This window comes from Dermacentor silvarum, chromosome 1 (assembly GCF_013339745.2).
Source record: "Dermacentor silvarum isolate Dsil-2018 chromosome 1, BIME_Dsil_1.4, whole genome shotgun sequence".
Taxonomy (NCBI): domain Eukaryota; kingdom Metazoa; phylum Arthropoda; class Arachnida; order Ixodida; family Ixodidae; genus Dermacentor; species Dermacentor silvarum.
This window is the reverse complement of record NC_051154.1, coordinates 194,456,314-194,600,492: the sequence shown is the minus strand read 5'-3', so window position 1 is coordinate 194,600,492 and position 144,179 is coordinate 194,456,314. Positions and strand designations below refer to the sequence as shown.

At 45.3% G+C, this 144,179-nt stretch overlaps 4 protein-coding genes across 6 annotated transcripts; 2 read left to right on the top strand and 2 right to left on the bottom strand.

The window, feature by feature from the left end:
- The first annotated feature begins 34,732 nt into the window (after positions 1-34,732).
- Positions 34,733-48,132, top strand: LOC119436603 (uncharacterized). 2 transcript variants are annotated; one of them, XM_037703505.2, is made up of 11 exons: positions 34,733-34,941; positions 35,377-35,451; positions 36,062-36,115; positions 36,219-36,297; positions 36,869-37,044; positions 40,426-40,531; positions 40,621-40,791; positions 41,809-41,844; positions 41,938-42,052; positions 44,439-44,525; positions 47,729-48,132. In XM_037703505.2, exons 1-11 carry the CDS (start codon positions 34,925-34,927, stop codon positions 47,857-47,859), a joined length of 1,047 nt encoding a protein of 348 aa, XP_037559433.1. In that variant the 5' UTR covers positions 34,733-34,924; the 3' UTR covers positions 47,860-48,132. The 2 variants fall into 2 exon arrangements, with proteins under 2 accessions (XP_037559433.1, XP_049514895.1); XM_049658938.1 differs by lacking the exon at positions 34,733-34,941 and adding an exon at positions 35,001-35,250.
- A 3,338-nt stretch (positions 48,133-51,470) lies between these two features.
- LOC119436602 (uncharacterized) lies at positions 51,471-92,117 on the bottom strand. 2 transcript variants are annotated; one of them, XM_049658952.1, is made up of 6 exons: positions 91,903-92,117; positions 91,322-91,450; positions 86,417-86,652; positions 82,476-82,683; positions 74,639-74,764; positions 51,471-51,843 (listed from the first exon to the last, which is right to left on the bottom strand). In XM_049658952.1, exons 2-6 carry the CDS (start codon positions 91,421-91,423, stop codon positions 51,523-51,525), a joined length of 993 nt encoding a protein of 330 aa, XP_049514909.1. In that variant the 5' UTR covers positions 91,424-91,450; positions 91,903-92,117; the 3' UTR covers positions 51,471-51,522. The 2 variants fall into 2 exon arrangements, with proteins under 2 accessions (XP_049514909.1, XP_037559432.1); XM_037703504.2 differs by having other exon boundaries at positions 51,471-51,888; positions 91,903-92,115.
- Positions 92,118-102,217: 10,100 nt separating this feature from the next.
- LOC119436599 (SNW domain-containing protein 1) lies at positions 102,218-104,463 on the bottom strand. The gene has a single exon (XM_037703501.2). The coding sequence runs from the start codon at positions 104,368-104,370 to the stop codon at positions 102,775-102,777; it is 1,596 nt and encodes a 531-aa protein (XP_037559429.1). The 5' UTR covers positions 104,371-104,463; the 3' UTR covers positions 102,218-102,774.
- Positions 104,464-104,572: 109 nt separating this feature from the next.
- Positions 104,573-140,280, top strand: LOC119436600 (serine/threonine-protein phosphatase 6 catalytic subunit). Its single transcript, XM_049658961.1, has 10 exons — positions 104,573-104,753; positions 106,183-106,278; positions 116,779-116,844; positions 116,989-117,056; positions 118,321-118,394; positions 131,283-131,362; positions 131,474-131,593; positions 135,217-135,306; positions 139,552-139,609; positions 139,693-140,280. The coding sequence occupies exons 1-10, from the start codon at positions 104,685-104,687 to the stop codon at positions 139,881-139,883; spliced, it is 912 nt and encodes a 303-aa protein (XP_049514918.1). The 5' UTR covers positions 104,573-104,684; the 3' UTR covers positions 139,884-140,280.
- The last annotated feature ends 3,899 nt before the right edge of the window (positions 140,281-144,179 follow it).

Sequence of the window (144,179 nt, the reverse complement as noted above, 5' to 3'; positions counted from 1 at the left end):
TTCTTAATTTCTCAAAATTCAGATATTTGTTCATTGGCTCTCCAGATTCTCGACTTAGCCCTTTTTTTCTTAGTCCAGACAGGGGCATCGCTATGTACTTTAGATTTTCTTTATAATCACTATGACATTTCTGAATCCGTGTGGTCGGTGGCCTCCCTTTCGAAGATTCATAAAAAGCGATAGATTCAACATGCACTGGGCTTCTGCTTCCCACTTCCTGAGCGGAGTGACCTCACGCAGCCCATCTTTTGTAGCCGTTCCTGATACTTGCCAAATAGTGTGACACTGTTACAAGCCTCTTTTAATTAACCGCAGATTACTGCGGTTAATTGCTCTTATATGTTCCTTTATCTGGTTGCGTTGCACGGAGCTGGTCTGCCGAGCGGCACTTGCACAGCCGCCGTTCCCAGGGTCGATTCGCCTTTTTTTTTTTTTTTTTTTTTTTTTGTCTGCCCGCTGCCGGCAGCTGGCATTGCGCTTCGTGCTACGTCTGTGTGTGCAAGGTGATGAATGCACCGCGCGCGGGTTCTGGCGCATCATTTATAGGCGTTGTTCAAGCCATGTCACTACTTCTATTATTTCACTGTCTCTGTGTAAGTTAAGATTGTGGACTGCTGTTTCGTCGGCTTTCGTGAAGCTATGGTGCATGCATCGGACGCGCATCTTCTTGGTCATGTATACATTGTATGCGTATACAGTATGTGATGTCGAGGTCGACGCAAACAATACAGATTTTACATTGATAGCCTTCACAGTGTTACGGTTAATTGTTCTGCATATGCCTATGATCGCTACATTCCAGATTGTTATGACTGCATCTCTCTGCATTACATAGTGAACTCAGTGAACATAGTGAACGGAACCAAATGATTCCGCAACAATCCCTGTTTATATCTGTCAGGTGTTCGTTCACGACTATAATCCTGTCGCATTTCCATCTGAGTAGGGCGCTGGCCTCTGTTCAGTATAGTTTCGGTTTTTATTCTTGTTTTTCTTTCTACTTTCTTTCTTTTACTGTTTCGCTGGCGTACCGTGAAATTCCGAGAGGTGCCTACGAAAGATAGCGCAGCCTCCCTTTCACCCCTATTTTCCTTTTTTAATACAAAACACCGACAGACGACCTGCCCCTACATGTTTCGTGCCCTGGAATCATCTCGGATTACCTCGCCACAAAACAGGGGATAAGCCAACAATGGGCGATTCTTATGGCTGGAAGAAAGAGTTGGAAGGAAGCGGGTTGCGAGGGTCCATTATGAATGCTACAGATGTTTTAAATGCCGAGACAACGTAGTGAAAGAGCCCACCAGCAGGTTTGTGACGACACAAGAGTGACAACAGTGAAGTTTATTGCGTGCGCCAACTTTTATATAGGCTCGACTGACATCTTATAGCCTGTGCAAATGATGATCACTACACATTGTCCAGGATACAGTTAACATGGGTACATAAAACCACACATACAGCACCCGTATTTACACACACACCCTGCATGACTGTATTACGTGAGACCCCTCTCCGTTTGTCACTGGAAATCGCTTTTGGCACAACCTAGTTAGCATCGGACGCGCACCTTCCTGTCCATGTACATAGTAAACGTGCACAGTATATGTAATCGATATCGACGCAAACAATACAGATTTTACATTTATAGCGCTCACACTACTGCACTTTTTTTGCATATGCTTATAGTTCGCTACATACCAGATCGCTATGACTGCATGTCGCTTTTTACACATTGAACTCAATAATGAAGTAACCAACCTGATTTTAACGCTCCTAAATAAATCCCAGTTTCTCTTAGCCCAGTGTTCGCTCACGACCAACATTCTTTTTCCCATCCACCACTAGTCAATATTAACTTATTGTCTGGAATTATTGACCGAAGACGCGTCAATAAGGGAAGCTTCACATTTCTAAACTATATTTTATGCACTAGGTATGCCTTTTGCTATTAACTATTTTGACCGCACACGGAAAATTAGCCTGTCTCTTATTTTGACCCGATTTCCTTTTCATTATGACTGGGTCATCGCTCGACATTTTTATTGTATCCAATGCTTTATCGAACATGAACCTTAGTGAGCGTTGCACCGGTGATTGAGAAAAATATATGGTTTCCAGATTTTCTCATGCGCAGCGGTAAGAAGCTCCATCCGAGCGTCGCATCTCTCGTTCGCGCTCTACATTGCACGATGCACAAAGCCTGTGAGAAGTATGGTGGCGCCCACTGTGGAGCGCGCAGCTAACTAGGCTGCTCCAAAGATTATTTTCAGGGCCACTCTGACAGCCGTAAATATAGGGGTCTCAGGTAGCGCATAGAGGCTAGAAAAACCATCGCCACGTTTTTTTATAGCTTCGACAGCCTTGTTCTCCTCACTGGTGAGCGGCACCCGGTTTTCAACACGTTGAAAGACTGTCGCGAAAGGCAGCTTCGGAGCATGCTCGCAAGTCTGTTGGCGAAGCATCGCGGGCCTCGGAGGCCACGCAAACGGTTGCTGCTTTTGCTACCTTGCGCGAGATGGCAGTGGTAAAGCGAGCTTAAAGAGCCTTATGCAAGGCCTTGCAGGAAGGTCCGGCAACTTTGTCGCGAAGCGACAGAGGCGCTTTTGACTGTTTTCAAGGACACAGACCTTAATCAAATTCTGTCGGATTTACTCCATTCACGTATAGTTAAGTGCTTCCTCGGTTTTTTTTTTCTGTTTTTTTTTTTTTTCGTTTTTTTTTTATGACTGGAGTGTTCTGGCAATTTTTTATGCTTTCTTACTGATATCTTTTTTCGTATCTTTATTATCTTTCATTCCGTTATTCTCTTCCATTTATTTAAAATTATCTTTCTCCCTCGCCATGGGCGCTAGGCAGCGAACTCCTATTTCTAGGTGATCGGATAACATCGGGAAAAAAGAGCAGACAGTTAAGGCGAAGCTCTCGTTGACGTAGTGAATAATACTTGCACGACGTTGTTGTTGTTGTGGTTGTTGTGGTTGTGGTTGTGGTTGTGGTTGTTGTTGTGGTTGTGTTGTTGTTGTTGTTGTTGTTGTTGTTGTTGTTGTTGTTGTTGTTGTTGTTGTTGTTGTTGTTGTTGTTGTTGTTGTTGTTGTTGTTGTTGTTGTTGTTGTTGTTGTTGTTGTTGTTGTTGTTGTTGTTGTTGTTGTTGTTTAGAATATGTGAGTTTGGGAAAATAGGCCACCGAAGGGCCAGTTCCACCATAGTCATCAAAAATGAGCCGCAATAACAAAGAAACGCTAAAGAAAGAAAAGGCAGAAAGAGAAATATCGAAAGAATAAAACAGCATCCAAGTCAAGCATAGCCTGTCATGCTCTATGCATAGACGCACAGCACAATATATGGGGCACGTAAACGTCTAATCACAACGCACATTACCAGCACATCTCGACAGTCGCTACACAAACATAAATAAAGAGCTTTACGCACAGAGCAAAGACCACATCTCCATAGATACTACCTGAAAAGACACGGACACAAGAGGAATTAAATAGGACAACACGAATGCCGTCTGTCTACTGAGAGGGCGCACTGTGACCGGAAAAATAGAAAGACGCAAACACTATCCGCGTATGCTCTTGGGAAGGCAGCGCCAACCCGTCAATCATGAGCACGTTTATGCACTCTCGGCTGATATCGGTTCAGGCTTGGCAGTCGAAGGCTGGCTTATGTACGTACTACCGCAAGTACTGATACGGCACGCCTCGACCATAAGACGCTCTTTTGAAAGAAAGCTTTATTTGCCTGCTTCCCCAGGTTTTGTGTGTCGTCGTCGTCGTGTTCCCTGCTAAGTATACATCTTATGCACCATTGAATGTTGACCGACAACACAGTGCTATAGTGAGCGCACCTATGTAGTTTATGCATAAAATATACGCCGCCTGCTGATTGCAACGAGCGTTAGAATTCCATGGTTGGTTGCCGCCAGGTTGTCTAAACGATAATGAAAGACGTTTATGTAGCTGAAAACAGGAGCCCGGCATGGGGTCCGCTGGCTTCCTATAGCGGCCACTTTGGGATATCATGTATCGGTTCAGTGCAAAATTCAACAGAGAGATTCGCTAATGTGCTCTGTGTGTAACGTACCTGAGGTTCTATATGTGACTGCTGTCGTTACTTGTCACAGAGACAATCTCTGAAGACCGGTTTGCACTTGCAGCGCGACGGTATATTCTCGGCCCGTGTGGAAACACCAACCGTGCTTTGCACACTACGAAAGTGCTGTTGGCATTTCTAAGGTCTACAGGCCTTAACGAAACTTCGTGAGTAGCTTTATTTTGCATGTGCGTGTCTGTGGGTACACTATACTTTTTCCCATATTTTTCTCTCTGTTAAAATATTCTCTCTTTTTTTAAGTGACTTCTCAACGTCTTCTGCTCCCACATTCTTCATTTTTCCTTAGGCCACTTGGACTGAAATCCTAACCCTTTCCTCTCTCAAAGAGGCAATTCCTGAAAAATAATTTCCCACGTCTCACGGATTTTATTTGCGGAGAAGACAAGGCAAACGCAAAAATGAAAAAAAAAATTGTGGTGAACGTTCTGTGTTTAAGCTAAAGTTCACGCGTGCACAGTCACGGTCAATACGCAACACACAAACAACATTAGTGACTGAGTGCAATCAGCGAAGCAGGCGTTATGATAGGAAAGTGCGGCCGTAGTAAAAAAAAATAATAATAATAACAATAATAATAAATACCACTAATAAATAAATAAAGTAGCACGACATTGTTCTACCGAGTTCATGTTTGTATTTGGTGCATCGGCGTGGAACGATGTAAGCATAAATAAAGCACAGTGCTTGTCCCAACCCGTGTATATGTGACGCCAACCATGACTCCACATATTGGATAAACTGAGTTTTTGTTCATTCGCTGTCACATGTAGCATCTCCCAGTCATTGCAGCGAGACACTGTGCCTTGAGGTACGTGTACTCAAGCCTGCTTTCACAGAACGTTACACATCATCATCATCGTCAGCCTATATTTATGTCCACTGCAGGACGAAGGCCTCTCTCTCCCTGCGATCTCCAATTACCCCTCTCTTGCGCTAGCTGATTCCAACTTGCGCCTGCGAATTTCCTAACTTCATCACTCCACCTAGTTTTCTGCCGTCCTCGACTGCGCTTCCCTTCTCTTGGTATCCATTCTGTAACTCTATATAATGGTCCACCGGTTATCCATCCTACGCATTACATGGCCTGCCCAGCTCCATTTTTTCCTCTTAATGTCAACTAGAATATCATCTATGCCCGTTTGTTCTCTGATCCACACCGCTTTCTTCCTGTCTCTTAACGTTAGGCCTAACATTTCTCGTTCCCTCGCTCTTTGTGCGGTCCTTAACTTGTTCTCGAGTTTCTTTGTTAACCTCCAAGTTTCTGCCCCCTATGTTAGCACCGGTGGAATGCAATGATTGTACACTTTTCAACGACAGTGGTAATCTCCCAGTCAGGATTTGGTAATGCCTGCCGTACGCACTCGAGCCCAATTTTATTCTTCTATAAATTTCTTTCTCGTGATCAGGGTCCCCTGTGAGTAATTGACCTAGATAAACGTACTCCTTTGCAGACTCTAGAGGCTTATTCTTCTTTCTGGGTTTTTACGTGCCAAAATCAGTTCTGATTATGAGGCACGCCGTAGTGGACGGCTCCGGATTAATTTTGACCACCTGGGGTTCTTTAACGTGCACTTCAACGCAAGCACACGGGCGTTTTTGCATTTCGCCTCCATCGAAATGCAGCCACCGCGGCGGGGATTCGATCCCGCGATCTCGTGCTCAGCAGCGCAACGCCTTAGCTGACTAAGCCACCGCGGCGGGTTACTCTAAAGGCTGACTGGCGATCCTGAATTCTTTTTCCCTTGCCAGGCTATTGAACATTATCTTTGTCTTTGCATATTAATCTTCAACCCCATTCTTACACTTTCTCGGCTAAGGTCCTCAATCATTTGCTGTAATTCGTCCCCATTGTTGCTGAACGGGACAATGTCATCTGCAAACCGAAGGTTGCTGAGATATTCGCCGTTGATTCTCACTCGTAAGCCTTACCAAAGAGCTCGAATACTTCTTCTAAGCATGCAGTGAATAGCATTGGAGAGATTGTGTGTCCTTGCCTGACCCCTTTCTTGATCGGTAACTTTCTACTTTTCTTGGGGAGAACCAAGGTTGCTGTGCAGTCCTTGTAGATATTTGCCAATATATTCACGTATGCATCTTGTACTCCTTGGTTACGTAATGCCTCTATGACTACTGGTATCTCTACAGAACCAAATGCTTTTTCATAATCTATGAAAGCTACACAGGACTCTATGATCTATGAAACGTTACACAGGACTAGCGAAATCAGCATAAAGGTCTTGCTTTGTGTACTTACGTAAACACGCATTTATCAACCGCGTCTTCGCCTCGGGGCATAGAATGAGATGAGTGAGGTGAGGGTCGGTCATTGCCTGCGACTACTCGGCGGGCGCGCTGAATTTTGCTTTCTTTCATTCTGTCATATTTTTAGTTTGTCATTGCGAGTTGGATTATTCCATCCCCACTAGACCCAAGCTATAGGGGAGTGTGATAAATTTGGCTAGAAAATTGGAGAGCTAGGGTTACCACTGTCAATGCGAGAATAATCCGGCAACTGAAAGGAGGAAAAAGGGGGGGGGGGGGGGGGCATTAGTGGCGCTAATTTAATTTGAAAACGGGTCGTGCACGTTCCCACAGGAGGTTTGCTGGTAATTTGTTGCAAGTGTGCACCTCTAAAGCGTACAGCAACTGGAAAGTATCGTGGTACATAAAAGATTACATGCAATTATATACTGAGCAACTAAAGCCACTGCAACGTAAACGTAATAGTATACAGACCACTCTTTCACTAAAATTGTTGTAGGAGAAGTTAAGGTGTTTGATCCACTGATCTTACGTTGCCTCCTATCTATAATACACTCAATCCCGCCGGCCGGTGTTCTCGCGGCGCAGCTTTTCAGTCAATTGTTCAGGCATCACTGGAAAAGTGGCAAACGCTTGCCGGTCAGGAGGTTGAACCGGCAGCCGACAGCGTCGACAGAAAAAAAAAAGAAAGAAAAAAAAAAGCAGACTCTGCCAGTCGAACACCGGACAGCTGTCATCCTCCTATCCGCGATGCCAAAAAGAGGCCTGCAGGTGGACCTGGGAGTCGACTGGGCATCGCTGTGAAGGCACTTCTGCTTGCGTTTTGTCCGCACGCGCCGCAGAAACTTGCGAGCGATCGAGCGCATCTGGACCCGCGTTATACGTTTACACAGTGCGTTGCCGCCTCGACCCGTATGAAAAAGAGGTCGAAGTGCTTCCTGTGTGTAATTATGAATTGGCCAACTCGAACTGCTCGGAGAGCATGAGTACTGCTCGTGAATCAAAGCGATATCGAGCACATGGTATACCAACATATAGCGATTTTTATCGCATGTCTACCTTCTTTTCCGTGTGGCATGTGCACCGATACTTTTGTTTTCTTTTCTTTTTTTTTCAATTTCAAATGGACGTTAATTAAATTCTTCCACTTTGTATTCCACTTCACTAGACTATGCTTTTGATTGATCTTGTATGTATTGATCTTGTATGATCGAACACTTTGAAAATTAATATCTCGAAACTGGTGCAGTCCAGAGAATTCGTTCCGAGTGCATACGCCTTGCGAACTCACTAGCTACAATTTGTAGATTAAAATATTTGCCGTAATATAATTAAATAAAAAGTTAATTAGCATAATTACGTTATTATTTCATTAGACATTTCGATTTCTCGTAGAAGTAATGGCCACCTCATCGAGTAATTTAGATTAAGGGTTAGCATTGTGCTATCTGAAACAGGTGATTTTAAGAAAATTCGTACAGCTAAAAAGAACACCCTATATACAGGGTGAGCAATTTTAAGTTTTACAGAATTTTTAAAAATCGGATGTTGCATAAGTATTGTCCTTGAGCTGGATTATTTAGAGAGGCGGACATTATTTGCACGAGAAATCAAAGCACATATTCCACTAATTAACACAAATTCAGTAGTTAATTTCTTAATTAACTGCTTTACGGCACATATTGCAATTTACGAATTGTCGCCGGTGAGCTTACAAGGCGTATCCACTTGGAACGAATTTCCAGAATGACACCAGTTTCGAGATATGCGCCATCACAGTCACCGTAAAAATGCACTGTTGTTCCACTTACTTTTCTTTTTCTTTTCTTTTTTTTTTTCAAAGCGTTTTTTTATTCATTGAAGCCCATAAGTAACTGGAACGCCCGTGTATTTTGTCCTAGTTTCGGAAATAAAATCCCTAAACTGGTGCAATCCTGGAAATTCGATTCAAGTGGATACTTCTTGCAACCTCACTGGCTACAATTCGCAAATTACAATATGTGCAATAGCTGCACTATCTGCCACAGGCGATTTTTTTTTTAATTCCGTAAAGCTTAAAAATGATCACCCTGTATATCCTATAATGTATTTTGTAATGAACTAGCGGTGACCTTATAATGATTTTGTGCTTAATCTGCACAAACCGTGTGACGCTGCTGAATATGCATCAACCTGGATGCCTGATTTCGGTTACGTTCGACCCCCTTGTGCGCCATTTCGAGTCCGTGCGCCTTCTTCAAACTATAAGCCAACGAATATCGCCCTACATCGTTAGGCACTATTTTGGAGTCATCGCAATGAACGTACATTGTAGAACAGAGGCAGTGCGCGTGAAAAAGAGCCGTACATTTCAGCACAAAACGGTGCCGAGTAGACACGCAGCGTTTCTTGCTGTTCACGCGCCAATTCGTTGATGCGCTGCCTAATGGATAATTTTTTTTTAATCGAGCGGCTTTTGTATAGGAGATACACGGGCTCGAGTGAATCTCATTATTTTTATGCTGTCTTCGCAGCTAATTCAACCCACGACAACGAAATGGGAGTGAGCAAGTCCTACGCGAATTTATGGTGCTATTCAAAGGGCGATTAGGGGCAATTACAACTGCTTTAAAGCTGCTCTGGCAGCGTCTCGCATCCATCACCGAGCATTGCGCGAGAGCATCCCTCTGGTAGAGATTGTCTGCAGTACTCCTGTTCGTCCACTGAAAAGCGCAATACCAACCGCTTCGCTATTTGTGCAGCTCATTTAGTTTCCAGCTTCCTGCCTCTTCTGATTCCTTTCTTTATGTGTACACCTGAATTCACGAAGAATATTCGGACAAAGCACTCGACCCCGTTGATTTTGTACATTTGCTGGCCCCGTATAGAAAAAAGGAGGTGCTCAATCCCACTTCAAAAATGTTGGTGGCGGGTCTATATATCCTCATCGCCCTCTATTACCTCTGTCTTTACGTCGCTTTAAAAATCGAATCATTTGCGGCCAAATCACATGGGCCAACAAAATGTCCACACCAGTAGGACAGTTGCCTTAATATTATATATACTATATCACGTTTGAGTTTATAGTTTTGTTTCACGCTTCTTCTTTGGCACATTGACACTGCGGCGCACCTTCAACCATATTCCTGGAATGGATTTTCCGCAGGGGCAGCAGTGTTATTAACAAGTGCGAATCAACTATCGCAAATGATTTTAATAGACATTAAATAGAAACGTTAAGAAGCTGCATTATAGTAAATTACACTCGTGCAATATTTAGCGAAAATGTCACTTTTAGGACTCTCACGGCAAGAGCGTAAGACCAGAAAATACGAATTCGTAAGCCACTTCGTGATCCAGAAGAGGCCCAAAAACGAAAGACAGGTGGCAACTCCACCACAGAGTTCCCGCACAGACTCCTGGTGACGTCACAGATTTTGACAGCGTCTGCTCGGGTTTAGTTTACTGCTTATTGATATAATAGAGGATTGCATGCGTATTCTAAAGGAACCTTAGTCCCGCAAGTTTTGAAGGCTTCTCCTGCGACAGAAACGGTTCGAATACGAGGAAATATTTTTAAATGTGTGACATCACACTGACGTATGCCGACGCTGCGCGGTTTCGGCGCGAAAATCAAGAGAGGGGAGTTCGACCTTTATTTTCTGAACTAACAATCAACCTTTCTGCCATGAAAGTAATTTTGAAAGAATACTTGACCAATCTGAAGAGATTTATTTTTAATCTTTCCTGTCCCATCAGAACTGCTCCCTCTGGGGATAAATAAAGCATCTTGGAAAACATTGAATTATGGGGTTTTACATGCAAAAACCACGACCTGATTGAGGCACGCCGTAGTGGGGGGACTACGGAAATTTGGACCACCTGGGGTTCGTTAACGTGCACCTAAATCTAAGTACACGGGTGTTTTCGCCCCCATCAAAATGCGGCCGCCGTGGCCGGGATTCGATCCCGCGACCTTGATCGTGCTCAGCAGCCCAACACCATAGCCACTGCGCAACCACGGCGGGCTCATCTTAGAAATAGAGAACTTCGGCTTGTTTGAACGGTATGTACAATTATTTGACGGTATTTAAAGCTCGAGCTACCTTTTCTGTATTTAGAATTGTACTAAAATCACTTAGAAAGTTGCGTATACCTATATAATCATTTGTCATATTACCAGATACGGAGTAATTCGGCTTGGTTGTTTTTTTTTTCTCGTTTTTTTTATTTTATTTCTTGTATTTTCCGATCACACTCGGCTGAAGACTGCCTAATCCATGCCTGATCAAGGAGAGGTGCTCCGGTGTGGAGCGAGCGGCTTCAACTTAACTGGCTGAACAAACGATTTCGTATCTAATAGAAAAAGGAAACATTCCTTATCGCCCGGTCAAAAAGCTTCTCCGATTTAACTATAGTGTAGAACGCGTTGTAGAAAATAGCACGGAAACTCTTCACAGCTGCGTGCATGCGCGCTGTGCTGCCCCCGTCGTAAAAAGAGCGAAAGCGACGGAACGCTTTACGAGTATAGAAACCAGCAGTACTGTATATTTTGCTGATCATCCGTACGTACATCAAACACTGCCCATTAGCTATTAAGCACGAGTGGTTATGGTCCTGTTATGTCCGCAGTTCTCGTTGCACATGGACGTACGCGTAACTCGAGGCAGCCCAAAACGCGTAGACTACCGAGAACAGTTAAAAGCGTCTTTATTGTGTCGGAGGCGGAAGCCAAACCGAGCATCGATGGAAAACCGAGTTGTTCCTGTGCCCTGCGGGAAACAGGGTCACCCGCTATGGAGCGCGTTCCCTCAAACCGGTCTGGAGCACGATTCGGTCGAGTCAGGAATATCACGAGCCAGACGGTTGCGTCGGAGATGAGACGGACCCGAGCGGGACAGGATACAACACCTCCTTTGAGTGCAGAATTTTTAAAGGGGAATTCGCGATCCAATGAAAGTCAAAGGATAGGAGAGATCAAAAGGAAAGGTATACATTAAGTTAACGAGAGAACGTGTTTGGCGGCTGCACATGTGACTGTGTGGCGATTAAAGGGTGAATGAAGAAGGAAAGACGGGAATCACGCCGACGCGCAATACCGTCAATGTCTACCGGAGAAACACGCTGTCTTCCAAAATCGAAGCACAGCTTTCAAATGCTTTCGTGCAATCGTCCTCAAGGAAGGAAGCCTAGAATCCTCACCAGGATTAAGAAAGTCAATAGGAATCCAACATGAATCACACGCGTTTAACAAGTGACACAGTGAGAGAAAGATATATGCTCTCCAGTGGCATGTGGATCAAAGTCCGCGCCCCTGCAGCATTTAGACCAATTTTTTTTTTTTCGTTCAGTATAATCCACTGCAAAACAGTGCGTGTTTTGTTCTCTCGTACTATAACAGGCGATTCATACGCAATGTATAGTTTGATACAAACAGCGCAGAGGCTTCGAAAAAAGCCGGCTCACCAACACCGCCTTTCGACTATATTACTCTATATCTTAGAGAGGCACGTACGAAAGTTGTTCGCACCACAAACACAGGGAAAATCGACGTGCCAAGAAGCGACAAGACGAGACTGCAGACGCGCCAGGTTTATCGGCCCGTATCGGGAAAGGTTAGCGATGTCTGTGCACTGCACCGGAGGATGAATAGAAAAGAAGAAGAAAAAAGGATGCGACTGGAAAACAATTCAAGCCTTGTCGCTATAGCTGCTCGTATCTGCAGCGCTCGCGAGATCGAACAGAGTCGCGACGTCGCGATGTATTTTTCCCCGCGTCTACCTGTACCTGTCAGGGTATGGCGAGCGGCGCATACGGGCCTCTTGTGACATATACGCTGTGCTGTTAATTGCCGGAGGAAATAAGAACACGCAGCCTCGCGTGCATGGTGCCCTGTAATGTGCCACCCGATCAGTTGTTACACACGTCACCGCGGACGCTTGATCTAATTTAATTTCTTTTCTTTTTCTTTTTTTTTTTTTTACGCCCCACAGTACATCCGGTACTAAGGAATAAGGGCTTAAGAATAAAGAAAGCGGTGTACGTCGCTGACGCGTTCTCTAGAGAATGCGTGCCTTCATCGCTATATTACTCTGCAATCCTTGCAGAATTATATAATTACTTTATTATCCTGCAGCCTGCGATAGCTCACAATATAATATAGTTAAGCAGAAGATTCCCGTTTTCACTGCAGAAAATTTATTTCAATGAAAACTATACACTGAGACTCTTTCAGTTAGGCTCTTTTTTTTTTTAACTATAGAAAACCGGTCTTTTTTTTTTTTTTTCTATTACCAAATCGTCTCTAAAGGTGGATACACACGCGAGGGCAAAATCCCGCCTGCTCCGTGGACAAACAGTGACGTCATCACTTGAATCCGGCGCAGCCGAGTTAGGTCACATTCCCACAGCCAGACCGCCGTTTGCGGAATCCGCGCGACTCCAACGCTTTATTAGCAGCTGCGCGTTTGCATGCATAGCGCTATGAATCGTTCCACAAGAGCCAAAAGAGTGACGGAATTGCCTCGTCACTTAGCGTTTTCTTATGCACCTCACTCATGTCGAGGTCACGCAGGCTGCATGGTCTGAGTAAATAGAAATGCGCGCGCAACCATGACTCGCCTTTCTCGCTGCACCACAGCAAAAGCACATGCGGTCACTGCACAACAACAACACACGTGGCTTCAAGCCGACAACACGCCATCGTAGCCACGCCAATCTGTCCGATGTTGACAGATTTGACGCTGACTACGCTAAATTGACGTCAGACGACCACCAAACGGTCGGATGGAAATACCGGCGAGCATTTTCAATCCGGACCGCGAGCGGAGGAGGCCGGACTAGGCGAGGGCGGCACGTTTTGATGACGCGCGTGTCACGTGATACGCCATCCGCTGCGAAAATTCCTCCTCCGTCTGGTCGTGTGAATGCACCTTTAAGGGTAAAGTAAAAAGTTTGTCGTAAATACCATGAGTGAAATTAGTTTTGTTGGTTTTATACTATCCTCAATTAACATTCGTGGGTAGCTTCAACAGCCACGTAGTGTAAGAATGCAGATAGATCTCGTATGCGCGAGCAAATTAGCCTTAATTTTCGAAAAATATACAGCTGCTGACATGGCTATATAGCGTGGTTATGGATACATGTATGATCTTTTACAATATTCATGACTCCTGCAGCAGCGTAGTGACTTGTGTCATTTATATATATATATATATATATATATATATATATATATATATATATATATTTGACTCACGTTGTGTGCTCACGAAAAATGGTAGGATATAGTTCTACAATGTCTACTTTCTTTTTCTTTTTTTTTCATCAGAAAGAATTTGGAAATCAAAAACCCCCTTTGACCCATGTATAAAACTGTCCTGTGTATGAATTATTTCCTACACGGGACAGTTTTATACATGGGTCAAAAATTGTCACTGTTTCGTACTCCCTAAAAACTCCGGTTAAGGTGGATACACACGCGAGGGCAAAATCCCGCCTGCTCCGCGGGCCAAACAGTCACGTGATCACTTGAATCCAGCGCAGCCGAGCTAGGTCGCATTCCCACAGCCGGAGCGCCGTTTGCGGAATCCGCGTGCTTACTCTCGATTCCAACGCTTATTAGCAGCTGCGCGTTTGCATACTCGGCGTGCTCTATATTTCATAGCGCTGTGAATCCCCCAACAAGAGCCAAAAAAGTGACGGTTGCCTCGTCACTTAGCGTTTTCTTGTGCACCTCACTCATGTTGAGGTCACGCAGGCTGCGCGGTCTGAGTAAATAGAAATGCGCGCGCAACCACGACTCGCCTTTCCCGCTGCATCCCAACAAAATAAATGCGGTCACTGCTGCACAATGAAATCACACGTGGCTCCAAGCCGATAACACGCCATCGTAGCCACGCCAATGCGTCCAATGCTGACAGATTTGACGCTGACTGCGCTAAATTGAGGTCAGTCGACCGCCAAACGGACGGATGGAAATACCGGCGAGCATTTTCAATCCGGACCGCGAGCGGAGGAGGCCGGACTAGGCGAGGGCGGCACGTTTTGATGACGCGCGCGACACGTGATACGCCATCCCTGCGAAAATTCCTCCTCCGTCCGGTCGTGTGAATCCACCTTAGGACTGACTGACTGACTGAAAAACTTTATTGGCCAAAGTATTGACAGGGAGGGTGTGGACCGATCCTTAAGGGACGTTCCTTATAAATACTAGGTGGGCTCCTCATTACAGAAGCCCATTGGCTATAGCCGCGGCTTGGGCACGCACGACCAGGGCCTTCTGGCTCGCCAGGTCGGAGCAGCCGAGCAGGGCCGCCTCCCAGTCCTCCCGGATAGGGTTGGGTATAGGGGGAAGGTGCGGGGTGGATTGGCATGCCCACACCATGTGGAAAATGTCCGAAGACTTTTCCCCACAGTGTGGACACTCCCCTGTGCAAGCAGGGTCGAAATGTTTTAGGACTGCCGGGCACAGCAGTGTTTTAGTATAGAGGCGAAGGAGTAAACGCACCTCCGCCTTCGTGAGGCCCTTACAGGGCTTAGGAAAGATTGCGTGGCCGAATTGGTAATGTTGGGTGATTTCCTTAAAGGTAAAAGCCGGATTGGGTTCGGAGTCCGCATCGAGGGGAGGCGAGGGCGATGCCCGGAGAGTAAGCGCGCGGGCAGCGGCGTCAGCTGCTTCGTTGCCCTCGAGAACCGTGTGCGCGGGAGTCCATATTATCGTGCGGGACGCGGGGGCCCCGAGATAATCGCTGCTTTGAAGTATGCGGTATGCAAAATAGGGTATAAAGCCCTTTTCGATGTTCCTGCAGGCCCCTTGCGAGTCGGTGATGATCACCCGCGAGTCCTGATGTGCGGCGGCGAGCGCGATGGCCACCTCTTCCGCATGTGTTATGTCTTGTGCTTTGAACGTAAGGCCGTTCACCGCGGTCTTTTGATGGACGACTGCGGCCGTGTACCAACCCCCATGGTATGGGCCGGAGGCGTCCACGTAGAATACTCCATGTTTGTTCCCATAGTGACGTGCCAAGGCTTCTGCCCGCGCGAGGCGCCGGCCACTATGGTCGTCTCGTGTCATGTTGGCCGGAAGAGGGCGCACGTGCAGGGCGCATCTCCAGATTTCGGGGATGCGCCCGAAATCGGAGCTCCGTGAAGGTGTTGACCATTCCGAGGCCCAGGAGGCGCTGGTTGGACGTGTTGACCGGGAGGTCGAGAGCACGCTTGTAAATTTTGCGGAGAACCACCTCGAGGGCGTTCACATTAAACTTGCGAAGGTGGAGGTAAGGAGTTGAGTACAAGACTCGACTGGTTACGAATGCGTGCGCCAGCCGCAAGGCGTCTTTGCACCGTAACCCGCCGCGTTTATTGGAGACCCGGCGGACCATGCGGCCCACCTGGTCCCCCACCCTGCGCAGTTTGGCCAGTGTTGTGTCGACTCGGCGGTGTTTATGAATAACGAGACCCAGTACTCTGATCTCATCGTGTTCTGGGATGGGTCCGTTTGCTAGGGACAGTTCAATTTTGGTAGTGCACTTTGGCGAGGGGTGAATGTGCACAAATTCCGATTTGGCAGGGGAGCATTGAAGGCCACAGCGGCGGGCGTAGGCGTCCACGATCTCCGCCGCTTGCTGCAGGTTGGCTTCAATGTCTCCTACCGATCCGTGTTTAGCCCAGATGGTAACGTCGTCGGCATACAGCGCGTGCTGTATGCCTCCTACATTCTCCAGCTGAGCCGGGAGTTTCATCATTGCCAAATTAAATAGTAGAGGTGAGAGGACCGCGCCCTGCGGGGTACCTCTCGTGCCTAATTGGTAGGGGCCGTGCTCTTCATCTTGTATCCGGATATACGATTGCCGGTCGGCGAGAAATTGCCTAACGTACTGAAACGTGTTGTGTCCACAGTTGGTTTGGGAGAGGTGCGTCAGTATTATGTCGTGTGTGACATTGTCGAAAGCCCCCTTCAAATCGAGGGCGAGTACTGCCTTGTGGAGGTGAGCAGGTTTTACTTTCATAGGGAGGAACTTTGGAACGATTTTTTTTTGTAAAATAAAAAAAACAGGAACATATTATTTTAGTAATAATGCAAAAAAAGGAAAATGATAAGAGAAGAAAACAGAAAAGATATGTCCCTTAAATTGTCATACTTTTTTTTTTTTTTTGCTCTCTTTTCGAAAGAGAGAGAGAAACGTGGTTCCGCAGACATATTCGGACAAATCGGCCTGAAAGCTGCCCACTATATGAGACCAGTATCACATAATGGCATTATCATGTAGTACACACGCTTTACATTTTGTCGGTGATCGCATTCATCGTTTTGTCGTTATTATCACTCTCTCGTTTCAGTGTGAAACGCGCAAGCTGGGCCGGTATTTTGTAGCGATGCATTTCCGGTAATAATGTCTTTTCGCGCTTATCGCGCTTTGTCAGTGGTCGGAGCGACGGTCCGCTCGCGTTATCAACGGGATCAGCCGGCCGTGAGCGGTGGATGATAAGACTAGAGTAGAATAAGTCATAATGCCTCGCTACAAAATCGCGGCCCTGTACGCTCTTCAAAAAGTTTGCACCCTTTGGGGCTTATCTTGTCCGACAACGATAATCGTCATCTGCCTTGATTGCGCTTCCTTTCTTGAAAACTTTGCGCTCGGGAATGCTATGTCACGCTGATAACGCGCATGCCGTTCGTGACCTGGGCCGGTATTTTGTAGCGATGCCTTTAAAGTAATAATGCCTTTTCGCACTTATCGCGCTTTGTCAGTGGGCAGAGCGACGGTCCGCTCGCGTTATCAAGGGGATCAGCCGGCCGTGAGCGGTGGATGATAATACTAGTGTAAAATAAGTCATAAGGCATCGCTACAAAATCGCGGCCCTGGAAGTACCGGGCGCGCAGCGTTTAACGAAAGGCAATTCGGGCAAGATTGTCGTTGTGGGACAAGATAAGCCCCAAAGGGTGCGACCTTTTTTAAGAGTGCATATCAGATTACTTGTTTGCGAGACTAGCGGTGTATAGCTATAGGCGGGACCCGTCCGATCAGATTGTACGCGTGCCACGAAAGCTGTAGCGTATCCTCGAATCGACGCAAGCACCATGGACGCCTCCGGAATTTACCATGACGCAACTATGAATAGCGGACAGGCTCACGCAGCGACGTGATTGGATCCGACAATCGCCGACCGATCTAACGTGCGATGATCCACTTCGGCGATTGGCCACGCCTTGGTCATCAGGTGCGCACTGATTGGCTGGTTGAAGCAAAATCGGATAAGCTGATTGGCTGGTTCAGCACTATACATCATCTGATTTTGCTCAACCAGTCGATCAGCGCACGCCTGACGGCGATGTACTATCGCCGATGCCACACTGTCGCCGAGAGTGATCGTCGCAGAATAGGTCCCCAGTATTGCCACTATCGCCGCCGAGTTGTGATTTCTTTTGGGAGCGCAATGAAAAGTTTCTGTCAGCGTAAAAATTTCCATAACAGTTCGTCGTTTGCCACGCCTGCCAGCAACCGCCGCTACCACGTGACAATGCGCAAAGATAACTATCGTGACTGCTATGTAATTGTTACGCTGTCCGGCTTTATGAAGCGCTGCCTGTTTAAAAAAAAGTAGTGCTGAAGTACGGTGGCACCTAAAGTAACCTGCGTAATTTTTGTGGGGTCAGAAAATATTGCTTTTTTTTTTTCAAGAATCTAGTTATGTTACCTACCGTGATCATTCTGAATATTTTGTTTCCTCTGAAATGAGCGGGGGAAATAGGGTGGGCGAATATTCGAAGTTTCGAATTCGAATCGAATATTACACATTAACTATTCGTATTCGAAAAGAAACTGTTCGGCATTTTCTAACATTCAAAACTAACCAAATATTCCGAAAGAACCGACTATTAAAGCATGGTTGCTGTTCTCTGTCTGCTAAACAGAGTATCACAAGTTATCAGAAGTGAAACGACAAAAGTATTCAAAGCAATGCAGAACCAAAATGGGTAAGGCAAGTCTTGTTTTAGGTCTTGAGGCGTAATCCTACATGACAACCTGTGATTTTTGCTTATATTCTGTCATTGAGTGTTTTTGGCGGTCTAGTCATGTGGCAGTTTTATTTTTTACGCTACAACCAGTGACGTTTTCCTTGCAAAGGGCCATTTCACATGTGGCTACGGCACACGTACAAGTCCTTCAACAGCTCTTTTCATTTTTATTTTTTTGGTTAGTTATCTTTTTTCAACCATTTGTTTTGCGTTTTTGGAAAGCTAGTCATACAGAAGCCATTCATTATTTGAAAGCTTGCTTGTAACCAGGCTCTAAAGATGTTGGGAGGCTATTCCTGCAGTTTCTTTTAATGGCAATTACTAACCCTGTGTTTAAAGCTGATCCTAATTGTCCTTGATTGTAAGCTGCCTTTTTTTTTAAGTTGTCAGTGCAAGTGTGGTACCTAATTACATGAAATAAATATTCCTGTTGTAGATATATGCGCCTACATTTGACTATTCGGTATTCGAAAAAGTCGGTATTCGAATATCGAAAGCTGGTGTTCGCCCACCTCTAATAGATACCAATATTTGAATAGCTGAAACACGACTCCTGTGGTGGAGCAATGGATATAGGTTGTAAGCTGTCTGGCTTCCACGTGAAGCTCCTGGGTACGAATCAACCTCCGTAACTCATTTAAAGATGAATTACTTGTCCTTTGATTCCGTTTACGTAGTAATGCTAATAAACAACTCGTAATAAGTGGAAAGTGTAACGAGCTGAGGGTGACATTTTTCTTTCATTTCGCTTCTAATTTAGCCAAGCAGCCATCCTTATGGGTGTTAATCAAATCGGACTGCTTGTATGATCAAAAGCTATCTACACGACTGCTCAATGAAGCCGGCAGCCAGAGCGAGCGAGTTCGCTAAAGTCGTGAACAAGATGACGGTGACCAAGGGATCGAACTACAGCAGGAAACGAATTCGCATTTAAATAAGGCTGTTTAATTATACCTGTCTCCTGCAAGTAACAATGGGGCCCCCTTATAGAGGAAATGAATTGAAGAAAGTGGAGGAGGCACAGCTATATACATGGCGTACCAGACGAAAGAAACAAAAAAAGAGACAAGGAAAGCAGCAAGTGGCACTCGGACTCACATCCGACACGAAGCCCAGTCGTCTGAAAACTGAAAATGAGTCGAGTATGGAAACCTGAAGTGTCATAACGTAAACATCACGGAGCGCGTCAAAGTTTCCGTCAAGAGCGAAGCAAATGAGACCATGTGACATCGAGCGCTGAAAGAAGCTCGCGCGAGTTCCCGTTTTCCGAAGCCGAAGCCGCTCCATGGAAACATTCAGGAATGTTTTTCAAGGGGGTCTGATCGCCCGGCTGCGGCAGAGCAGTCCGCGTATCGACGACTCTGTCACGTGTCGCCTTCCACATACTATACATACATATATAGTACGCACACAGCAAGCGGTGCAACCTGTCAGTCCAGAGGATATGTGCGACGCGGCCATCTGCCCGAGCGGTAAACGTGTTTTCATTTGACAGCTGCATGGCTGCGTGTGAAGTCTCCGTATAAATCTTTGTCCTATTTAGTTGCGCGAAATGCCTACGATAATGTGCGCGTGACGTTGTAATATTTTCATTAAACAAACACGTAATAAAGAGCTGTATAATGACGCTGTATAGTGACGTCATCGACACGTATATGCCGCGGCTTTCTGCCTCTGATGTGCACTGCTAAGTCGAGTTCCTAACCCGAGATCATTATAGAACTGCCAACTTTCATAATATTGCCCGGTCAAACACTTTCGTGTTTGCCGCTTGGGGGATTGCCCTTGAACAGCTCGAACGGCTTCTTTCCTGATCCCACATGCATTATTTGTGCTATTATTTTGTCATCACGCACATGCCAGCTTTGTGCACATGTACCAGAACAGGATGTCCATGGAACGCCGCTTCAAATAGGCGTATGTAGCCATGCCGCAGCGACAGGAAGCGCGCGCCCATGTTCCACGTGCGTGATAAAGAGTCGCCGTCCGGTCACCGAAACGACCCACAGTAACGAAGCACGGCGTGCTGATTCAGAGAAAACGCCAGTTGAGGAAAAAACACTGCGCGACCCAGCGAGGATAGCACGGACAGATCCGGTGAGGAACGAACCGGCCTGTGACGAAGGTGAAACGTGCTTCCAAGTTCCAACTCTCGGCACACACGGCCGACCTTGCCTGTTTACTGAATGCTATATATATAAGAATATACCCCAATGTGCGGTAGCTCGAGAAACAGCTAGGTTATGTATAAAAAAAATATATCGACCTTTTGTTCTTCCTCGCTCTCCCAGAAATCGGTTGCAGATGACTCGTCACCTTAGCGAACTGCCGGACGAGGAGTTGATTCTTATTTGCCTACGGTTTCACCGAAAGTCTCCGTGTTTAAATCCACTGCTGAGCGCGGCAACGTTTTACAACTTCCTCGAAGGCTTTGAGTTGGGCTCTCAAAATAAAACCCAGTAGCAAGTGCAGCCGCCGTATCTGCTCTCGAAAGTCGGCGCCATTCGTGTACACTACGAGAAGAAGCTATGCATGCGTCTTGACTGCCAAACCGAAAAAAAAAAAAAAAATGTGGATCACAGGCGATGCGTGCTGCCGTATACAGAGTGTCCGAACTATCATGCCCCAAGATTTAGAAATATGCAAATGTCACGCATCTGGGCAGAAACAAGGTAATGTTGTTTGCCGTCACTTGGAGATACATTATTGTTTTGCATTCCACTTAGTTACATAATTAGTCTTAATTAATCAACTTCTCAAACATTATAATTACATGAAAAAGTATCAATAAGAAAATTGTAGGGCAACATGAAAAACTCCCTATACAGCTAGCTTTGTGTTGCTCAATACGCGTTTATACATAAATGTCTCTATGAGCGTGAAAGAAGCCCGCGAATACACGAAAAAGTGCTCGAGCGGCCACTCGAGCGGCAATTTTGGCTTATACAGCGCCGAATTGCGTTATATGCCTAATGCTATTATTTATCCGTTAAGACAAAAAAAAATAATAATAAGCGTTGAACGTTAGCGCGTGTGCGTCAGTCTTCTTTATCGACCTCGTTCACCAGTTAACATTTACGAACCATGTGCTATCTTAAACCAGCACAAACCCTGCAACTTGTCACGGCCTCAGCGAATCGACTGTTAGGAACAGCAGAAAAACGAGGAAGCAGGAAAACGCGGCGCTGTATTTTCCTGCTCTATTACGCACACTATACATGGCACCCACCAATCAAAGCAAGGATATCTCCTCACTACTATAATATTCCTTTCCTGCTTTAACGCACACAATTCACGCTAAAAATATGAATATCTTGGCAAACTATGTGAAATAATGCGCACGTAAATGCGCCAAACAAGAATAAGGAGGGGGGGGGGGGGGGGAATAAGAGTAAACACGCTAAGAAAAAAAGCATGTCCCCCTTATGCAAGAGCAGCTTAACCAAACTTCGTGCTTCTTTATATACATGCGTCTTTGCTTTTTATTTTTTTTAGCGGTTGTGTTTAGAAAGCTGTGTTACCGTGCTCAGAAAGATATACAGGCGAAAAATACGAGTAAATGTACATTATGTAGACAAACTTGTTTTCACGGATAACTTGGCCCTTTTAGGTGATCCTAGTACGAGATACACACACATATACACATATACAGGGTGTTTAAGTTTATCGGCACCCAATTTTTTTTTAAATTGCCTGTGGCAGATAGCACAATTATAATCCTTGATATAAACTACTCGACGAGGCGGTCATTACTTCCAGAGAAATCAAAACGCCTAATGGAATAACTAACATAATTGCGCTAATTAACTTTTAAATAATTATTTTACGGCACATCTTTCAATCTATGAATTATAGCCGCTGAGTTCGCAAGGCGTATCCACTTGGAACGAATTCTCGGGATGACACCAGTTTCGAGATATTAATTTTCAAAGTGTCCGACGAAATACACGGGCGTTCCAGTTAACTTTGCGCTTCAATGCATAAACAGCATTTTCCGCAAAATGCCGGAAATAAGAGCACAAGCCGATGAAACTGCGAAGTTCCCAGATGCCGCCAGCACCGCTTCCATGTTCTCTTCAAACGGGCAATCGACATCGCCCAAGGGCAACAGCTTTTTCATTGGGGGGGACTTTAACGCGGTGCACACGGCGTGGGGCTACAAGGATGATCAGCCCAAAGGCACGCATCTTTGGGCAACGGTGCAATACACCGGACTCGAACTCGTCACCGACCCCGCGGCACCAACAAGGCAGGGCAACAGCGTCAGCACCGACACGACGCCGGACCTTACTTTTACGTGCAACACTCACCAAGTCACTTGGACAAACACTCAAACACTATGCAAGACTTGGGAAGCGATCACTACATCATTTGCATAACGGCAGAAGACGGCCCGCAGGAACACAATGCCGGTCGCCAAATGAAGATCACCAACTGGAATCAACTACGCAAACATCGTGACAAGCAACAGGTGGAAGACTTCAAAGAAATAGACCAATGGACCGACCAACTGCGGCGGGACATCGAGCGCGTGACGCGAACGATCCCGTCAAAAGCTGGGCTCGATACAATAGACTCCCGGTTACTGCACATGTGGTTCTAGAATAGTTAATTGTTGGGCTAGTTGGTTCTGCATAACTGAACAAGTAACTCCGCGCAATATAAAAGACAGAAACAAGAAAGGGACAAACAAGGACAAGCGCTTACGAGAAATGTATTCTAGAATAGTTAATTGTTGGGCTAGTTGGTTCTGCATAACATATAAGGCTTGTATAACATATAGCATAACATATACACATATTGTACATATTGTACATATACACATATTGTACATATTGCACACATATAGCATAACATATAGCGCTTGTCCTTGTTTGTCCCTTTCTTGTTTCTGTCTTTTATATTGCGCGGAGTTACTTGTTCAGTTAGGTACTGCACATGTGGGAAGCCAAGACCCACCTGCAGCGCCGATGGAAACAACAGAGACACAATAGGAGACTGCGTAAACGGATAGCGCAGCTCAACAAAGAAATAGAAAAGCACGCGCTTACCCTGCAACGACAACAATGGGAAGAGAAATGCGCGGAGATGGACAGTCAACTCACCACGCGTGGCACGTGGCAGATGCTGCGGTAACCGATAGATCCCGCCAACACTAAGACCACACACATGCAAGGCATATACAAAATCATACACGCTTACGGGGGAACGGAACAACAATTCTTACGGGATGCGAAACGCCTTTACATATCTCAAACGCCACCGCTAATACATCCGGACTATACACGGGAGAAAGCAACGCCACCCTGGACGCGGAATTCTCTGTTGCCGAAATCCAGGCGGCCCTCGTCAAACTCAACACCAAGTCAGCCCCTGGCCCCGATCGAATATCCAATAGGGCACTACGTAATCTCGATTACGGATCAATTGAGAAACTGACAAAATACATTAACGAGTGTTGGGCGCACGGCAAGCTACCACAGCAATGGAAAGAAGCAAAGATCATACTGATACCAAAACCCGGCAAGAAATTACAGCTAGAGAACCTGCGCCCCATCTCCCTTACGTCCTGCGTGGGCAAGTTGATGGAGCACGCGTTTCTCAATAGACTCACGGATTACCTCGAGGACAACGAATTATTTCCACACACCATGATTGGGTTCAGAAGACATCTCTCCACGCAAGACGCCCTTCTGCAACTAAAACACCAACTCATAGACAGTCCGGGGCTCTCGACGAGAGCTATTCTCGGGCTGGACCTGAAGAAGGCCTTCGATAGCTTTCGCCACGATGCCATATTACGACAAATAGAGAAGCTAAATCTCGGACTGCGAACGTACAACTACATTCGAGACTTCCTCACGGGAAGAACAGCTCGCATGCGAGTGGGACAACTCGACTCAGATCAAATCAACATCGGGAGCTCGGGCACCCCGCAGGGCTCGGTCATCTCGCCGATGCTCTTCAACCTCGTCCTGCTGGGGTTACCCGACCGATTGTTGCAAATCGAAGGACTGCACCACACGCTATACGCGGATGATATTACGATCTGGACGACAACGGGCAGCGACGGAGCGATCGAGCGACGTTTACAGCAGGCCATCCAGTGCGTGGAAAACTACCTGGTGGGCACAGGACTCACCTGCTCGGCCGAAAAATCCGAATTGCTGCTATATAGACCGGTCAGAAAGGGGCGCCCACCTAAAGGCTACACCCCCCCCCCCCCCCCGGAAAAGGAAGAGATCCAATTAACGGCATCAAACGGCCTACCCATCCCGATGGTAGACAAGATTCGGGTACTTGGAATGATGATTGAACACAAGGGCGGCAATGGCGAAGCACTTCGCAAGATAACAGCAAAGGCCACCAGCACGATGCAGCTCATCCGACGCATCACCAACAAACACGCGGGCATGCGCGAAGGCAACGTCATACGACTTATACAAGCCTTCGTTATTTCTCAAATAACGTACACGGCAGCGTTTCACGACTGGACGGTTGCAGAAAGAAACAAGCTCAACGCCCTCATACGCAAGGCGTACAAATGTGCGTTGGGACTTGCGCCCGGAGTGAGCACCACCAAGCTCCTAGAACTAGGCTTGCACAACACGCTCGAGGAACTCGTGGAGGCGCAACAAGTGTCCCAACTCGAGCGCCTATCCAAGACCCGCTCGGGCAGGCGCGTGCTCGAAAAGGTCGGCATTACATACCACACGCAGCACGGCATCAAAGTGGAAATGCCAAGAACCATGCGCGAACTATACGTGCCCCCATTGCCTCGCAACATGCACCCCCAACACCACACGGGGAGACGTAAAGCCAGGGCACAACACATGAACAAAAGTTACTCCAACGACAAGGAGGCTGTCTTCACCGACACAGCCCGTTATCGAGACAGGAAGAGTTTCGTGGCGGCAGTTACTAGCCACCGAGGTAACCACCTCACGAGCGTCACCGTGAACACGACATATGCCGAAGCGGCAGAGGAAGCGGCCATAGCACTGGCCCTTACACAAACCAAGGCTACATACGTGATCTGCGATTCGCAAACGGCAATTCGCAATTTTTCAAATGGGCGCATATCGCAAGAGGCGTATGACATACTCAAGCGACATCCCATACACCAGGGAGAGGCCGACGTCGATAACCGCAGGCACTTGCTTTGGATCCAGGCACACACTGGACTGAGCACCCCCAACGAAGCGGCTCACCGCGTTGCTCGAGGCCTCACTCACCGAGCATCATCGGAGGAAGAGCCCCCGCGGGGTACTGCAAACGTCTGGGCGTGGGAGGATCGTTTGACCAGGTTCCACGACATCACGACACACTACCAGTTACAGAGACGCGTATACCCATTCCCTCACGCTAGGTTAGACAGGGCGCAAGCAGTACACTACAGGCAATTACAAACTGATTCTTAGATAAACCCAAGACTCATGCACGCCATGTATCCAGACATGTACACAACAAACAGATGCACATCCTGTGGCGAGGTTGCCACACTTAATCACATGTTATGGGAATGTCAGGACATAACAAACAATTCGGGCAGTGTCGACACCTCCGTCTCTTCCACCGCCAGCCTCCGCTCGCGTTGGAAGACCGCACTGCTCAGCTCGAACCTGACAGTACAGCTCTGGGCCGTCCAGCGAGCCGAGGAAGCCGCTTCGAGATAAGGTCTCGGAACCGCGTCCGCGGCGGGTGCCCAGACCCACTAAAAATACGCCGGACTCAAATCTTATCGATTTGATAATAAAGTTTACGCTCTTCTTCTTCTTCATTGTAGTGGGCTTAGGAAACGCAGAGACGGCCTGTAATTTCTCGGGATCTGGAAGAATGCCATCCTTAGACACAACGTGGCCGAGGATCGTCAACTTGCGTGCGGCAAAGCGACATTTCTTCAGATTAAGCTGCAGACCGGCGTTGGTCAAGGAACTGAGTACGTGCTGAAGGCGGCGCAGGTGTGTTGCGAAATCAGGGGCGAACACTACGATGTCGTCAAGGTAACATAGGCAGATCTTCCATTTAAGGCCGCGCAAAACATTATCCATCATCCTTTCGAATGTAGCAGGAGCGCTGCAAAGTCCGAAAGGCATGACGGTGAACTCATATAGGCCATCTGGCGTAACGAATGCAGTTTTTGGGCGATCGGCCTCCGCCATCGGGACCTGCCAGTAGCCTGACCGCAAGTCCAATGAGGAGAAGAACTCGGCGCCTTGTAAGCAGTCCAGAGCATCATCAATGCGTGGCAGTGGGTAAACATCTTTCAGCGTGATCTTGTTTAAGCGCCGAAAATCTACACAGAAGCGTATGGAACCGTCTTTCTTTGTGACAAGTACCACCACGGGAGAAGCCCACGGGCTCTGTGAAGGTCGAATCACACCTCGACGGAACATGTCGTCGGCCTGGTCTGCAATGACGCGGCGTTCCGTAGCGGATACACGATACGGACGTTGGCGCAGCGGTGATGGTCAAAACGAGGACGATCAATCGGAGTACGAGTTGGCGGTGGGTCGGATGGAGTGTAGTCATACAGCATTGGACTCGACCGGGTAACGAGGCGCCTGTATACAGGCGCCTGTATTCTGCTGCCGCGTGCAAACGATCGGCAATGATCTATAGATCATTGCCGATCGTTTGCACGCGGCGGCAGAACCTTGCGACGTGTCCGGGATATCTACATGCGAAGCATATAGGCCGATTGTCGTGCGTGCGCCACGGGTTGGCAACAGGAGCGCTGACCCAAGAGACGGGAGGAGGAGGACGGCGCATCGGCTGCTGAAAATGTGGTACCGGCTCGTGGCGTGGCCTGGCAGCTACCACAGCATAAGTGAGCGGAGCGGCCACAAGCGGCTGCTGGGGCGCAACCGGCAGTGCTTCAGCGACTTCCTCTTGAATGACGTTGCGCAGAGTGGAAGGCAATGGACTGGCAGGCACCTGGGTGAAGGGTACCAGGGACAACTGTCGTGCGACTTCTTCGCGGACAAAGGCTTTGATCTGCGCGAGCAGCGACGCCTGGTCGGAACCAATGGCCAGACTGCAGATAGACGTATCGGTTGAAGGAGAAGGCCTCGTCAAAGCTCGCTGCTTGCGTAGCTCAACGTAGCTCTGACAGAGGGTAATAACGTCGGCAACACTGTTCGGGCTATTGGCCAGGAGCATTTGGAAAGCATCATCATCAATGCCTTTCATGATGTGCTTAATTCGGTCCACTTCCGACATGGTGGCATTGACGCGTTTGCACAAATCGACAACGTCTTCGATGTAACTGGTGAATGTTTCACCAGTTACCTGCGCGCGTGTGCGCAAGCGCTGCTCAGCTCGAAGTTTGCGGACAGCGGGACGGTCAAATACTTCTGTAAAGGCTGTTTTGAACGCAGACCACGTTCGGAAATCCACCTCATGGTTCCTGAACCAGAGATGGGCCACGCCCGCGAGATAGAAAGCGACGCTGGTTAGCTTGGTCGAGTCGTCCCATTTGTTATGAGCGCTTACCCGCTCGTAGGACGCAAGCCAATCTTCAACGTCGTTGTCGTCGGTCCCGCTGAAGATGGTAGGATCCCGCTGGCGGATAGCTCCAGCGCAGAGGACGGGCGGTGACGGGAGCGTCTGTGGTTCAGCGTCTGGCATGGTGGAAGTTGGCGTCCGAGTGCGGAGTTCCAGGATGGTAGAGTTGAGGGGTTACCCAGCACCTCCACCAATTATAAAGGAGGTTTATTTGACCAAAGGCCGATGACGGGTCGAGCGTTCCAACGAGCACAATCTCTAAGCTCGAGCTTCTGCGTCACGCAATGCTGTTGGCAATCCTGCTGCTTAAGTCCAGGCGTTCTTCTTCATTACAATATATATATAGTGCAAATTTAATTTGACGTAACAGCCAGAAACCGGATTATACACACACACACACACACACACACACACACACACACACACACACACACACACACACACACACACACACACACACACACACACACATATATATATATATATATATATATATATATATATATATATATATATATAAGGATGTCTCAGCGAACACTTTCAAAAATTCTTAAAGGTTGCCTGTGGCAGATAGCACAATTCTAGTTCATGAGCTGGCCTACTCGAAGAGGCGGAGATTACTTGCACAAGAAATTAAAACGCAGAATCAAATAATTAACAAATAATCACTAATGAAGTTTTAACTAATTACCTGATGGCTTATATTGCAATTTACAAATTGTTGCCGTGGAGTTCGCAAGGCGGATCCACTTGGAACGAATTCTCGGGATGACACCAGTTTCGTGATATTAATTCCCGTACTTTGCGGAGAAATGCATTGGCGTTCCAGTTAGTTCCTTAACAAAACGTCGCTTTATGCATTGAAGCACAAAATTAACTGGAACGCCAATGCATTTCTCCGCAAAGTACGGAAATTAATATCTCGAAACTGGTGTCATCCTGAGAATTATTTCCAAGTGGATCCGCCTTGCAAACTCCACGGCTACAAATCTTAAATTGCAATATGGGCCATCAGGTAATTAGTTAAAAACTTAATTAGTGCATTTTTGTTAATTCGTCGATTATCCATTTCATTTTTTTTCTACAAGTAATGTCCGCCTCTTCGAGTAGACCAGCTCATTAACTAGAATTTTTCTATCTGCCACAGACAACCTTAAATAAATTTTGAAAGTGTTCGCTGAAACACCCTGTATATATTGTGTAAAGGAGCAGAGATAGAGACAGCACCCGTTCCTGGGCCAGCTGTTGTATTTCTCTCCTCGTTCCTCGTCCTCCTCTTGGCGCCCGCTTTGCGAGCGCCCGAGGCCAAGTTTACTTCATCTTCACAATATATATATATATATATATATTGCGAATTACTATTACAGCAAGGAAAAAAGTATGTAAATGCGTCCGCCCGTTATTTTTATATTTAACGGACATATACCTACTTATCATTCGCACATGGTGAACCATGGGGACCCGAAAGCTTATTTAAATTTGCATTTAATTCTTGCAAGTGTATAAAATCTCTGTATGATGCACGGACAAAAGGCAATGAGTGCCTGAAACTCGGAGGTCCCTGATCCCGCCCGGTGGCAGCCGTACAGCGCACATAAAAATGCATAATTGCTACAAACAATTTTAATAATCAAACAAAGAATTGTACTTGATGTGCAAGTCTACATGACAAATGTACCGCTAGTTATGGTAATAGTAGTGTCGAGTTTATAAACAACAAAGTACAATCAGCATAGATGACTTGCAATATTAAAAAAAAAAGAAAAAAAAAGACAGATGTGTGCGACCTTCGAGGATTACAAACCAATTTCCAGCGAAGCTGTTTCATTCGAGCAGTTACAATAACAGTTTCAGTTCCCTGTCGCATAGTTTATAAATTTGTCCGAATGTGACTGTTTGATTTGAAACCTTGCCGGCATGTAATTCTTGTTGGGAAATTTTAAAGAGCCCGTAATTCATCGACAAGCATGTTACTTCGCCAGAACATTTATCATGGTTTCCTCGTTTCCTCCCTGCCCCCTCTCCCCACCCAATTTTCGCTAGATTTGATATTGGTTGAGTTCACAGCCTCCCAGGGCAGTGGGTTATAAATACTGATTTGTTCGTAAAACACATTCATAAAGCTCCGGATCGCTTGCATGCGTAATTTACTGCAAGTGTCATAATTTGTCCCCTGTCTTCGAAGTTCACCTACATATTGCCCATACCACCCCCTTTATTTCCGTCAAATATAATCAAAGCGTCTCGTTTAGTTTACCGAGGATCTCGCTGAAACCAACTAGGAACGTCTTATGACGCATGAAAATCGGGGTGAAAAACGACGGCTCATGTATTCTTTTGCAGCGCTTCTAACTGGACCAGAAACTTGGGCCTGGACTCGTGCTTGTGATGGTATCGCTTACGCGTTCTGTTCTGCCACCTCGTTTCTCCCATCATCATCCCCCCATTGAGACTCTCTTTCTTCCCCTTCCCTAACGTAGAGTAGTAGGCCAGATACTCCATTTTCCGGCCGCCCTCTCTGCATTTTCCTCTGCATAAACTTCTTCTTCTTGTGGCGCACTGCACTTGCCATGACCTACGTCCCCTTCCCACGAAATATAAAGCTGTTGTAACCAACAGCTATGTCGGGACACTCGGAAGCATAGCTGAAAGGGGCGATATCGATAACACGTTCGAACAGTTTAATAAGAATGTTGTTTACAAAGGCTGTGCTTGATCTAACCACATTTAACTTTGCACAGAGAGTTTCCATAGCGGACCACCAATTTTCGCTAAATTTGATCTCGGTGGGGTTAATAGTTCTGCTAGGGCAGTGGGCTCAATTCTGCCCCGCTCGTTATAGACACGCTCATAACACTATAGAGTGCTTGCATTTTGAACTTCACCGATATAATATCACCAATTACCTGGTCCTTAGAGTCACCAAACATAAAGAAACTGCCTCCTTTAGTTCAGTGAGGACACTAGGCGAACCTAATATATCACGCATAAAAAAGTAAAAAAGAAAACAAAATGATGGTTCAATAATTATTCGTAACGCTTCTAAAGAAGCCAGAAACGTTAAAAGTTCGCGACACATTGCACTTAGAATGCTGCCTATTCCTTCAAAGTATCAAATGTCTAAAACGCAGACTTCTCTTGGGGCATTGGAAAACCTATCCAATACTTGCAGCGTGATACTACCGAATACTTGCTTACAGTTTTTTTTTAAGCTGTATTTGATCAATACGCATTTACAATCGCACAAAACTTGGCGTATTGTTCCCCCTATGTTCGCAAAATTTGACCTCAGTTGTAGTTGTAATTATCCCAACGTAGCCAGTCTAAGTTTTACACCACTCGTAAAAAAACACCGATAACGCTATGGACCACTTGCGTATTCTATTGGAAAAAACGCATTTCACCCACTCATTTGGAACATTGCCTACATATTGCCCATACCACGCCCCTAATTTCCCCCAGATATAAACAATATGCTTTGTTTAGCTCACCGAGCACACCGGAGAAACAAACTATGCATCTCGTATGATGCATGAAAACACGTGGGAAAACGAGGGTTTATTAATTATCTACCACACTTGCATTTAAAGCAGGAAAGTGAGTTTCGCAACGCATTGCGCTTAACACTCCCTATTTTCACGGAATTTCAAGTCCGTTTCTCGTGCAGTTGTTTTAGGAGTCTCGGAAACATTTCGACTAGCGGCAGTATATGACACCCTGGAATGCTTCAATGAGTAACTTTCTATAAAGGCTGTAATGAACCTACACAGAATAAACATACATCGCTCGCCACTCAGAACATTGCTTCGTATACTTCGAATAAATACGTATAAACACTGCATGTGCCCCGCATTGTTTACCCAGGATGCCAGGGGAAAACAACAAAATGCCGTGTATAACGCATAAAAATGGGGGAAAGCGAGTATTCAGTAACTGTTTTCAGAGCACATAAGCAACCTACACAAATAAAATTTTCGGTACACGTCACCAAAAAGTGGCCTTCATTTCTTCAAAATATGAAATATCTGCTATTTTTGCTCCAGGCGGGAAACAATAAGTAATAGTGTGGCTCTTATTTAGAAACAGCCTGAACTGAAATTGACAAAATCAGAAGTGACACATGCATTTAGCAAAAATTCAGGTCAGTGTGTATTGAAATGGCTCTGCACGTTGTGGGGATTGAGGGAGGCGCCGGCGCCATTGCGCGGGCTTCACCTGTTCTGCCGTCCCTCGCCTTTAAGAACCCACAACTTTCGACCAAGGTCATTTTCACACGAACATATCTACGATAAATCATGATTACACAATGGAATTCCACAGTTAGACCTGTAATAGGTTAGATTAGATTTTTGATGGTGATAAGATACTGAGACTACAACGCTATCTAGACCATCTCTGGACTTCTTCCTTAGGTTTTATGTGCCAAAACCAGTTCTGATTATGAGGCACGCCATAGTGGAGGACTCCGGATTAATTTTGACCACCTGGGGTTCTTTAACGTGCACTACAACGCAAGCACACAGGCGTTTTTGCATTTCGCCGCCATCGAAATGCGGCCGCCGCGGCCCCATCTCTGGGCGGAGATTCAATAGTTCCAGCATTTGATAATCCAACGATTTAAGGCACACCAGTCGTTGAGCGCGGCTGATTATAATAATTTATCCGGACCTCTCCCCTCGCCCGCAGGTTAAATATAGCAAGCTGGGGCCCTATAACATAGAACAATTCCAATCTGTTTTTATTCAAATCCTGACGTCAAATTTACGTAACCACCGACGCAAGCATCGGGCGGTAACCCGCAGCGTTGTTTCAAAAGCCCAATCAAACGCGGTCCTTGTTTGTAGGAGGTCACTTTTTTTGCTTTCAAAGCGGATAGCATAGCCTATTCGGTCATTCCAGCGACTATAGGCGGCGCGACGGTAGGTGAAAATGGCTGCCGAGACGGTGATAAGGCAGTCTCGCAAGCGTGTGCATCTCGAGCAGCAAAGCAATGTCAGGCTCTCTAGTTTCGCTGCAGACCATGCTTTATCTCGCTAAAGATACGCAAAGGTGTGTGAATGAAGGCGAAGCTGCTTTCAACGCCGATCACATCATATGCTGCGGCATAAAGTCCCTTACAGACACCAAGGTCAGCGTCAAATCGCTCTGCCTGCAGACGATTGCAATCAAGGGCCCGCTACGGCATGGTTTGAGAACTGCGGCACGCTGCACCATTGGCTGAAAATGCAATTACTATTCGCTTTCTTCATCTTCGACACGTCCATGACTACCGCGAGACCGAACCGCCGAACTGAGTCGCAGATTTCTATCACCGGGTGACTGCTTCGGAAGAGGGCCGCGTGGCGTTCTTATCTAATTGGCTGACACGAGACGAGGAGCACGCTCTAGTGGAGAGGGTTTCTATGGGGCCGAGCCAGCACAGTGAAAGCAGATAACTGGATGAGAAGGGTGGTGTCGGCGTGTGCGATTGGTGCGCTTCTCGTTACTTGCCCCCCCCCCCCCCCCTCACACACACACACACACTTTTGACAGTGGGGGTTGTGAATGTATGCCATAAGTATCTATCGACATAAGTATAGATATAAGAGTGTTTTAGCTGAGCGCTTGCTGTCCGCCCCGCTCAGACCGCCATATGCTAGCAAATGCCACACAACCGCTTAGCGGGAACGCTATTGCGCTTGCGCACGACGCTCATACCGGCAGCGCAACGAGGACCGCAGCCCTCGCTCCGCCAGAAAGCCGACTGAGCGGAGCGTGACAGCGTGTCTATACTTGGCCTCTTCGTCGTTTTGCAGCCGAGTTGATAGCGCGTCGCTTGCGTCTCGGCAAGACGCGTTTATCAAATGCGAAATCTACGTAGTTCCCTGCAGTATCTCAGAGCGTGAAATCTGAGCGGAGCGGCGCTCTGCTAAAAAACTGTCTATAAATAAGATATACTATACATATTGTAACGCCGCACCGGAGGAGCGTAGAAGAAGAGGAAGAAGGAGTGGTGCGAGGTGTTCGGTGATCGGCTTTTTTCTTCTCTGCCGTCACCCTTAATTCGCACCGGGAATAAATCCGCACTGTAATAAATAAATTCGCACTGTAAATAAATGTAACGCCGCACCGGATAAGTAAGTGTAGTGAAATAGGAAGTAGGAACGGTGCTGCAATATTAACAGAACAATTACCGAGATACCCAAAACCTTTGCGGATACCAGAAGTTCCCACCACAAGATGTATGTCATGCACTCATATCTCTCTCATCTCATATTCACTCATATTGTAAATAAGTTGTCCAAGTTTTGCACCGCAACGTCGTTAATTGTTCCCGCCCGGTAGGCCGGTCTCCTGAGGCCTAGGTACATCAACCTCGGTGCCCTACCATTTAGTAACGCCGGACGGCAAACTACAAGGAACGAGAATCCGCCGTCCTAACACCGAAGCCAGGAGGACATAGAGGAGGGATTCAGTCAGTTCGTTAAATGAACGTGCGAAATGTGCGACACTCAGTTAACCAAATCATCGGTCTTCTGTTGATGCTCGACGTATGCATTAACATCGACAGAGCAGATGGCATGTAAAATTGGCTCAAATAAAATTAAGAATGCCGCTCTGATTCAAAATCCGCGCCGCGCATAAAAACGCGACAGAAAATAACTATTAAAAACAAAAATTTAACAATCAAGCAAAATACTGAGAACTAGAAAAAAAAAAAGAATACGAGAGCAATCGCACCAGTAACGCTATGCAATTTTCAGCGCTTGGGCTCTGGTCTGTCCAATCCCTGCAGGTTCTATCTGCAAGAGCGAGACAGGCCAAGAAAGGCTGCCCTGCATTGGCTCCTCTCTCGCTGTAGTGCCGCCGGTGACGCTAGGAGCGCGACTACCGCTACTACTAATAGGCCCACTAGGCGTAGATTAGTAGCTGGCGAGCCAGGGTGAGCTGCAGGTTGTAACGATTTAGGTGTAACACAGCAGTGTGTTGTATACGTCGCTGTTCCGAAGTTAGATCTCGGTCACCCAGTTCTGGTGTAGCCTTCCTGTGTTCAAGATGAGTTCCAAACTGAGGTAATCATTGCGTTTCATTCCGTTTCATTTTATGTGATGTTCCGGTTCACGTGTGTTGTCCATCTTGACGCGCGAAGTTTGCTCTGTGCGTGGCGTTTGGTCGCAGCGCGCAGATTTTTCTAGTTTAAATGCCGAGTCTGAAGCGCTTCACCGACGTAAATGCAGTCTTTAGTGGCGTTCAGAGGCGTAATTTTAGCACGAGAACGTTTTGAAGAAGTACCGTTGTCTTATCTACGCCCTTAATACCGAACTCGTCGTGGAGGTATCAGTGGAAAGATGCCTAAGCATAAAGTTAAGAAAGAAATAAAGGTAAGTAAATGATCGAGTGACGTCCTTGTGCATATTGCACTTTGTCACTCTGAGCCTTTTATTATGTCGATGTGCAGCGGCAACACAGGCAATTTTATTATGAATTCGAATGTTTTGTCTCGACAGGAAAGGAATGCTCTTCGGCATGGGAAATCCACTTCTTGACATATCTGCTTCTGTGGATGTCGATTTCTTACAGAAGTGAGTTGCTGGTTTTTTTTTTTTTTTTTTTTTTTTCGTGAGACATGTCTTTCCGCTCTGATAATTTGCTCTCCACTGTAGGCAAAGGGCGGCTGGCAGCAACCGTGATACTGTGACAATTTTTCAGTCACAAACGGCTTGTCATATACCCGTAGTACTTGTGCCAAATATGATTGTTTAAGCGCGAACAGATAAAAAAAAAAAAGGTACCGTCACAGCCTCCACTGTTAAAAAGAGGATCGGGTTATTTGGCTCGTACAGGGGTTGACTTTTGTCAACACTTATGTGAGGCTGAATTGGAAACATCTAATGCAAGGACATGAATTTAAATGCGGTACTGTTATGTTGATGCGCAAAAAACGACTTGAAACTGAAGCGTTCGCGGCGCGATTGTTTACTAGGAGCATTAGTCATTGTTTTTTTTTTTTTTTTTCGGGGGGGGGGGGGGATTACGCTTTTTAAATGTAACCGACATGTCGCTTCTGAAATAGTTGTGAAAAAGCCTAACACACTTCTCAGTTTGTGCCTGTCATTGGTGTTGAAATGTTGCTTAGTACCTGCATAATGGCTTGTACTCTTAACCAGTTTTGTGTGCTTTGTATCCCTGCAGATATTCACTGAAAACTAACAATGCTATTCTTGCTGACGAGAGCCACGCTTCACTGTAAGCATTTTTCAGTCATTACAGATCCTTCTGTGTTTGAGAAAATTCGCATAGCCCTTGCTGCATTAAACAGGCCGAATGAGTGAATATATTTGTGCTGCAGGTACACGGAACTTGTGGAAAAATTTGACTGTAGCTACACAGCTGGAGGTGCCACACAAAATACTCTGCGTGTCTTTCAGGTGTGTATTGTACGTCTTCTGGGGTAGTGATCGACCTTCTCATTTTTTTTCCCCTCACTATCTGAGATGTTATTGCCCATCTTGCAAGCACTTATCTGTGAGTTCAGTCTTTTGCTGGGCTTCATTTCCCCCAGTTGATGACCCCAATTACATCCTGTCTGCCATGTTGGAAGCATCCGTGCTAACAGCAGTTCATGTGCCTGGAGTGTATTGCTCCATTGTGAAATGGAATGTGCCATTGCAGAGAAAGCCATATAATATATATATATATATATTGCAGCCTTATTTTTGACATAGGATTTTAAATAACTGCTACTGCATGTCGTCAGCCATGAGCTGCATAATTGCTGCCGAATGAAGTGTTCTATATATGGCAATGGGCACACAATAAATTGGGCTACAATGTACACAAGTTAATTTCCCATGAGTGATGCAATGGTCCTTCATGCTACTACATGTAGCAGCAATTTGCATTATGTACAGGCATTACAATTAAACAGTGCTATTACTGTTTCATAAAAACATAATTTTAATTTCTTTTTTCTCTGCAACTGTTTTTCTTCTTTAAAAGTGGGTCGTACAGATTCCAGAAGTTGCCACATTCATGGGCTGCATTGGTAGGGACAAATTTGGTGGCATTCTTGAGCAAAAAGCCAGAGAAGCTGGTGTCAACGTCAGGTATCAGTACTCTGACAAGGAGCCTACAGGCACATGTGCTGTTCTGCTGACTGATCATGGAAAGAGCCGGTGGGTTTTTCACTGAATGATTTTCGTATTGTCCTACCAACATGGTACAGTGCATTCCACCTAAAATAATGCTCAGGAAACTGGAAGATCCCAGGATTGCAATGAGCTTGTACACCTGGAAAAACCTTGAGAATGCATCCTTGAATTTTTGTGTGTTCATCTAAGGGTGCCACTTATTTTTGGCAGTCTTGAGTGTAGCATGTCACTGAGCCCCATGACTACCTGTGTGGACATGCGCCCCAGCTAATATTAAATTTCATTGTAGAAATTAAGCTATGAGAGAGAAATCTTTTATAAGGGTTTAAACAACCACATATTAGTGTTTGAAGTAGTGTTGGAAGTGTTCAGCATGCCAAGTGAGTTTTAAATGTATTCCTAGCTCAGTGGCTTGCAAAACTTGATAATGGACCTTTTTCCTAATTGTAAACAAGCTTCCTTTGAGGTAGTTTGCCAAGCTAATAGGTGGATAGCAAAATCTGTTGTCGCAAGGGATTGTGGGGTACGCCGTGTTCTACTACAACTTCCGGTTCGAGACCACGACGCCGTCTATGCCGCTGTCACTTCACGCCCATGCTTATCGCGCTTTGTCTTTTATATACTGCGGAAGTTTGGTGAAAAACCTTGATATAACCACCGCTGGACAGTTCCAAAACGTAGGTGTGAGCTATCGCTCCTTCGTACTTATGTTGGCGCCCTTAAGCCCAAACCGCATGAGAGCGATTTTGTGCGCGACGGCGACGAGCGACGGCTTCGAGCAACGAAACGGGTCGTCGCGTGAACAGATCGCTTGTTCTTGTCGCTTCGATCGCTCGGTTCTGGAAATCTAGAATTCGTCGCTCGGAAGTGCTATGAGCGACTAGCCAATAGAGCGAAATCGGAACTGGATATACATCAGTCAAGTACTACCGATTGTCGCACGGAATGAGCAAACGACTAGATTTTGATACGTGTAAGGATAATAACGTAGTGCAAGACCTTTAGAAATATTAATGCTACTCTTTACACTAAAACACATCAACTTAAATTAATAAAGCACGCGTAACGCCAGTTTCGGCGAGTATTTGCTGCCTTCATACCGGCAACACCGGGGAGACTGTCGCTCAAAGTCGTCGCTCGTCTCGTCGCTCGCATGCGGTACGACTTGTAGGCGACGAGTAAACGCGACGGCCATGCTCCATCGCGTCGCTTGTCGCTAGACTCGTGTACGTATTTTTATGTGGCAGGTATTTCATGCCCTAACGTGTTGCGTCAAATAGTCGTAACGTTTATCAAGCGCAAACGTTTGTCGAGCGGATATAAACGTTCGTTAACTTAGAAGTAGTTTTTAATAAGTGGTAAGTCAACCTAATAAGTGGCTGTTGGTAACGCTTCCCATAACAAACAGTACAGTCGATCGCTTCGTCCGCTGTTTTGTCTGCAGCGGTGCCCAGCGCGCGCCATGTCGTCGGCTGCTGTGCCTTCGCAGTCACCAGTTTTTTGTCAAGAGACGCATGTCGTGTGTAACTGCAGAGAGAAAGCACTCATTTAAGTATCTCAAAAGTGCACGAATTATTTTGACGTTACCTCGCCTCTCTCTTTCGTGTAGCCTCAGTTGCCTTTTCATTGTACCGGAATGAAGACGGCACATAATGAATATGTGCTGAGGATCCTTGCTGGGTGCACCTGTGTGTATTTAACTGATTGTTAAAAAGGGGGTATTTGTACTAGAACGTTAGTAGACGAAGTTATTCGCCAAAACACCTGCCTGTGGCGAAATGATCTTCACATATTCTGGCTCCTACATTCGGTACCCACAGCTCGCCGTTCATGGTCGCTCGTTTGACGGCAACTGGCCATTTACGTTTGTGCGCTTCATTCCATGGAAAACGAAACACTTCTTTTTCCCTTTCACGGAAGAGTTCGCGCACCCTAATGCCAAGCAGCCAACCATAATCGCGTTGCTGAAGTGTGTTTTCTTCGCGAACAGCGGGAAATCGCACTGTAGAAACTGCTGACAAGGCTGAACAAAGTAACAGAAGCGCTAACCCGCGAACCGGAAGTCGCTAGCTGACGACATCGTCATTTTGCTCTCCACCTATGGCAGCATAGTCATTTTTGCAGTCACTGCGTATGAGCCTAGTTTGCTTATCTTATGGCATGGGAAATGTGGACATGGCTCTCGTGATTAAATTATGCGCAAGAGACAAGCCGGGGCATGTGCAGCTAGCACTTGCACTTTCTTGTGAACCATGACCAGTGTCACCATTAGTTGGGCAAGTCTTCAGTACAGAGAATTGCACTTGTAAATTAGGAAAAGGGTCTACTGCATTATGTGTCATTGCACATACGCTGATGGCTACACTGGAATGCATGACCTTACACACCAAATTGCAAAGTGCACTTATGAATGTGTGTGCAATAATTTCAGCCTCAGAAATTGTTTGCCAGACGCTTTATGCCATTTGTAACAGTTTTTCCGGAAACGCATTCTGATACATTCAAGCCATAAGTTGGCAAAATGAATAGAACTCAAGCTCGTCAAAATCGCTTAACCAGGCTCACTCATGCTCAGCCTCGCCAAGATCATACCGATGCTGACTTATAAAAAATCTGACTGAGCAGGACATATTCAAGCTCGAGGACTTCTACTTGCTTAGTCTTTCTCAGACCTGCAGAATCATGGATTCACTAATACTCGTAGATTTGTGGAATTATGGACTCGCTCAGACTTGCAGGCTTATAACTCGCGCAGAATTGGAATCATTAGCTCATTGCAAAGCTACTTGCTCATCAGAATCGGATCTATATTTTTGGCATCACAATTGGATGGGTAACACCGACATATTTCTTGTGCAACAGATATGTGTTTGTGAGTGGGTGGTGAGGGTATGAAGGTGGCACATACTGCAAAGTATTGTTAAAACCAGAAATTGTTTCAATAACGTTTCTTAACTGATGTGGCAATCTAATATTTTAATCAAATTTCATGACAAGACCGCCATAGCTTTTATTTGAATGTGAGGCTGCAACTGCCACTTTTGGCACATTACTTACGCTGGTAAGAATGAAACAGTGGGGCATTTAAGCAAGTCGGAAATGTTTCGCCAAACATTTTGTCACAGTCCACATATTTCACATATGATGGTAATTGCCACACCAAATCGCTGTCATTGTGTTTCACAGAAATGTGCTTTACCCCAACATTCCTGCAATTCAGAAAAAAAATTCTGTTCAGTGGAAAGCGTATTGTTATTGTTGCATGAAGACGGGTAGGTGCAGATTATTGCATACATGTTGAATTCCTTTTTCTACTCCCTCCTCCTCTGTATTGTTTTTTGCTCTCGTCAAATAATAAATGTGACTTTTTGGAAGAAATTAACATTTTTTTTTTCTTCTCTGCAGTTCATTGTGTGCCAATTTGGCTGCAGCGCAGCTTTATTCAGTGGATCATCTCCTGAAGCCTGAAAATAAGGCACTGATGGAAGAAGCCACTCATTATTATATATCGGCAAGTAGCAAAAGCTTTCACAGTGCTTGTTTGTTTTTCGTTGCTCTTCTTGCTCAAGCTCAAATTGGTCTCAACAATTTCACTTGCAGGGCTTCTTTTTGAATGTCAGCCTGGATAGTATATTGACTGTGGCCAAACATGCTTCCAGCAAGAAGAAAGTTTTTTGCATGAACCTCAGTGCACCATTCTTATGCCGTCTATTCAAGGACAACATGATGGCTGCTTTCCCATATGTTGATATTATCTTTGGAAATGAGACGGTAAGATTTTGATTTCTGAAATAACAAATGGGAGCAATATTTATTCTGGAAGGCATCTAGCATATACTACTAAAACTTGTCACTGCCATAATGCTTTGCCAGGGATGCTACGCATTGCACTCTTCTTAGATTAATTAGACTGGATGCCGTAATAGAAATGTAAAGCAACAGCTGTGTGAGTAACATATTTCTGGCATCTGGGGGCAGGTGCGTTCATTCAGCACTGCACAGCAATCATTATATGATCATGACTGTCTTCATACTATGAGGCAACTGGTTAAAGTTTAATGCTACCAATTTTTTTTAGTGTGGATCTGAATTAAATTTGTATTGTAGATTTTCCTGGTTATGTGTGCCAAATGGCATGACTGAGAGTAGCGTTGTTTTTCCACAAATTAGCTATAAAGATTAACGTGCACACTCCCAGTTGGCTTTCCAATGGATGATTTCTATTGACCACTCTACTTGCCATTCGAGATGTTGGCATGGGAGCGGCAGTGTTGCTACGTAATTTTGCAAAGATGTCTTTAAATCTATACAGGTTTTTTTGCCAATAAGAGTCATGTGCCACAAGAATGTTTATAATTCGTTGTATTTAACATTTTGTCCCAAGATGTTACTACTAACACTCCTGTTCCCGGCACGGCTCCTGCTGCCCAGTACAGTTTTGGTTTTAGTGCGTTTTTGTCGCTTATTTATTTCTGCATATTTATATGAACTGAACTATCATAAGCGTCGGGAAAATTGTTCATCTCGCAATAAAAATATTGAGTTAACTGCATGGAACACATTTTCACCGAGATTAATAGTGTGGTGATAAGTGCAAACTGTGTGTGTTTATGCCTAGCAACAGCATATCAAAAGTAAGTTAGAAATATGTTCAATAAAGTTGCCACTTCGAGCTCGAGTTGTGGTTTGTCATTGCTGTGCTCAAGAGCCCGTCCCCTGAATGCAGTGTTTGTGAATAAATATGCTGCATGTGCATATGCTGAAAGCTTTTTGTCCATTACTCTCTAGGAAGCAAGAGAGTTTGCTGAAGTTCACAATATGAAGGTGAGCTTTCATCTCTAAAACAAATGTACTGGCTTCATTTTTGCATGTGAAATAGGGAAATTTGTGATTGCATTGCTTGCTTTTTTTTTCCAGACCAAAGATATTACTGAGATTGCCAAACTGATAAGCAAGTTTCCTAAGGAGAACAAAGAGTTTGACAGAATGGTAGTCATAACCCAAGGTGCTGATGATGTCATTGTAGCTCAAGGTATGCATTATCTTATTACAGCAAAGCAGCTGTTGCAAACAGCTCCTGTACTTATAGGTGTAAGTTACACGGACATAAAAGAGAAAAATTATTCAAGTACATGTATGTATTAGTAAATTACCATTTTATGGTACGATATCTAAAAAGAGCCACATTGGCCTAAATAAAATTACAAAAAAAAAAATTGAAATTTGCGACGTCACAGTGACGTGCTGGCATTTCGGCACGAAATCCAAAAAATGGAACTGACTTTGTCCTTTAATAATGAACCTATTACCACGAAATTAATGTCAATAGAGTTTTGACAAAATTCCCTATTAGTCCAAGCTGTTCTAGTGTTTCTCATTAGGGTCTTTTTAAAGGTTTGAAACCATAACTTCAAGATACTCTATAGCTTTTGGTGTAGCATGTTAAAGGGCAACTCTGGCGATTTTTCGATGTCAACAGATGTCAATGAAAATTCGCTGGGTCTGTTCCTCTGAATACCTCCGTCATGTCCTAAAAAAAAAAGCAGGCTTGAGAGTTAGTTGCACAGATTTTTTACAAATGAATTTAATCTATTGCCTCGAGCACCCTACCTTACCTCCTCCTCAGTTACAGGCTACATTGTGTATGACGTCGGGAATATTCCGCGCAGAGCATGCCGGGATCATGCAGACGACAGCGACGAGAGCGTGCAGATAGTGCAGGAGTCGACGATCGTGAGCTAGTGCTTGGCGTGAGATGTTGCTGTCGCGAGAAGTTTCATTCCCTGTGGACGGGCTAGTGATGCGGGGTGGCAAGCGGTGTTGCGTTGTTGGCTGCACGAACTTCAGCCCTCGCCATCCGCTAACACAGTTTGAGCCGATGCCGATCGCGTTCAGCCGAGGTTAAGCCTATCACAGTGGCCGAGTTCGTGCGTCTGCTGCTGGCGGACCAGACCGACCGATATGAAGCTAATTAAGCTATTAGGATGAGGAAACCTGCGTCTGTAGTTCAGTTTTGACCATACGGATTTGAAATAAACCATTCCTCATTTCGTACACTGCACATGCAAAAAGCTAGAAGCGACAACACGATGCGCAATCAACATCCGTATACGTTGCCGTTCTCGAATGTGGCCAGTCGCACTCGCCGGCGCTTCCCTAAATGAAATGTGACTACGCACATCCATGGGTGTATTATTACCTATTGTTATGCTGACTCATTATTTAGCTTACGAGGTGCACTGTTTGCCTCATATCCCAAATGGGCAGCAAGCGGAGGCCCCTTTGATACAGCATGCGTGAACCACAGTCTCGTTCAGCTGCCAACGATGTCATACTTCATGACATCGGCGTTTCCGCAAGAAAACTATGCATTCTCTAAATGAACGATCGTACGCGCAATGTCCTAATCTATGTCTACTTTACGGAACACTAATTGTGTGCATGAAAAGAATACGAAGAATGATAAGCAGGCTGCACTGCAATGCTTCCGTACTACGGTCTCCCGCTCCCTGTTTCCGAAGGTGTGTGGTCACACATATTAGCGCGACCCAGAGTGATGTAACGGTGCTTACATGCACAAAATCTGCATGTTTTGATATGTTCCGACATTAATTGATGTCACCGATGAGCAGCTATCTCAAGCGAACGACGAGTGGTCGCTGTACCTGTCAATGTAAACAAATGCACCGGTCGGTGCTTTGGACTGTCAGCGGCATTCTTGCGGGATACAAATGCGGAAAGTCGTGCTCCACATCTTACAGTGAGCATGCAAAGCGGTTCCCTGAGAGGGGTAAAACACCTAAAATAGCAAGCAGCATGTATATCAGTGGTTAGGGCTACCCTTGGTCTTCATGTTGCAGCGAGTTATGTTGCGCATGGGCGCTGGCTCTAGTGGTGGCGGACGGCAATTCGTGGCTATTGAATTCGTCTGAATCATAACTGGTCACTGTTCGACAGATCCGAATAGGTGGTGCAGCTTACAATGTCACCCGAAGGTCCGGCGCGGTCACGAATAAGCCGAGCGTCTGCTCTTCGCTGGTTTCGTTCGCCCCGCGGGCGAGACCGGCATGCGTTGCGCGCCTTCACCGCCGGGGGTACACTCGTGACGTCACAAGCAGAGGTTCGCTCGGCTGCTTGCTCAGGCTTCAGTTTTGTTTTTGCGCTTTTTTGCTTATTTAAAATTATTTTTGAATTTGCGGAACAATTCTCCTATCAGGTGCGTCACAGGAGGATCTCGGGAACCTAAATATTTTATTAGCTTGACATGGTCAAAAAATCGCTGGAGTTGCCCTTTAATGGTGCTAAACATCGGCACCAATTTCTTCTCTGGAAAATAGAATTCCTTTTCCATTGACTGGTGCACTGAAAACTTGACAGCTCTTGTAATGCCACAAATGTGTCTACCTTTGTTTGTTCAGGTCACACCACTCAGAACTTTCCCGTTCCCAAGCTTGAGCCAGATGTGATTGTTGACACCAATGGTGCTGGAGATTCCTTTGTTGGAGGTACGTTCCAGCTCGGAGCCCACTAACTGGCTTGTTTTCATAGGTTATACGTATTAATAGTGACAGATTTCATTTCTTGCCGTGTGAACATTACTTCTTCATAGTGCGAGCTCTTATTGTTAATTGACACATGAAATTTCCTTCCATATCTTCCATTATGCATGAAGGCCATCCATAAAGCAAGCTAGGATTAATTTTTAAGTGAGGCATGAACATCGTAAGAAAAAGCTACATTAGAGACACACATGGCAGATAGAGTGAAGCATAGGCATCTTCGGTTAGTAGCGCGATGACCGACATAGGAAGTGAGAGAAGGGACAGGAAAGAGCGCTCAGTTACAATTTTATTGCACACACGGACCAGGCTTATATACCATGCCATGGCTCAACAGAAGAGACAGGAGGGTGACACGTGTACGGATCTTCACTTCCAGCATTACAACGGACAGATTATGTACCTAGATATTGCAATTCTTTATCAGACAATGACAGTTTTGTGTGATTGAGGTGCATGTTTGTTTGCTTTTGTGGCGACTGATGATGGCCTTCGAAGATCGGTCTGCAGTAATGCTCACAGCAGTGAATGTGGAGATGGCAAGATGCAGTTAAAGACATGGTTTCCGCTGCTCACGTCAGCAGACTAGGAGGTTACCCTGAATACTGAAGACTTTGGGCCTGCTTTTGGAACCTTTTGAAGCGCAGGTTAACGCCACTTGATGAGCTTTGAATGAGCCAAGTTCAATGGTAGGGGAGGCCTGTTAGCTCTGGGTAGCTCTGGGTTCATATGCCCAGCACAGATCATTATTGCTAAAAAAAAAGCTTGAGATCTAAAAACTGAATTGAATCAGCAGCTGGCAGCTCATTGATTAAAACTAAGACAAATTTGCAACAGGGCTAGAACAGCTTGCCAGTTGGTATCGACAGTGTCGGCGTCAAAATCTAAAAATACTGTCTACAAATCTGATAACTTTTGTGACAATGGCGGATGGAAGGCATTCAGAAAGTAGGTCATTGTGAGTGGCAAGCAAGATGTCGCTGAGCACGGGTGCTATGCACACCGTCCATTCAAGGTATGTTTTTCAGTTCCAAGTTGCGAGCATTGAGTTCAAATCAAATAAGCTTTAAGAAGCTCTAGAAACCCCCCAATGGTGATGCCAGAGGTGTTTTGAAAGGCTATGCTGCCATGCTTGTCAATGCATTCGGAGACTGCTACGAGCCTGGTTTCACGAGGCAACGAGTAATAAAAGTGCCTGATGTCAATGGAAAATGCAAAAAATGTGCGACTGATTTTTGAAAAACTCGAGTTCTCCAGACCTGCTCACCATGAAGCGATCATCATGGTGAGTGTGTTCACTTGAGATGTGATTGCTGCCAGGTGTCTGCCTCTTTTGCAAGTCAGTGCTCTTTCCTGTCCCTTCTCTCACTTCCTGCAGCAGTCGTTGCCCTGCTAACCAAAGATGCGACATTACCAACATGCCTGTTCTTCCACCCTTGCAAAGCATAGGCAGTATTTGCAGATTTGAACAATTGCTTTTTAGGAATTTGTCATAGCATGGCACTAAGTTATGCTAACCTGCTGCCAGTGACTGAAATGAGGATGTCACCTCTGCCTGGACTGCAGTATCACTGACGAAACATTGCTGTGCCAGAAATAGTGACTGTAGCTATCGCGTGGCAAGAATGCGGTTGATACCTGGATTCTGAAAGGAAAGTTCCAAAATTGTGAAGCGTAAATGTTTTTTCAATTGCTTGCCGCATATGTTTTTCTGCCATAACAAGTCAGATATGGCCAATATAGCCTTCATCGTGCACATTGCATCATTCTGCTGTGAACCACCTGCACCATTGCCTGACCAAACCATCACTCATGTCTGGTCTGTACAATTTGCACAACTGCCAGTGCATCTCTGCCTAGCCAGTGGCACTAGGTAACATAACACCCAGCGTGGTGGCTTAGCGGCCATGGTCTTGTGCTGCTATAATCACGAGGTTGTAGGAACAAATCCCGGCCACGGCGGCCGCATTTCGATGGGGGCGAAATGCAACACCAGTGTCCCCTGCATTTGGGGCACATTGAAGATACCCTGGAGGTCAAAAGTAATCCGGAGCCTCCCCCACTACGGTGTGCCTCATAACCAAATTGTGGTTTTGGCACCATTTCCTTTTACTGTATCGTTTCAACATTTGGATTAAAACAAATAATTTCCCATACTTTTTCCTTGGTTTCATATAGTTGTGACCAACAAAAATCGGGCCCGTCATTTCCTTCCCCTTCTCGTTGATGACATCCTTGTGTGGCTGATATGGAAATACTATCATGGCTAAAGCTCTCTATGACTTTAATGTATGAACTTGCAATGCTTCATTTGAAACATTGCCATTTAGAATGGCAGTTTGTTTGCTGTAATGCAGTTTGCACTAATCAGTTGGAAAACATCTTAATTTGCTGCACAACTTGCTTATTTGACATTGGTACCAAATTGCTTCTTATCAATTAAAAAAAATTAATTTTCATCTTTTTTATTGTTTAGCACAATTGAAGGGCCTTAAAAACTGCCCTTTAGAAGGCACATGAAATAATTTTAAATTTAAGATTTTTTTTTTCCAAGGTGGTGACATACTTCATTTTGTTCCTGGTTAAACAATGTTAAAAGCATTTTGTTCAGACAACTAGTCTTTTCTTTCAACAGGCTACACTTTCTACTTGAAAAAACAAACAAATATCACTTCTGCACAGGTGCAAGCGTGATCTCTTTCCAGATGTTACTCCATTACATGAATGTCCTTTCATCTATATAACTTTATATTTGGTGCTCTTCGGTTAGAACTGCAGCACATGTAATGGGGCTGGTCATCATGTTGCCTATTGCTGAAGCCTGCCTTTTGGTTTTTAATGAACCACCAACTCGGTCCAGTTAATAATGGTGGTTCGCTTGGCAAGCCTTTCACCCATTTAGTTTTTTAAGTGCAGCTTCTTCGTGAAAGACACCACTCATTTATTTCAAAAATATGCCATGTGATTGAAAAAGTGTGTGCATTAGAAAAGCTTGATGTTGACAGGCTTTTGTCCTTAAAAATGCTTTTTAGGGTTTTTGAAGAATCCTTGAATTTTTTTCCAGGAAAAGTGCTACGAACCCCGATTTAAAAAGTTATTAAAGTGTTCATAAAAGGAGTGTTCTTAGAAATTTATAATTTGCACTGCAGGTTTTCTGGCCATGTACCTCCTGGGGAAACCTATCGAAACCTGCATTCGTTGTGGCATCACTGTGTCTGTGGAAGTCATCAAAAATTCTGGCTGCACTCTACCAGATAGAGAAAGCATTCATGTGGTTTAAGCCAGCAGCCTGGCCCACATTTTTTTTTTTTCCCCATTTCTTTTACCCCATTTTTCCAGTTACTCCAGGTGCTACTCAGGCAAATGTCATTTTGATATGCACTGTCCTGTCATGCATTTTCATGACAGTTGAAGTAAGGCAGCTGTCAGCTGTGCACTTGTGTTCCCAATTTCAGCAATAGTATGATTACTCAGTGGGATGACTGGTTGCTGAGCCCAAATGGAAAAATGGAACAAGTGAATGCTTTTACAATAAAGAACTGCTTTTGTAGAATTTTTTTTTTCAACTTTTATCATGGAGCTGTGCATAGATTTAAATGGTGGCTGTTAAATGTCTTGTGATGCCATTCAGCTATACTTAGCACATTGAGGCCACCGAGAGTCCAGGTGAAAACTTCTGCACAGAAGCACCAGTGAGCGACAGTGATTTTTCATGCAGAGAATTTTCTTAAATTTAGGAAGAACCTGCTATAGCAAGGAAGGTATTGATAACCTAATACTTTCACCTTCAGGCTTTACTTCAAAGATAAAAACTCATATTTGACCAAGGCCAGACAAGGGCATTTCTAGTTGCCATCTGCCGGTAAGTAATGAACAGAGAGTACTACCAATAACACTAAGAGGCACCAGTCTCGTCTGGTAGAACTCGTTCTACTGATGGCCAGGCATGCAACCAGTAGTTTCTCGTTTTCACTGGGTAAGCAAGGGAAGTATTCATGCCTACGTGCCTTTCTTGCAGTATAGGCAAGGTGTAACCATCGTTGTTCATTTTAACTTTAACCCTTTAAGGACGAGTCAAATACCTATCTAAATGAGCAAAACACGTCTAGAATAAGCATATTCAACAAAAAGAAAAAATATTTTGCAGAAGTTTTTGCAGCAATAGGGGGAGAACCCTCCTGCAGAGAACTGGAAGTGGGCTTCACCCCAAGCCTCCTAAGGCTTCGTTTTCAATTTGTATACACAACTCTCGTTATATAGGTGCACATTTCGTTAGCTCTACATCACGCGTGACACCACTGCAGCTGGATACCTTGCTTTCAAAAGACCGAGTTGCGCGCCAAAATTCCTCGTCCAGTGTTTCTGCTCTAAACCAACAAATGACGCTTGCTGCCGCCTGTCATGCAGTGTTAGCCGAAGACATTTAGCCAGAAACTTTGTACTCAATACCTGAACTCTGCAGGAAAATTTTTTCTGGTACGTTATTTTTTTCTCGCCCCACATTTCATTATTTTCTGCATTATCACTTGTGAATAAGTCCATTGCGCTAGATTTGTTAATGCCGCACTCCAAGCTTAAAACATCCATGTTTCAAAGTTTTGTAGTAGTTTAGACAAAATAGTTCACGTTGTGGCTTGTGATGAAACGTTCACCTTTGAAAAATCTTGCGTAACATATGTAACCAATTGGTCAGCATACTCATTAATGCACTCAACATGTGACCGAGTCTCTGGTTGTCAGTGAAGACCAGAAAAAATCTGGCCACCATAATTCTTCAGGAATGTTGCCTTTAATAAAAATAATTGCAAAATTGTTTTGCCACAGCAAATCCTTGCTTTAAGATGACTGTTTGATATTTTATCCATGGTTGTGGCACAAGGAAATAAGGACGAAGAAAACCTGGGAGGACAGATACAGTAACACACTTAACGGAACATCATTAACAAGTGATACATTCTTGTTGAACGCTTCTTTGTGAGCTGGTCATCTTTTAGTACAGATTCATGCCAGGATGCCACAGTTGTCAATTCACTAACTAGGAAGCAGTTGCTCGAGCGTGTATGCATACAGCATTTTATGTAGATGTAAAATATGTGGGGTTTAGCATCTTCAACTGCACAGTGCATTACGAGACTCAATAGTGCTGTGGTTCCTTATTTACTTCGACCATTAGGTGGCTTTTAACGTGCACGTAAATCTAAATACAGGAGTGTTTTTGCATTTCAAACCCCACGAAACGCAGCTGCTACGACTGGGAATCGACCCACTACAGAGGTGACATGGCAGGTCTTGTGGCAGCAAGTGGCTAAGCTGTGGCACAAGTGCTATCTGGTTATAGTAAGCAAACTAGCCAATAAAAGATTCTGCAGGGTGCATATGTGTATAATGCAGCAACCACAAGCACAGAAAGTAGCTGAATTACCCCAGTAGAAAACATTAATTTACAAAATCTTACTTATGCAGGAAATAAGTAATTTATTTGTGCCTAAGGAGTTTTCCAAGTCTAGTATAGGTCATCATTGGCAAACGATACCAGCAGTATGGCACTTGCAAGCCAAGGTTAGAACACATTATGGCACTGCTGCTCTCAGGTTGCAATAATTCTTGCAGCACAGCTTTCAGAAGCCTCCATCCTTGGTACATTTTTCTTTGCACAGTTATGCTTTCACGGAACATTGCATTGCAACAAGCCATAGCCTTTGTTGGTACCAAGCAAAGTGAGAAAGGTTGCAGCCAACAATAGAGGTTATTTGTGGCAAGGTTGTGTGAACTCCTTCCTTATCTAAAGGTACTTTTTGTGGGCCCTTCTCGCAGCTAATTTCGTAGCAGAATTTTGCAGCAATATTTTCGTAGCAGCCAGTTCTGAAAAAAACTCGCCGACAATTGCAATACTCCCTAATGCGAATTACGAGCGTAGGCGTTTTGAATTCACGATATATTGTGGCAAAGAATTTTATTCTGAACAACAGGGTCCTCTGGGCAGCTCGTTTAACAGCAGCGGCAGTTGAAGCATTTCCACCTGTTGCGTCGCTCATTGTTCAGAAAGCATGAACACGGGAATGTGTGGCTGCATGCATTCTCTGGCGGCGCAGTAGATCCGAAGCCCACACCAGTGCTTTGTTTTTATATATGGCATTGGTGGATGCGCTAGCCGCATGCCTGGTCCCCGTTGTAGAGCACGTCTCATGCGCCACTCCACTTTCCTCCTCACGCTCTCTTCGTTATCACAGTCTTTCATCCCCCACTGCGTTCCGCATTCACTCTTTTATCCTTCGCTCGATTACGCCAAGGGGCGCCAACGCTCAATCCAGAAACGGGCGCCTAAGAGCTGTGCCCTAAAAGTTCTTGCTACTACAGTGGAAGTGTCATGCTGTGCTCAATGGTGTGCTCAACCCAAGCAAAAGGAGAAAAACAATTTTGTGAACAAGCTGGTGCCTTCCTGCTTTAGTGAGGAGGGGCCTTCAGTGTAGGGCTCCTGTAGCTTTTGCCTTCTAGGCTTGCCACACCAGCTGTTGCTGGTCTGAGCTCGACAGCAAGGCCTTGCACTGTTTGGGTGTGGGGCTGGGGCTGGAAATTAGTAAGTACATGTGCCATATATTTTTCTCACGAGTAGCTTTGGGCAAGAAATGTGCATACATAGGCACCCCTTTTTTTTTGCTGCTGCTAAGTACTGCGAGGTCACATCTGTGCAACTTCATCTGGCTACAACAGACTTCCCAAGTGTCTCAAAAATGTGAAGGCACTTCTTGAAAATGCAAAGTCACGTTGCATGAAATCTTCCCCTAGTACAAGCAATTTAAGAAGCAGCCAAATGTTTCATGAATCTTGTGGCAAATTCTGCAAATACAAGAGAGGCATTCACAACCTGTGTGGATATATAGTAACAACAAATAAATAAGCATAAAACTTTATTTTTTTCCTTGTAATCTATTGTGTATAAAAATTATGGTGCATTTGCTATCCAGATGCTGTCATTTCTATGGTCAAAGTAAGGTTTAAACATATCTCTTATTTTCGTCGTGTATGACCAGCTTGTCAACATAGGGCTGACTTTACTAGCACATAGCCACTCGGAGTTGACATCCGATGTCTTGCTCATGACCAAATCATTTTTGCAAGTTACAAAATCCTTTGGTAGAAGTAGCCAGTTGGTTTCTTCATTTTTGAGGTCCGAAGTCTTCATTTCACTGAACGTTCTTGTCAGCTTGAAAAGCTCGTTCTTCCCAGTGTATTCATTGTTTGGCAGAAGCCAAGATGACTGGTCCTGCATCAAATCCACCATATGGTTACCTTTAGGGTGATCTTCCACCTGTAAACACCATTAAAAAAAACGACATCAACACTATGAACAACTTAGGTAGTACCAGTGGATAGAGCACTTAAGAGGACTGGTAAGGTATACCAAAACTTGACTTGCCATGAGAATAAATATAGTACAGTAGAACCTCATTGATACGATACCATTGTGTACGATTTCCCGGCGCCAACGTTCCTGATCGAGAACAACAAAAAAAAATGACCCACTACAGTTATGCTTCTTTTTTTACTGGCTCAAACGTTCCTGGAAATGCTATCTTTCGGCACAACATTCAGTACATCGCCAAACTGCGATCGTATCATGTTTTTCAGCCACTAGATCCCATGTCAACAAGAAAAGGCGCGAGGCACCCACGCACGATCAAGAACAGCAACTTCCCCACAAAACTCACTGGACCGCCTGTCTCGTGTGAAAATGCCAACATGCCCTCAGTTTTCTATTGCAGTGCCAGCAAATCTCTTCCCGAGTCATCGCACATCGTGTTCACAGCTATCACCGTCAACCCTATTGCGATAAGCATCTTCACCTATTTCACAGTGCGTGGGGCGTAGTGCTGTTGGAAGTTCACTGCACGCTTTTAATAGACCTTTTGCATAATGCTGACAACCCTGCATGGGTTCCCGCCACCATTGCGAAGGATAGGCATGCGGGCCAGCGTTTAGAAAGGTGGTGATCGCGCTCTCGGCTACAAGTCCTACTGAGTTTGCTGTGGTGTTCTGACATAACAGTGTGTTCACTGCATAACATCGGCCCTGCGAATGCAGGCTTATTTCCCCACAACGTGAGGGGTGAAATATCTTGGCACGCTACTGCACTTGCACCACGAACGCATTGTTTACTCCTACAAAGCAAAAGTTGCGACGATGAGAGGCCTTGACTGCAGGATTTACAACTTTCGTTGAGTCTTACGTCATTTGGTATTCTATAACAGTAAAGTAAAAAAAAAGGGGGGGGGGGGAATCAAAAAGCGCCGCATGCTGCACTATTTTGTCAACTATTAAAGGGTCCCTGAAACAGTTCAGACAAATTTTGTAGACGCATACGGTACAGCTACAGTAAAACATTCACACCACAATTTTTGTGAAGTGTCTCATATTAAGTGAGTGACAGACGATTACAAGTTACCCTCCTCCATAGCCATGCTTTTTCTCAACTCGCTTGCCGAGCGATCGGGGCTAAGCTCCGCCTTAACTGGCTCTGCATCACGATGGGATGTCGTGTTTACTTTCGGTTGTCTCGAAGCCAGCGCGTGAAGCCTCTCCAACCTTTCCCGCCAGCCGCATAGCAGTTGATCTCAAGCGAGAGCTATCGAAGTAACGTGCGTTGCGAGCATTGTCGCAGCACCGAGCGTGTCCAGTATTCCAGTAACCACAGTCGAGCTGGGCATTTTGACGGATGGGTGGAGGCGTAAACTATAGCCCCATCCATACTATTACTGTGATCAAGGAGATTTAGCACAGACTAGAGTGTACTAGACAATAGTCGAGTGGGCCGAACGGCGCGCGCTCTCCCGCTGAGGCGCTGCGAGTGGAAAAAATGTGCAAGGGCGCTGCGAGCTAACTGGATTGTGGCGGAGACACGCTCAGCGGCATAGTCAACATACTTTCGCTGAGGGCGCTGAGGCCGATTGTGCATAGTATGCTTTTAAAATTGTGCTTTATTTCTACTGCAAATTTATTTTGCAAACATATATATTTGAGGCATGGATTATACAACACGATGTCTTTAAATTTGCTGTCGTTGTGAAGCGCGTCGTCTGCTGGCGACCGCGCGTTCGCTATGCGAACGCTGGCGGACTCCCAGTTTTTTCTTTGCAGAATGGCTGTGCAGTGGATTTTTTTTTATGTATTAGTTGCTTTGGTGCACCCATGACTCTTGACGGCCGGTACCAAATGTAGTTTTAGCTGGGTGAACTGCTGTTTTTGACACTTGAAAATTTTATTGATATCGTGTCATTTTATGCGCGCTTCTCGTTGGTGGAATATTGATCAGGGACAATGACCAAAGAAAACAATGTTAGAGCGAAATAAACGAGGTTTATTAACTGCATGGCACGAATACTGCCCAATGCATTTCTTGGTAATTAAATGAAAGGGTACATAGACATGTATATTCACGATATATATGTAAGGGAAAAATATCAAATGTTCTATATGTACTAGTTGAAAAAGTGAGAACTCCTGAATGGAATAAGCGCATGTGTTTGCAGTAACAAACACATTTATTAGTGAATACTGCGCATAAATCTCTCATTCGCAGAAATAATCATAGCACGCAAAAACACCTCATCTCTCTCATATATATATATATATATATATATATATATATATATATATATGCAAGTGTTATTGATATACTGTGCGACGCCGAGTAGTCGTTTCCGTTCGAATGTAATGCGTAACAGCACTATTGAAGTCTCAAAGGTGAGTGACCGGTGCAAGTGAGGTCTGTTTGTGCATGATTGTGCTGCCGGAGAGTCATGGCTGTTGCGCAGAGGCGCAGTTCCCGAGATAATTGACGCACAGGTGTTAATAAGTACTGCTTAACAAGTTCCTACTGTCATTCAATATAAACACCCCATTTTGGGGCAGCCTGAAAATCTGCTACCTTGATTCAGGCACGGAAAACTTTTTTGACAGCCTCAACATGTTTGCAACCCATTAAAACTGGGCGCCCCGTGTGGTACCACACTTTTCTTCAACGAACGCAGCAGATCTACACATATCTCTACGTGTGTGTGAGGTATGCCGTTCCTTTAATTGCTTCATTATTTAGGTTATGATAGTGCACCGGATAACTGAAAGCAGCCGTTTGTAATATACAAGCTGCTCAGTTGAGCACATACATTTGAAACGGCATTACATTTATGTATGAAATATAGGATAAGCGTAATGTTTTTCTCGGAAATCAGAGTCGAGAATAATTTATTTCGTTTACAGCTATAGAAAAAAGCCGAAGAACACAGCCACCTGCCTTTATTATTTTTTTTTATAAATTCTTGGGTATTGCGTGGCAAAGCCACGATATTATTATGAAGCACCCGGTTTAGTTTTCACCACCTGGGGTTCTTTAATGTGCACCTAAATAGAAGTACACGAGTGTTTTTCCATTTCGTGACTATCGAATTTCGCGAGCTCCAGTTTAGCAGCGCAACGCCGTGTCCACTATACAGCCACTATTTAGGCTACCGCACCGGCTTTATTTTTCTTTCCTTTTTTTTTTTTTGAGGTATCGACTGGAAAAAAAAATTCCAGGTACGGCTTATGGCCAAAGATTAGCATATAGGATGGCTAACTAAAGCTGTTTCAGGCACGCGAGGTCTGACCGCAATAAATGACCTCGTAACAATTACTTTGCATTCTGTTACACGAAAAAGGCGGAAACTTGAATGGAATGTTGCGCTGCAGTTTTTTTTTTTTTATTTTTATAACAAAACTTCCCGTAAATCTCAGTACAAGGCGCCCGATGGGGTAGATGTGTTTTATTTGATGTTTCTCCGTCTGCGTTTCGCAAGACCTACTAATACAAAACTACATGCGCAACAATACACACGAAAGATACATGCTGCTTAAAGAACAAAAAAATATTTGTTCTCCAAAGGGAACCGTACAATAATATGGTAGAATGACAGCCGACACTGCGGCCGCAATGCACGTGCAATCACTGAGCGGCATTAAAAATATAAAATAAATTTATTCTTAAGGCATAAATACATCTCATATGCAATTATGAACACCATTTGAACTGTCTGAATGCTAATACCAACGCACGAAGTAGTACGAATGACCCTGCCGAACAGTATCGCCAGCAGTTTGCAACGACGCGACCTTGATGCGGCCCAATCCACTTCGATCGCAGCGCCGCCACAGTATTTTTCCACGTCGAGCACCTCACTACAAAGCATGCGCCGCCCCAGCCGCTCGTCCCACTCAACCGTATTCTAGTACACTTTAGCAGGTGTACATGAGCGGCCTGATCGGTTTGCATGGTCTAGCCACCTGGTGGTGCAGAGCTCAACCAGCCAAACAAATAGCTAATATTGCTGTAACCATAGAGTTTCACACCATAAAACCTAGAGGGAAATGTGGCGCTGCTGCGCCGTGGTATGCATGGGAATGCCGGTATATTGTGGATTCGGATTGGCATCGTTCTTGGAGAGCCCGAACGCCTTGAAGACGCGCCTGGCTAGCACCGTTCCGTCTGTCACAATGATTCATTTCCTGCTAAAACAGCACGTTAAAAACTGCTTTAGCTTTATTATTACACAAAAACATGTTTTGTTTAATTTCGACAACATACTATTGGATGCACAATTCTATGAAACGTAAAAAGTATCAGCTGGCTACTAAAGTTGGAGGGCAGACAAGATTCACACTCGCTTTGGAACAACTTGTCTGTTCTTGCTTTTCTTCGCTTGATGCTGCATTTTAGGTGAGTAAACTTTATTGAGAGATGTAGTATGAGTGAATGAAAGCCTTTTATGTAGATTTTATTTTAAGAACGCGTTATTTGTGTAGCCATATCCACGTTTTAGACGAAGCCTCGTTCAACACCAGCCAACACAAGCCTCGCAGACACACATCCCGTCATTCCCATGAGGGCACGGCAGCCCTTTAAGAAACTCGCATAGACGGTGGCGCCAGTTTACCCTCTAGGTGTTATAGTGAGAAACTCTATGGCTATAACCAAGTGTAAAACATTGTAAACATCCATAAAAACAATGTGTTCACGATTACGCTCCTGCCAAAAATTTACACCAGCAGCAAAGTAGAATACACTTGATTACTGCTATATTAGTTCTGTGTTTGGTTGAGCTCTGTGCCACCAGGTGGCTGCACCGTCCAGGCTGTTCACGTTAGCGCCTCCGCTCATCCCGTAAAACGCACAGGCGCAGTCGGCTTGCGCTTACCCAAATGCCAGACACGCAAAACACTATTGTGGTATACAGTAATCCTTCGGTGGGAAGTGACGGCCGAATTTTTGCGTACTCGTAACTGTATATACGCAGACTCACTGATCGCATAACAGCATGCAGCTGCAGGTCGGCATGCCAATTTCAGTGAAGCAGCACTAGGAGGGAGGAGAAGAGAAAGAGAAGGCAGGGATGTTAACCAGAAATGCGTCTGGTAGGCTACCCTACTCTGGGGGACGGGAAAGAGGGAATAGAAGGATGAGATAGAGGAGCGGGGGGGGGAGGAGGAAGGACACGGTGAGCTCGCACACGCACGTGGAGGGCCTGAGCAATTCACAGGCGTTCACATAGGCCAGTCGCCCTCAAGAAAGACAATGCTGTGGGGCAAGCGACTGGCTGCTAGAGCATGCAGGTATCCATCCCTCATAATGGTGGCCGAAAACCAGCGTCGCTTGACGGCATCACAGGGTTGTCGGCGTTGTGCAAGTCTCCTATGGGCGATAACGGCGCGAAGTGACCGTCATGTTACGCTCTGGCAGCATTGTAGGCTTCATACTGTCACGTAGTAGTGACAGTGAACATTTAACATTTGTTAACATTTGTTCGCCGGTGGAAAGCGGCCACCGGTGAAAGATAAACACGTATACGTGTCAATATTTTGGCATCGCCCACCAGCTCAATTTCGTTTCGGTTTCCCATCACTGTCATAAACACTATGCAATATAAAAACGGCAATGTGCATCTCGGGTCACTCAGGCCCCACTAGCTCCACACATGCCAGCGTCTCATGGCAACAATGATTATCACCGAGTGAGCATGTCAAAACTCCCACCAAAATGCCCTACACAAACAAGCTGCTGACCCAGGCCCAATACGAGGAGAGCAAACGTAAGCTAGCCAAAGACGCTAACACGACAACTTGCATCAGTTTCTCATGCTGCAATGATTCACGCAATGATCACGTAACACTTCGCATTACGAAGATGTCACCTACAGTCGAGGCGGTCAAATTTTTTAGTGACTTCGGATCGCAGATTTTCCCAGTTAATATGTTTTTGTCGCATTTTTTCTTAAATGTATGAACTAGGTATTGCTCTTTAGCGTCACTCAAAAGAAGCAGGTGGCAAGGCAACAACATGCAGACAGCTGGAGGCATGGAAACCTGTGGAGATGGTAAAGAAAAGCCTCAACATTTAAGCTGAAAAATATGTAAGCAACACATTTGATCCAAAAGCCATGGACAAGGCTGCAACTGTCTACAGTAGAACCCTTCGTAAGGTATGGCCACGCTCGAGTAAAAATGTGTGCAGCACGCCGCGGGAACTACAGTGTGGCAGCACTTTCATGTCGCGATCAGAGGAGACCAACGAAAGCAACCGCTTCAGTCATGCACACGAGGCAGCCACCGGACCAGTCGGACTTCAAGAGGAGACTATACATTCATGCTGTCACGTGACTGCCACAGCAGCTAACTGACGGTGTGGCAGCACCCGCATTTTATCAGCGGTGCCGCGCAGCACCAAATTTTTTCACTAGTGTGGCCATGCCTTTAGGGAACAGGGTAGGCACTAAACCTCCCATGTAGATTAGCCTATGTATGTGACCATTTTTCTCAGAATCTGCTAGGCTTAAAAAGATTCATGTTGGTATCATTCTATGCAGCTATCTGTGTTCTTGTTACTGAACTATAATTATTGCTATATATAGTTTAGTTGTTTTTTTTTTTGCTTTTGTTTTTAGTGGACTCTCCCAATGGTCAAGCCAAAATGGACAATAAACAGCTTGTCAGACAAAATTGCCTGCATTATATTCCATAATTCTAGGTCAGCAGACTCTCCTTTGTGTTGTCTTGGTAGTGGAAAAAATAATGCTTCTAGCTTTTGTGGTTCCAGAGAAAAAGGGTCAAACATCGCGAAAACTGATGTTTCGAGGTAATTGGCCTTGAAGTGAGACCGGCAGTGTAAGATTTGGCTAAAAACGGAAACCTAGGCAGCTTTCTGCTGTTGCCAGACGAGCAATAATTATTCCGCTAAACCTAGAGAAAGCCTGCATTTATATTTCTGACAGGAGGAATAAAGATCACGTACATGTGTAAAAGGGGGCGTGGCCAGACACCACCTAGGTTTTGGAAAAGGTCATTTTCCGGGCAAATAAGTCTCGCACGCATGAATGACATTCAGCATTGTTCAGGAAAGACTGGGGATTCCAAATCTCTAACAAACAAAAAATTGATTTTTTTGGTGAAATTTTCCCCTACCCTGTTCCCTTAACTCTTTTGTTACCGCTAGAAATGTGTTAACTTTTGGTGCTTTTATGTTTCAACATTTTAGACGTAGTAGTCGCAACAACTTATATTGCGATACATAAAATTATAGCCTGATCACAGGTGAAATTATAGCCTGATCACAGGTGTACTGAGTAGATGTAGAGCAGTAATAACTGCACAGACAATTTTTGAGAATTCTTACGTGAAGCTTCAAAGAAGCACCTCAAGTAACACAAATGAAAGAAAGTAACAATTTGCTACTTTTAGTATAAGTACCGACAGTTAAATAAATCTGAACTGTACAAATTATACACCTAGTTATAAGTTCGCAAGTTTTGTCAGATCACGCAAAAATGATTTTATTAAGATTTGTTTAATGACACCTATGCTATGCGGGAAAGCAGAAGCTTCGCAAATGTGAAAATGGGTAAGTTCCTCTTTTGTACAGGGAGCATTTGCTTTTACTCATTGCAGCAGGCACATGGTTTGTTTTTCACAGCATTATTTAAGCTCGTGAAGCAATGGTCAGGTCAGGGAGCATGCAGACGCCTCCTCATACTTGATTATACAGTGGAATCCCGATTATACGACTTTGAGGGGACCACGCAAAACAGTCGTATAATTTGTGTTTCTCTTTCTCTGTCTTTGTCCTTGATTAGCGGTAACATGTCATGTCGTATAATCCGGGGGTCGTATAATCGAAAAACTAAGAATATAGGCAGTGACGCTCATCTTGCCCAAAGAACTGGTACAGACCGCCTGAATATGCCCATGGCATGAACCTGCACTGCTTCCAAGGAAGGTAGATTAAATTATTAAAAAGTTATCGTATTTATTCAATTTTCACGCGAGTTTCTTATTTCATGATTTCGTTGCTTGAACTTGACCCTTGTGTTACATTCAAATAATGACAAAATTGACCATTTTAAAACAATCTAAATCCCATGATTTTCAGCGTTACATTGGCAACCTGAAACTTTACGTCTCGATCCAATCCATAGACAAGTCAACCGAAGTCAGGACTTGTTCTGGGTTGGAATCGATGCTGTTTTCGCTGGTTGCGATTCTGCATTGCTCTACGGCATTTGGCGGTTTGACTTTGTCCATTCGCGACTTAATGGCGACGCAGCGCATTCGGTATGAAGGTCGCTTTGATAGACGAGCAATTTTGACAACCAAGGAGCTGGGAAAGTCCACCACAGCTTGGTGTCTCGACGTCGACGATTTGCGGATGGTGGGACCAGCACTTTAAATGCGAGGCCAGTTGGGAAAGCTCTGTGCAACTTGAAGTGACTTGGTGCTGACCCGAATGAAATGATTGTGCGGTCTTTTAAGAAGTTCTTAAATTGCAAACAAGCTCGACAGCACGGAAGATGACGATTCTCGGGCGATCACTTTTGGAGATAAGTTTCGCTTTCGCGAGACTACGCTCGTCCTGACACGGGACCCCTCGAAGTATACAGCAGACTGCTCTCTTGGCACTGCTAGCGAGCTTAGGACAGCGCCAGAAACACTTGTCGGGGACGCTTTCAGTGCCGAGTAACACGAAATTTTGCAAAAGTGAAACTATCTACGAAAGTGATTGCCCAAGGATAGCTCCCGTCTCTTCTTCAGACAACCGTGATGAGTGAAGAGAACATTTCCGAATTGCAATTTCTTGAATGAAGGTACCATTTCGTTTTCCGTTGATCTCACATTACATAAGTGGTTTTATTTTCTTTATTTCGCGTGAGTGGAAAGTCACCCCTCGCGTTACAATTGCGGTTGTGTTACATTCGGGTAAATACTGTATTGCGCACCCATTATCAGCCGGCTGCAGTGTGCTTACGTGCCAGAATGCATCTGCTTAGAATTTTTTTTTGTCTCAGATGGTACCAGAGAGGCGTCGTACGAAGCGGGTTGGCATAAAATTGCGACGTATAATTGAGGTTAATACATTATTTCCGTGGGGGTTTTGCCGGGACCAAACCAATTCATCATAAAATGCGGGTCGTCGCATGACCGGGAGACATATAATATAGGTTCTACTCTATTGCGTTCGTCAAATTTTTTCTGTGTAAGCAAAGTGGTCTAGTGTGTGTTCAACTGGTGCTGGAGCTTCCACATGCATTGTTAAGTTCCTGTACAGTACTGTACAGTAAGGAATAAGAGCACTTGCACAGGCGGTGTTCAAATATAAGAGACTAGGCAGCCAGTCAAGCTTCGATCGAAGGTTGGTCTGAAATCCGACTGCATGCTCTTGAGAAAACCCCACATGAGAGGAAAGATTGCTTGTATTAATTTGTACATAGACTGTCGAAGCGCTAATGGATAAAAGCAACCCACTAGGGAAAAAAAAAACTGCCCATTCCACCCTGTGAAAGTGGATGTACAGCGAAGCTGTTGCCGATGTTAGACAAGCACCCCCACCACAATCCACGTAGAAAAAAATTTAAATTATGGGGTGTAAAGTGCCAAAACCACGACCTGATTGAGGCACGCCGTAGTGGGGGACTCCAGAAATTAGCACCACCTGGGGTTCTTTAACGTGCACCTAAATCTAAGTACACGGGTGTTTGTGCATTTAACCCCCATCGTAATGCGGCCGCCGTGGCCGGGATTCGATCCCGAGACCTCGTGCTCCGCAGCCCAACACCATAGCCACCGAGCAACCACGGCGGGTCCGCAATCCACGCTAGACAACCACAAACTGCTAATGTAATACAGTCGAATCCCCTTACAACGAATGCCGCTGCAACGAAATTTCCGCCACAACGAAGATTTTCAGATTCCCCGTCAGTTGCCCATAGAAAGTAATAAAAAAAAAAGTCTCCCCATAACGAAGGCGTTTTATTCGGTATTTCCACTTCAACGAACTTTTCGAGAACGAAACTGGGACTGAATTGAAATTTGTGGGAATTATGAAGGTTCATATTTTCCCGCGTCCTTACGCGTGCCACGGAAGTGAGAAGAGCAGCTTTTTGTGCGGTGGCGCGACCCTCTTGGAAACCGGTTGCAAACGCAGCGGTGACGTGTATGCTGAGCCCCGTGCTCATTGGACCGAGCCAAGAACGAGGCGGGGCGGTCGCGATCGGTGCGACCGGCGCATGCCGGAAAGAGGAGACGACGGCGAGCCGCAACGAAGGACGGAGCTCAGGTAACCATCTCGTTCCCCTCCTTTGTCATGCCCTACCTCGTTCGACCACTATCGACCCCGACAAACGTCGAGGTCGACTCTATAGCCTGCTTCCACGCGAATTCCCCTGGAGCAATGAACCCTTTTTATACTTGTTACGCTATCGTGTGTTGTCGTGTTTCTGCCTGTCTTGGTACTGCCGAACCCTGGTAGTACAAGGCAAGCACAAGGGAGTTGGCCGTCAAGCCTAAGCCTTACGACAAAGGCGGCTTGAGAGAACCTGGAGACTACAAATTAGAACTGCCAAGTAGTCAAATTAGAAGGCCCTTCCAAAGCTGTGACGATTGTATGTCCACTTGAATGAGGTTAAACGAAATCATGTTCAAAGTACCGATTTACGCCACTGCAACCCATAGCCACGTGTGGTCATCATGCGCCTGCGGGAAACTTCACGGGATCACCACAATCGCTGCCGTCTTCTGTGCTGCGTGTCCAGTCGAAATGGCTACGCCAACGAAGAAGCGTAAATTTCTCTCGAGGAGAAGGCACATATGACCGCCGAGGCAGAAAGCGGAAGGAAAAAATTTCACAGTTTCACCCGAAAGGCGAGCAACGAATCCGATAGCAGATTAGTAGACAGCTATACGAACTAAGGATCGTAGTTTTGTCGGCCGTATAAACTTGTAAACATTCGCTTACTAACTAAATGACCACGCATGGTGTCGCGCACGCAAAGGTAAACATGAACACATCTCACTCGATGCCCGCATAAACTCGTTGTCAACACCCTGGAATGAGCAGCGAGCGAATTGACCTCTGTGCAGTCTCTCACTTCAACGCGAACTAAATGTCGAAAGCACAACGTATACAACTCTACCAGCACTAGTTGCACTTTGCCCACATCGCAGATCGCTTTGAAGATGAGGCCCACGCGGGCGCTCATTTTGTGCACGTCGCAGATTGCTTTCAAGATAGCGCCCGAGCGGCCACACCGAACCGCTGTTGACAAGATGCTAACGTCTCATCGTCTGGGGAAAATGACAACCCGCTAGACACACTGACTCTGGCGACTGCTTTAATGGATCCTTTTGACCTGATCTTAAATGTTATCAGAGCCCACGACAATGACATTGTGGTGGCTCTTTTAACGGACTGTGAGACTCGCGTAACACCTTTGCTTGCCTTGAAGCATAAGAAATCCAAGCTGACCGACTTCTAGAAATAAAACTTCTGGTAAGTGTAAGCTTGCCAAGTTTGCAGACTGTCATAAGTATGCAATGAAATTCTCATAATTCAAACCGTTTCATTGTGACAGTGCATGTGCCGCAAAATGAGTGTTTCGCGATCGGCCAGGTACGCGCGTTGAGTTAGGAGTAGGCCGCAATGTAAGAAAAATGCTGTAACAGCGGCGCGAAATGCATTCTCTCATGAAGTTTACACTTATTGACCGCCTTCAGTACGTCTCAACCTTTGCCCCCATGCCATCGCGAATGTTTCCCCGAACGATGATGTCGGTTTCATTTGCGGCTTTGCCGTTTGGCGTACGTATATACATATTAATTTCGCGTTAAAGAAGTTTCTCCGCAACGAAATTTTTCAAGTGTCTGTGAATTTCATTGTACCGGGACTCGACTGTGCTTTTATTTGGACAGTGTTTGCCATAATGTCAATTACGATCACAGCACATGCTGTGCAACAGATGCGATGGGCTGCCCACGCATCAAGGGCAGATACACTGTGTGCACACGTATGTTACACACGCACGCACGTGTACGGAAGTGCAGCATACATCTTTAATCTTCTAGGCCCGCCGCCAAGCGCCTTATTGAACTAATTGAATTTTGCAAAGTAAATTGCATCTATAAATTTGTAGTAAAGTACGACTTACACACAAACTGCAGACATGATAGCTTGGGATTGTAATTTGAATATATGAGAAAACGTAATTTCGTTACTCGGAAACTCAAAACAGCCGCTTTCCAGCTGCAGTTAGAGATCTGTCTGAGTGGCCGCGGCCGCTAGGTGGCGGTACTGTTTTTAGATGAGCACGAGCCGACGAAAAATCCAAACTAACTAGAGGCTAACAGCTTCGCTGTAAAATAAAGTTGCACTTGATATTAATCGGACGTAATTATCAAAATAACACGCGCTCGTGAGCATGTGCCGTTGTTTGAGCTATCATTAAACAATGTAGGATCGGAAAACTAACAACCTGCGAGAACGTTCTGTGTCTTTACTGCTGCTGTCATTTAAAAATTATGTTGCCGAGTCGACCAAAGCACAAATTTTTCGTCTTTTTATTAAAGGGACGCTAAAGAGAAACCGGAAGTTGAGCTTTAATGGTAGATTATCCTTTCACAATCACAGTCATACCATTCTTACGGCGAACAGATGTTTAATAACAGAGAAAATAGCAAAAAACTGAAGGATAGGTGCCGACGCCCCTTCGAATTTCCCGCACTACACGTTCGTGACGGAGATCACAAACGCAGGCCAGGCGCGATTGGTCGAGAGCGATTTATCGCTGTTAATAAAACGCAAAATGAAATACATTTTAAGGGGGGACGTGGCTTTGAAAATCAACTTCCCGATTTCTTCATGGATTTTGATGAAAATTGGCAAAAATGTTTAGAATGTCTCCCTGATACTTCCATAGAAGTTTCAGAGTGATACCTTGAGAACATTTTATTGAGCAGAATTTTTCTCTCTTGAACTTTCTGGAGGGCCTGGGGAGCTTAAAAAACATGATGGAAGGCTCGTTGAGTATTGAATGCATAGCTCGATGCGTGCTGGAGGTCGTGACAGTCTTACTTTTTTTTTTTTCGCAACACAAATTTTTTAGATAGTCATTTTTGAAGTTACCTTCGCACCAAGCACACTTTCGGAGTGAATGAATAGCCACACCATAAATTTATAAAAAGTCAAGATAAAAATGCGAGACTGTCTCGACCTGCACTGTAGTCCAAGGAACGTAACAAAACAAACAGAATCAAAATAGGCCAAACGGTAACGAAGAAATCAGCTCCAGAAACTGAGCAGAAAGGCGAAAAAACAGTGTTGAGAAAACGGCTCTCAAAGTTTCCTCTTCTCTTCATGCCTCTAAAACGCACCAAATTTGTAATCTTTGATGTGTTTTGTGATGTGGGGCTTCTTAGACATGTGGCCTCTGGTCTGCTGTGTCTTTGTTCTGTGTTTTTCATGTTTGTATGGCATTCTTTACTGCTGCTCTACAAAGAGCATGGTGCCTGGGTTTCAAACCAAGTGAGGTGCAGAACTATGTGGGCATAAATATACAGTAGTTCTAGTGTTGTACCTGCAGACTACCTCATTGATAGCAGTCTCTAGTACAGTCAGTGAGGCATTGTTTTCTTTTGGTAGAATCGACCATGTTACTAAATTTTTGGATCATCTTCCATTGACAATGGCTATGGATGTTAGGAGAGCCACGCGCTGATAGATAGGCAGCAATGCAGCTGCTAGGTGCTTTCCAGCCTGTACTTTTGTATGATGCCTCACTTCTGCAGCCAGGTGTCTGTGCCAGCCCAAGTGGCCTAGTGAACAGAGCTCATGATGAGGTTCTTTTTATGAAGGGGTGGTATGATAGGTATTGGTACGAGATATCGTGGAAATACGATAATAGAGTCGGCGCGCGATGTGCTAAGTCGCGGGTCTGAGGTGCCGATGTGCGAAATGCCTGGTCGCGGGTCCAAAGAATAGACGCTCGGTGAGCTCAATCGCGCAGTCCGAGGTGCCAACGCGCGAAATGTCTGGCCGCGGGCTCGGGGAGTCGACGCTCGCGATGCCGACGCGCGAAATGCCTAGCCGCGGGCTCGAGGAGTCGACGCTCGATTAGATTAGCCGCGCAGTCCGAGGTGCCGACGCGCGAAATGCCTGGCCGCGGGCTCGGGGAGTCGACGCTCGCGATGCCGACGCCCGAAGTGCCTAGCCGCGGGTCCAAGGTGTCGACTCTCGATGAGCGATGTGCCGACGCGCGAAATGCGTAGCCGCGGGCTCGAGGAGTCAACGCTCGATGTGCTTAGTTGCGCAGTCGGAGGCGCCGACGCGCGAAATGCTTAGGCAAGGATCCGAGAAGTCCGCGCGCGATGTGCTTGATCGCCGAGTCGGAGGCGCCTACGCGCGAAAGGCTTAGCCTCGTGTCCGAGGATTCCGTGCCCGAAGCTTGGTCGCGAAGTCCGCGTCGCCGATGCTCGGAATGCCTAGCCGCGGGTCTGAGACGTCCACAAAAAGCGCGATCGACCACGCTACTGCGATGTCCGCATAGCGCCCGCTTTAACACTCGTCGAGATTACGGAAACTTCCGGAGCTCGCGAGGAGACCGCAACAAGCGGAGCAGATGACGCCGTCACGGAGCGAGCACCGGACCAATGGCGAACCGCGCTGGAGTCACGTGGCGGGCGCGGCCAATCGGTGGCTTCGGCAAGACCTTCAATCATTGGCTTTTTGTGTGCTCGTTTCTGCATGGAGGAGATAGCTGAAGCGGCAAATTTGAAGACGGAGAAATGCGCTTTCCAACGAGACCAAGATGGCGGCGCTGTGCCGTTCCGGAGATATCGTGGCTTAAAAAACGCCGTTCTTTCGCGATTTCCGCGAAATTTTTCGGCACCTTGGCTGATACAACAATTTTTTTAGAGCACTTCTACTTGGTTTTCAGTGATGATATTTCGGAATCAGATAGAATAAGAGTTATAGAAACTGAAAATTTGATTTTCAGAAAATCGATTTTTTAGCCATTTTTCGCGATGCGAAAGCCGCGTCCCCCCTTAAACGTACATAAACAGCATTTGCCAACTTTTTAAACCGTTTTAAGCGAGAAAGTACAAGTTTAGCACAAAATTAAATAAATAAGAAAAAATGGCACGGCGCTACATCCGGTCGTGATAGTTTCGTAGTTTCGTTTTTGCTGAACGCATCGTCGCGCCGGGCGCCTGATCCCCTCCACAGTGTTTGGTTGCGTGTTGCGTGACTCGAAAAATGTTGACTTCGAGGGAAACAGCCAGAAAATGCCTCGTGTGTGTAGTGTTGAGGGCTGTATCAACGGCGCAAGGCACTTGTTCAGAGACAGCAGCAGTGTTGACCCGACTGTGTCCTTTCATGTGGTGCCGCGCGATGAGCCCCGGCGTTCGCAATGGCTCAGTGCTCTGCCGATGATAAAACGGCAAAACTTCAGGGAGCGGGCGGCGCAGGCACGACGAAGGACGCACGCAGAGACGGTGGAATGTGAGGAAGGAGGGCAGCAGGGAAGCGGATTTTGCCTCAGCAACTCCGCCGCTTCGGTGGATCCCCTCACCCTCCCTCGTAGCTCCCTGACTTTCGACTGTCACCGTGCACGCCCGCCGCCAGCTCCCCGAAGTTTCGTTTCCTGCCGTTATCGGGAAGCGGGCGTTTGCCGGCGTGGGCAGTTTCGTTGGCCGGCCTGGGACAGCGCTGCTGCTTCCCTCTGCGCTGTAGCCGCAGTGTGCAAGGTCAACCCTTGACTACAGTAGCGTGGCTGGGACGTCGGCACGTACATGCATGTACCGGCACAACGCAGAATCGGCGACCTTGCCATTTGAGAGGATGAAACTTCCGCTGCGTTTTCTTTTTTCTTTCTTTTTTTTTGTTTTTTTCGCACGCAACATTGAGGGGTCTCTCCTAAGCTTTTACTCTATGGCGGTGCCGGAGCAATGCCGGTCGGAGGCGCCGCTGCATGATTTGGTTCGAATTAACGAGATTCGACTGTAAGTTGAATGCAAACGTTCTAGCCGCATTCCTCAACTGTCACATACGTGTGGCGGCTCGGTGCACATGTTTTTCATATGTGCGGGCCTTGAAAATGGTTGCTTTGGTTATAGTGCGGTACCGCTTATAGTGCGGATATTCGCGACTTCGGCGACTTACATTATAAGCGGTCTACACTGTAGTACGGTCTTTCCCGACTCCCATTTACCCTCCCATAGAACTCCATGTATACGCATACCGCTTACAGTGCAGCCGCGTGAGACGAAATACCGGTTATAATGCGGCTTCCACAGGAAAATCTCGCCGACAAGGGCGGCAGCGAGCACGCTTCTCAACAAGGTGCGTGCTTCCGGCCGGCGTATGCATTATTCAATGGAATCAAACTCTCGTTAATTCGGACTTATTTGGCTGCACATCGGTTAATTCGGACTACTTTCAGAGCTCGGTGAGCGAGGAGCGCCGCAAATGTGCGACGCAGAAGAGCAAGAACGGCGCTAGCGTCCAACACAAACGAAGCGGCGGAGCCGCATCGCCACAGCCATCAGTTGAAATCATTCGTGGATGACAGCAACACGGGAACGCTTCGAGCCTATTTGTGTCTTTGAAGCCTGTATTCTTGCGTTTACCGCCGCGCATAACACCGCGTTGACCGCGGGCTTTCCTAACTGCGTAGTCATCCACGATCGCGTCGATAGCGGCCGCGGTTTTCTCCGAAGCGGTTGCGGTGAATAGTAGTTTCGATTTTACTTGGTACGCGCGTCGGCCGCATGCCTAAAAAACTGCCTTGTCGCCATCGATGATCGCACAGATAGCAACCGCAGTTTCAACTGCCCCCCCCCCCCGTTGTTGCAGTGAATGGTAGTTAATTCGTCCAGACTCTGTGCGTGCGTCGGGCGCGTGCCTTCAGCACCGCAAAGTCGCCGTTCATAATCGCGTCTATAGCGGGCACGGTTTTTTCCGCAGCGGTTGTGGCAAACAGTTGTTTCGTTTTGACTCGGTGCAAAGCTGTCGAGCTTGAAGAGCACCGGCTACATCGCGATTATGTTTTCGCCAGCTCACTGGCGAAAACGTAATCGTGATGTGCGCGCGATAGTACAAATTAGCGTGTCTACATGCTTGGTCTACATGTTTTGCCTACGTGCAGGGCTTGAAAATCGTTGTTTTGGTTATAGTGCGGTACCGCTTATAGTGCGGATATTCGCGACTCCGGCGACTTACGTTATAAGCGGTCTACACTATACCGTTTATAGTGCGTATATTCACGACTCCGGCGACTTACGTTATAAGTGGTCTACATTGTACAGTGTAGACCACTTATAACGTAAGTCGCCGGAGTCGCGAATATTCGCACTAAAAGCAGTACCGCACTATAACCAAAGCAACAATTTTCAAGGCCCGCACATATGCAAAACATGTGCACCGAGCCGCCACGCGTATCCACAGTCGAGAAATGCAGCTAGAACGTTTGCATTCAATTAACAGCCGAATCTCGTTAATTCGAACCAAATCAAGCGGCGGCGCCTCCGACCGGCATTGCTCTGGCACCGCCATAGAGTAAAAGCTTAGGAGAGACCTCTAAATATCACACGCGAACGAAACAAAAAAAAAATGCGGCGGAAATTTCACCCTCTCTGAAATGGCAAGGTCGCCGATTCTGCGTTGCGCCAGAATATGCGTGCACATGCCGACGTCTCAGCCACGCTACCGTAGCCATGCGTAGAAAATGGCAGTAAACCCTTCTTTCTCCTTTATGCTTCCTCTACTTTCTAGTCACGTGTTGACCTTGCACGCTGCGGCTACGGCGCAGAGGGAAGCAGCGGCGCTGTCCCAGGCCGGCCAATGAAACTGCCCACGCCGGCAAACGCCCGCTTCCCGATAACGGCAGAAAATGAAACTTCGGGGAGCTGGCGCCGGGCCGGCTGGAGCGGCGGCGCCTGCACGGTGACAGTCGAAAGTGAGGGAGCTACGAGGGAGGGCGAGGGGAGGGAGCCACCGAAGCGGCGGAGTTGCCGAGGCGAAATTCGCTTCCCTGCCGCCCTCCTCCCTCACATTACACGGTCTCCGCGTGCGCCCTTCGCCATGCTGTGCCGGCGCCGCCTGCTCCCTGAAGTTTCGTGGCCCTCGCTCGCTATGCGCGCCGTGATATTTCATGACTCGCACTCAAGATTCTTGTTTCAGCCTCACTGGCTGTTCGTTTGCACCACGTGCCCTTCTCCTCCACTTCGTCTCTTTCTTTCTCGAGCACCTTGGGACGCCCGTTTGAGGGGAGCGTTCGTCGTCTCCGCTGACTTCCATACTCCCAGGCAGCCGCACTGTAACCGGTATTTTGTTTCCCGAAACTGCACTATAAGCGATACGTGTATACATGGAGTGCTATGGGAAAATTAACGGGAGTCTGAAAAGACCGCACTATATCCAGTCCTGCACTATAAGCGGTTATGTTATAAGTGGTCTATACTGTAGTTAGCATAAGGGGCTGTGCAACGATAGCAGCCGGGATCGAGAAATTGATCGGGGTATAAGTTTATTCAGGAGTGACGGAGTAGTGAAGGCGTGTGTCTGCAGTTGTCTCCACAAGATTTCCAATTCCCTCGAGTGGGGATGAGTGAGAGGGGGTAAAGTGCGTCAAGATTATGTGCAGTGTTGGCAGATGTCGTGACATGTAATGAGTCTATCACGCGAGACGCCAGCCTCAGCCTCCCCTTGTGTTGTCTGTGTCCGGTTCGTGAAACCTCGGGCACAGGCATGGGCGGCTTCGTAGCCTGGCAGGCCCTCGTGTGCAGGAGCCCAAACGAGTGTAACTTCTGATTGAGCTACTGATTTGCATGCGATGATGTTCTCTTAACTGAGACTCGATCACTTGTTGCATCGTTGGAAATATTTGAAACTGCACTGTTTTAGCCTGGCATGTGCTGCCACTCTACGGGAATACAGGGAATTTTTTTATCGCACCTCTCTTTCGTTGTATGTTTTGTTTGCTCCGGCGCATTGTACTAACTACCGCTTGCGCATTGGCCCACACACGTTTGCGCAGCGGTTTCGGCTTCTTGCACTCGCAAAACTGATGGCTATCTCATTACTAATCGTTCAAAGGGTGACCGCAACTTACTCGCTCGTTTATTGCTCGCGGGGGTGCGCATACGAAAGTTACCGCCAAGCATGCGTTTCCTTTTTTGGAGACTCGCAAAAACTAATTGCCTCTGGTTGGCGATAAGACGAAGGATTAGCGGTAGTTCGTCACACGTTTTGCTTTTCTGACGGGCGCACAACCACACAGTTTTCTTGAGTACGCTCACCTACGCAGTTCGATTACGCTATGGACGCTAAAGAAATATTAGTGTAAATGCAGGAACATTTGAGACTTGCAAAATATTCTCGTGTGCACATTTTTCTAAGCCTTTGAACTATGTGTATAACAATGCATCAAATTTTTAATTATAAGTTTATTTACTATATTTATTGTCGTTATTCATGAATAAACAGTACATATATACCAACGCAATATATTATTGCGATAGCAATTATATGGACACTCCAAGCGCATTCCTGCCGTCGCCGTGAGGTTCCATATAAAGTCCAACGTCGATAAACTCGTCGCCGTGCGCCGTATGCTGCATGTGCGAGTGAAAAGCGTGCAAGGGACGCGTGCTTTCGTCAAGAGCGAACGCACGGCGGTGAGCAAACACGTCTGCGGTCGTGCGAAAGGCCGTGGGGGGATGGCAGGGAGGGAGGGGAGGTGATGTTTAGCTTTGGCACTAAATGCCGGGCGCAAGGAACTGGAGACTTAAGGGGGGACGTGGCTTTGAAAATCAACTTCCTGATTTCTTCATGGATTTTGATGAAAATTGGCACAAATGTTTAGAATGTCTCCCTGATACTTCCATAAAAGTTTCAGAGTGATACCTTGAAAACATTTTATTGAGCAGAATTTTTCTCTCTTGAACTTTCTGGAGGGCCTGGGGAGCTTAAAAAACATGATGGAAGGCTCGTTGAGTATTGACTGCATAGCTCAATGCGTGCTGAAGGTCGTGACAGTCTTACTTTTTTTTTTTCACTACACAAATTTTTTAGATAGTAATTTTTCAAGTTACCTTCGCACCAAGCACACTTTCTGGGTGAACGAATAGCCATGCCATAAATTTATAAAAAGTCAAGATAAAAATGCGAGACTGTCTCGACCTGCACTCTAGTCCAAGGAACATGACAAAAAAAACAGAATCAAAATAGGCTAAACGGTAACGAAGAAATCAGCTCCAGAAACTGAGCAGAAAGGTGAAAAAACAGTTTTGAGAAAACGGCTCTCAAAGTTGCACCTTCTCTTCAGTTCTCTAAAACGCACCAAAGTTGTAATCTTTGATGTGTTTTGTGATGTGGGGCTTCTTGGACATGTGGCCTCTGGTCTGCTGAGCCTTCGTTCTGCCTTTTTTCATGATTGTATGGCATTCTTTACTGCTGCTCTACAAAGAGCATGGTGCCTGGGTTTCAAACCAAGTGAGGTGCAGAACTATGTGGGCATAAATATACAGTAGTTCTAGCGTTGTATCTGCAGACTGCCTCATTGATAGCAGCCTCTAGTGCAGTCAGTGAGGCATTGTTTTCTTTTGGTAGAATCGACCATGTTACTGAATGAAGGCTCTCAGCAGGCTTCTGAATCATCTTCCATTGACAATGGCTATGGAGGTTAGGAGAGCCACTGCTAGATAGGCAGCAATGCAGCTGCTAGGTGCTTTCCAGCCTGTACTTTTCTATCATGCCTCACTTCTGCAGCCAGGTGTCTGTGCCAGCCCAAGTGGCCAAGTGAATAGAGCTCATGATGAGGTTCTCTTTATGAATTAAAGGGGTGGTATGATAGGTATTGTTACGAGATATCGTGGCATTACGATAATAGAGTCGGCGCGCGATGTGCCAAGTCGCGGGTCCGAGGTGCCGATGTGCGAAATGCCTCGTCGCGGGTCCGCGGAATAGACGCTCGACGAGCTTAGTCGCGCAGTCTCCGAGGTGCCTATGCGCGAAATGCCTGGTCGCGGGTCCAAACGCTCGGTAAGCTCAATCGCGCAGTCCGAGGTGCCGACGCGCGAAATGCCTAGCCGCGGGTCCGAGGAATAGACGCTCGAGGTGTCGACACTCGATGAGCGATGTGCCGACACGCGAATTGCCTAGCCGCGGGCTCGAGGAGTCGACGCTCGAGGTGCCGACGCGCGACGTGCCTAGCCGCGGGTCCGAGGAGTCGACACTCGATGAGCGATGTGCCGACGCGCGAAATGCCTAGCCGCGGGCTCGACGAGTCGATGCTCGATTAGCTTAGTCACACAGTCCGAGGTGCCGACGCGCGAAATGCTTAGGCAAGGATCCGAGAAGTCCGCGCGCGATGTGCTTCATCGCCGAGTCGGAGACGCCTACGCGCGAAAGGCTTAGCCGCGTGTCCGAGCATTCCGTGCCCGAAGCTCGGTCGCGAAGTCCGCGTCACCAATGCTCGGAATGCTTAGCCGCGGGTCTGAGACGTCCACAAAACGCGGAATCGGCCACACTACTGCGATGTCCGCGTAGCGCCCGCTTTAATACTCGTCGAGATTATGGAAACTGTCCGGAGCTCGCGAGGAGACCGCAACAAGCGGAGCAGACGACGCCATCACGGAGCGAGCACCGGACCAATGGCGAACCGCGCTGGAGTCACGTGGCGGGCGCGGCCAATCGGTGGCGCCGGCACGACCTTCAATCATTTGCTTTTTGTGTGCTTGTTTCTGTATGGAGGAGATAGCTGAAGCGGCAGATTTGAAGACAGAGAACTGCGCTTTCCAACGAGACCAAGATGGCAGCGCTCGGCTGCGCCGTTCCGGAGATATCGTGGCTTGAAAAATGCCGTTTTTTCGCGATTTCCGCGCAATTTTTCGGCACCTTGGCTGATATAACAATTTTTTTAGAGCACTTCTACTTGGTTTTCAGTGATGATATTTCGGAATCAGATAAAATAAGAGTTACAGAAACTGAAAATGTGATTTTCAAAAAATCGATTTTTTAGCCATTTTTCGCGATGCGAAAGCCGCGTCCCCCCTTAATCTCCCACGCGAAATGAGGAAAGCGGGAAGGCAGCGCGGGAGGGAGGGTGCACGGCTTCTACCCTGCCAGGAACTGTGTACTTTGCGCAGCTGAGAACTGTTGCGCGCACCGTATCTTGAAAGCAATCTCCACACATCTCTGACCTTTGTATGCGCTGTGTTTTCACTGCTCAGTTTCCGTTTAAGCGACAGACCACACGAACCTTCGGTCACTGCTCCTGCCGCACTTGCACACGCCAGCGTTTTGAAAGTGCTTGTCTGCGGTCATCGAGTGTGATCTATTCATGTTTGCTTGAGCGCACTGACACCATGCTTGTTAATTCAGTTAGTAAGCGAATGTGTCCAAGTTTATGCAGCCCATAAAACTACTATCCTTACACCGTATACTCTACTAGTAAATTTGCTATCGCAATTGATGGTTCACCCGAAACTGCGACTTTTTTTTCTCCCCTTATGATCACCCGAGAAAGATAACGGCAAATTTTTTTTCGAAATAGGTCCCTCTGAAGAATTTAAATGTGCAATAAAAAGAAATCGACCCTGGGCGGTCACATATGGCGAAAAAAATCAACCTTAACAGGGTGAACACTCTCACGCTAAAATAAGATGGCATGACACTTCTAGCACTTATGATACTGAAGGAAGAAACAAACCAGCTTATGAAATGTGCCAGGTGTGTCATCCTCATCCATTGACACCGCCTCAATGGAACTGGATGTTGCCGAGAGGGACTTCGGCAAGGAGGCAGCCACCACTTCATCCTCGCCACTGCAATTGTCCTGCCACAGAAGGAGATAAAGCTTAATTAGGTGCCTTGTAATGGCTAGCAGAGCCAAGTCTGCTTAAAACTAGCACAGCAAAATTATTTAGCATTAAAGAAGCTCGTTATAATTTGACATGTCCTCAAGGCAACCAATAAAGGCCAACTGCAAAAAAATTTTAGACAGTGTAAAAATCCTAGTTTAACCCTTTGAAGGTTTTTGCCGTATCTGTACGACGGCGGTTTTCTGTCCCGCAAGGTCTTTGCCATACGGGTACGGTTTCGATCCTCCGTTTGAAATTTCGCGCCATAATGACGATGCATGCTCACCGGGAGGTGCTGCCACCTTTTAGGACTTACAAGAAGCGTTTGACATTTGTGCTACCTTCTTGCGGAGATAAACAGAACTGATTTCTAGTTTCAGCGCGTGCGTCGCACAGACTGCGGCAACACCCCTTTCGCGGTTTCAGTTTCGCCGCGTGATCGTAACGGAGGCGCGCGAGACGCGATTTTTCTTTTTGTCGGCACTCCCTTGAAGGGGCGGCGGAAGTAGATTTCTACCTTTATCGGCGCTGCTCTTAGCTTGTTTATCACCGTCGCTCACGAGGTATTCTCGCTCTCTGCGGCAACGCGCTTTCGGTTCCGCCGCGTGATCGCAACGGAGGCGCACCAACATGAGTTTTCTCTCTGTCGGAGCTCTCTTGCAGGGGCGGCGGAAGTAGATTTCTATCTTTATTGAGACGAAACTTTGCATCAGCACCCACCTCACTAAAGCTTACTCTATATAAAACACTCGTCCGCCCGAAATTAGAATATGCTTGTGCCATATGGGACCCTGCTCATACCAATCTCGTCATTTCTCTTGAAAGCACTCAGAACAGCGCCGCTGTTTTATTCTCTCAAATTATTCACGTCATTCTAGCGTCACGTCCATGAAAAGAACACTAGATCTGCCTGACCTTTCATTACGTCGCAAGTATTCTCGTCTGTCATTTTCATAGAATATATTACCTTAACCCTTCTCTTAAAGAAAACTTTTTCGCTACACCCAGTTACATATCATCTCGTATCGACCATCAACACAAAATTGAGGTGCCATCTTATCGAACTAATTTGCACCATTCTTCCTTTTTGACAAGAACTGCCAATGAATGATGGCGATTGGCCTTCCCACCTCCACAGTCTCCATTTGTGACACCACTAACTTCCAAGATTGCCTTTCAAAGTGCCTTAGTTTAATTTTTCCGTTCTTGTTCTGTACTGCAAATATTGTACACTTTCACCACTCCTCTCTGTTGTGCCTACTAGTCCTAGAAAGTATGTATAATAAATAAATAAATAAATAAATAAATAAATAAATAAATAAATAAATAAATAAATAAATAAATAAAGCAGTGAATTTTACGGTTATTGACATCAACCAAGAAGTGCACCGAGCAGACTGCGAAGGCGCTTTTGTGCGTGACGGGATACATTTTTGCGTGATGGGATACATTTTAGCAGAAGTGTAGCAACACCGGTTGGACGTTGATTCACAGCGCTGGCCGTAGCCTACTTCTTTAGGGGGGCCCCAGGCAATCGGGAATCGAGATTAAGTATTGAATGCAGCGACACACTAGTAAAGGGCAGAATTAGACTACAAGGAGTTAGGAAAAGATGCACAAAGGATAAGAATAGAGAACGTAAAATTACATAAACATGCAGGGTGGTCGCAAGCAGGAAAAATGACTCGAAATTCAAACGCAGCTGAATGACGAAGCGATTAGCGTGTACGCCTGGACCGACACGCATCTACAAGATTTGGAGCAACCGCCTGTAATTGGCAATTTCGTACGGGAAGGGTGCAACAGAATGACCGGGTCAAGGAAAGGCGGAGGCATACTAATTAGGCGAGGTTGGAAGTGGCAAAGGGTAAAAGAGACATGTAAGGAGCATTTATGGATTAGCGGCAATGGCAAGGCAAAAGACGTGGCTGGGAGTAGCTTACCTATGGACAGGTAGTGATAGCAGAGAAAAAAAATAAGGAATTGGTTGATTGCATTAGAAGCAATTAGTTCTCAAGAAATCGAGCCAGGTGATATTAGTGAGAAATATGAGCGCGCACATGGACGATTTAGATGGATATACTGATTACAAGGGTTCTCTAGTGCTGGATCTGTGTGATGAACAGAACCTTATAGTAGTTAACAGGGAGAATAAGTGTCATGGGCAGGTAGCATGGCAATGCGGAAACAGGCAGTTATGTATCGACTACGCCTTAGTCTCAGAAATGGTCTACGAGCAACTAGATCAAATGGTAATAGACGAACATGGAAAAAATAGCCTGGGTAGCGATCATAGACGTTTAACATTAAAGTATGGTAGAAATACTAATGCAAAACACGAACCAATAGCATCAGAACTTCTAAACCTGAATGAAGAGCAAATAACAGAAACCGCAAAAAACAGAGAAGAAAATTGAGGCTTTTTCTACAGCAGTCTGGAAATATAATGAACTGGTAGACAGGAAATGAATTTCCTCTCTACCAGTTCCGTGTCTGTACAAGACAGACAACAAAAAAATTGTTGGATTAGAAAGAGGAAACCACATAAGTGGTGGAACAAGGAAATATAGTAGACTAGCAATAATTCAAACTCTGATAATTCAAACTTTCGGTTAATACAAACAAATTTCAAATTTTTGGTTGGCCATCTATGTCTTCAATGTACAGTAAATTCTCGGTGATACGAATCTTGCGGGGTCACGTGAAATATTCGTATCATAAAAACATACACAAATTCAAGAAAAAATGAATTTATTTTTACCAGAAAAGATTCCTAATAGTGGAACCCCATTGATACCTTCCTCGCTGCGGCGTTTTCCCGGCTGCTACGTTGCGTTTTCGCGGTCCGGACCTAAAATCTCATTGACTTCCACGTACAGTTGAATCTCGATAATTCGAACTCGAAGGGGCCCGAAAATTTGTTCGAATTAAAAGAAGGACGTATTTTTGAATTATTCGTGCACCATAGCACAATGCACGAACGGTGTGAGTCGTGAAATATTGCGGCGCACAAGAGCATAGCGAGCAAGGGCCACGAAACTGCCAACACCGGCCAACGCTGGATTCCCGATAACGACGAACACGAAACACGAAACAGAACATGGCACCGGCACGGCGACGGGTGCACGCAGAGACCGTGGAAGGTGAGGGAAGAGGGCGGCAGGGAAGCGGATTTGGCCTCAGCAACTGCGCCGCTTTGGTGGCAGTGGCTTCAGTGGCTCCCCTCGTGCTCCCTCTCAACTCCCTCACCTTCGACTGTCACCGTGCGCGCCTGCCACTGTGCCGGCACCAGCGCCATCTCCCTGAAGTTTTGTTTTCTGCTGTTATTGGGAAGCGGGCAGTTTTGTTGGCCAGACTGGGACGCACCGCCGCTGCTTCCCTCTGCATCGCAGCGTGCAAGGGTAACACGCGACTAGAAAATAGAGGAAGCATAAAAGAGAAAGGTTCACTGCCATTTTCTCCGCGTGGCTGAGACGTTGGCACGTACATGCGTGTTTCGGCGCAATGCAGAAACGGCGACCTTGCCATTTGAGAGAGGGTAAAATTTCCGCCATTTTTTTTGCTTTCCTTGCTTTTCTTTTTTTTTTTTTTTGCGCGGCATTGAGGGGTCTCTCCTAAGCTTTTACTCTATAGCGGTGTCGGAGCAATGCCGGTCAGATTTGGCGCGCTGCTGAGAGCAGCGTCAGTGCATGGTATGTTCGAATTAACCGTCGCAAATGCTTTCACGTTCGATTTACCGGGCGTTTTTGCACAGCCGCATGACGTATCCGCGTGTCTGTGCTGGTCCCTCCTCTGGCTCGGTCGCCGCCGCTGTTGATCACGCATTCGTATGATCCGCAGCGGCGCGGCAACACATTCGGAACAGCAGATTTTTTTCGTATTGTGAGCAATGTATTTCGGCGGGGGAATGTTAAGAATTCGTATCACACCGAAATTCGTACCAGCCGGGATCGTATCACCGAGGTTTTACTGTCTTTTAAAGCCGCTTAATTCAAACTGCACCATTGCGTTAAAGGGGTTGAGACACCAAATTTTGAGGCTATAAAAAGCCTGCTGTAGGCTTCCTCTGTATGCAAGGGCACTCAACATGAAGTGTTGGACACAGCAAACGCATAAAATATATTTTAATTCACTTCCAAAGAGTGCCTAAATGCTTGTTCTCGCGATCAAGACCCATCGCTAGCGTGATGGACATTGACGTCACTGTGTTGGAAGCGTAATGAAAGTTTTAGTGACGTCACACCACATTAGAGTGACGTACAATGAGCGTTGACCCACAGCACCGGGCAAGCCTATAAACCAGATTATTTAAGCCTCGCATGGAGGCTGCGGGCGCGCTCCAATACTCTCGACACCAGGCGCTACCTCTCGGCATGGACTGCGAGAATCGGCAGACTAGCGTGTTTATTTTTGGGTGGCGCTTGTTTGTGTAGTTGCTAATCACGGTTTGAGTGAATAGTAACGACGTACAAAAGCTACTCGTCAGGGTGGCATTGTGCCATTGTCGGCATTCTTGATAGGAATGTGGCGAGCGCCAATTTTTAAAAATTCCGCTCGGCGTTACACTCTTTGCAACAATTGAAGGCGAAAGCTTGGTGCAAATTTAGTCATGTATTGAGTTATACATTAAGTTACACGTTACCAAATGATAGGCTTAAGCTACATGCAAAACCCCGTGTGGCGCAATTTCATGGACTTGGGTATGGAGTGAGGTATACGCCACAGGTGATCGGGTATATGCATTTCCATAAGGCCACGTGACATTCTCTTGCCATCCGTGGCGACACTGGGTTTTCGACAAGGCCATCTCTTTAAAGGACACCTCTGCATGAGACACATAAAAGTTTCGTCTTAATTACTGGGGTTTTACGTGCCAAAACGACGCGATTATGATGCAGGCCGTAGTGGACGGTTCTGGAAATTTCAACCACCTGTGGTTCCTTAATGTGTACTGACATCGAACAGTACACGGGGTTCTAGCATTTCGCCTCCATTGAAATGCGACTGCCGCGGCCGGGATCGAATCCGCGTCTTTCGCGTCAGCAGCCGAACACCGTAACTACTGCACCAATGTATTTGAGGCTCGAGCCAGTTGCCTAAGGACCTTGTTTCTGGGGTTTTACGTGCCGAAACCAGTTCTGATTATGAGGCAAGCCATAGTGGAGGGCTCCGGATTATTTTGACCACTTGGGGTTCTTTAACGTGCACTACAAAGCAAGCACATGGGCAATTTTGCATTTCGCCTCCACAGAAATGCAGCCGCCGCAGCTGGGATCCGATCCCGCGACCTCATGCTCAACAGTGCAACGCCTTAGCCACTGAGTTGCCTAATGACCAAAACATACCGTAGCAAATATTCGGCACTAGATGAGGCATGTGTGTGCAGCAGCAAAGATCTTAACACCACTCAACACATCCTAATGGAATGTGAAGGGATTCACCCAGTGAGAACAGTAGGTAACATACACCTTCCAGAAGCGCTTGGGTTTAAAGTGGACAGAAGCATCAATCGGCCTAGAGATAAGCAAGAGATGTTAAGAGTATTGGTGGAAAACAAAGCAGGGAAGAGATTGATCCGACCTGATTTGATCTCACAGTCATAAGTTGCGGTACAAGGTAGATACTGAGGGAAAAAAAAAAAGATTAATGAAATGTATACAAAAATGCTAGATAAAAAACATGTATAGCATACCTGATTAAATCAAGCAGGCTAGGTGACTGTCACCGCTCCGTTTCAAAGGGGATGCCATTAAATCATCATCATTGTCCCAGTGCGGGCAACGCTATCAGCCGCAAGGGCGGAGTGGACGCGACGCGAAAATGTAGCTGGCTTCGCTTAAACATGGCAATGAAATTTTTTTCTTTTTTGTGGGAATAAATTGATAAAATTTGGCATGCAGGTGTGATTTGTTATACTGATATCACAACTGAAATCAGTTTTGTACTATCTCTTATAGTTTTTGAGTTAAAGCACTTACAGTCTCTAATGGTCATCGCCAAATTAATTACACACAAGTTCACCAAGATTTTCACATCGTCCTGTTCACAAAGGCCCATTCTGTGCAATAAAGCTATTGGTTTATTTTTAACTGCCGAAATGAGCACAAACATGTTTTTTGAACATTCCTATACATATTGTCTAACGACTTTCGCAAAAAAAAAATGTTTTATGAGGTGCCGACAAAAATGGACAGCTTATTGCATTCATCATGTTTCAGAATTTAAGGTGCACAAGACAGAATGATTGTTTTCATTTGTTTTGAAATGGCACTGGGATGACTAAAAGCAACTGCACAAAAAATAAAAGCTGGGAAAACGAAGCTTAAAGTTTCATTTGTAGTAAACATTTAAATATTTGCTTTGAGCACCTAAAACCCTCCTGGGATGTAGTCCTTTGCCTGTGAGGACACATTTTCTGTATGTTTTATGTAGTTTTTAGCTTCCTTGCCGCAGTTTCATGCACCGTAATTGCCTTTTTGATGTGTCGTGCAGAGGCAGATGACAGCGCATACAAAGAATCCGCTCTTGTCTCCTCTCATTGCGCAACCTCTTCATTAGTGAGAGTTAGAGCTGAAATCCGCAGCTGAATATATGACGCAAAAACTCTCACTGATGTCACGTTGCCGTCACCATCGCACACATGCACAGTCACCAACGCACGCGGACACGCCGTCACCACAGCCAACGGTCGCGTCGTCCGCTCCGTACGCGGATGCCCTTTCCCGATCACCTACATGCGCCGGTCCTGCCTCGTCGACAAGGGCAGCGGCATCTGCTTCTACGAGTAGTTTTCTCCCTCTGTTCCACGCCTTTCGTGGTCTTCAGTACGCGTGGTCACGTTCGGAACTTCATTCCTTCGGGGTTCATCAGATAATAGGGAAAATTTTGCGGCCCGTTTCCATGCAAGTAATATCGACTGGCAACTGTACGTACTTAATTGCATAAAAGGTCGAATTTTAATACAAAATTTCGATATAATGAAGCAAGTTTTTGATTTCACAGACTTCGTTATACCGAGGTTTAACCGTATTTCTTTTTTACTCTAATATCAGTGGTGCCACTGACCAACTTAGATTTGGAGCAATTTTTGGAGCAGCACAATGTTAATTTTGGAGCAGTTTGGAGTGCCTAAATACAGATTTCTGAGCACTTTGGAGCAAGCCAATATATCCGCACAAAAAGTGTGCAGACACGTTGGCTGCACAACAACCAGTTGCTTTATATTCAAGTGCATAGCATGAATTTTCACAAACCCACCCCAAAAGCTAAATTCTTTAACAGGCTGAACTTGCAACTGTGCATACTGAAAATAAGCCCCAAACTTGTACCACAACACAAAAAGTTATGTTTCTGGAAGCCTTAGCACCAGCTTTTAGCATTCATGCATTTCTTACATCCCATTTCGTACAGCTGATGCAGTTGATGTAACAGACATAGGCATGGAGTGCAAAAGGTATGGTTTCCACACTTTCACCCATATATATTTTGCACTAAGCACAGCCCAGTGCCACTGCACTTCGAATAATCCAGTATAAAATGGATGTATTTTGAATGGGACCGTGACAAGATGTTAAAATGCACCACTTTGGATAAAGAGACTTCATTAAAACAAGGGCTTACTGCCTGGAACCAACAAGAACAATGCTAGTAAACATTCCGTTTTCCTGTCACCGCATGCATACGTACCATGTCACATAGCAGCCAAGGTTCATTTGAGTCTGATACTTTAGCGCATTCCCCACTGAAAAGACTGGTTTTACTGTCCTTGAAGTTGCCAAATGGTGCACAGACATGATGCAGCTTGGCACAGCCGAAGTCCCGCACTGCCTTTTCTAGCTCCTTCTCACCAGTTTTGGCAAAGTGCAGCTGCGGCACTCCTGTTGCTACATTTGGCCTGTACAGAAAGATGCAACAATAAGTACAGGCCCAAGGAGCAGTGACGGTTACAGTATATGTATATATATATATATATATATATATATATATATATACACACACACACACACATAGGTAGGTAGCGAACAATAAGAATACCATATTGTGCTTTTTCAGTGAAAAATTCATTACCCACATTTAAGGAGCTATCAGTAGCTCATTTCTAAAAACGTTTTTAAAGAACACGCACTCCTGACACAAGGGAAACAACGAGGAAGATTTTATAGCTGCTTCCCTCCACTTTGTTCATTACATGGTGCTCACTGCTGCCTGCATTTTCAAGTTTTATTGCTGCTGCCCTCCACTTTGTTCATTACATGGTACTCACTGCTGCCTACATTTTCAAGTTTTATGTGCTAGTGCACTTCGTCTCTCATCTACTACACCTGAAGCAGCATCCCAAGCCTGTCCCTAGGCTAAACTTTCTCAACTACAGCATGAGCGTGTCCACATTTTGTGCCACACTTATGTCTATGGTTCCCTTGTACAAAAAGGTCAAGTAGTCAAACGGGACCGAGATCATGAGCAGAAAATTTAGAGACAGAAACAGGTTAGAGCGCATATGGCAGGCACTTCCAAGTGATGAATGGCAGCTTACCGATATCCTCGAGAAGTATGCAACCTGTATATACTACCTGCATTAACCTATGGGGCTGTAACTTGGAGTATACCAAGGAAGCTTGAGAAGCAGCTAAGGACTATGCAACAAGTAATGTATTAAAGGAGAACGAATGTGACATTTTCAACTCTTCATTTTCTTTTTTCCGTTAAATCGAGGTTCTCAACCTAGAAATCACAGCACCCTAAACAATTTTTTATAATAGCTTTTCCACGAATCAACTTTGGTTTTATTTCCCAAGAGCTGTATATGTCGTGGTGGCATGACACAGAAGGTGGCCACACTCGCTCCAGCTCGTTTGGTGCTGTTATACTGCAACATGGGGCAAAGTGATGAGTAGCAGCACAGCAGACAATCGTGCCAGTCAGAGAGAGTGCTAAAACATTGTAATTTCCTGCTCCCACATGACCACCTTCTGCATCATGACATCCATTACATACACAGCTGTTGGGAAATAGAACCAAAACTGGTTTATGGAAAAGCTATTATATTATTTAGGGTGCTCTGAGGCCTGCCAGTATTATTTTTAGGGTTTCAAAGTCCAGGAACTTCACTTAACATAAAAAATGTAAAGTAGGAATTGTCACGTCAGTATTCCTTTAAGAGATGGTAAGACTGATGTAGGTTAGAGAGCAAATGGGTGTAACTGATATTCTAGCCAAGATTAAGTGGAAGTTCGGCAGATCATGCAAAGTCTAGATAACCAGTGACCCATTAGTTAGGGAAGGGAAATGAAGTCGAGGACAGCAGTGGACCAGGCATGTGACGAGCTAAGGAAATTTTCAGGCACAAGATGGAGTTGGCTAACAACAAATGGGTAATCGCAGTCTTCCTTGTGCAGTGTACATGTGGCAGGCTGATCATGACAACCCCTTGCCAACTCTACCACGTAAAAATGCATTGTTTCCGAACTGTATCTGCAAACAGTCTGCCATGGCACCATAGGTGCAGTTAGGTTGGGACTGGCACAAAATGTCCGGCACAGCATGAACAAGCAAGTGGATCAGCTGAATGTCTAGTCAGTCAAGTATAGATGGAAATCACAGCAGTGCATCAACATCAGCCAACACTGCACTTAGATATCTAAGTTGGTGTGGAGAATTCTACAATTCTTATACTAATGCAATCATGCATCAAGATGTGTGTTGGCAAACAGCAATTCAAACCAACAGTTTGTAAATTCTGAAAAAAAAAAAAAAGTTTCGCCCGAAAGGCGAAGCATCAATTGCGATAGCAAATTAGTAGAGAGCTATACGGAGTAAGGATAGTAGTTTTATCGGCTGTATAAATTTGGATACATTCTCTTACTAACTGAATTAACAAGCATAGTGTTAGCGCACACAGCAAACATGAATAGATCACACTCGATGACCAGATAACCGCTGTCAAAACGCTGGCGTGAGCAAGCGTTTTGACAGCGGTTGAAGCGCAAGCAAGCGTGAGCGTCACATTTGCTCTCCGTGCGTCCGCGCTCTTTTACTCACAAGTACAGCATACGGCACGCAGCAACGATTTTATCGCCCTTGGACTTTATACGGAACCTCACGGCGATGGCGACGACACAAATCCGCTTGGAGTGTCCATATAATTGCTATCACAATAAAAGTCCAACGGCTCATTAACAAGTGACAATGCATGCTAGCTACTTTAGCTCCTTCAGCCAGCTGGCTGATCTGCTGCAGTTTTGCCAATGAGTGTTGCACTATTCACCACAGTGGAAGCTTAACTCTGGCACACAGTGGAAGCTTAACTCTGGCACACACAGGAAACAAGTCAGTCGCATTGGAACCATCCAATGCACGCTGTATTATTGTTGCGTGCAATGACAGCATAACGGCAAGAAACTTGAAATTCATAGGCCGCCACTGCCAAGCTGAACCTTGTCAGGTCTTGGTTTTGCAATTCCAAATGGGAGACATCAAAACCATGGCTAAAAAATAAGCAGGGATGGTTACACTACTGCATTAAGGACTGCTACAACTGTATAAGGACTTCTACAACTGTAATAGAGTGCTGAGCCTTCAAATGTACCGATTTCCTGGCTGGTGGTATTGATTGTTTTTTTGGCGGCTGCCACAACTGCCAACTGGTCATTTTCGTTTTCATTAAAGTATACCACAATGACCACACAGTGCTTAAGGTTTCGTGATGTTCTATACCTGCAACTGCAAGTTTCACATTTGAGTGGACGGTCAGCCTAGTTTGGCTGCAAAATGAAATCTGGTAAACATTTGGCAAAAATGAAATTTGGCTACACCCGCAGACTCTATTGAACTGCTTAATTAATACAACAGTACAGCATGTGGCCTTATCCAGAGAAACCCTGTGTGTTTCACCTGCTGGGAATGTCGTTTCACCAGTACAGTGACGCCCGACTTCTTTGATGCCGTGAATGTGTCCAGAAGTGTAGTATACAACTTTAATGTAAATGAAAGGGTGGAAATAATTTCGCTATTGGTTTAAAGTCGCAAAGCAAAGTTTGCACCATTTCGCCTACTCAATACAAATGTGAACATGCCATCACACTGCTAGCACAAGGCGGGCAAAGCAAGACTGTAAAACTGCTCTTTTAAAACTATACCTGCATTTGTTTAATGCAAGAGTATGACTTTATTACGAAAAAAAAAAAATGTTCGATGCCAAATTTCTTGAATTTTGCACCCAAAGTGCAACACCGATGACATTACTTTGCGACATCACTGATTCTTGTTATTTTTCCATATTTAGATCATTTTTGTGGAAAAAAGGGCTGTAATTGATTCCCGGCTCAAGTTTTTCCATTTATTTTCAAAAAAGCAATGAAATGTATTTTATTTCATTATTGCTGTCATTGTTTATGTTCATAACTAGGCTCAGCCAGATACTACGTGTCTACTACATGATGGGTGTGTGTGTTTTATTTAAGTCTACCTTACATTTACAACCTAACATTCATGAAGATTGCAAGCAGCATGAATGTATTTACACAGGGTAATACAATTAGAATGACCTCATCAATGTCCAAGTGAGGAGTGGTTTCAAATCAAGATCAACACAGCTCGTTTTAGTTACATATCTGCCATGCAAAACTCACAGTTCAAGATCTTGCAGACAAGTGAAAGCATTGCTGTCATTCTTGAGTGTACCAGCAGCATACAGCTGAAGCATTGACAGCAGGCTGCCCTGATATTGGTGCAACTTTGCCAAATCTGACTGAAGTTGCCTCTCCTGTTCAGCAGCCAGCAATTCAACGTGGTGGCACAACTGGTCCTTTCGTTGACAAACAGCAGCTATTTGCTGGTTGCAAGCAGCATCTATGTCATCTTTAAGCTGAAGAAGAAAGTGAAATGCAGAGGTCAAGTCACAATCATAATGCACACAACTGCAACAGTGAAAACACTACTGCCTACACTAAACAGATCCACCCCGCTTATTCTCTCCTTTTTAAAAACCTTTGCCTATTGCCAAATAATTTGCTCGTTAATGGTTGCTATCTATCAGTTCCATAAGCTTAGGACAGCTTTCCCAGTTTTAATTTAGAACAGCAAGAAACCTTCGTCAAAATTTATGCTGTCATCCTTCCCAGTCAGATTGCTTTCCACAAAAACCTTCACTCCCCTAATAGGAAGCATTCCCAGCATGTAGTTGTTTCACTAAGTAAGATGATTTTTAATTCCATTTTCTATGCACCAGTGCAAAAAAACTTGCACATCCTTTCCCTATGTCAGTTTCCCAATAATAAAGGCATTGCACACTGACTACATGCCCATTCAGTCTCAACAGCACCACCTATAACATTTCACATTACAAAACTGAATGGATAACACCCTGTACACATTATGTTTAGTATGGCCCGAGCACAAACCATTAGTGGGAGACAATTTTAAAGCCAAAGCTTTTTTTTTTTTTCAAACCCTCCCGGACTATCCCCACCACGGCTGCTGCTGCTGTCCTGCCAAATAGCTCACACTTCTAAAAAAATTGAATTACGTGACAGAAGGTGGGATCGAACCTTGGTCCCCCAGCACAGCAGCCCAATGCCTTGACCCATTAGGCCACAATTGTACGTATAGTTCTGTCGTGCCAATGCCAACTAGCTCCTTAAGATGTTTGCTGCGTCTCGCATTGCTTAGCATGAGTACTTGAGAGAACACGAGTGCGGGCCAGTTCCCTTTTATGCCAAGGACGCAGGAATGAATAGGGCAAATTTATAGCATTTTGATTATCCACTTCACAAAAGCTTCCCTTCACTTCGGTTTGAATATGTGCGCTGGATGTGCATAAATTTTAAACAATTTACCTTTAAACGCAGCACAAGCAGCAACAAACTAAGAACAGCACAGACTGAAAAGCAATTGGCGCACAGTGACTTCAGGGGCTTTGCTGTCGTCAACTTCGCCTATTTCAGGGACTTGTCTGTATAAAGTGCTCGAACTAAGTACCTCTCTTGCATCCTTTCACCATCAGAAGACTTAACGGCAGAATCAGACTGGCAAGGGAAACTTTTTGCAAACAGAATTTATTTTTTCAAAATGTTATTCACTTTTTTTTCACAATTTATTTTTCACTAACGCAACATTCGTAAAATCACTGAAAGAGCACCAATTCATAAACTTAACAAAAAATTCTGGAGAGTTAGCAGCTATGCAAAGTGACATTGCTGTGAACCACTGTCATTAATGTATATATAGACGACTGCAAACAGTGGTGCTCAGATGTGCATATTTCACGTGGATGTACTGCTACTATCATACTTAAACGCTCCCTGAAATGGTTTTCGTTGTACGCCTAGACACAGAGGGTATCTCTCAAGGAACGCTTTCTCAAGAATTTCGTGACCCAATAGAATTTCGCGTAATTCGCAAGGAACCTATTCCGACTCAGTGGAGACTTCCGAATGTTTTAGGCAAAGGCAATTTTTTTTTTTTTTCATGAGACCAAGATTGGTTTCGTAGTCCTGGGGACTTCAGCAAAACATTTTCTGCAGCAAAATTAAAAGGGGTCTAACTGAGCACACCCTGCTTCTATTTTCATGCGAGAACCCCTCAGCGTCCCATATTAGCTGCCATCGTCAGAGCTGTAGCAGACGATACACACTATCAGGCAGAAGTGGGCCATTTGGTTTGAAGAGACATCCATATTTATTACATTTATGCATTTATTTTTAAGGGTACACTAATTACTATGCATATGTATGCTACTGAAAATAAGCTTAATGTCACGGACGCCCGCTCCGTAGCAGGAGACGGGGAGGCTGAAAACTCAGGGGAGCAGTGCTGCTGCCATCAGTAGAGATGCACATCTCTGTAACCTTATAAATTACACGTCTTATGCGGAGCGCTTAAATGTGTCACTTAATGACCAGAAAGGCCTACCCTAACTACATAAATACCCTAATTCATCAAAATCATTTCAGGGTCCCTTTAAACATGTAAGCGGGCGGCTCACACTGTCACCAGCACCACATAGCATTAGCCAATAGGTCCAAGACACCGCCACAAACAGGCACGCAACACCCGTCAACAGTGGACATGACGCATGCTGGCCCCCTGGTGTGAACTCAGACCCAGCAGTCAGCACTTCACACACGGGCAACGATGCAAGTCACTTGCACGTTCAGATTAGGTCTGAAGGCAGCAGTACATGCCTTTGCTCAATGTATGTATTATCACATCACTTATATGCGCTGCTGACCATCCACCCTTCCAGACTGACCAATCATGTGTAGGTCAAATTTTAAAATTATGGGCTTTTACAATGCCAAAACCACGGTCCGATTATGAGGCGCGTACGCCATAGTGGGGGACTCCGGAAATTTGCACCCTGTGGGGTTCTTTAACGTGCACCTAAATCTAAGTACACGGGTGTTTTTGCATTTCACCCCCATCGAAATGCGACCGCCATGGCCGGGATTCGATCCCGCAACCTCGTGCTCAGCAGCCCAACACCATAGCCACTGAGCAACCACGGCGGGTTGTAGCACAAATGGGGCATGCAAGGCAGAGAAGACGACAATATGGGGCCGTGTCTGTCTTCTCTGTTGTCATGCATGCCCAGTTTGTGCTACACATCACATAATGCCCATCCTTCATCTGGCATTTTCATCATGCATGTTCCCTATGTGCTGACTTGATATCCCCTTCCAGTTCTCTCAAGATATTTTTTGCACACACTTGCACATTTGCTCCAAAAGCTGCTTGCAATAGGAGATTAGCTGTGCTTGCCCCATTCTAAACAGTGATGAGTTGCATGCAAATGTTTGACAAAATAACATACATAAGCACATTATTTCAGTAACCTTTTGGCATACTATGGACGTTCACTAAGGTCATAATTACGAAGCTAAATATCACTTTTCTTCATGTGAAATGTGCATTCATTTCTATGCTGGAAGTTAAACATTTTAACAGAATAATCTGGATGGATTAAGCCATGAAGCGAACAATATTTCCCAACCAACAGTGCTTGCCATTCATAGATCAACCGCTAAGAAGACTGCCCCCCCCCCCCCCTCCCAAAAATATGTTTAATAAACCAATTTTTCACTGCGACAGCAAATGAGAGCTTGAAAGTATGCTTGCCATGTACATGATTATCATTATTCCATTGCCATGATGCCACTGTCATCATGTCATTGGCAGGCCACCTTGTCACCATCAAGTTCTTCCACCCCCACTATATGGCAAAACAAAACTTCGCCACTGAGAACTGAACTCGCAACACTGCGGCAATATGCGATAGGGAGCCAGATTCCCTAGCCACTGAGCTATCACACTTTTCAGGCTTGGCAGTTTGTGCAGGATTTGTAGCAAGCACAATGGTGACTCTGAAAGTGGTAGCATCTGTGCATCTATTGCAGAGGCAATACACTCATGCAGCATAGCTAGTCATTCGCAGCGATACTTTGAACTCTGCAGCAGTCATTTTCAGTGTTCAAGCTCTTCACTGTCTCGGAAGTCAGTCAATAAAGTGTCATACCATGCCACCATCCCTATCATTGTGTCGAGATCACTGAATACAGTTAGCAGACTGCACAGATTTGCAGGAGGTTTGCACGAAGTTGTGAGCGTAATGAGATAAGGGGAGCGAGTGCTGTCGCAGTAAATAAGCTCAGAGTTACAGCTGAAATGAGACAATTTTCTGAATTTTCTAACACATTGATCACTTCATATTACCGCCACTCAGTTATCAGCATTGCCAACATCTATGCTCACCAAATCAAGGTTTGCAGACAGATTTTTTATTTTATTTTACATGCTTTTAAATGCAATTCTTGCAGGTCTGGATAGTTTCAATTATATTTCTGCTGCACTAGGAAAAAAAATAGGCCCCTTAAACTTTTGTTAATTTAAACCTGGGGTTAGAAACAAGTGATAGCTCAGCAATTATTTAATAGCACTCTGTCTTTTATGTCTACCATGCTAACGAAAAGGACTGAATAAATCAGATTGTCAATGTCAGCATCACGCTGAAACTGCCTCAAGTTCAACTGCAGCGGGCAACAACTTAAAACGCACCTTCCACATCGCCAGTATCACATAGTGGTATGAAACTGCACTTCCTGAAACACTTGCAGTCATTAGCCTCTTAACATTACAATACTCATTTGAGAGCACTTCTAGAACAAGTAGCTCTTTGTAATCTACATAGTAAACAGCTGCAGTTGAAACTGGCATGACATTTCAAGCATCTTGCTTCATGAAATAGCACAGTCACATTTCAGGTGTGGTAAAAGTTTGTCCTAAGTTGGCAGATAACCTATGAGGTTAGTTGAACAAATCAAATGAATTGCGTTTGATGTCCCCTGCAGTGCATCGTTTAGGGAGCACGGGCGTGCTCTAACATCCTTTTTGCTCAAACCATGTAATGAAAAACTAGTGTGCTTTTCACTTCCAAAATAAATTACACCGTTACGAGGGCTCACGAATGGGACTGCATCTACACAGAGACAGACAGAGCAACAATGCTTCTGTTCTGACTAAACTACAGCGATACTCACAGTTTCGCAGTTATTTTGGAGGTACTTCCTGCTTTTTTCGATTTCAATTATCAGTTCTTGAGCTTTGTGCACCTTCTTCTGAACGGATGAGACAAAATCCATGTTGCCGCAATGCTATGCCTCCGTGCACTGCAATCAAGATCAGCAAGATCATGTAAGCGGATGTCAAATGATCGCTCCTCATGCACTACTACCTGTACTGCGCCGAAGCCGGCATAACGTTACAGCTACGTCCGGACTGGTGCGGACGGCTTCCTGCCGCAAACAAGTATTTCGTGCTACAAGCTGCTGTTTCGTGACAGTCTGGTTAACAATTTCACGGCCCGTTCCAACCTTCAGTGCCCAAGAAATCTGCCACTCGACTTTTCCGTCAAGCTAAGCCTAACATTACGTACAGGTGGTTTTGGATGCGCATGAATGTTAAATACAAGTCACCCTTAAGACTTCACGAAAACTAAATCAGTGTCCAAATAGGCCCCATGCGGTGCCAGTTCGCAATGAAGTAGCATACTACAGCGAAGAGTACGAAAACTTCGTCTAATGTAATAAGTAGAGCCCGGAAACTACCCCAACAGACTCACAATTCAGTGATGCAGTCAATTCCAAAGTACTGCACAAGTTATCCTATAGCTATTTCGCCTCACAGAATAACTGCGAACACGAAAAGCTGTGCAGGCGGTTACTTAGCGCAGTTTCGCCATAACTTTCTTCGCCTCCTCGCGCACAACGAAAAGGTCGCGTGCGGACACTGCAGCGGTCTGTCGGTCTGCTACGGTCTGCGCTGGCACACCATCCAGCAGACAAATGAGCCAGGGCCGCCAGGGGGCCAACTACTGCCCTAGCCCCCTAGCGGTCACGAAACAGCACTAACGAATCAAACCGGACCACGAAACCACGAGCCCCACCGCAGAATAAGAAACCATACCCCACGAGTTCTAGCCTTCTAGCGAGGAGCAGCGAGGTCAGGTTGCACTCGCGAAGCCATTGGGCACACGCACGTAAAGTCCTGCGGTGGTGGTGCTGCGAGCACGGCTTTTGTAGAGGCCTGCGTGATGTCAGCCCACAGAATCGCACCATTCGCTCTTTTGTCGTCTGCTACACAGATCACGGTGCAGGCATGTGCGAGTCAAGTTTAGCATATGGACCAGCAGCGTTTTGTCCGAGGTTTTGATTTCTCGTTTGTGGTGGACTTTTAATGCATTGGACATTTGCTGGGAATATAATCGCGATTTTTTTGTGGCTGTCTAGCTATTTTCCTTAGCCAATACTGATTATTGCGCAGTCTGGTCGAAGACGGAAACGCATATAACGTCTTGATGGCCTTGCACAAAAATAGGTAAATGTATACATGGACAACCCCGAAAAGGAACTCGGTTTCTCTTTCTTTTTTTTTCTTTAATTTCTTCATTTCTTCGCGAATCCTCCCAGATTTTCCTAACCCGTCGTCTTTCCGAATATATTTGTGGATGTTGGTTCTTTATTCTAATACGGTTGTCACACGGCGCACTTGTGATCCCGATCGAGCCCGATCCGGATCCAATGTTTCTCGGTCGTGATTGGCTTCTTTGCACTTACATCCAGCTCTGTTCCATGTAACAAAATTTCCTACAGAAAACCTGAACACACAAACACACACACACACACACACACGCACACACACACACACACACACACACACACACACACATATATATATATATATATATATATATAATGTTGGCTTGTAGGCATCTCTAAAGCACACCGATCTGTTAATGGAATTGTGAATTATATATGAACGGATTCGTTGATTTAGCCGTTCGGTATGTGCCATTGGGGCTGTGGCCTGTACGTGCTTGGCCAATCCTCCAGAATGGGTAACCAGACAACACAAAAAGTCCCATGGACGTCCCAAAAAAGATCCACACACCCGCATCTCCACCATTGGGGCTGTGGCCTGTGCTTGGCCAATCCTCCAGAATGAGTACCCAGATGACACAAAAAGTCCCATGGACATCCCAAAAAGATGCACATGCCCGCTTCCCCATGGAGACATCTGGTGTGCGTCAGCTTCCCACATGGGCGCTCTTTTTAAGTTTTCTTAACAGTATTTTAAATTATCCTACCAGGTACGTCTCGAGGATGTCACACCTGGGCCTTTTTTCGGCTCACACATTAACATGTGCTTGGTCTTTCACACATTACATGTGCTTGGCCTATACGCTTGGTCTTTCAGTCTCCAAGAAAGAGAAACATGTTTTCTGGCATGCTCAAATTATATCTCAAACCTTCAACACTTAAAGCTCATGCATACACCATAGTTTGCATATTTTCTGAAAACATTGACTTTCAAAACTACAGCTGGTTGAATATCCCACATATCCCACCTGTGCCAGGCCAACACCACCTGGCCAGGTGGACGGCGCTAAAAAAGGGAACTGCCCACTGCACTTCCATGTGATTGTGTGTGCACATGCAATGTATCTGCACACGGCAGACATTACATGTATATGTGATATAAATGTGTAGCGCTCAGTCGCTTAGTGTCTACCAGCACTCTAAAAAAAGTTTACACCCTTTGGGTCGTATCTTGTCCCTAAACAATAATTGTCATCTGCCTCGCTTGCGTTTCCTTTCTTGAAAACTGAGCGCTCGCTATATTCCTGCCGAGAATGCTATGTCACACTGATAACGTGCAAGCCTTTCTTGACTAGGAAGTACCGGGCTCACAGCGTTAAAGAAAGGAAATGTGCACAAGACAGATGGCGATTATTGTTTGGGGACAAGATACAACCCAAAGGGTATAAACTTTTTTTAGAGTGAGGTGTACTGCATGTATCCACTGCGAACACTCGCGGTGGACATTGGGCAGCTGTTTTTATGCTGAATTGTACTTGCATTTATTATAGCTGTAACGAAAATATGGTAAATGTAATGATCTTCATTATTAAACACAAAGCATTTCCTGGCATTTCTGTGCCTAGCTCGAGCCAAGGTCAAATGCAAGTCCATCCAAGGTCGCAGTTATTGACAATTGAGTTTTTTTCTAAGCGCTTAAATAATTATACAAAAATCTAACTTGTTGAAACTTTGTCATTTTATTGTTTTTCACATTGGCAGTTTGACTAAGGTGCTTTGTACACAATAGTGCACGCCAAGACAGTGCTTTGAAAGCGGCACTGATGAAAATAATATTTAAAACATGTCGCATGCGTCTTGAAACACTTATTGTACCTGTGCCGAAATGTTGAATATAGGCCTTGTTTTTTTTGGTAATATAAGCTAGAAGGTAGATGGCTGAGTGTTTGCTCTTTTTGCCAGTATGATTCATCATATGGTGGGTTCCTGTCTTTTTTTTATTTTTGCAATGTGTTATGGTTTACATCAGTCTTATTTTTCAAGTTAAAGGATGGGTGCTTCCCAGTTATGCTGTATAAAAATAGTTGATGTTCTCATATGTGACATTCCTAGCTGTAGAGTTCTCGCATGGAGTCCTTATTCTGTTAATTTGACAAAACTCACTAAAAAAATAAAAGTTCTTAATTTGTGCTGCAGTTGTATGCTTATGATTCTGAAGATGCAAGAAATGCTGTGAACCTAAATTTTTAATAGACCAAGTCAATTAGTGCCTGAAGTGACAACCACCTCCCTGCCTCCATCGCTGCTATCACCAACAGTACCAACTTTAAAAAAGTGTGCCACAACCCAGTAGCGCACCCAGGATCTCTGCCAGGGGGTGGGTTGACAGTTTGCCTTAGTTTGCCAATACCATCTAAACAGCACTAATTTCAATTTCTTCATGGGAAATTGTAAAAAAAAATCGCTTTTTGCGCAAGTTTGCGAGTGTACAGACGATTGCGTGTCTTACATCTTGGTTGCAGTACTCGAAGGCGCAAGGAAAGAAAAGGGGTTAAACAAAAGGGGGGGTTAAGTCGGCCTCGGGGGGGGGGGGGGGTTACAACACCCCCCCGTTAGTGCGCCACTGCCACAACCATATATCATATCTTCCCACTTCACTCTGTAATGCCCTGCGGGGCTTGAGAGTATTGGCAATAAGTAAATAAATAAATAATCACTAACCGATTGCATTCGACACTCTATTGATACTAGCAACTTTGTTGGTTCGGTGTTTCTGGACTTCACTAAAATTAAGCTTTTGTTACTGATTTCATAACATCCTTTTTACCAAGCTAGAGGCCCTGGCAATTACTGGTTCAGCACTAAAACCCCTAAAATAGCACCTGCATGATCGAAAAGTTTTTCAGGAGGTGCTTACTCTGATACTAAAGTCACTAATCAAAGTGTGCCACAATTTAAGGTCCATATTGTCTACTATAGATTGGGCCTCTAGCTATGTGCTGGCTGCTGTCTTGCCGAGCCTAGTAAACAACATGGGCGACTGGGTATGTCCGAACAGACAGCTTCGGCACCGTGCATGTGATACTGGTATGTGCCCATTCTTGGCCTATACCCCAGAATGGATGTGCCAAGATGACACAAGGGGTATGTAGACTTAAATATATGAAAGCGATTGCGCTCCATCAGCGTCGAGCCCAGCCACTTTAAATGTGGCGTCACTGCTAGATGGAGCATCATGTCCAGAGGGAAGTGCAAAAGAGAAGCCCAGCTGCAGCACACGTCTCATGCATGACACCATTCCATGTGTGCCATTCGGTGAGCACTCTAACCGTCTCCATGCCTTGCCCAATGAAACTGCTTGCTGCTCAGGAGTTTCAAGAATGCAAGAGCTGCCGCTACGAGGCCTGCACTGCTCGCTTGGAGCAAATGCAGGCAACCAACTGCCAACGGCGCCGAAACAGACTAAGAAAGATCGTAATAACATATAATCGCCAATTACACACCCATAAGAAACATTGGTCACCAAAGGATGCATGAGCAACTAATTTTTAAAAATCTTTCTGCGCATATTTAAAAGGACACTAAAGGGAAAAACAATTTCTTCTGTATCAGTAGATTACAATCCCACAATACCAAAAACATTGCTCTTACCGTGAGAAGCCGCTTGGTAAGCCAGAAAGAAACGAAAAACACAGAAGGCAAGTGGCGACGCCACCTTGAAGTTCCCACACCAGCTCACCGTGATGTCATGGATTTTCACAGCGTCTTTTAGGTCTCAGTTAATTCTTTAGCGGTAATGATTGACTACATTGTGCTCTAAAGGAGCCCAAGACTGAATATGGCAAGTTTCATGAACATTTACTAAGCCAACGTGGCCCAAATACGAAAAATTACTTTACAAGTCGTGACGTCACAGTGAAGTGCTGACGGGGTTTCCGTGCGAAATTCAAAAAATTAACTTTAAGCTTCACTTTCTATTCTAATAATTGACCTATTGCAGTGTAATTAACAACAGCAGAGATTTTGAAGAATACTTTATCAGTCTAAGTTGATTTATTATTTTGCTTTAGTGTCCCTTTAAAAATGAAATTGCCCCTCTATCAGATAAAATAATGCCTGCTTCCATCATTTTCATATGCACCATAACCTAATTGCATTTTGTCATCAGTTGCCGGCCCATTGAATACAACACGTAGATAAAGTGGTTATGCGGAATAAGCTGAAGATTTGTGCATGCAGGCATGCGATAATGCACGAGTAATGCATGTGATGTGTGAAAAATTCTGTTGGAAGTGTTCACATGTGGTGCGTCCCTTAAACAAGCTTTACTATACTACCATCAGGAGTGGCTCTAAAAGGGAGCAGCAGACCACGCAAAATTTCCTCCTGCCCTCCCATCACCCTTCCTCCTATTCCCATGGAGTGCCCAATGATAAAATACTTTACTATACCCCCAACAAAACTGGAAAATCATGCTCTGCCACCCCCCCCCCCCCAACAGAAAGTTCTTGGCACCGCCCCTGGCTACCACATGTTTTTACAAAAAGTCCAATGAGTGCCACGTTCAAGACTGGACTGTAGGATCCATCAACCAGCAGCACTAAACTAAACTACAGGGAGCAGATGCAAGAGGCTTCCACATACAACTGCCACAGTCCAAAAGGCTGGTGTTTCTGGTGCCATAAAAAGGTCTATATTTAACGGCATTCTAGATGAGACATATTGAAAACCTCTTGCATTCCAAAAGCAGTTAGAGATGTCTGGCTGAGTGACAGGTGGCTGCTAACCAAGCAAAGATTCCCAGGGCCACAATATTGTGGCAGTGCCTTCTGCTCGATTCCAGGCCACTCTTCTCATCTACCGCTCACGGCCAGCTGATCCCATTGATAGCATGGGCGGAGCATCGCTCTAACCACTGACGTAGTGCGAAAAAGCATCAGAAAAGGCATTACTACAAAATCAACCACCGTCCCTGCCCTTGAAATGAGGTCAGTTTTGGAGTTCACAAAGGAATGTTTACGTCCTTGGGTATCTCTTGTAGCTTTCCCAAACCACAACTGCTTATAGCAATAAACCAGAATAGCCTATACTAATATATTAAGAAGAGAAAAAATGCTCATGTCTTATCCTGCTGCATGAAGCCAACCACACCAAGACTGGCGCAAACCCACAGCCAACCTGCTGCAAGAGTCATGCAACCAGAAATTCGCCAAGTTCTGGAACAGTGCTCTTGGTGCTATGCAAGACTCTGGGATGGAAAGATAACAGTCAACATCTTACCAGTTGTTTCAACAACACAGCTGCACTATGTACGGTTAAGCAAAACTGTTCCCCAGAATGATGTTACTATCCATTAAAAGTGGCAACTGGTCAATAGCAGCTCTTACTTCTGCAATCATCAATACAAGGCTCGCTTTTGGCATGTGACAGCAGTTGACAGCCTCTTAGTGACAAGCCATAAACTGCCACTTCTATTAGCACATTGTATGTAAACATTTAGGAGTGTAGTAGATCCCTGTTTATACATTCTCCGCTGTGTTTTCATGACTGCCTTGGTGAACTTGTGCACTCCCAGTACAAATCCCAAAGACTTGCACATAATACTGTATTCCTACTTGAAAAGTTCCAGAATGTTGCATCTGACATAGCTTTTTCAATGACACGATGACATTAACCTAGCCATGTTGAGAAAATGCACAATTCACTACACAATCCCGCTGAACCCAAGTAGCCAGGCCTCAATTAGGCACGAACATCCCAGCAGGATGGCATACCGGCTCCACCAACTACAAACAGCATGACATTAACATCATCAGCGTCACCACTTTCAGATGGTTATCATTACAACCAATGCATGAAAAAGCTGGAAACATGCGATCATGAGCCATGTTAAGGACAATAATGTCGCTATGTGGTTAATTCCTTTTTGTTAAAAATTAAATTCTGGGGTCTTACATGCCAAAACCACAATTTCATTATGAGGCATGCTGTAGTGGGGACCTCCAGATCAATTTTGACCACCTGGGGCTCTTTAACGTGCACAGAATGCACTGTACATAGGCGTTTTTCCATTTTGCCCCCATTGAAATGCGGCCACCGCGGCCGGCATTCGATCCCACGCCCGAGGGCGTGGGATCACAATGCCACGGCCACTATGCCACCACAGCGGGTGATTCCTTTGCATGTTGCACTTTTGATCAGTGTATATGCTGAAACTTTCCACAATGTGTCCAGAAAAATGTGCTTTGAAAAATTCAATGTACCGTCGACATGAATGCTGGAGATGCATGGCATTGAAACAGAATAGAACTTAAACAACTTTTAAAGGGGCCCCGAGCCACCCCTCGGGCTTGGTGAAAAAACACAGTCCACGGATAGCATACGCTGCTGTGAATATCTCAGCCAAATTTTGCTGTTGTGCATGGCGCATAGAGCTCGCAAGCAGAGCGCGAAGTCACCTTTCTCTCAAACGCTCTCTTTTCAACAGAACCCCACTGCTCACTCTTTTCTGGGCGCTTTATTTCAAAATATAGCAGATCTGCATATGCGGCTGCTGTTGGCCAATAGATGACATCAATCAAGAAGGGTGTTTGGATCAGTGCGCTTCTTTCTACTGTTACTGTGTTTATCTATTGATGTAGTTCAATAAACAGGCTGAAGTAAGCGAAAATCTGCTTTCGAATTTCAATAAGCATAACGTACTTCCGGAAGAGCCTGACTATCGTCTGCTCACGCTCGGCCGTGGCCGCCTGCGTAGCAATTAAAGTTTGGCCATCCTGCTTATTGGTGTCTTAGCCGTCGGGTCACGCTAATTTTGACTAGTTCTGAACACTCAAATAGCCTTGAACCACGCGAAACCTAAGGTCAGACCACACGCACGCTTGCCAGCGTGCGCTCACTCCTGGTTAGATGCCTTGGCAGACTTTGCTTCGTAATGAGCTATTGCTAGTGCTTCAAAATGTGCAAGTTGGATGTGGCTACTATCCGTCGGTCAAGCTGATCTGCACTATGTCACACTGCCAGACAGGAACATATGAGCACGAGCACACACTCTAGCCCTGCCGTGCACAAAGCAAACACTGCAGTTGCATGCAGCTGCGGTCTGCTACATAGCATAGATACCGCAGCTGCTCCACATTGCCATGACAAGTCCACTGGCTGAGCGCACTGCGGCTTGCGCAGGACAACCTTATTTGGCGCGTTGTAGGTGCCAAAATTGGAAACAGTGGCGTCTACGTGAACATGCAAAATCAAATTTGAAATGCGTGCCACGGTGACGGTCAGTACGGGGAACATTTTGGGCACACCCCGCTCCGCCATAGCCTTCGCAGTGCAAATCATCTAAGGAGCGGAAGCACCGCGAACGGCATGTTTAAATGCCAATATCTCCACTTCTGATGAATGCATTAAACAACTGTTCACGGAAAGGTATTTCTGAAATAATCTAACTTCAAATGCATTTCTCCACTTCGATAAAAAGTGGTTCAGGGATTCGTTAAGTTTAAACTGCACTGCTTTCTTTGATTCTGGTGGTCTTTTGGATCACTTTTTTCCTCACATTATTTTCTTCCTACTGTTTCATAAAAACTTGTCAATGGGGTTCAGCTGTAAAATAGATTTCCCTGTTACTTTAATTTTTGTGTCACATTTTGGTGGAGGTGCGGGGTATACTGATGAACAATTCGACGGCCTTTGGCTTCTTCGAAACGTCTGCATTCACTTATGATGTCGTCGATGCTGGTACAGTTCTTGTACACGAGAAGGTTAAAAGGTGAATCATGTGCCCTTCAGCACGTGATTCACCTTTTCATCTTCCGGCATTCGCTCGTCCACCTTGCGGCAAAGGGCAAGAACGTCCTGAATATATGTCACGTATGACTCGGTCGACGTCTGGGCGCGAGTTCCAAGTTCCTTCTTCGCAACTCGTTGTCGTCCAACTGTCCTTCCAAAAAGGTCGCAGAGCTTTTTCTTGCATTTATCCCAACTCGATAACTCCTCTACGTGTGTCTGAAACCAGAACCTTGCCATGCCTGTCAAGTTGAAGATCACATTGGCTAACATAAGGGTCTGATACCACCTGTTATTTTCGCTGACACGCTCGTACAGCCGGAGCCAATCTTCAACGTCCAGGTTGTTGGTACCCATAAACGTGCCAGGGCCACAGGGCTGAGCCAAGATGACGGTTGGCATGGTGGGCACCGTTGTGGTCGCCATTGTTGCAGCCTCTTCATCAGTCGGCATGGTGGTAACGGCCAGGCTACGTCTGCTCCGGAGCTCAGTCTTGCATGAGATGTAGCCCGCACTTCCGCCAAAATGTGACACAAGGATTAAAGTAACAGAGAAATCTATTTACAGCTGATATACAAAAGACAGGCAGCACAGGCAAGTCCCTAACGTCGTCGTCTTCCAACACCCCCCCCACAGCTCGTGCCCTCATTCTTCCACCTTGTTCCCTAGCGTTGAACCAATATATTAAAATTCAGAAATTAAGTTGTGGCTTTTAGCACAAAAAACTAGATTCAATGGAAAAAGTGAACCCATCACAAAACCATGAGCAAGGCCACACACCAAAAACAACCATAATTAATGCATTAACATTAAAAAGCTATACAAATGGCTACCCAAGGTACACATTGTGAAAGTTCATCCATGGATCTCGAAAATCTGGTGTTTTAAAAAGGGCCCTACAGCAACTCTGTTAATGCTTTCGTGCATATTGGAGACATCATAAGCTTTGGACATTTGTGCCATTATACACATTATTGTACACAACCAAATTTTTTATCTAACAATTTTTTTACAATTAATCAAGCAAACAATGCACAGAACAAATTCTGCCAATAGTGATTGTTTCAACATTATGAATGAAATAAGGAATTGAGCTAGAGACAGCCATATAGAGATGATGAATGCCACTATTGGCTGGTTCTCTTGAGCAGGTCAGCAAAGCACTTTCACAGGTGCATTAGTTAAAAAAGTGCAATGCCATAAACTTGCAATGACAAGAAGGCAAAGAAACGTCTGCATCAGCAAGAGGTGCAGCTAGGCCTCTTTAACATGCACCAAACTCTTGGCACAAGGGTGCATTTACAGTGTGTGCCCTCATCAAGATGCAGCTAGAAATTACAGGAAACCTCAATGAACCATACTAGACTAAAATTTCAAGTAGGCACAAACATGTCATGCTACCCCATTCAATGCCATCTGTAAACTGTGTCGCAATGTGAATCATGTATCAGGCAGCCCAGTTGGCCCTTCACATGGCTCACAAGTTTCAATGGTCACAGTATAATGCCAACATGCAATGTTTCAGCATTGTTTCTAGCAGGGACCTACTATTTCAAAGCCCCTTTTATCTTCAGAAAATCCAGTTAAAAAGTTTATCACTCCCTAGAAATGCAGTGGTATGGCAGAAAACAAACAGTTAATTTGTTTTATACCACAACACAATTGCATATACTTTTTCTGCTTCACATGAACACATTTGAAGTACTGGGCCTCAACTGTCTGCATTCAAAATAATGTCACTGTTGCCCAACAAAGTAATTACTGTAAAAGGACAGCATTGTTTGCTCTTTATTCACGTAGGAGTGACAAATGAACATTCTTTCCCCACATGGAAATGCACAAAAGAGAGAGTAGTTGAAAAAACGGGAAAAAAGGCTGACAAAACATGAGCAAGCCCCAGGAAAGTTCAAATGAATATCTGACATGATCACAAAACATTCAACAAAAAGATCAGAGGCAATATCAATAAAGTAAATCTTCATGAACGAGCAAGCAATACACATTTTCAACGCACTACAGCATGTAATGCGGCAAAAGCTCTACTCAACTGCAGTGAGCATTTAGCCAATGCCACATGCCTGATGGTCACAATGTGCAACATGGCTGCCAGCAGCATGGTGACCAAGCTTATTGACATGTATACACAAATATGTCAATTTCAGTGTCCATGCAGAGTGCCTGCAGTCACAAAACTATGCTGCTGACCGCGTGCTCACATCACAGGCAGCCTTTCATTCTGGGATGATCACAAGAACGGACCACCAGCACAGGGAGCTACATGTCCCAGCATAGTTCATGTTGCTCAGCACTGCACAGCAAACAAATGTTTAATCTTTGCGCCTTTTTCCTTTGTCCCTGTGGTGGTCCTGATCCTCAGTGGGCCTCTTGCTGGCTTTCTTCGCTTCTGTCAAGAACTTGTCCAAACCAAACGGATCTTCTTCCTCAAGCCGTTCAAACTGTACAGGACCATCACGCCGGGAAGAACGGTCTGTTCCTGAGAACTCCTTGTCAGGCACAAATCGTGATGTTTTCATTAGCTTTTCAAGGTCCTCTCCATATACTTCTTTGTCTTGATTTTTGGGTCGGTAGACGCCTGGCTGAGCACTTCTCCATGGCTTGTCATACACATCATAGGCGTCATCATGGCCAAAGCCACTGCTTAGCCCTTTGCTCTGGTTAAAGAGGCGCTGGTCGAACTGGACCTCAGCAGGACGCGCACCAGGCATGCCCAGCGCGATCTGTTCGCTGATGTCACGCTCGCGCTGCTTCTCCAGCTTGGACCTCTTGTCCGGTGCTGCACGGGCGATGTTACGCTCGCGCTGACGGTCCTTGTGTCTCTCGTAACGCAGCTGGTCTCTTTCGCGCACGTCCTCGTCCACGGTGGCGGCGGCAGCCTGCGTTCGTATGCCGGCGCGCTCTTCGCGGGCTCTTTGAGCCAGCTGGCGCAAATGCTCCTCTTTCTTCTCCTTTTCCTTCTGGGCCAGCTTTTTCTCGAGCTGCGCCCGCATCTCGACTGCCTCCCGAGCTTTCCTGTCGGCGATGTACAGCGCTTCGGCCAGCTTGGCGAAGTTCTCGTTGATGTGTACCTGCTGCAAGCCACGGCCGTCGGCGGCTAGCCGTTTGTCCAGGGGAACGGTGTAGCCCTTGGCGTTTTTCCAGTTGGATATGCAGGGCGGGATACGCCACTCCTGCTGCTCTTTGACCGTCACCTTGCGTGTCGGCGAGTGCATGACGGGCGCCGGCGGTGATGGGGGTCCTCGTGGGATCTTCTTGTTGATCTTGAACCTTGGCGGTTCCATAGGATCCTTCTGCACTTCAACCATCCGGATAATGCGCTGTTTGGCACCTGAATTGAACGACATGCCCTGCTGAGACGGCGTGTACCGAATGTACTGAGCAGGAGCTGTTTTCTCAGCTGCCCGAACCGGCATTGCTGCTGAAATCTTTGACTGAGTGAGCTTTTCCAACGCCAACCGTGTTTCTTCAGTCGTTTTCTCGATTTCCTCTTCATCTGGTTTCTGCAGAGACGGGTCGTCGTCGGTAGTGATCTCTGACGGCAGCATATCTTGATATCGGTGGTAAATCACCTTGTCTTTCGACTGACCCTGCCGCACAATAACATCATACTTGATCTTTCCCTGGGCATCGATCTGTACTGGAAGTGCATTCGAAGTAGTCTTGTCCTTCTTTTTGCCCATGTCCATCGGATACTGCGCGACATGTATCTCAGGAAAGGCGCCGCCATCACCGTAGTCTTCGAGACTTCTGGGAACCCAGCCTTTTCGCATACCATACGGTGGCGAAGACCGCGTAGTGAGTGCGACGTGCGTTGAAGGAGCGGCAAGTTTCCTCGCACGGTCTTCATCTCCTCGATCGAAAACAGACTGTGTAGGAGCGGGTAGAAGCGTCTGTAAAGACGCCATTTTTCCGACGACTCTATGTTCTATGCCAGAGCAGCCAGAGCTAGCCAGCGCTGCCACAGCCACAACGCGAGGCAGTGCTTGCTGCGCGGCTTCACTCAACGCCTTCCGAATGAAACTACTTTCTCAAAACTAATTTACATGAAAAACCAGCCGATTACATTATTTTATGCTATTTTAGTTTATGCTGATAAATGTGTTGCATTATAAACATTTTACGAACGTCGTCAAACTAGTGCGGAGCTGCTTTATATGGTTTCCATCGTTCTTGCTGTGGTGAATGTGTGAGACCTGTGACAGTTGCAATTATTTAAGCGATGCTTGATGTTGATAGATGGATAGATATCGCGAAAGAATGCAAGTATTTGCCAGAAAACGATCTAAAGGTGGGCACAATTTTGTGAAAGGCTGGCGCACGTTTGGCGTAGTTGTCAGCTAGCCTTAAAACGTCGTGAATAGGACCTAGTTTTGCCCGGGAATCGATGCGTGCGCTGGTTAGGTGGGTGGATGCGAGATATCAGTGGGTGTGAGACGTTCTTAACTGTTATCACCAACCTTTACTAGAGAACACATTGAGTCTGGGAAGCCACGACTGTGTGCTAGATCTTGCTGGATGGTCATGACTGTTGGAAGGATTAGCAAACCGTTGGCTTGAACTGACAGCTATACTTTCTTCTTGCACGACATTCACGTCTGGTAATGACTGAAATTTTGTTTGGATTTCACAAGTCGTCACAGCTCTATAATACTAAGCCTGACTTTTAGAGCTGTAAAGCAACTATGTCTTTGGTCGTATAATTACACTTTTGCGATGTTACACACATGGTGGTTGTTTTGCGTGAGCTAAGGTAATTGTCATTTAAATCAAGCACAAAAGAAATAAGGAACGTGCCGCTTACTTGCGATAATTTAGGTGCTTGAATGACAGAAGAAGACACTGGCTGAAGCGTTTCCCGTCTTAGCGCACACGGAAAGCTTCGAGCGGGCATACTCTTATTTTCTGTCACGGGGACGTACTCAAATGTACGCGCCTTTTCTGAGCACTTTGGCATAACCGCTAGTACACAATGCATGGGCTGTTTCTGTAGCGGCAAGCTGCAGTATATTGTTATCGCACGCAGTCATTCAGCCTATAGGAGTATATTAAGTAAGCGTCTCAGTGAAAACATGCCTCTGGAGCAGTTTATTACGCTACAGAATTGTCACCTATGTGTAACTGTAGCCCATGGTTTGGTGTGTGTCTGTTGATGTTACATTTCATCTCTGTGCGAATCTGCAGATGTTTTTCAGTAGCATCCTGATTTGGCTACCTGTATAAATTACTGTTGTGCATTGTGTTTCAATCTTTAGGAACTCCATGACTCCTACTGATGAACTTGGGCGGCAAAGCGTCTGTGTTCTCAAACTGAAATTTATTGGATTGTTAGAATTTCGACAGGATGGACAGTTGAGCTAGTTGGACTTGTCTGTTGCCCTCCCAGCTGATTTCTATAGACGGTGTCAGCATGCTCTGCTCTTAGGACTTGATTCACTGTCGTGATACACTATCTTAAGACATGCTACACTATCCAAATGAGCTTTGTGGACATCTCTAAAAGGGGGATAGATTTACAAAGGGAAAGTGGAGATCTACATTAGTTAATACTGCTTCATAGTAGTTCACTCGACCTCAAAGTTTTCCAAACATTACCCACGTGTTAAGTGTGAAACCTGCCTTGAAGTACCTGAACCTCTATATTCTCCAATGAGCCACTTTGGTTTGGGATTTAACTTTTCCTAATAAAAGTTATGATCATTCACTGTTTACTCTTCCAGAAACTGTGTGGCATTGTTTGCCGGCTGCTGTTGGAAGAATGCAACATTCAACCTGTCTCCACACCTGTCACTGTGTGTGGAGACATTCATGGGCAGGTATGGTGAAAGTTTCATAGCACATGCTTCTATGGTAATAGATTTTATGAGCACTTCACTGACTTGGTTATGCCTGGAGTTGGTGGTGTCTGTTATAACATATTGCACAGGTTTTCTTAATATGAAACATGAGTAGTTCACGAAGAGGTCACCTGCTGTAGTAGCTTAGTGGCTATGGCGTTGTGCTGCTGAGCACAAGGTCGTGCTGCTGAGCACAAGGTCGTGGGTTCGATCCCAGCCGTGGCAACCATATTTTGATGGAGGCGGAATGCAAAAATGTTCGTGTACGGGGCATTGGGTGCCTGTTAAGAGAGCCCCAGGTGGTCAAAATTAATCTGTATTTCCCACTACAGCGTGCCTCATAATCAGCTCGTGGTTTTCACACGTAACACCCTAGAATTGACTTTATTCACAAGGGGATCACACACAGTATGTTCACACTGGTATTGCAGCGCCTGTCATTGAACCACTATTCTAGGTAAGCACTGTACCTTTATGTGACTTGCACATCGGCAACATATGGTCATTTGAGTGTACACTCGGATTATATGCAACACATGCCCTTTAATCGATGTACATGATTTACGGCATATGCCGGGCAGAGTAACAGCTAAACGTTGATAAAGGCAGCAGGCCTATCTGCATAAACGTTGCACGTGTCTTCTACATGTGTCCCTAGAGGGTGCTTAACGTTAACACATAATAGGCTCCCTCGGCTATCACTGTCCATGTTCTGTGAGGTATACACATTGCTTAGATTTTTTTCTTCATATCAGGTGTGTTTGTTTGACTCATATATTTGCCCGCTCTGGTGGCTTAGTGGCTGTGGCGTTGCACTGCTAAGCACAAGGGGGCGGTATAAAACCTTGGCCGCAGCGGCAGCATTTCGACGGAGGCGAAATGTGAAAATGCCTTTGTACCGTGCATTGGGGTGCACATAAAGAATCCCAGGTGGTCAAAATTAATCTGGAGTCCCCAACTGCAGTGTGCCTCGTAATCGGATAGTGGTTTTGGCACATAAAACCCCTGAAGTGAACCATAGAAGTGAACATCATTAGGAGGAGAAATGAAAATGAATATTGCACCAATTATCAATGTTTTGCTAATTGACTTTTGAACTAATTACATCACATATTGTAATTTACGAGTTATAGCTGGTGACTTCGAAAGTCGTATCCACTTGGAATGAGTTCTGTGGATGAAAGCAGTTTCGAGATAAGCGTTCCAATGTTTGCGACAATTTCACCTGTAGTAGTGGGGACAATATTGTCGCAAACCCACTACTACAGGTGACATTATGCATTGGTATTCCAGTAACATTTGAGCTTCAATTAATAAAAATACATTTTGTTAAGAATTTGTGGCACACTAGTGCATTTTCACCTCAAGTTTGCCAGCACTTATTTCAAGACCGATGTTAGTTTCAAAATTTGTTTCAAGTGGTTGTGTCCTTTGTAATCAGTGGCTTCAATTTGTGTATTGCAATTTGTGCATTATAGTAATTAGTTAAAATGTTTATATGAGTAAAATTTTGTTGATTAGTTATTTTGATTTTCAGTGGCAGTAGTGTCTGCCTCTTCGAGTAATCCATCTCAATAGCTAGATTTGTGCTATATGCCACGGGAAATTTTTACAAATTCTGGTAACGTTAAAATAAAGCACCAGTATACAGCATGATCAGCACTAATTAACCCCTAACCCAAGTCAAATAAATGGTCTAGAATAATCACTCTTTAGCAGGTACAGCTTGATGACATAGTGTATCATGTTTAGTTGCTCTGTGTATGGTTTATGGTGGTTCTTTGGTCTGCTTGCAATGTCATTTTAGTACACCACTTGAAGCAATCACTGAAAGGGACCAGCAACTTATTTTTAACCCTTTAAGTTCCACTGACATACCGGTACATTCGTTTCTGTCCTGCCATGTCACTGATGTCCGATAGGAATCTTAGGACCATACCAAGAGAGGATTTGCCATTATCAGTGTAATTTTTTCCCTTCTGCATAACCAAAAATAAACTGCTGTGTTCATGTATAATATGGGGAGGGGGGGGGGGGAATCAGATGCTGGTGGTGCGTCACCTCTGAAAAAGCTCGACACTGAAAGAGTTAAGGATCACCATTTTGGGGCATAGTGGAACATTTGGTGGAAATATCTATACCTGCAACAGTTACTTAAAGATGTTTAAGTTCGAACATTTCGGAAGTTTATATTTGCAAATTCAGTTTTACTATGTACAAGGGCCGGCAACAGAAAACTGATTGTGATACTGTACTGCAATAACTGAGGTACTAAAATTGTGTGCTTTGTAGCCAGAAAAGCAGTTTTTATTAAACTACGTGTTTACAGGTTCAGACTTCCATTAATTTGACTCCAGTTTATTCGATTATACACTCTGCTCTCCCATTCATTCGACCAACACGTCAATTCACCAAGCACCAGGAGTCTCGATGTCGATGTTCATGTCCCCTACAACTGAAAATGAAATAATTTCTGTATTCAGAAATCTTAAAAACAGTAGGACTTTAGATATTAACGGTTTTCAAATAAAACCTCTAAAATATGTAATTGATTTGTTAGCTCCAATCTTAACATACATATTCAACCTTTGTCTCAGTAGTGGAGTATTTCCTAAGCAGATGCAGATTGCCAAAGTTATTGTGATACACAAAGGAGGCGATACCTCTGAATTTTTAAATTATAGGCCAATTTCTATTCTACCGGTACTTTCTAAAATTATAGAGAAAATAATTCACACGAGAATAACTAATTTCTTAGATAAGCATTCCGTTTTGTCGAATGATCAGTTCGGGTTCAGACCAAAAAGACCCAATGGGGTGGTCACTTCTCAAGCAAAAGGAACTCATCATAAATGCATTTGAAGACAAGCTCCTTGTCCTCAGAATTTATATTGACTTTTCCAAAGCCTTCGATTTAATCGACCATGACTTGCTAGTAAATAAACTAAGCCACTATGGTATAAGGGGGATTCCTAATTTATTGATACGGTCATACCTTCAACATCGTAAACAAATTGTGGCACACAATGATGCTCTGTCTGATGGCCAATACATAAAATCGGGCGTGCCGCAAGGCAGCATCTTAGGCCCTTTGCTGTTTTTAGTTTACTTAAATGATATATTTTACACTAAGCTACCAGGGAACCTTACTGCCTACACTGATGACCTTACGGTGCTCATTACGGGTAGAAGAGAAAATGACTTATCCTCTACAGGTAATCAGTTTTTGCAATACATGTATCAATGGTCGCTGGAAAATTACCTAAAGGTGAACACAAGCAAAACTAAAGCCATGGTATTTCGAGCGAAAAACAAAGTTGTAAAAGATATTATGCTTAGATTTGGGGACAACTATATTGAAATCGTGCGTAGTATCAAATGTCTGGGAGTAACCTTCTCGGAATCGCTTAATTGGGATGCCCAAATTAATGCCATACGATCAAAAATGAACAAAGTGAATGGGGTGCTAAGTCGTCAACGGTATGTACTATCAACAAGAATTAAACTGTTAATCTACAACGCATTCTTAGTTCTAATACTTAACTATTGCCACACTGTCTGGGGCACAAGTACGAAGCAAAATTTATCCAAGATTATTGTTACTCAGAAACGTGCGATAAGGTTGGTTGCTAACATACCATGGTATGCCCACACAGAAAACTATTATTCCGAGTTTAACATAATTCAAGTGTCTAATCTTTATGCCTTCAGGTTAATTCTTATGTACAAGAATGCTATTAGAACAAACAACGCAGATGTGTTGACGCTATTCAACCTTCAAAGCCATGTGCCCATGTACAATGTACGCCGTTGCACGGCTTGGTCTACACCGTTCTGTCGGACTGTGTACCGATTTCAATCAAGCGCCTATAAACTTCCCTGTTACCTCAACACACTTGAACGAAATAACATCTCATTGGAAGAATTATCAAAAAATAAGTTAATTAGTGTTTTGCCGCTCCTGCACTAATGGATGGTGTTTCATTCTGTGTTTCTTTTTTTTGCATGTTGCGTTATTGTTTGTTAAATCACACAATGTTAACGCACTAAGGCTGTTCTCAATATTGTACGTATATTTTCTTACTGATCCCTACTGTAAGTATTTTTGCCCTTGTACGTTTGCAAATTCAGAATGTATTCCAATGTTTTCAGTATTCCTCTGCGTTTGTCATAACTAAGCTGTTTCCTCGCCATACTGTCATGTGGGGCATAATGGGGTTCTCTCAAGCCGCTGCATGCGGCTTTTACCCTTACGTCCGCTCTCATTCTGTATTCTGTGGAAAGAGAGAAATAAAGATTATTATTATTATTATTATTATTATTATATCCGAAAGTCCTGGCCAGTGCTCATGCATTCCCATGGGTCCGAACATTCATTTCGTATGCTTTACTCCATAACATAGATGTATTGCGGTGAAGCTGACCTAAAAAAAAAGCATGAGGTGATTCTGACATTCACTCTTTCCGTACCGCACCCATTGGGCCTCGCTAGCTCTCTATCGATCGTTTGAAACGCCGCTTTCGAGACCTTCCGTGCCACTCACGGACATACTGCGCTATCGGACGTGAAGGAGGAAAACTATATTTGAGTATTCTAAGCAATTTCACTTTTTTCTCGCAAGGCGGTGATTTTTAAAGGCGCTCCGAAGTTTCGTGATCGTCAAAGGAGAGCGAAAAAATGGCCGTTCGCTATTGATGGATTGAAACGCCGCTTTTGAGACCTTCTCCGCCATCGGATGTGAAAGAGGAGAACCATATTTTTGTTTTTTAAGCAGTTCGCTTTTTTCCCACCAGGCGCTGATATTTAAACGCGCTCCGAAGTTTCGCGATCGTCAAAGCAGAACCAAAAAATGTCCGGCTCCGGAAACGTCATGCGCGCTTCGGGAGATCGCAGATATCGCGATTCTGCTGCCTCTGCGGCTGATCTCATTGATACATCGAATAGCAGCGAGTCAGAGGACGCTGAATTTTTGTCAGACTTTGAGTCTGAAAGCGACTACGCAAACCAGCCCAGCACGCCCAACTGTAGTGCTTGCAGTTAAATTTTTGTAGCAGAATACCTGTTCAATGAAAAATTTTAATTTTTTCGGAGGTAGTGCCTAATAGACAGCAATGCATTTTGTCTATCTCATAGTTTTCGTAACATTTTTTTCTTAGTAGATACAAGTGCGTCTTTACAAACTTTGTTCAATTTTATCGCACAATCTTTATTTTAACAACTTATATATTTTTTATCACATACATCTCGTTAATAAAACTTCTATGCATAAAAAGTGCATTCATTTTGATTTCTGTTTATGTATTACATTAAATATTGAGTGCAGTAGTTCCTTCAGAAAAAAACATCTGCCGTACCATACAAGAAACACCTATTTTCTCCATGGTAAGGAAAGAGTTAAAGGGGCCCTGAACCATTTTTGATCGAAGTCGAGAAATGCATTTGAAGTTAAAATAGGCTATTTCAGAAATACTTTGCTGAAAAAAGTACTAAAATAAGTTCAGAAGCAGCGGAGTTATTGGCAATCAAAGGTCGCGTATAATCCCGTTCACTGTGCTCCCATTCCTTCTTCAGTCACTGCGAAGGCTACAGCAGAGTGGGGTTTGCCCACAACGCTCTGCCTACTGAATGTGACCATGGCGCGCAGTTCAAATTTGATTTTGAATTTTCACGTAGACAGCACTACTTCCGATTTTGGCACCTATGATGCACGAAACGTAGCCAAACGCGGTTGTCCTCAGCGAGTCGCAACACACTCAGCCAGCGGACTTCTCGCAGCACCCTGTGGCGGCCACAGTATCTGTGTTACGTAGCAGACCGCAGCAGCATGCGATTGCAGTGCGTATGCGCGGTGTTTGCTTTGTGCACGACAGGGTTTCAGTGCGAGCTTGCGTTCATATGCTCCAGTCTAACCGTGCTGCTACGTGGTGCAGACCGGCTTTGTCTGGCACCAGCTTGACCGACGGATAGTAGCCACATCCAACTTGCACATTTTGAAGCTCTATCAATAGCTCAATACGAAGTGAAGTCTGCCAAGACGTCTAACCAGGGGAGCGGCCAGAAGTGAGCTCTCGCTGGCAAGCGTGCGTGTGGTCTGACCTTAAGTTTCGTGTGGTTCAAGGCAAGTTGAGTGTTCAAAACTAGTCGAAATTAGCGAGACTCGACAGCTGCGATACGGATAAGCAGGGTGACCAAAGTTCTTACATGGGTGGCCGCAGTCGAGCTTGAGCAGGCGATAGCCGGCTTCTTCCGGAAGTATGTAATTATTACCGAAATTCGAAAGCAAAATTTCGCTCACTTCAGCCTGTTCATTAAACTACGTCAATAAATAGACACAGTAACAGTAGGAAGAAGCGCACTGATTGAAACGCCCTTCTTAATTGATGTTCGCTATTGGCCAATAGCAGCCGTGTACTGGAATCTGCTATATTGCGAAATAAGGCGTCCAGAAAAAAGTGAGGAGAAGGCTTCTGTTGAAAAGAGAGCGTTTACGAAAAAGGTGACTTTGCGCTCTGCTTGCGAGCTCCACGCGCAGCGCACAACTGCAAAATTTGTCAGATGTTCACAGCAGGTTATGCTTTCTGCAGACCTTGTTCTTTCACCAAGCACAAGGGGTGGTTCAGGACCCCTTTAGGAAACCGGCCGCCAGTGTACAACACATATTAGACCCTTGGTCGGATTGGATCAACTACATATGCACTAACTCGCGCAACATAGTACTCTGCTAAAACACATTTCTTCTGTCAAATGAATCAGTGGTTTGTTTTTTCATTTTGTCTGCATTTTGTTTAATTCGACGTGCCGGATAATTCAATTACTTTCATCAATCCCGTCAGGGTTGAATTAACAGAAGTCGACTGTATCCGCAATGTGTAAAAATTCTTGCAATAGCTGTGATTACTGTGATTGATAGAATTTGTGTACACAAGTGCAAAATCTAGGTAATAGGCCAACGCAAACAATCATATGTGTTATCTTTTATGACGCAAGGGGGAAAAAGTTGCGTACAGTGTGTAGCTTTGTCCAGAAAACTCAAACATCCATTTCTTATAAGCATTTATGGTTGTATTTGGACTGAGCTTAAATCTGCCACCTAGTAATAATTGTGCAATCCAATACAGGTAATACTCATTTCACTCTGCATTATCAGGGTCAAGAGGTTGTACTTTGTGAAAATAGAATGGTGCTCCTCTGATCATGTGCGTATGTATATCCCAGAGTTGAAAAAAAAAATGCATAAGGAAATTAAGCTTATATAGAAATAACCTTGCCGCTGACACCAAAGCAACCATGTGGTGTGTTGTGTAATAAGCATACTTATTAAGGGGAGAGGCGGGTCAAAAAACGGCGATTTTCATTAAAGAAACAGTTTTTGTGTTTTTAGTTGTTTCAGCAACATTGATCTCTCCTATTTCACATATGATGAAATCAGAGCCAGAAATGATCGGGAAAAGTATAATAAACTCGGTTAAAGCACTCGAGGTGGCAAGAAAATGCACAGATATGACACATTGTAAAGCGCGCGATGCGTCAAACTGCGGTGTCGCACGCCATTGGGCTCATGCAAGGTGGTAGGCCTAAGCTTTTTTTTCTCCAAGGTTAGCTTTGCCGCATTACAATCTCCCCGGGAAGTAATAATAATAATTAACAGAAGTAAACAGCTTTTATAACTTTCAATCGCATTTTTCTCAACTTCATATTTTGGGCAAAACAAGGCGTTTGTGCACAACATTTTATGTACTTATTGTGTTCCAATCAAGACCATATTTGATGGGCGTAATTTTTAGGATATGTAGAATGCACTTATCTAGAATTTAATGCAATTGCTTTATTTTTTTAAGGATGAAAATTTTTAATGTACTCAGGCACCAGCCACTGAATATGAAGCACCAGATACGAAATTTTCCTAAAAAGTTGCCTGTAAAGGGAATCACATTATCTTGCTTATTAGCACTCAATGGAGTGTTAGGGATAGGAAAAATAATTTTGCACTGCTCTATCATGCTAACTGCTATGTCCAGCAGCTGCACAAACATGCACTGCTTCTCAATTATGCATGGAACTTAGGACATGAAACCATCGAGATATCCTAAAACTAAAAGTAGATTTCGAATGAAGAGATCAAGCTCTACAAGTGGTAGAATTTTCATTCACCCAGCATCATTATTTAAAAAGAAATATTTCTGAGGAGCGTCTCCCCTTAAGTCCTAATCTGTGCATGGTTCTGCTGCATGTCAGGCTCATTTATTGCATAGCGTATTGCGCCTTTTTGCTTCACGTAGACAGTCACACATATTCCAGATCACATCGATAATTATTTGCTTAGGGGAATTTCACTGGTTTATTTTGTCTGATATCGAATTTATTCTGAAAACAGCTTTATTGCAGTCAGAATTTCATTATTGCATAAAGTTAATGAAAAATTGGATGGTGCAAGAGCGCCTGATAGCTAAGAGTTTATATCTTATATATACGACATTATTAGGTATTAAAGTCACTTGATGTCTAGGCCTCCTGCACAATTTTATGTCGTGCTGTACCACAGCCCTCGGTTCACTCGTGCAGAAGGAAGCCCCTGCACCGTAGGTCTTGATTATGGCCTGGTGTAGAGTTACTGTGTATGCTCCCCTTTGGGAGCAGAGTTGCGCATCTGATTGAATGCGCCACTCGCACGCCTATTCGCCAAATCTGGTCACATGCACAAAAAGCATCCTTTTGAGGGAAAGCCAACTTCACGGTTGCGCCTGCGCCACAAGAGTTTCATGGCCTGCACTGCCGCCCACCGTGCCACCTGGCCTTCGCGGAATGAAGGAGCAAGCACACTCGGCAGCTGAGCCATGCTGTATCCTGCATTCAAAAGGAGTGGCTTTTCTGCTTAACACGGATGCGTCGGCAGGCAAGATGCTGGACCTATGCGCAACTCTGCTCCCGTAGGGAGCATATACAGTAACTCTAGCTTGGTGCAGGGGAAGTGCTGCCATCGTGCAGGTAATCTCTACACTTGCTGGAAATGGGGTGCAGCTTACGGGTGCAGTGTCATGCAGACACGGCAGGCATTTCCAGAGAACGTGGAACTGCTTCCTAAACACTTTGGCAATGTTTTAGCATAGCCGGAGCAGTGTCTGGCAAATCATAAATACAGTTAAACCTGCATATAATGAAATTGACAAATTCCCGAAAAACTTCGTTATAAAGAGGATTTCGTTATATGCAGGTTCAGCACGAAAATTTGAAAAAGAAACGCTTACCGTATTTACTCGATTCTAACGCGCCCTTGATTGTAACGCGTGCGAAGTGGGGGGGGATAGCGGGCGGCATTGTACTGTACTCTGGCATCAACTGCGGGTCGCGCAGGCCGTACCTTGAAAGCAATCTGTGTTGGGGCTGAGTCTAGGCAGTGTAGGTGCGTCGGCGGCTCGTAGCTTTGTGCGTGCTGTGTGTTCTCGGTGCTCAGTTTGCGTTGAAGCGATAGACAACAGCACGAAGGTCACTTCGCTCGCTTCTCCAGCGGCGCTTCCACACGCCACCAGCGTATGACAGCGCGTGTCCGCGCTCATCGAGTGTGATGCGTCACAGCGTGTACCAGCGCGTTGGCAACATCAACTGGAAAAGGAGAAAGTGCCGGCTTGGTGGGCTAGGCCAGCTGCAGCAAGCAGCAGGATGAGGTTTGAATGAAGGGAGGGGGAATAGTCACGCCTGCGGCGGCAAGATCGCCGGGTCGAAGGATGCAGGCCCGCCTCACACACGCACGCACGCACATGTGGGCTCGCTTCGCATTCCGTCGCAGCGGAGAAGGCGCTTCCGGTTGCTGCTTGCGAAAAAATGACATTTGGGGCGAAATCTCTAGGTTGTTGGCGGGGAAAATTAGTTATTTCAAGGGATTTCCCGCTGCCACTTCGTTACGTAGAGGTCTCAAATACATGTGCTTCTATGGAGTAACGACGGGGAATTGAAAAACTTCATTATATCCAGGAATTTGTTATATGGAGGTTCGTTATAAGCAGGTTTAACTGTAGTTGTAGGCACTGCACAGTGATCCAAGTTTTGTAGCTCTCATTGGATTTGCTGGATTATCCGCTCTGCCATAAGGGGCAAGTATAATCATGGCCCAATGCCATGGAAGTGTTTAACAATACACTGAAAACATAGACTGGAAACTCGCATTGAAGTGAAAAGTATGAATTCATAAAACATGGCAGGACACTGAGCCATGAAGCCAAGTAGATGACATGGCCTGTATCTATAAACTGTATTCAAAAGTGTCTGCAACATGCTGCACTGGCAGGCTGGGCTTTACGTGAACTTTTTCAGCACCAGGGCTCTGAACCACACCTGAATTGAGGAAGCCTTTTATAAGTAGATAAGTGTTATTTTACACATAAAATGAAAAAAATATTCTTACTTATTGTTTTCTTTCTGATAAATTTTATCATTTTAATCCTACACCAAGTTTTCCTACATAGTTATTTGTGTATTTTCAGTTTTACGACCTTGAAGAGTTGTTTCGAACAGGGGGGCAGGTTCCTGAGACAAACTACATATTCTTGGTAAGTTTGTTTTTTGTTTTTTTTCCCCCTAGACATTCATCCCACTTGTTTCAGAAATGGGTGGCAGATATTTGTTTTCTTCCTAGCAGAAGTGTGCTGCTGATATTTGTTATGTTGGTTCAAGTATTGTTTGTGCTTTACCAGGGGGACTTTGTAGACCGAGGCTACTACAGTTTGGAAACATTTACTCGTCTTCTGACTCTCAAGGCTAAGTGAGTTTTTCACATTGCATTTATTATTGCAGTGGGTTATATTGATTTGTGTCTAACATGTTCATTCCGAGATGTGCAAAGGGTGCCTGTTCCACGAATTGCTTTCTTGCACCCTTTGCTGTGGCAGATGCAGGCTGCTATGCACACCAGAGAGTGGTAGAGATGCCAACATGCATTTTAGCCTGCAATATGTCTTTGTGTGATGACAGTGCTTTCTCTGAGGGTCTTTTCTTGGAATGCTACAAAAGCATGATGTCAAAAAAGAATAAAATTAACAGAAACCAGCAGTCTCAGGTGTTAGTACACTAATGTGTCCCAGAATATGAAGGGAATGGAGTTTCCCAGCTTTTCCCCAATATTGCGTCTTAAACTTTTACCTTGCTAAGTATGACTTAGCCTTTCTTTTAAGACAGGTGAAGTCTTTTAACCTGACATGAGAAGAAAGAAAAGATCCCTCATCCAGCGGGTATCTCTATAATGTTTATCAATCACATCCACAGCGCCCCTGACAGCAGCAGTGTTTTTCTTCATAACAGCGAAATTGTGCACCTTGTAACAGTTCACAAAAGTTTATTAGACTTGGACTACGTTGAATTACTGAATTTCCAAAACAGATTCATGTCCTGCATTTCATTACAAGTAGGTTTGGCAGTAAAGGGTAACACATGCTGAAGTTGGGTTTTCACCACTTTACATTTAAAGGGGCTCTATAGAAAATTAGGTCAAACTAGATCGGTAGGTTACACTATAAGAAGAGCGACTTGCATCCTTAGCTAAGCACAGTTTTGGTATGTTACAAAATGACGGAGTGAAAGATGAGTGACTGCGCTGTGTTAGGCAGCTACCGATGTTTGGCAACATATGATTGAGGGTAGTTAATCTTTAGTTACATAAAAATGATTAAAAAATGATTGCACTGGACTTTACAAATAGGATCCAAGCATCCTAAAATATGAAATATTGCACATTGATGATTGGGGGCAATATTTATAACGATAAGCTTGGTAATTATTTTCCTCAATTGGTGAATATTTTTTCACCACACAGACCCGAGAGCTTCAAAAATTAGTCTACCAGCCCACTCGCATTTACTGTTTCTTTTCAGTCCCCCTTTAAGCTGCGAATGAATTTAATATTTGATTACCTTTTATTTATTTTTGTTCTCAACAATGAAAATTGCTTTTCTGCAGTGCTTGGTCACCTCGTTAGGTGACATAGTGTTGATGTTTCTGCTAAGGCGTTTCTTGTTGCATTTTAATGCTAGATGGCCTGACAGGATCACACTTTTGCGTGGGAACCACGAGAGTCGACAGATTACCCAAGTGTATGGATTTTACGGTATGTTCTCATTTTTCACTTTGCTTGTTGCATAGAGAAGCTGCTGTTGACAAAGAATTTGAAATAAGAGAACCTGGAACAGTAAAGCATTTGAAATAGTGACCGCAGGTTTTGTGGCTCCTGCCAAAAAAAGAAAAGAGCGTCAGGTGACCATCTGAAGTTCCACCTGTAAGTGGCTGCCTGCCTTAGGCATTAAAGATTTGCTCTTCATTTGCAGAGATAGCTTGTTAGGAAATTCTTTCATAATTGTATGTGATGTACAGTTAAACTTGGATATAATGAAATTGACAAATTCCCGAAAAACTTCGTTATAAAGAGGATTTCGTTATGTGCAGGTTCGGCACGAAAATTCGAAAAAGAAATGCTTACCGTATTTACTCGATTCTTACCGCTTACCGATGGCGTCATAGCGTCGTATAAGGTCCGTTAATAGTCCGACGTTATCTGTGCGCGGGCCAGACCGTTTGCGGGCAGTCACGCTACGCCGGTTGCGCTGTGCCAGCCGAAACGCCATTTCCTCTATACTCCGACGCACGCGCCGTCGGCTGTTATCATAAAAGCATGCGCAGAACGATCCCAAGCCCGGCGCCGCTTTGAACGGCTGTCTGCGACGATCGGCGAAGCGGCGTGGGCGCCTTTATTTCTTCGTGTGAAATGGCATTGTGGGTCGGCGCGACCAATGCGCAAGTGGGTCAGGAGCTAATTCGGTGCTGGGCGCGTCGGAAGCCGCCGTTTATGTTGGCTGCGCCGGTGCACTCGACTATAGAGGGGGTCGTTTTCGCCAACTTGACGTAGCGTGCGCACGTGCGCTTGCATTACGTCGGACTATAAACAACCCTATAGTGTCACCTAGTGTCAGGCTAGTGAAGTGAAGCGCAGAGACTTGCGCAGTAACCAAAGAGTGACGCTGGCTACACGTTGAAAAAAAAAAAACATTTGTTTTTCCTTCGGCAACATCAACTGGAAAAAGAGAGTGCCAGCTTGGCGGGCTAGGCCAGCTGCAGCAAGCAGCAGGATCAGGTTTGAATAAAGGGAGGGGGAAAGGTCACGCCCGCGGTGGCAAGATCCCCGGGTCGAGGGATGCAGGCCCGCCTCGCGCACGCTCGCACGCACGCACACGTGCGCTTGTTCTCGCAGTCGCCGTGAATTCGAGCACGCCAAGCGCGCCGCTGCCGCTTCGCATTCCGTCGCGGCGAAAAAGGTGCTTCCGGTTGCTGCTCACGCAAAAATGGCAAAATTTAGGGCGAAATCTCTAGGTTGTCGGCGGGGAAAATTCGTTATTTCGAGGGGGTCTCCCCCTGCCACTTCGTTACGTAGAGGTCTCAAATACATGTGCTCCTATGGAGTAACGGCGGGGAATGAAAAAACTTCGTTATATCCAGGAATTCGTTATATGGAGGTTTGTTATAAGCAGGTTTAACTGTAACACGTTCTGTTTTGTTTCGCACATTTGCTGTGTTGAGAAAGTATGCAATAAACATTCAAACAAAGTGAAATTGCCACTACCTTCTAGTGTGGTACTTGGCCGATAAAATTCTTGTGCTACAGTCATGCACTGATTACCACTAACTGCGCTGGTATGCACTAGAAACTCTTTTTTGGATGTTATTGCTGTTGAAAACTGTTGTCGATGGCTGGGTTATTCTAGCATGGGGACAAGGCTGTCAGCCACCTGATCATAAACTCCTTTACTTCACAGCAACACCTCTATAATGTAGTTGAAGGGAGAGCTAAAATGACTTCACTATAACGGCTTCTCGTGTTCACGGCCGACTTTGCCCGTCGAGGGGGAATTAGGGGTGGTTAAGGTGGAAGTTGGGAGTTACCACTGGGTAACCAAAGTTATGTGAAAGTCTACAGCACACCATTGAAGGACCAGAAAAAATTTTCACCTGCGTCTTAGCGAGGTGGCTGCTTTCTCTAATGCAGCTGTAAAGCTGATCCATCTTTGCCATTGTCGTGCATGTAGAAGTAGCAGCGGAAGACTGTAAGCCACTGATTTTATAAAACACTGATCGCTGTGTGCAAGTGGATGCTTTCAGACAACAAAAAGCATTTCTTATGCTTTAGCGACAAGAGTTGCATGAATCCAGATGCTTGCAGCAGTTTGCAAGCACATCCACGAAATGCTTACAAGCTGGGTGATTGCCAGTTACATGAGAGCAAAGGTCATATTTTGTGACAGTCCATTCTATTTTCTATTCCTCTTATAAGATGTGGCAGCGAATGGCCAATCTCTGCGAAAATGGCAGCGCGGCTTTGAGCCACTGTGAAGGCCAAAAAGAATATACGTTAAAAGAAATAAATTGTTATAACATACGGTCCCAGAACGCGAAAAACCCCTTGACTGCATACTTGCAACAGTTTATAGCAGCCACGGTTAGACAATGCAGCATGTACTGAACCATTCTGGAAACCTACCGTAAGCCAAGCGCTCTGGTATTCGCATTTCGTTATGACCTAGTACATGACTTCTGGCCGAAGTTCAGTGCATTGTAGGACAGAGGGCAGGGGTGTTGGTGGCATTAGTAGTGTGTGGTGGCATGGCAGCAGTGGTAGAATGTGCGGGTATAGGCCCCGGGTGCGGCATGAGTTCGGACCGGTGGCGCCGTGAATGTAATGGCATGTGAGGGCCGGACCGGGCGTTGTCTTTGAGGTGTTGGCCGGGTGCAGCAGGCACTGCCGCCAGCTACGTTGATTTATTATGTTCCGTCGTTTTACAGCGAAGCTGTTTATGCGGACCCTGTGCCGTTGTTGTCGGTCTTCGCTAAAAAGAGGCAATGTGACCTAGTGGGAGAGGAGAGGAAAAGAAGAGCTCAACAGGGAGAAAGGGGTTGGAGTGATCCCTTTCCCCCTGTAAGAATGCTGTGAGAGGGCGCAGACGAAGAGGAGAATGGGGAGGGGGGTTGACGTTAGTTGCGCCGTCCAATACTCACGTTGGAGGGGTAGAGCGTGAGCCGCGCCAACCAATGGTGGTGTAGGAAAGAAGTAGCTCAAAGGAGGAGTGGGGTGTGAGAGGAGTTCGTGTTAGTGTTGGTTATACAGTTAAACCTGCTTACAACGAACCTCCATATAATGAATTCCTGGATATAACAAAGTTTTTCTATTTTCCGCCGTTACTCCATAGAAGCACATGTATTTGAGACCTCTATGTAACAAAGTGGCAGCGGGAGACCCCCTCGATATAACGAATTTTCCCCTCCGACAACCTGGAGATTTCGCCCCAAATTTCGTCATTTTTGCGCGAGAAGCAACCGGAAGCACCTTCTTCGCCGCGACGGAATGCGAAGCGAGCGCACGTGTGCGTGCGTGCGTGTGTGCGAGGCGGGCCTGCATCCCTCGACCCGGCGATCTTGCCACCGCGGGCGTGACCATGCCCCCTCCCTTCATTCAAACCTGATCCTGCCGCTTGCTGCAGCTGGCCTAGCCCGCCAAGCCGGCACTCTCTCCTTTTCCAGTTGATGTTGCCGACGCGCTGGTACACGCTGTGACACATCACACTCGATGAGCGCGGACACGCGCTGTCAAACGCTGGCGGCGTGTGGAAGCGCTGCTGGAGAAGCGAGCGAAGTGACCTTCGTGCTGTTGTCTATCGCTTCAACGCAAACTGAGCACTGAGAACACATAGCACGCGTAAAGCTATGAGCCGCCGACGCACCTACACTGCTAGACTCTGCCCCAACGCAGATCGCTTTCAAGATACGGCCCGCGCGCCGCCGCGCAGTACGCAGTTGATGCCAGAGTACAGTACAACGCCGCCCCGCTATCCCTCCCCCCTCGCCGGTGCCTCGAGCGCAACGGAAGAAGGCGCGCTTCCTCCCTGCTTTTCTTGCGCGTACGAGATTTAGACGCGGTCGTCAGCTCCCCTCGCACGTTTTCACTCGCACATACAGCATACGGCGCGCGGCGACTTCGTTATCGCCCTTGGACTTTATACGGAACATCTATGACCCAAAACCAATTTTAGGGCCACAACATGTCATAGACACTATCTTTATATAGCAAATACAGATCTCAAGGGTCATACTTTTGCTGGCGGAAACCGAAAATACGTCATAGTTGTCGCCCCCGGCACTTTGGGCGGCCAATGCCATCGTTAAGCCACCAAGCCAAGTGACATGAAAAGTCAAGATGGCCGCTCGGGCCGGCGTGGGGTGGCAGTTCGCAACGTATGATGTTCTATGCATTGGTTCTATGCATTATATGCAACCTGCATATAACGAAATCTTCTTTATAACGAAGTTTTTCGCGAATTTGTCAATTTTGTTTTATCCAGGTTTAACTGTATATACGGAGCTTTGGTCAAGGACTTTTGTCTAGGAACGTCGTAGAAAAAGCAGGAGGAACGCCGTTGCCCGCGGACGTGGCCACGAATGCAACCACGGCTCGGACGCTCGCTGCCATTGCAGCCAGCCCGAGGCGGCAGGCCGTACCTTTTTTTTAAAGCATGGTCACCATGCGAAGCACGCAAAAGCGAAAATGAGGTGAATGGTGAAACAAAAAATTTACAATATAGACTGCTTGCGAAGTTTGACTTGCATGGTGTAACACTCGGTGTAACACAGCTTCGCTGTTAGACCATTTTCACGGAGTGGAAGCGGCGGTGATTTTTTTTCTCATTTTTGCGTTGCCGAAATACCGCGTGAAACCAAACGTAATCAAACGTGTTGAGTTTTCGGGTGCGCGAACAGTTACTAAAACATGACGGAAGCTGGTTAGGCCATTCAATTCGATCGTTTTTCATCGCGTTTTTAAGGCAGGAAGACTACACGCGCAGTTTGTAGGCTGGCTCCACAAAATTGCTGGTTTGGTGCAATGCCAGGTAGCCAGTAGCTCACGGGAGTGTTGAACTGCTGCATCAGATGTTACGCGCCATTAGATTTCAGCTCAGTTGGTACAAAATGATCAATAAGTCTTCCATTATGAACTAAAAAAGGTTTTTTTATGCTAGTTGTATAGATAAAATTTTGCTTATGGGAATTTCAAGGGAAAATATAATTACTTTGTTATATCCTTTAATTCTTTATAACCCATTTCATTACAACAAGGTTTAGCTGTAATAGTGGGCTAGAGTCATAGCACTAAGGGTGGAAGCATTATAATAGTGATAATCGGCCAGGAGCACACGAAACATGCAATGGTGTCAAATCGCATAACTTGGGACATAGGTGTAATATAATTGCTAATCAGATAGGATGCTCATCACATTTAGTATTATAGATTGCAGTAGATCAGAAGGGATTTTCTTTTTCTGATGGTACTTTGGATACAATGCATATAGGTCTCCTACATTTTGATCCCACTACATCATTATATCCTGTTTTATGCTTGCCTCTATCTACAATAGCTGATGCAGCAGTATAGTCATGTTCAGGGTGAACTGGATTTTACTGTGACAATGGTAAAGAGCTCGAAACAGGCTTTTTTCTGTACGTCCTTTCCGTTGTGCGGCTATTGTCATGCTACCTCCTTGCCTGCACCCTTTCAAACCGGAAAGAAAAATCCAAATTTGTGGCTGCCACTGCATGCACAAGGGAGCTGGAGTGCATTCACAACTGAGCTACAGTAGCCGACATTTTTTGGGCTCCAAAAATTCGGACTTGTTGGATATTCCGGACTTCACAGATGTACCATCAGGATTCCCATAGAGCTAATGCATTTTCGCGACCAATTTTTCGGACGAATCTAGGTGCCAATGTTCGATTTTCCGGACTAAATCGCTCGCTCCGAGCCATGCTACCCGATCTTGGGGGCCACCATGTTGGATTTTCCGCTGCTTGGCCGGGCTTGGCTTCCAGTGCCCCCCTGTATAGCCTTCAAGATTGGTAGACACATGCTATCCTCCCGGCTCCGAGGCCATGCCCACTCTTCCTTGGCCGACAAAACATTCAAAAAAGCAGCGCTTGCTTTTTTTTTTTTTTTGGTCAGCTCAGCACTATTGTCATTATCACTTAAGCGGAATCTGTTTGTTTCGGTTGCGCCGTACCCGGATGGATGGATGGATGGATGAGGCTGAACCCTTTAAATCGGGCGGTGGCATACGCCACCTAGCCATGACTATTAACATATTTTGTACTTTGTGGTGGGTGAAATTTCACCCCTGCCTTGATTTTATCCATCAATCAGATAACCTCTGTTTGGTTATTTCTACCCGCTTAAAGTCTATTTTGCCTTCACTGTCCCTAAACCCCAATGCTTTGAAAAAATCAGCCCCGTTGCTTTGCACTGTAGGGTTAAGCCCTTTACAGAAAAGTATGAGGTGTTCAGCCGTTTCCTCTTCATCTCCACACGCACAGCACAACGTGTCTATACCTTGGTACTTGACTCGGTACATCTTAGTCCGCAATACTCCCGTCCTGGCTTCAAACAACAAAGAGCGTCCCCTAGAATTATCACAGATATTTTCTTTGGCAATTTCTTGCTTGAAAGTTCTGTATGTTCCCAGTGCTGATTTCGTCTGCATCCCTGTTTTCCACAGACCCCTCTCTGTTTCTTTAACCTTTTTCTTAACCGCTGTTTCCTGGTTTGCACCCCTCCTGCAGTCCAAATATTTGATTGACAGTTTTCTGGTCAGCTTCGTCCATTTTGTATCAACATTCCTCATGTACAAATAACTGAAAACTCTCCTTGCCCACCGCTTTTCTGCCATTTCTCTCAATTGCTCCTCAAATTCTATCTTGCTGCTGGCTTCCCTGCCCTCGAATGACGTCCATCCCATGTCACCCTGTACCCCCTGATTTGGTGTATTTCCGTGTGCTCCCTGAGCCAGTCTACCTACACCTCGCTGCTTAACTTCCAACCTTGCTCGAACCTCTGATCTCATGCACAGGACTGCATCGCCGAAAGTCAAACTAGGGACCATCACCCCTTTCCAAATCCCTCTCACCACTTTGTACCTATTGTAATTCCACAGTGCCCTATTTTTCATCACAGCTGCATTTCTGCTACCTTTAGCCGTTACATATTTTTCATGTTCCGTTAGGTACTCAGCCCCATTGTTTATCCACACTCCAAGATATTTGTACTTATCCCCCACCTCCAGCGTAACCTCCTGTATCCTATGCTCACTGCCCTGATTATCGTTAAAAATCATGACTGCCGATTTTTCTTTACTAAACTTCAAACCTAAGCTATCTCCCTCTTTACCACAGATGTCCATTAATCTCTGCAAGTCTTCCTTGCTGTCAGCCATAAGTACAATGTCATCCGCATACATCAGTCCTGGTAGCGATTGTTTAATCCATTCTCCTTGCTTGAAATAGGAAATGTTGAAGCCAAGTCCGCTCCTCTCTAATTTTTTCTCTAATCCTTGTAAATACAGCATGAACAACCGAGGTGACAGAGGGCACCCCTTCCTAAGCCCCTGCTGTATCTCTATAGGCCCAGATACCTTGTTTTCCCATTTTATAAGCACCTTGTTACTTTTATAGATATCTTTTAAAAGATTTCTTACTCCATCTTCCACATCTAGAGTGCCCAGTATGTCCCACAAATCCTTTTGGATTAAAGTGTCATAGGCTTCCTTGATGTCCAGAAATGCAAGCCATAGGGGCCTGTGTTCCTTTTCTGCTATTTAATACACTGTGTCAATGAGAACAGATTATCTTCTAACCTTCTTTGTTTCCGGAACCCATTTTGTAGTTCCCCCAGCACCTCCTCGCTCTCCACCCATGCCTGCAGTCTGTCCTTCATAATCTACATCACCACCCTGTAAACCACTGACGTCACTGTTATGGGACGGTAGTTGTTTATGTCGGCTTTGTCCCCCTTTCCCTTAAATCTTGTTATGCGAAGGACGAGTCAGTAAGACTACCAACTATTTACAGGTTGTATTTACTACAGTGGTTGCAGCGCTGACCGGTTAGATTCACAGCGCGAGCCCAGCTCCTTTTTCCTCTTCTTTTCTTGAGTGATGGCGCCCGCGCGCCTCGTTCAAACAACCAAATACCACACGCGTGTAGCATAATCCACCGGCGGCAGAAGCGACGTCCCGGAGCGTCTAAATGTCATCACTGGGAGGGTGATACTGCTTCAGTCGTGTAGCGTGCACGATATCACTGGACTGGGAAGCAGATGGGGCGTCAGGGGCGATCTCATAGGTGACGGGAGTCACGGCACGAAGCACTTGGTATGGGCCTGTGTTACGAGACAGCAGTTTTTCTGACAGGCCGACCTGCCGCGACGGAGACCATAGAAGCACCAAAGAACCAGGCGGGAAGAGCACGTCGCGGTGTCGCTGGTCGTACAAACGCCTTTGACTCTCTTGGGAGTGCAGAAGGCGGTCACGGGCAATTTCCCTTGTGTGGGCAGCGCGGGCGACGGCATCAAATGCATATTCACTGGTGGGTGCTGCGTGAACAGGGAGGGTTGTGTCGAGGGGCAGTGCTGGTTCTCGGCTGAACAGAAGGAAAAATGGCAAATAACCGGCTGTGTCGTGGCGCGAGGAATTATACGCAAAGGTGACAAACGGTAGAGCGAGGTCCCAGTCAGCGTGGTCGGAAGAAACATACTTCGCGAGCATGTCTGTGAGAGTGCGATTAAGACGCTCCGTGAGGCCATTTGTTTGCGGATGGTATGACGTGGATAACTTTTGACAGGAATGTCCGGCCATGGTCTGTGAGAAGCTGTCGCGGAGCTCCATGTAATAAAATCACGTCGTGTAGAAGAAAATCGGCAACATGTGTGGCGCAGCTTGTAGGGAGCGCTCGGGTGATGGCGTAGCGCGTGACATAATCTGTGGCCACAGCGATCCACCTGTTCCCAGAGGTAGAAAGAGGAAAAGGACCAAGTAAATCTAAACCAACCCGAAAGAATGGTTCCGCGGGAATGTCAATTGGTTGAAGGTACCCAGCAGGGAGCGTCGACGGTGTCTTGCGTCGCTGGCATTTCTCACACGCAGCTACGTATCTTCGAACGGAGCGAGCAAGCCCTGGCCAAAAGAAGCATCGGCGGATCCGGTCGTAGGTACGTGACACACCGAGGTGACCGGCAGTGGGGAGGTCGTGAAGTTCGTGGAGAACAGCCGAGCGAAGGTGTTTAGGGATCACAAGGAGTAATGCTCGGCCGTTGGGGTGAACGTTGTGGCGGTAGAGTACGCCATCTTGAAGTGTGAATAAGCGAAGGGAGCTGTCGGCAAGTGACGATTCCAGGCGGTCAATGATGATACGCAAGGACGGGTCACGGCGCTGCTCGTCGGCGACATGGACCAGTGGAAAAACAGAAAGAACGCAGGCGTCGGTGTCAGGTTCAGACGTAGAGGTCGGGTCTTGGACTGGGTAGCGAGAGAGGCAATCTGTGTCCTGGTGTTGGCGTCCCCGACTTGTACGTCACTGTGTAGGGATATTCTTGTAGTCGGAGAGCCCAACGACCGAGCCTGCCAGTAGGATCCTTGAGCGACGAAAGCCAACACAGAGCATGATGGTCTGTGATTACTGAGAAGGGCTTGCCATATAAATATGGGCGGAACTTTGAAACAGCCCAGACGAGAGCAAGACATTCGCGCTCGGTAATCGAATAGTTGCGCTCTGCAGTTGTCAGGAGCCAGCTAGCGTAGGCTATAACGCGGTCGTGTCTGTGTTGCCGTTGCGCTAAGACTGCGCTGATCCCATAACCACTGGCATCGGTTCGGACCTCTGTAGGTGCGGACGGGTCAAAGTGGGCCAAGATCGGTGGATTGGTCAGAATCATGATAAGGTGTGAAAATGCGGCAGCCTGAGGGGAACCCCACGTAAAAGGCACGTCTTTCTTCAGAAGTTCAGTGAGTGGTCGAGCGATTGCTGCGAAATCTTTCACAAACCGTCTGAAATAAGAGCAGAGCCCCACAAAACTCCGGACGTCTTTGACAGAGTGAGGTACAGGAAACGCTGTTACTGCTCGAACCTTCTCCGGGTCTGGTTGTACTCCTGAAGCATCGACGAGATGGCCGAGCACTGTAATCTGTCGGCGCCCGAAGTTGCACTTCGATGAGTTTAATTGGAGCCCTGCCTTGCGGAATACGTCAAGGATAGCTGCGACGCGCTCAAGATGCGTCTCAAACGTAGGGGAAAACACAAGGACGTCGTCGAGGTAACAAAGGGAAGTTGACCATTTGAAACCTTGAAGCAGAGAGTCCATCATCCGTTCGAACGTGGCGCGGGCATTGCATAAACCAAACGGCATAATCTTAAATTGGTAGAGGCCATCTGGAGTGACGAAAGCGGTCTTTTCTTGGTCTCGCTCATCGATGGAAATCTGCCAATAACCAGATCGAAGGTCAATGGACGAAAAGTATTTGGCACCGTGAAGACAATCAAGAGCGTCGTCAATTCGTGGTAACGGGTAAACGTCCTTTTTAGTGATTCGGTTTAGGTGGCGGTAATCAACGCAGAAACGCCATGTGCCATCTTTCTTTTTGACGAGCACGACCGGCGACGCCCAAGGGCTCGACGAGGGCTCAACAATGCCTTTGGTGAGCATCTTGTTGACTTCCTGCTGAATAACTTGCCGCTCTGCTGTGGACACGCGATACGGTCGGCGATGAATGGGAACAGCATCACCAGTGTTTATCCGATGCTTAACAAGGGACGTCTGACCAAGCGGGCGATTGTCAGTGTCAAATATGTCGCGGTAGGAAAGCAAAAGGCGATATAGGGCGGCTGCTTGGCCAGGGGCGAGGTCCGGAGCGACCATGGGACGTAATAGGCCGTCGAGGTTCAAGGCATCCTGTGGGTAATCAGGAGGATCCGGATACGCGTCAGCTGCAAAAGCAGTGACGTGGTCGTCTGTCACTGACCGGAGCGTGGCCACCGCTATGCCTTCAGGTAACACTTGCTTCGTCAAGCCAAAATTGACAACGGGGAGACACACCGGATTAGCGGCAAGGGTAACGACGGAGTGTGGCATAGAGATGTCGCGCGCCAGGAGGACATCACGAATAGGGGCGACGACATAGTCGCCATCAGGCACAGTTGCTGTTTAGGCCAATTCGACGAAGGTTAGGGCTTTTGGAGGTAACCGAACAAACGCTGTAGTGCATAGGGTGTGCGGTTGTTCGGGGTGAACGTCGGAAAGAAGAGGAAGCTCGAGGCACAGCATACCGGTGGAACAGTCGATGAGGGCAGAATGCGTCGTCAGAAAGTCGAGCCCGAAGATTAGGTCATGAGGGCAACTGGTCAGCACGGAGAACAGGACTGGAACTTGGCGGCCAGCAATTCTTACGCGAGCAGTGCACATACCACAGACGGCAACAGTGGCGCCGTTGGCGACGCGTACGGCTCGAGTGACGGCAGGCATAAGAACTTTTTTGAGGCGACGACATAGGTTAGCGCTCATTATGGATACTTGGGCTCCAGTATCAATCAATGCCATCAACAGGACACCACCTACGTCTACTTCAATTATGTTCGTGTTCGTGAGGAGCGTCAATGGAGGATTTGGACAGGACGAACGTGATGTAGCACTACCTCCAAGAGCTGCATGGCCTAGTTTTCCGTCCGGCGGTTTGGCGAGGAAAAGCGGCGAGGTTGGGGCGACGGGGAGCGACGGCGTTGAGGCGACGGCGATCGCCCGGAGGAGCGGCTGTCAGGGGCCTCAGAAGTAGGGTACGGACGGCAAGGGGAGTAACGGCGACCGTCGGCGTATGGGTGAGGAGCAGGGAATGAGCTCCAGTATGGCGGCATCCAGGTGATGCGGCAGTGGCGGGATACGTGACCAACTCGGTGGCAGCGGAAGCAGATCGGTTTGTCGTCAGGTGTTCGCCATTCAGCAGGATTGCGTGGTTTGGGAGCGAAATACTGGTCATTAAAGGTTGTGGACATAGGAATGGGTGCCGAATCAGGTTGGGAGACAGAGCAGGCGGTAGGGATGCCAAGGTTTGCAATTTCTTGCCGCACAACCGCTTGTATAACGGAAATGGTAGGGGCCGCTGGGTCAAAGGTACCGTCGAGGGGTCGAGGATGAAGGGGGGCCGGACTTGCCGCTTCAATCTCACGGCGAACGATACGCGTGACGTTCTCTTGAAATGGTCGTGTGGCAGGAAGAGCGGAGCAAGAGGACGTAGCAGGGGTGTTTGGGAGCCGGGAAAACTGTGGGACGTGGCGGCTTTTGGCTACCTCGAAGCGGCGGCATTCTTTGACGATGGCTCCAAAGCTCGCTCTTCTGCTCCAAAGCTCACTTTTGGTTGCTCCAAGCTGCTCCAAAATGGCCTTCACCAATCACATCACTGTCATTGTCATTGTTGCATACAGCGGGGGAAGTTCACACAGGGTTGCAGGGGTATTGCACAAGTTTGAGGGCATTGAGGGTAATTAAGGTAGTAATGGCAGTTGCACTGAATGAGTTCAAAGCCATTGGAATTGATGAAGTTTGCTGATTTTTTTATCAGCCTCCCCTGCCAGCTGTTGAAATGTAAGGGCATTTTGAATAATGCATAACAGTGGGAAGCCTTGTGACCTATGGTGTTAACGAGAACTTAGATAATTTAATTTTTACTTCTAGTCCCTTCACAACCTCAAGGGCTGACTTAAACACTTTACACATGCAACATGACACGCGACTTGAGCTGCAGGACGTTCTTGAACTATGGCAAGGTCCAGAATCTGAACTGCGCCCTACCAAAGTGCTTATGGCATTCCTGTAGGATACAGGCTTTAATGAGACTTTGTCAATAACTTTTGTGTTAGTGCATTTACAATAGTGCGTTTTAGTATGTGTGTGTGTGTGTGTGTGTGTGTGCTTTGTTTTTATCTCACTCCCTTTCTTTCACCACTCATCATCTTACCTGGAGTAGCATGCCAGGCCTGTCGCTGGGCTAATCTGTCCATATTTCATTAAACTTTCTCTCTTGACTAATGTTGGGCTAAATAATTTAGCACTGAGGTTTACACAATAATTTTTATTTTTGTGTTGTAGATGAATGCCAAACTAAGTATGGGAATGCAAATGCCTGGAAATACTGCTGCAAAGTGTTTGACCTCCTGACCGTGGCCGCTGTAAGTGCCCCATTTGTTTTTCCTTAATGTGTATTTTGACCTTTAAAGCTTAGAAGCAGTATTGCAGATATGTTCGTATATTGTATTGTCAATTTTGAAATTCTGTTTCAGATAATTGACGAGCAAGTGCTCTGTGTTCATGGTGGATTGTCACCTCAGATCAAGACACTAGACCAAGTACGAACAATTGAGAGGAATCAGGAGATTCCCCATAAGGGTGCCTTCTGTGATATCCTTTTTACTTCTGTGAAAGTGACACTGTATTGTATTTGTGAGAAATGTTTTACTGAACCATTAATTATAAAAGAATTTAACTACTGTGATCACCCAGCTTTAGGAAGTTGTTTTATTGCTGTTTTATAATTGGGGTTCATACAAAAGCTTTCTTCATAGTTATTTTGCGCTGTGTTTTACGTGGAAAAAAGAATTGATGACACAAACAAAGGTACACAAGTACAAACATGCATTCATGGCTAGGAGTGTGTCTTATATATGGTGATAGGTGGGTGCTCTCAGAACCTTTGTGAACATAAGTCAAAAAGAGCTCCGAGAAGAACTTGGAAAACAAGAATTAAAAAAAAAATGCTGGAAAAAAAAGAGCTGCAAAAGCCTTCTCAAATTAAGGTAGAAAAAGTTGGTTGTCTGCATTTCACCTGAACGTGCATGCTAGACTAATTAGTTATTTATTGACCTTTAACTTTTTAAGTGCCAGGCATTTCAGGCATTTCCACTTAACGTGTCTGGGAGGTTTTTCCAGTACAAATCAAATTCAATTTATGCAGAAGTAGCATGTTATCAGGCTTAAAATTCAAGTTGCATTTATTGGCCAAATGTTGCTCAACATTTCACAAAATTCCTTGATCATATTAGTAAAAAATTTATGGTTTTATTAATTGTTAATTTTAATTAGGGTAATTAGCATATGAGAAAGAAATTGATTGTGGGTTATCTTATTAACTGCAAATCAAAATTGACGAGAAGTTAATGAATTTAGCTTTCACTCAAGAACCGCGCGAGCTTCTTGCTCCATTCATCTGTGTTGGAACTTGAGGCGTGCATCATCCGAGCGAAACCTACTTGTAAACTTTCTCATGCCACCTGTCTGATAAAAGTAAAAGCTGCCATGGAAAGTTTAGTTTAACCAACTTCTGTACAAAAATCGTGACTAATACTAAGTGGTTTCCTCCTGTATAATATTTCTTTGTACTGTGTCTTGTCTAATAATAATAGAACCTCATTCATTCACAATTGTGCATTATATCTGTAAAGGCAAAAAGAAGTAAACTGAAATTAACTGGGGCATCGAAAAGGTTGTGCACAGATGGTCAAATGAGATAACCTGGGCACGTCAGCTTGAGGGCAGAGGCCATATTTTGCATATTAAATACAAAATAACAATTAAATGGGCTTCAATAAATTGCTCGCTTTGCAGCAAGGAGTGTGTATCACGCGATAGCAATGCGAGAGTACACGAGCATTTGCTGCAGCTTCGGCAGTGCTTTTGGGCAAGGGTTCATGCATAATTATCACAGCTCAGAGGGCATTATGGTAACACCCAGGGCATTCTCGTTGAAAAGGTCTGTAGGCCACTAAAACTGCCTGCCAACATTGAGATCCCTCAGTCCCCACATAGGCCGTGGGAGCGGGGGAGCAGTGTGATGGCTCATGCCGTCATGATTCCCTCTACATCAAGGGCTTGCCCTTGTGAATGCCACTTAAAGAGCGTAGCTTTAGGCTCTGTATTGTAATTATGTATATTTACACCAAGCTTGCACACACATTCGCTTGTTGCAAGAATGAAACGCTCTTAAGCAGTTGCAATGCCTTAAGCTCTGTTAGGCAAAAGACACGTAACTGGTGTTGACTAACATGCATTAATATAATCTTTCTAGAGGTCAGATATTTGAGCGTAAAGCATTTCATTTTTGGTACCTAATAAAAGCAATTGCAGGGTGCGTACAGGTCCTTAAAATCCTTGAAAACCCTTGAAATTGAAAAGTGCGTTTTCAAGGCCCTTGAAAGTACTGGAATTTTTTTCCTTCCTTGAAAATCCTTGAATTTCGTGAGCAATGCACTTTGATATCGGCATTGCGACCTCCTTTCTCTGGTAGATCGGCGTTGGTCTGACAAACTCCCTATTTCAAAAACAATACGCCGGCGCGAGCACACATGGTTCCGTTTTGCAGAACTGCGCGGAAAAAATAAAAGGCTTTACTGGGCGTCAGACCGCGAACGGAGCGAGAGACCCATGCCACGCTTCGGTGCTGGCTCGGCTGGCAGTGTTTATGCTGCTTTCCTCACCCTACTGTACGTTTCACACCACGCCCTTCGGTCTGCCTTGTCCCACTTTCACTCTTGCGCGCGAGGTGAAGCTAGTGAAGCTAAAAGAGCTATAGTGGAGCAACTTTACCACTTGTGCACGGTGCCTTTGGGTGGAGGTTTGTTATAATATTATTTATGATAATATAGTATAAGTGCAATAACATTATGCTGAATGTTTTGGAAATGGTTGATAAACCAACTCAGCTAATACTGCAGAAGCCTGAGCAGCTGTTGTGAGTGTTCATTTATGAGTGTTCATTTTAATATTGCGGACTTGAGAAATGATCAAGGGACAAAACATTTTTTACAAAATTACAATATTCATCTATTTGTATAATATAATGGATGTGTAGCAAGAATGGTTTGGGAATGTTCGGTAAACTTGCCCAGTTAATACTGGAGAAGTCAGAGTAGCTGTTGGAAACATTGTTTGGTGAACTTTTTTTGGTATTGTTGTGAACTTTCAAAATGATCAGGGCTAGACATTATTAACATCATTGGGATATACATTTATTTCTTTTTATTTTAGTGCAATAACCATAGGCTAAATGTTTTGAATATTTTTGGTTAACATTACCCAGCCTATACTGGAGAAATCTCAGCCGCTGTTGTAAGCGTTCATTTTGTGTTGTGATCTTGAGAAGTTATCAAGGCTAGACATTTTTATTATAATTGTGATATACATTTATTTATTGTAAGTGCAATAAAACGGCATTTTTGGAAATGTTAAGAGTAAAGAAATCCTACTTTGGATGCCGCTGTGAGTCCTTGAAAAACCGGTGACAGGTCCTGGAAAGTCCTGGAATATCCTTGAATTTTTGCCTTGGAAAACTCTTTCGATTGTAAAGAACCATTACAATAAATTTTATTGTAATGGTTCTTTACAATCGAAATTAATGCCCATAGAGAAGTGCCTTCTGTAATCACGTTGCTTGCTTGTTGCACGACGTGATTTTAAGAGCTTTGCAGTGACATTCATGAATTAAACTCAAGAAATTAAGGACACTTCAGTGGAGGATTGTGCAACTACTGTGATGGCCTTCTCGTTGTCCTATTTCCCGTCTTGCATTAGCATGGTTTTCTGTCATCAAGCCAGATTTCACACCTGGTTTTAGCTTTCAGGTGTCTAGGAAAAATTGCAGCCATACAATGGATGTGATAACGTTCACTGGCACAGCAATGCGACTTGAGTCAAGCTGAAAGCAGTCTGTTTTCAGCATTGTAGAAGCTAGTTTGCTGTCCAGGCTAGGCATAATTTGGTGTGGAGCAGCTACTTAGCTTAGATGGCCTCTTTGATAACTACTTCAGCTGATAAACACTTATTTATCACACTAGACAGAACCATTTTTCAAGGAACGAAAATGAACTTCTGCACAAAAAATCAAGCAGGTCATTTGCATTAGATGTGTGTTTCATCCACTGTTACAAAGAATGTGCGATTACTCCCAAGTCATGTATCAAGTGTTTTTGGAGTAGTGTACAGTAAGCTTTCAAGCTTTGCAAGCTGTTGCAATCCTTATCTGCACATACATCTTGTGTGGTCTGACCCTGAAGACGTGGAGACTTGGTCAGTAAGTCCACGAGGGGCTGGCTGGCTTTTTGGTGCTAAGGTTACCCATGAGGTAAGAGTTGTTGTATATAATAGATTTCAAATAACCTCATTGCACGATAATTTTTAGGAATACGTCACTATTTTTGAAACTACAAATTGTCTGTTTGTGGAGTTTGAGAAAGCAAAGCTACTTTCTCCACATGTCTGTGGCATCCAGAAAAAATTGTATTGGAAACTTGTCGCCATGCCACATATTTTCTCAAACGATGATTTTCAGAGTGCAGTGGCAACAATTTTTACCACCTTGAGGGCTCAAGATAGCTTTGTACAACAGAGAGAAGCACAATTCACATGCACATTTTGTGAACGGCTGTTTCAAGCCTGCAGTTATAAGCATTGCCATTACAATCAGGAGCACAACATTCAAGTGCTTTGGATAAGTGTGATTGAGACTGCTTTGTAGAGTCTTCCTTCATATCATTTTTAAAGGAACAATTGAGGCAAGCAGTAACTCTATAAACATTCTGGTCACTTATCTTTCTGGAACTCCCCAGTGTTCATGTGATCGAAAGTATAGTTAGGGGCCGAGAAAGAAAATACTTATCACAGTAGAATGCCAAATTCACCTTTCTTAGTTCCCTTGTGTGCAAGGCATGGTAGAATCGACACAATCTTTAAGGCCTCTGAAGTTGTACAGCTGTTGAAATATTCATGGACAACACACCCTTAGCCACTGGTGCTAGTGTCCGGAGCCCAAAAAATGTAGCGAAAGCCGCACGCTGTTCTGCGTTATTTCAAATGCTACAGCCCAGGGTGCGTACAGGTCCTTGAAATCCTTGAAAACCCTTGAAATTGAAAAGTGCATTTTCAAGGCCCTTGAAAGTCCTGGAATTTTTTTCCTTCCTTGAAAATCCTTGAATTTCGTGAGCAATGCACTCTGATATAGACATTGCGACCTCCTTTCTGTGGTAGATCGGCGTCGATCTGACAAACTCCCCATTTCAGAAACAATACACCAGCGTGAGCACACATGGTTCCATTTTGCAGAACTGCATGTAAAAAAATAAAAGGCTTCACCATGTCAAACCGCGAACGGAGCAAGAGACCCGTGCCGCGTTTCGGTGCTGGCTCGGCTGGCAGTATTTACGCTGCTTTCCTCACCGTATTGTACATTTCACTCCTCGCCTGTTGGTCTGCCTTGTCCCACTTTCACTCTTGCGCTCGAGGTGAAGCTAAAGAGAGCTATAGTGGAGCAACTTTACCACTGATGCTCAGTGCCTTTGGGTGGAACATTACCTATGCTGAATGTTTTAGAAATGTTTGATGAACCAGCCCAGCTAATACTGCAGAAGCCTGACCAGCTGTTGTGAGTGTTCGTTGTGTAAACCTTTAATATTGCAGACTTGAGAAATGATCAAGACATGTTTTGCAAAATTGCAATATACATCTATTTGTTATAATATAATGGATGTGTAGCAAGACTACATTGAATGGTTTGGAAATGTACGCTAAACTTGCCCAGTTAATACTGGAGAAGTCAGAGTAGCTGTTGGGAGCATTCATTGTGTTTCGTGAACTTTTTTTTTGGTATTGTGAACTTGCAAAATATTCAAGGCTAGACATTATTAACATCATTGGGATGTACATTTATTTCTTTTTTATTTTAGTGCAATAACCCAATGCTGAATGTTTTGAATTTTTTTTGTGAACTTTACCCAGCCTATACTGGAGAGATCTCAGCCGCTGTTGTAAGCATTCATTTTGTGTTGTGATCTCGAGAAGTTATCAAGGCTAGACATTTTTATTGTAATTGTGACATACATTTATTTATTGTAAGTGCAATAAACCTAGTCATTTTTGGAAATGTTAGAGTAAAGAAATCCTACTTTAAATGCCGCTTTGAGTCCTTGAAAAACCTGTGACAGGTCCTGGAAAGTCCTGAAATATCTTGAATTTTTGCCTTGGAAACCTGTACGAACCCTGTACAGCTGTCGGTTTATGACCAGGCACCATGCTTGGCCATCAGCATTCGGAGCGGCTTCGATTGACCCCATTTTCCTAACTGTAATATTGCTACAACCTGCCACATCACAAAAGCTGACGCTGGTTTTTCTCTTACATTCTGTCACTTATGTTTTAGAATAAAGGCCACAATGAGTTTTGTGCATGCAGGAATGAAATATGCATAAAGGGTGATACAAAGTGCTAGACTTGCTTAGAGTCTTGCTTTTGACGCACTGCTTGGTAAAGAAACAAACGTGTCACAATGGCAAAATTTTAATTTCGGGCTTAGTAAGTGCTTTGTGAATATCAGTTCTGAGCATGGTAATATAAATATATCAGCCTGCTCACAATGCTTGGCATTGGACATGGATTCATTTTTGTCCTTTCAACTAGCAGCAGTTAAACCCTCTGACTTTAGGTGTGTGAGTTCTAAAAATTGACAAGCACTCTAAGAAAAAGCAATTATTTATCATTTCATATGTTATTTACATGAGGTGAGAGAAAGTGATAGCCTGTATCATTTGTTGCTTTGCAAACCTTAAAATTGTTAATGAGTCTTGGCAGTTAATGTGGTGCATGAGCTGTTGCTTTGCCATGTGCCGTCATGTTGATGCAAAGCTTTTGGGACAAAATTCTGAATTTGAACTAGTTGGTTAGGCAACGTATTCACAGGGAAAAGTGCTAAGCATAGGACAAGCAAGACGCGATCAGTGTCTTTGATTTCAATTTTCTGCTGCTCTCGCAGCAGACATTGGTGTAATATTTTGCAGACACAATTGTCACTGCACGATCAATGTTGTGCATTAGTTTGCAATAACCAAACCTGGTGAGGGGCGGGCCCTTTAATTAAGTTTTGGGTCAAGTGCATGGGAAACAGTGAACCAGTTCATTTCATCACATACTTTGCGAATGAGTATCTCGAAACTGGTGTCATCCTCAGAATTCATTCCAAGTACATATGACTTTCGAATTCACCAGCTACAGTTTGTAAATTGCTGTATAATTTTGTGAAAAAGTTCATTAGCTAAATGTTGGTAATTACAATCATGCATTTCGATTTCTCGTGATGTTTGCATTTTAGAGCTAAAGGAGCAGAATTGTGCGACATGCCATGACCGATTGTAAAAAAAAAATTATATTACCAATTAAAAAAAAACTGTGTGTGTGGCGCACACAAACTTATACACACACACAAGGTGCTTTATGGATACACATAAAATAAAAATGCATATCTAGACCCCTGCCATTTTTTCAGATAGGCTACATGGCTAAGCAGAAATTACCAACTAGAAAGGTTTCAATGATAATTTCAATAATTACTTGCACTGTGCTAACTTTTTAATTACTAACTTTAGAGCACATGTAATTGCAAAATTGAAGCTGCATATTAGTGAAGTCATGTCTGCTATAAGACTTGCACCACTTTCGCGCTATCAGTTCCCAAAAAATGCCTCGGCATTCCAGTTAAGAATGTCCCAAACAGAGGCATCATTTGGGAAACTTAACAAAAACGTCAATGTATTTCATAGCACATTTTAAGGTCAGATATCTCGAAAGTGGTGTTAGGCTTGCAATTTCTGCTGAACAGGTATGACTTCAATACTGCTCAGCCTCAATTATGCAATTACAACGTGCTGTGGAAAAAGTTCTTTTGGAAAACTCAGCCTCTTGGATAGACAAAAATTTAAAAAGGCAATGTCCGGAAGTCTTTTTAAGGTGGAGCCATATTATAACAATTTTTTTCTTGGCGCACATCACCCCTTAAGCAGTTGAGATTCTGCGCTACATATTACATATTGTGATACATATTAAATTTCTAAAGGACTTCTAAATTTCTGTAAGTATTCCTGATGTCGGTAAAAATGGTTAATAATACATACTTTACAGGTTAGTTGATGTGCTAGAAAGTGATCTTTTGGGATACATTTACATACTCGGTGCTAGATAAGTTTTGTTAGCTTATTACAACTCAGAATTCGGGATGCAGTGGCTCAGAGATGTGCCTGTGAAGTACTGTACGGGTACAGCCTTTGTCAAAAGAAACGAAGCCATCGTCCACATAACAGCTGCTGATTCTGGGACATCAAGTTGACTTCCTGTTGCACCAGAACTGCTTGAAAGCTCTGAAGAAAGATAACATTCGTCCTCGCCCTACAGAGCTTTTACCATCAGGGGTAGCATGGATGCAACACAATGCAGCCAGGAGTCGGCAGCGTAGTCTCATTTCTGATGTTATAGACTGTACATGCACTCCTTATTGGCAGAACTGTTTTCACTTTGTTTCTTCTACAATGCCTGTTATTTGTTTCAGTTCATGCACCTCAACAACTTGAAGCTGATATGCAGGGCACATCAGCTAGTACATGAAGGTGAGCGCCCAGTTATTTATTTTTGTTGATATTGGTTTGTTTGCTGCATTTCCAGCTGAAAAGTGCTTACTTTTTGGTTGCAGGCTACAAGTACATGTTTGACGACAAGCTGGTGACAGTTTGGTCAGCACCAAACTACTGTTACCGATGCGGTAACATTGCTGCTGTTCTCTCCTTCACGGAGGTCGACTCTCGAGCCGCAAAGTTATACCATGCAGTGCCAGACTCGGAGCGTGTGATACCACCCCGGAACACAACACCGTACTTTTTGTAGCATGGCTTGTGATTTTGCACCTTTCTGTTTGGTCGTTGATGTGCTGTGCAACATGCTGTGCTTATCCGTAGGCAGCCTGTGAAGCAGTGAGACGTCCAGTAAAAGGGAGGGCAGTTCTGCATCAATTCAAAGGAATGGACTGTTGGTCCTGTCACCTGCCCTAAACGTACCTTGCCAGAGAGCTTGGAGAGAATTTTTTTTTTTTTTTCATTCTTCAGTATTTGTTTACACAAAAAGTCATTGTTTTAAGTGGCAATGCACGTGTAAATCATCACATTTTGTGGCATTGTCACAAGAGGGCTGTGGCTGTTCTAACTGAAGTAACCATAGGGTGAGGCATGTTCGTTTTATGAGATTTGGCATGTTAGAATGTAATGAAGGTTGAGTTTGGCCATTCCTTTGTGATTATGTGTTGGAAGCCCTGTTGCTATGGTTGAGCAACACACATATCGCATTGATTGGTTTTTGTCTTAAACTGTGGTCGGCTTCTCTGTGGTGCCCATTTCACTTTGTGTTTTAGTAGTCAGCATGTGTGTTAATGTATCCATACTAGTGGGACGCAGAGTAAAGAATCAAGCTTTTTTTTCTTGGTTTTTCTAAAGATTTAGAGTTTATGTATTCCGATTCCAGAACACTTTTTGTTTGGATCTGGCTGCATAAACAGAATATAATTAAGTTTGCATTATTGATGTTGCAAATTATGGTAGGTGTTCTTTACAAAAGCTTACTGTGTTGAAAACAGGTGAAGACATACACGGTTCGTGTATTTAAGATTAAAGGGATACTGAACAAAAATATGAAAAAAAAAATGAGGGAAGCATCAAAATTAGACCTGGAAGACGCAACTGTTCCGAAACGCAGTGTTTATTTAACATATTTTTTAACAGGATGGCTGTGTTTTTGGTGAATTGTGAGCGCGCCGACCGCAGTGACGTCATGTGTACCCGCTTGCAGCAGCAGCAGCAGGCGTTTTTGCAATAAGGCGGTGAAGTTGTTTCGAAATGGTTCGCGTTTAAAGGGTCCCTCACTAGGTCTGACCATTTTGAGCTGACAAGCGCAGTGCATACAATGCGCGCTAACGATAGTGTCTGCTAAGTATTGCATCGCTACGCGCCGCAGAAAGAGGTTAGATTTCAAACTAAATGCCGTTTGCCCTTCTCGTGGGTGCCGCGCTCCCAGCCGGAGAGTCGATGTATATCGCACAACTGCGCCTACGTACATCGCAGTGCTCTGACGTCGCTCGTCGTGACACGTGACTTCGAGAATTATCCAAGGCAACATCAGTTATTTGTTTAATATATTGCTTCACTAGGCGATTTAAAGTTTAGAGAAATAATAAAACACACAAACCGAATGCCCGCGTGCTTTTGTTTTACTTCGCACCACAGCAAGAGAGATGTACTTCAGTTTCGTCTCCTTGTTCCCACGTCGTGCAGTCGCGCGCGCTGACAACGAAACTACGTCATTTTCTACCGTGTTCCAGCGCGAGATCATGCTCTGTGATCCGCTTGTGTCTGCCTTAGTGTTCATGCTGCACTGACATATACCGTTAGTCGGGTGTTCTCGTGCTCAGCGCGCAATATCGTTCGCTGCGCGAAACAAGACAAACGCAACAGCCCGCGCTCCAGGCGGTCACCGCAGTATAAAAAGCGAGAAAATAAAGAGGCGGCGCTCGTGACGTATGCATCACGCGATTCTCCGGCTGCGGCATGGGAGGACGCAGGGAAGGAATTTCGCTTGCGGAGGCTAGACTGGGCAAGTGGCGCTCTTGGCGGTAGCGCTCGCCTCTTGAAATCATGCGCTCGCGGCACTGAAATATTGGTTTTAGATTAAGGGGACGCAAGCGCTAGGGGGCCCAAACGCTTGCGTCCCACTAAGAAACTCTCTAGTAAGGCGTTAGCTTTAAGGTCCCCCTAACCTAAAAAACTAATAACGCGTTAGCGTTAAGGGCCCCGTGTCGCAGAAAATCCGGCGTCGGCGTCGCGCGCCGGCGTCCGTAGCTAAGAAAATCGACACGAACCACCCCGACCACGCAGGCCGTCCGCGTGGCGCGGAGGCGTTAGTAAACTTATTGAATTTCTCTAAGTAAAATCTATAAAAAAATCGTAAAGTACTACTTAACCACAACCTACAGACATGGATAGCGTCGGATTGCAATTTGAATGTACGAGAAAACATACTTCTGTTACGAGGGAACTCGCACAAACCCCTTTTCCAGCATTTCTACCATACCAACAGGGGCGCGCCCAGGTAGGTTACCTGCAAAAACACCATCCATATGGCGCTCGTCTCCTCGGCAGCGTAAAACTGCAGCGACACGCAGAGGCGAAGGTGGAGAAAGAAAGCTGCAGTTGCCGAGAAGCCTGACAAGCATTCAGGGATCTTTGAATGCTATCGCATTCCACTCTTAAAAGCAAAGCTTAGACCGTACTCCAAATTTTTTTCAATTTCGGCTAATAATGAGCCAATTTGACAAATTTTTGCGGTAGAACGCTCCCAAGAGGGCAAGTAACAACTTCCAGCGTATAACCAAAATTTGCTATGTGGCCTGGTGAGGGGCCCTTGAATTTTCTGAACCTTGTACAGAAACAGGGCGGCGATTTGCACATTGTGTCGCCAATATACACACGCTGATACAGGCAGTCGACCCTTGCGCAATAGCAAGCGTACGCATAAAACGCCTGTGGCGTCCGTTCGGCGTTGGCGCCAGCTGTGGCGAGTCAACTGCGCGCGAAGTATTGAAAAGTATTCAAGAACCCTGCTACTACGATGCCACAGCGCCCTTTCGCTGACATGCCGCAGCTCTGCAGCAAAACGGCTTGTCGTTAGTCACTGTCCTCTAAGTGTGTTCGGATCACAGAAAGTCGCGCTTTGACTGTACCCATGTTGGCTGCGATGGGCGCGCAGCGCGAATCCATATCCTTCGAAGCTGCGGCTCAGCCGAAAAGGTACGACACTGCTTCTCTCGCCCGACGATACTTTTCTCACACCTTTACGCGCAGCAGCGTAGATACATTCTTCTCCGTTGTGGCAGGTGCTTCACGAACACATTAAAAAATGTCAGTTTCGCCCTAAGGGCGAAGCAATGAATGCGATAGCAACACAGCAATGTCATACGAAGTAAGGTGAGCGGCTTTGGTAGCAATATGAATTGTAGTAAACATGAGCTGATTAAGTAAGCAGGTGTGCTGCGGCGTAAGTAGACCGACATGAAGAGAGACTCGATGACCACGAGAAGGCGCGTGTGAAACGGTGGTGTTGATGAGAAGCGCTTCCCGTGGGCAGCGCGTGCGAAGGGACACACCTGTAGCGCTGCACTGCCGATCCGTGCAGCATTGCATGTGTAGCGTGCGTTGGAAAATGTGGCCCGACTATTACGAACTGAATGAACAAGCGTGGTGTGAGCGCGCACAAATAAACACGAAGAGATCACACTGAATGACAGCAGACGACTGTCAAAACGCTGGCAGCAAGCATACGCCGCAGCAGCGGGCGAAGGTACGTGCGGTCTATCGCTTCAACGGAAACTGAGCGGCGAATGCACGGCGCATAAAGGTCAGAGCCGTGTGGAGATAAGAGACGGTGCGAGCGAGCGACGAGCGCGGTTGCTGGCAGAGAAGTGCGCCCCCCCCCCCCCCCCCCCGCGCTCCCTCCGGCGCTGGCTTCCTGCTTCCTTGCTTGCGCGTGGGAGATTGAGTGCGTTCGCTCTCCGTGATAGCGCGCGTCCCCGCACGCTTCCGCTCGGGCATACGGCGCGCGGCGAAGATTTTATCTATGGGGAACCTCACGGCGACGCCGACGGCAGAAATCCGGTTGAAGTGTCCATATAATTGCTATCGCAATAAAAGCAGCACACAACACAAATGGCGATATAGAAGACTTGGGCACAAGCTCCGCTTGCGAAAACAAATATGCAGCCGCGAGCAACTGCGCAGTTGAGACGCCATTCGCTGCCGGTCTTCGCCGTCCATGCGCGTGAAAACAGTTGTTGGCGATGGCTCGCACGCCGGTATCCGATACAGATAACGTCACAGAAACGTCACTTCCTCTAGTTCACGGTGCGGATGCTAGACGCGGTATTTTGCGAAAAATGCAGTAAATTTATTGGTTTAACGCGACAGCGTTAAGGCGTGTTGCAGAAAATCCGGCGTTGGCGCCGGCGAGCGCGGCCGAGAAAAATAATCCCGAACCACCCCGTCCACGCAGGCCCTCCGCGTGGCGCAGAGGCATTAGTGAATTAAATGAATTTCTCAAAGTAAAATCCGCCAGGAAAGTCGTGAAGTGCGGCTTAACCAC

Coding starts and splice junctions, on each gene's coding strand:
- LOC119436600 (XM_049658961.1), top strand. CDS start 104,685: ATGCTTGATGTTGATAGATGGATAGATATCGCGAAAGAATGCAAGTAT. Junction 116,845..116,988: donor AGACAAACTACATATTCTTG/GTAAGTTTGTTT, acceptor GTGCTTTACCAG/GGGGACTTTGTAGACCGAGG. Junction 135,307..139,551: donor GTGCTAAGGTTACCCATGAG/GTAAGAGTTGTT, acceptor TATTTGTTTCAG/TTCATGCACCTCAACAACTT.
- LOC119436599 (XM_037703501.2), bottom strand. CDS start 104,370: ATGGCGTCTTTACAGACGCTTCTACCCGCTCCTACACAGTCTGTTTTC.
- LOC119436603 (XM_037703505.2), top strand. Junction 37,045..40,425: donor ACTGATCATGGAAAGAGCCG/GTGGGTTTTTCA, acceptor TCTTCTCTGCAG/TTCATTGTGTGCCAATTTGG. Junction 40,532..40,620: donor CCACTCATTATTATATATCG/GCAAGTAGCAAA, acceptor TTTCACTTGCAG/GGCTTCTTTTTGAATGTCAG.
- LOC119436602 (XM_037703504.2), bottom strand. CDS start 91,423: ATGGATTTTGTCTCATCCGTTCAGAAGAAGGTGCACAAAGCTCAAGAA. Junction 82,684..86,416: donor TGTCTGCAAGATCTTGAACT/GTGAGTTTTGCA, acceptor CTTTCTGTACAG/GCCAAATGTAGCAACAGGAG. Junction 74,765..82,475: donor CTTGGCTGCTATGTGACATG/GTACGTATGCAT, acceptor CTTCTGTGGCAG/GACAATTGCAGTGGCGAGGA.